This window comes from Acomys minous, assembly GCF_964271855.1.
Source record: "Acomys minous genome assembly, chromosome: 1".
NCBI classification, from domain to species: Eukaryota; Metazoa; Chordata; class Mammalia; order Rodentia; family Muridae; genus Acomys; species Acomys minous.
Genome location: NC_140483.1, coordinates 147,243,675 through 147,387,853, shown reverse-complemented (window position 1 = coordinate 147,387,853; position 144,179 = coordinate 147,243,675). Strand labels below are relative to the sequence as shown.

The 144,179-nt window shown below is 38.6% G+C and overlaps 1 protein-coding gene and 1 pseudogene across 5 annotated transcripts; one reads left to right on the top strand and one right to left on the bottom strand.

Annotated features, from left to right (window-relative positions):
* The first annotated feature begins 26,627 nt into the window (after positions 1-26,627).
* On the top strand, positions 26,628-27,911 carry LOC311596719 (large ribosomal subunit protein uL10-like; annotated as a pseudogene). Its single transcript has 2 exons — positions 26,628-27,133; positions 27,404-27,911. The product of its transcript is annotated as a large ribosomal subunit protein uL10-like (transcript).
* A 62,295-nt stretch (positions 27,912-90,206) lies between these two features.
* On the bottom strand, positions 90,207-138,719 carry SMC2 (structural maintenance of chromosomes 2). Of its 4 annotated transcripts, none has more exons than XM_084793258.1 (26): positions 138,596-138,692; positions 137,851-137,919; positions 137,520-137,742; positions 136,085-136,234; positions 133,322-133,444; positions 132,070-132,108; positions 130,502-130,612; positions 130,292-130,336; positions 128,958-129,191; positions 128,616-128,765; positions 121,481-121,714; positions 120,341-120,500; positions 119,799-119,916; positions 118,835-118,973; positions 117,951-118,070; positions 115,735-115,939; positions 113,389-113,524; positions 110,852-110,976; positions 109,007-109,200; positions 108,063-108,206; positions 104,289-104,483; positions 102,519-102,719; positions 100,970-101,086; positions 96,380-96,540; positions 94,274-94,421; positions 90,207-92,005 (listed from the first exon to the last, which is right to left on the bottom strand). In XM_084793258.1, the coding sequence occupies exons 3-26, from the start codon at positions 137,685-137,687 to the stop codon at positions 91,847-91,849; spliced, it is 3,576 nt and encodes a 1,191-aa protein (XP_084649384.1). In that variant the 5' UTR covers positions 137,688-137,742; positions 137,851-137,919; positions 138,596-138,692; the 3' UTR covers positions 90,207-91,846. The 4 variants fall into 4 exon arrangements, with proteins under 4 accessions (XP_084649384.1, XP_084649385.1, XP_084649386.1 ...); XM_084793259.1 differs by having other exon boundaries at positions 138,643-138,664; XM_084793260.1 differs by lacking the exon at positions 137,851-137,919 and having other exon boundaries at positions 138,596-138,719.
* Positions 138,720-144,179: the final 5,460 nt, after the last annotated feature.

Sequence of the window (144,179 nt, the reverse complement as noted above, 5' to 3'; positions counted from 1 at the left end):
CAAGAATGCTATCATTTTTCATCTGTACTAATGTTTTGAAAAGTTTTCCTGGAAAAATTATAATATAGAGCAGACCATTTTTTCTTGATTTTCATTATTGAAATAAAAGTAAATCTGACAACTAGATCTGTCTAGCATGAGTTAGTGAAACCACATATAATAACTGTGATTTCAGAAAAAAAGATCAAAGAAAAATTCATTTTAGTACGTGCATTGAATTGAATTCATCTTTTGATAATATTATGAATGACTACTAAGCCTTTTCTCATCTCCTATTCTACTGCCAGCTTTAAGATCCCCAGGTGCCAGGATACATCACAGGACCAGAGCATTTCAAATCTATTAAGATTCACAGTCAACCCCAGGTGTATTTTGTATAATCCCACTTTGCAATAACTTTAAATGCCCCTCAGCATTCAATCATATCAACATTGAGGGCTTTGTGGTTTTCAAGGTTCTTGAAAAAAAAAAAGGTAAGGATATTTAGGTTTACTCTTATTGCATTGCACTGTAATTGTGTTTGCTTTCTCTCCTGACCTTTAATGCAGAGTGCCACAGAGCCAGTCAGCGTGCTTGCTTATTTTGAATGACTGTTTATAGATCCGAGCCACCAGTACTATCAGAGTTCACTGAGGAACTTAAACCTGTCATTTTAAAGTACTTTTCTGAGGGATTCAGATCCACGGCTCTATGCTACTAGGTATATGCTCTGTCACTGACAGATCCTCTAACCTCCCCCTCCCCCAACCAACTACAACTATTTATAGATATTTTAAGTGGACTTATGTCCGATGTCTCATTCTTGCCAATCAGTTTTGCGCTTGCACTAAGAAAACCACTGCATTGAAATCATGTTCTAGACTAGCATATTACAAGATGTCTGAGATGACACACTCAATATGTGGAAGAATGCTTCTGCTTTGTCTCTTGGGCTCACTTATGAAAGTGGTTTTTATGATCCATCAGTGTTGAGAGATATTATTTGATTTAACTGGAATTGTATTACAGTACATGACTTGGTTCTGTGTCCATAATTTTTCTAAATGATATTCCCGTGTAAACAGACTACCTGTAGGCTGGTCATAACAGTCCAGCAAATAACACTATCTAGGCTTAAATTATAAGATAGACATTTTTTAAAAGAAGTACCTGCCTAGAACTATATTGTTCTAAATATTTCTTTTTTTCTAAGTATGAATTTCTTCCTGTTACTTTAAGTTATACAAACTTATAAGTCAAAAAAGAAAAGATTTTAATCATATACCAGCTAGAATACAGCCTACTATTTTTTGTAAATAGAGTCTTGTTGATATGCTCAGACTAGGCTGATGAGATGGCTGTCTGGGAAACAGCTTGCCATACACTCATGAGGACTGGAGTAAGGATCCCCAGAACCCATACAGAAGCTAGGGAGGATGCTACACATCTATAATCCCTGAGGCTCAGGAGCCATCAAGTCTAGTAGAAATGATGAATTCTAGGAGAGTCTCTATTTGAAAATATATGGTAGAGAGCAATAGAGGAAGATCGCCAAAGCCCACCTCTGCCTTCCACATGGGCAAGCATAGGCAGTGCACCCCACCACATGCACATTGACACACCAAGTGTGTGTGTGTGTGTGTGTGTGTGTGTGTGTGTGTGTGTGTCCTTCTTTTTACTTTGCTGGTGTGAATATTTTTCTATGTTTTCATGCATGTAGTTATCTTTCTTATGTTGGAGTTTTCCTTCTAGCACTTTCTATAGGGCTGGATTTGTAGACAGATATTGTTTAAATTTGCCTTTACTATGGAATGTCTTATTTTCTCCATCTGTGGTGATTGAAAGTTTAGTTGGGTATAGTAATCTGGGCTGGCATTTGTGATATCTTAGAGTCTGAAGCACATCTGCCCAGGCCCTTCTGGCTTTTAGAGTCTCCACTGAGAAATCAGGTTTAATTCTAACAGGTCTGCCCCTATATGTTACTTGTTTATTTTTTTCTTGCATCTTCTAATATTCTTTTTTTGTTCTGTATGTTTAGTGTTTTGACTATCATGTGGTGAGGGGACTTTTCTCCGGACTTATTTATTCCATGTTCTGTAAGCCTCTTATACCTTCATAAGGATTTCCTCCTTTAGGTTAGGAAATTTTTTCTTTAGCTCTTCACACTATGTTTGTGTTTTCCTGGATTTCTGTATAGGATTTATCCTCTATCCTATTCATAATGGCTGTTGTAATGTCTTTTCTTGTGCTTCAGCTGTGTTGGAATACTCAGGGCCTGCTGTGGTCAGCTAGCTGGGCTTTAGGGGAGACGTACTGCCCTGGCTGTTACTGAATGACTTTTTGTTAAAATGCTGGCTTTTCTGCACCTGGGGTTGGGATAACTAACAGTCAGGTGCCTCTTGTCCTCTCTGACCAGTCAGTGGCTGTTCAGCATTTTCTAATCAGAGATAATTGGGGAGCAATTCTTACACAGCACTGAGACAGGTGATTCTTCGTAGGAATGACAATGCCTATATCCAAACTGCAACCAGATCTCAAGGCACAGAAATCAGCACCTGAATGCACAATGCACAAGACCATCTCCCAAAATGATCCATGCTACCTGTGCATAATCCTGCCACTATGCCTTTTGAGATAAGATAGACTCTGGAGAGCTGCGAAGTGCCACACTTTAACATGGCGCATGCTTCCGCCTTCCGCCATCCCGACTGCGAGCGCTCTCTAAGATAAACAAGTCCTTATATGGCAAAAGGCTGTGCAAGGGTAACAGGTGATCTGATGACGAGCAGTCCTGCTCTGAAGCGGACCTATGAGGAGGTGCCACCTGGCATGAACTGATTGGCTCTTGAGTTGTACTTAAGCTTGGCCCTTCCCTTCTTCGGGGCCATTCCCACTGAGCTTAATCCAGAGTAAAGATCTCGAGAAGAAGTCTGGTTGTTGGTGTCTTATTTCCGCTGGATGGTGCGGCGCCGACAATAGACTACATTCCCTTAAAGCTGTAAGACAAAATAAATTCACCTTATTATAATACTTTCTAACTAAGGATTCTATATCAATAATAAGTAAAGTAAATTACATAGAAAACTGGTAGTGAGACATGGGACACTCTATGGCCAAGCTGGCCAAACAGTTTACAAGACTTTATAATTACTTTTTAGGAGGATAGTGGAAATGTCTGTTGTGGGTTAGAGAAGTGCTGAAATACTGAAAAGTCAGAACCTAATGAACCATTTTTGATGACACCTCACAAGGTCAAAATGCCTAGAAAAATGTAGACAATGGCAGCCAAGCCCATAAAATTTCACAGGGAAACAGATTCTATCTGAAACTTGGCTAGAGTTCTTCAGTTGGAGTCTGCCAAAAAAAAATCTGGCTGCGTTCACCCTGTGTCCTGAAACTTGAGTGAGGATAAGCTTAGAATTGGCTAAATTGTTCAGCAGAGGAAAGTTGGAGGAGGCATAGCCTTCAGGCTGTGGCAGAGTTACTGCTTACCACTTTTAGACATTTTATGGTGTGGGAGAGCATACATCTGTGGAAGGAAAGGAAAGGAATGAGGGCACAGTTAAGTTGGGGTCTAGAATATAAAGCAGGTCTTGACAAAACACTTGCAATTGCTAATAGTATTGCTGAAATTAAAAATAAATATACAGTTTTCATTAGGACAACAGGAAGGGTGCCTTGATGGTAAGAGCCTATTCAAGGAGTTTAGCTATGCACACACACTTGAAAAGGAGAACTTGATCTTTAAGATCAACTGCCTCAAAGGCTATTGGTCCAAGGATGTCAAGCTGAAAGGAAAAAAAAAAAAAAGGAACTTTACATATCAACCTTTTAGTGCTTCGTCAGGATTGCTTCAAGGTTCTATAAAGCCCCTGAGGCCTGCCAGCATGTAGCAAGTTCAATTCCCTATTAAGCTCCTGAGCACATCCCACATGAAGTTGTGAAACTGAAGCTTAAGTTGCAATGAAGATTCTAGGATGTTGGAGACTCCGAAAACGTTGGATGTCTGCCAAGGAAAGCTGCAAGTACCATTTGGAAGTTGCCTGACTGAGGCCACATATGTTATAGGCAGTAAAATTAGATAGATGGTATAGACCATTACCAACCCTAGGTACTAGACAGAGTGGTGCAGAATATGCTGTTTGCCCTGCTGGGTGTTTAGCTTGCTTTTATCTCATCTTTTTGGAATAGGCAAATTTTGACTGCAACATACTATATCAGCCTTAGAAATGTTCACTTGTTGGATGAAATTGGCACTCATTTGGCTTCATATTTGGGGATGTATGGAATTTTAAATTTTGATAAGGGATGTTCAAGCCCTAAGACTGTATTGACCCAAAGATTAATATAAATGCACCAACACAAGCTCCTGTGTGTGAAATAAAAATTACCAACACATTTGCTGTGTCTGTATAACAAAACTGGGTTTTCACTCTTTTTCATTGAATTTAATATACCATATGAAGAACCAGAATCACGTCTACATTATTTCGAAGCCTATAAAATGAGTTTGTAGTCCTTTCCCATATGGTTTGTGTTTTTATTGTTTTTTTTAGTCGTTGATTTTGAGAGATATTTGTGCTGTGTAAGAGCCAGCACCAGTTTTCAGAACCTCTGCTCTTCTTTGAAATAGGTTCCACTTTTCATTTTATACCCACAATGGAAAGCTTTAAACAGGTTGTGTAGGAAAACTCACTTTCCTCTTGGCAGGCTATCATCTGTGCTTGTTAGTTTTATGTCAACTTGACATAGGCCAGAGTCATCATGGGGAAGGGAGCCTCAACTGAGAAAATGCCTTCATAAGATTAAGCAAGCCTATTGGACATTTTCTTAATTGATGATTAATGTGGGAGGGCTCAGCCCATTGTGAATGGAGTCACCCTTGGGCTGGTAGTAAGGCGTTCTATAAGAAGTCAGGCTGAGCAAACCATAGTAAGCAGGCCAGTGGAAGTATGCCTCTGCATCAGCTCCTGCCTCCAGGTACCTGCCTCACAGCTTTTAGTGATGAACAGTCATATGGAAGTGTGAGCAAAATAAACTCCTTCTCAATTTGCATTTGGTCTTGGTGTTTCATCATAGCAATAATAACAACTAATACACCATCTCTCAACCTAAAGGATGTCTGAGTACTATGTAGCTCAACTAAGTCTTGCTCCTGTTCTAACCACAGAGCAATAGTTTAGAAGTTCATAGGCAAATGTATCCCCATGCTCAATTCTATCCAAACCGTGCAGAGCAGGTAACCAGTCTATGATGTCCACTGACTTAGTCTCCAATATTGTACTGCCTCACATGGCTTCAGACTTTCTTTTAGCCACCATCACCATTACATAAACAAGATAATTACTTATTCTGTGCACATTGCAAAGGCATTAATTTTTTGATTATATATAGCACTTTAAGCTTAATTATCCTAAGATTTCATTCCCTTAGGATTTAGTGTCCAGTTTTTATCCTAAACAATATTGAATTTTCACAAGTAACGCTACAACCTATTATGTAAAACATACACATTTCCAGTGTTTTAATATAATACCTACAGATTCCTAATTAAAAAAATATATAAATCTTGCCTTAAAGAAATTCTATGGCTTTTTGTTAATACACTTGGGATCGCTCCAGCATTACAGGCTAGTGTTGAGCATAGAATACCCTCAATCATTGAATAATTCACATCTTTGAAAATTTCTCATCAGAAGCTGGGCAGTTACCTTTAATGTCAGCACCCAGGAGTTAGAGGCAGATGGATCTGTGAGTTTGAAGCCATCTTGATCCTCAGGGTTAGTTTCAGGACAGCCAAGGCTATACAAAGAAAGCATGTCCTGGAAAACAAAAAGAAAATTCTAGGCAGACACTTGCTCATCTAAGAGTATTCTAAGAACCAAGAAACCTTGCTCTATTTCTCTTAAAGTGTTGCAAAAGGCAGAAAATGTTTAATTCCACTTTCTCATAGCAAGAAAAAGAAATGTGTGTTGGAGGAAAAAAAAACTGCAACAGTAGAGCAGAAAAAAAGAATATGGAAAGAGGAAAGAATGAATCTTATGAAGAAACAGGAAAAAAAGGAAATTTTATGTGAATAAGAGTGTAAGGAAGATTATCAATTTGATATGAACAGTAAAAATGGGATACCAGTGAGAAAGAAGCGTGCTGTGTGTAGAATACGGTGAACGTGTGTGTAAGCACAAACACATAAAGCTCCGCGACAGAAATTCTGCCCCTGAGTAAGCATCTAACATAATTTTGTTCATAATAACTCCAAATTGGAATCCACCTAAGTAGGCATCAAGTACAGATGAGCATGAATAAACATATTCAGGTACACTGGCAGTGGGCTGCAGTACAGCAATCCAGCACGGTCAAATACTAATAACTACTACTAATACTCCTAATAACTGCAACTGATAATAAGAGTAATAACCATTCCTTTTATACCACATTTGCTTATTTAATGTGTGTGTGTGTGTGTGTGTGTGTGTGTGTGTGTGTGTGAGAGAGAGAGAGAGAGAGAGAGAGAGAGAGAGAGAGAGAGAGAGAGAGAGAGCGCATGTGTGTTATGGCATGCATGTGGGGGTCAGAGAACAACTTTTAGGAGTTTGTTGTCCTTTTCCATCATGCGAGTCTCTGAGATCAAATCTAGTCCTTAGGCTTGGTGAGGGAACAAAAGAAAACCTACAGAGCCAACTAACCTGGGCCCATCAGGGCTCACAGAGACTAAACTACCAACCAAAGAACATACATGCGCTGGACCTAGACCCCCTACACATATGTAGAAAACATGCAGCCTGGTCTACATAGGGTCCTCTCACAATCGGAGCAGGAGCTGCCTTTCACTATGTTGCCTGTTACTGAATCCCTCCCTGCTAGCTGGGCCGCCTTGTCTGGCCCCAGTGGGAGAGAAGGCACTTAGTATTGCAGTAACTTGAGGTGCCTGGGAGAGTTGATACCCTTTGGGTATCTCAGAGAAAAAGGAGAGAAGGAACTGGGGAGAGGAGGCATGGGGGTGAGACCAGGAGGAGAGGAGGGAGGGGGCTAGAATCAGGCTGTAAAGAGATTAAATTAATAAATAAGTGGGAAAAAAGTCAAAGGACCTGAAACCATTGTTTCTTCCTTAGTTCTATCCTCAAGCCTGAGCTGCAACGTTCTTTTCTTCTCCTCCTTCTCCTTCTCCTTCTTCTTCTCCTTCTTCTTTTTCCCCTTTTTTCTTTCTTTCTTTCAACTCTATTTGGGGTGTTTAGGTCTCAACTTCCCTTCCAATCTCCCAACCCTATGTAGGAAAGAGAAGGTCAGTGGGGAGACGCAACCCTTTTACTTCTCCTGGCTGTTTAGGGTCAAAGGGTCTTTAGGGCTGTACCAATCTTTGTGAACAGCAGACGCAGACAGCAGTCTCCTCCAAGCTGCCGCACCCCAAGTGTTTTCTCTCCATCTGTCTGCTCCAAGCTGCCATACCATCCGTGCCTGCTACGTGCCACACGCCAACACTGCACACCACACCGTGCTCTTTCTGAGCTCTCTCATTGATATCCACAGAGCCCTAGACACACAAGTGTCTGTGTACACAAAGCAGGACATTACCAGCTGGCAAAAGCCACGCCCCCCGCACGTGACAAATAACAGCTTCAGACAAACTAAAGCTCAAAGTGAAATCCCATACTTGGGATTAAAAGAAGAACATATTTACATAACACAACGGAGTTTACAAAGAAACAAAAACTTCTGTTACACTGAGTTTTTTCAAAATCCACTTAAAAAAAAAAAAAAAAGCAAATCCCAGGGGAGGGTCACCTCAGCTGAACTGAGGCTGAGGCGTTCAGGAGAATCAGCTGTGCTCCACTTCTTCATTTCTTCCATTCTTCTCTTTATTTATTTTTAATTTTTTCTTGGCTTCTTCTGATGAAAAAGTCACACCAGGCAGCAAATCTCATGGAAAAGATTTGGGTCCAGGGTGTGGAGGGACAAATCCAGGCTTGGCTGCCCCAGGTCAGAACAGCACAGAACTGAGCAGACACGGCCTTATATAGGATTTATTATGGGTTAGAGCGTTCTAGGGCAGAGATTTCCAGGGCAAGTAATGGTGGGATTTTAAATCCTGAGCTTGAGGGAAGTCAGGAATTGGTGGATTTTCTTGTTCAGGAATTGGTTGGCTTTCCTGTTCAGGGATTGGTGTCTTTTTGTTCAGATTTCTCACCTAAAATTAGCATAATCTGGGAAAGGTCCTATTGAGGGGCTGGAGATGACCTTTGTGACAGCTACAGAGGCTAGAAATACTGTTTTGAATGTTTGAGGTCTGGAGGAGGGGCCTGGCTGATGGAGCTCCTCAGGCACTCAGGCCTGTCCACTTTCCTGCCCTGAGGGTTTACCTATTTTTCAAAGTACACAAAGTTTACAACGGGAGTCTGTGCAGAGAAGCCTTTCCCTGCTGCTTGAGTTGGCATGAATAGGCAACATTATCTTTGTTCCATTACCCAGAATGCAAGCACCTTATATTATTTCTGATTTTTCTTTTGCCTGGTGTTTATCTTAAAGCTGTAGAGGGCATGCTTATAACCTATTTTCAGATTTATCAGTGGTAAATAACAATATATTTTTATTCAGCTTTTTTCTTGTGTACTCTTCCTTTGCCTGATGAATGCTTAGATTTATAAATCTTTTCTGGAAAACTACAGGCAGGTCTGGGCCCTGGGATCCTCCGCAAACTATGGCAACAGCCAAGAAAAATATAGGCAGTAAACTTCAAACCCCTACCCAGACTAGCCGATGGACAGGACATTCTCCACCGTTAAGTGGAGAAGGAGATCTGACTTTCACACAAACTCTGATGCCTCATATTTGACCATGTCCCTTGGATGGAGATGCCTGGTGGCACTCAGAGGAAGAATAATAGGTCACCAAGGAGAGACTTGATACCCTATGAACATATACAGGGGGAGGAGGTCCCCCTCAGTCACAGACATAGGGGAGGGGAGTAGGGGGGGAAGCAGGAAGAAGGGAGGAATGGGAGGATACAAGGGATGGGCTAACAACTGAGATGTAATATGAATAAATTAATAAAAAATAAAATTAAATTTAAAAAATGAGAAAAAGAACTCTCGGGTTCCTTTTCAGGCAGAGGAAGTGTTAGTGGACAGATTGGAGCCTCCATCCCATCCAATGATAATCAACAGTATGAGGGTTTGCTTTGAAAGTGAACTGAGGAAATAGGCTTTGGTTAGTTTTCTGTAAAAGAGATTAGGTGGCTCTGTGTAAATGAATTTTAATCCAGCATTATGGCTATGTTGGCAAGGAATCACATCCAAAGACCTAGGTCTGTGTGATCTGGCTGGAATATAGATAAGCCCTTAGTACATTTTAATCCAAAGCAATGAATTTAAGGTTAATTTACAGAAGAAAGCAGCCACATTTGAAAGTGACATCTAGTTGAGTGGCAGACAAAGTGATGAATCAGAGAAAGATTTGGCAGAATGAGTCAGAATGAGTCACAAGAACAGATAAGACAAAGAGGCTACTTACGAGCCGTTCAGGGAGAGAGCTGAGTTTAGTTCAGGGCAGTACAGTTGAATACAATTGAGTTTGTGCAATTCCATTCAGTTCATGCAGTCAGAGGAGTTAAGTTCCTGGAGATCAGAGGCAGTTTTTACAAGGTGAGCAATTCATTCAGAAGCCAAGAGAAGCCAGTTTGAATCAGTTATCTTGGAGAGGAGTTTGAGCCAGAACAGCTGAGTTTAGGAAGAACTAGAAAGGGTGAGCTTATTCAGCAGTAATTCCTGGAGTCTGAAACATTCTAGACCTAGGATAAAGGCTGGAAGCTGAAGCCTTCATGATCCAGATGTGTAGAAGATAAGATTGTATGGAAGATAGAAGCTTCCAGGCCTAGGCCTAGGGATAGTTAGAACAGAGATAGAAATACTCTGGGATCAGACCCAGCTATGTATTTGTAAAGCTTGGGTATGGTTCTCACCTCATTTCCCACTTCTGAGGAAATTAAAAAACAACATTTATAGCTGTGGATGGAGTGCAGAGCTTCAAGACCATCACTGAAATATTTGATGTGGCAGACACTATATACAAACTTCCATACTATATTAGTCTTACTTTGTGGTCTTGGTCATTGTTCATGGAAGATTACTCCTCAACCTGATTATTTCATCTTTAAAATTACATGGTTTGCCAATGATCTTTTTATAACTGTTTTTATAGTAGCTAGCTACAATTGACCCTATTGGTTTTTATTGGTATAAACAAGTTGAAGATCTCTTCAGTAGAAATGGTAAGATTTTACATTATACAATTATCTTATATACTTTCCCCAGCTTCCATCTTTCTGTTACATAGTAATAATGATATGTTAATTATTTTATCTATGTACATTTTCCATCAGTTTTCATCAGTACTCTTTTTCTCACTTTCTAGTTGGAAAATATTAACACTTTAATCTGCCCCACACTTGTGTCTACTCCCTTCTCACTTGACATCACCTCCCCTCTTACATTGTTATTACTGTCACATCATATCCTGCAGCCAGGTCCTGTGATTTGTCTATAGTAGGATGATTCCAAAAACTCAAAGCCATGGCCTTTAGTTTTATGAACTAATGGATTTGCAAGCATTGCTTTTCCTCTCTTTCAAGCAAGTATTGGAACTTCTGTAGTAAGAGAGACTGAATAGCATCAAACCAAAATGACTTGCTACTGCTTAAGCCCTTACGACTGCTTACAACCTATCACATTTCAATTTTCTTTTCTATTCTTATATTGTCTGACTTATACTATTCTTAGTTACTTTTATTTTTTGTCATAGTTTCAATTACAGTGGGCTCTTCCTTCCCCCCCTCCCTCTTTCTTTTCTTCCTGTCATCCTATGCCAGCTACTTTTCTATTGCTGTGAAAAGACAGTATGACAAAGGCAACTTATACAAGAAGAAGTATGTGAGAACTTGTTTACAGTTTCAGAGGGTAATTCCATGATCACTGTGTCAAGGAGCATGAGAGGAGGCAGGCATGACATCGGAGCAGTAACAGTGTGCTTATATTTTATTTTAAAGTTGGAGGCAGAGAGCAGAGAGGAATTGGAATGGCATGAGCTTTTGAAACCTCAAACCCCACACTTAGTGACACACCCCTCAGCAAGGCCACAGCATCTTCAATAAGGTCAGACCTAATCCTTCCCAGTAGTTCTACCAACTGGACACTAAGCTTATTTTAATTTCTTCTTCCCCCCTTCCTTTCTTTTATTATTTTCCTAGTACCATAATGTTCATCATATTCTAAATTGGCTGAAAGGTTGCCAATAGGGGACTTTGTTCTCACTCTTTCCTAAAGTGAAGTTAAAGATCTCCGGATTATTTTGTCTCACAATATATTAATTTATCCCTTTGTTTGGCTGCGGTATCTCATTAAATGACTTTGTACAAAATATTAATTAGATAAAGCAGGTAATCTTTGATTATTTTTGAGTTCTTGGCTGAGCATAGACTTCTCTATGGAAAACAACTTCAGTGATCCATGATAGCAGCACCAATTGCTCATGGTATCTGAACAGAAGAGCAGCAGTAATTGCAAAGCATCCATTAGGCCATATTGTGGACCCCGAAGTGCCAGATTCTGTGTTTCCCAGGTGAGAGAAAAGTTCACGGTGAGGGTCCAACTTCAGGTCACCTGACTAATCCCTGACAAAGTCCCCAGGTTCCTGCTGGAGTCCAATCTCAGCCTCTGGCCACACACCTACCCTCACCATTCCATGGAGACCTTCTGAGTATGAGGGGTGGTCAGCTCCAAATTTGGGCCTATTAATGCCCAGGGTACATAAAGACAGCCCCATCCACCACTCTAAAGCTCAACTGGTCTCCCTAAGAAGACTGGCTAGACTTCTGAGCTCACAGATTCTCCAAAATGGCTGCTCCCAGTGAGCATGGTGTCTGAGCATAGTATCTGGGCAGCTAGAGCTCATTAACCTTGGAGAAAGAAAGTCAATGGTGGGACAGCTGCCTCCGGGACTTCCCCTGGCTAGAGGAGGGCCCACAGGCTCCTGAGGAATCCAGTTGGTCCTCAGGATCATACATCTAGGAGAGCGTTAGACAGTTCCCTGAGAGCCACCCACCAGTTGAGACCACACCCATAAAATGAGTAGGACTCCTACAGGAACATGCAAGTTTTTGCACAGGACTCTTCCTGCATGCCTGAGAACTCCAGCAAGCACCAGCAACTACCAGCCACTTCTAGAGACAACCAGATGGCTAAAAGCCAGTGTAAAAGCATAATTAACAAAAGCCAGAGCAATATGGCATCTACACAACCTGGTTATCCCATGTCAGTCAGTCCTGGATACCCTAATACAACTGAGACACCCAAAAAATGACCTTAAAGCTATGCTTATCAAGATGATAACTGATTTTAAAGCAGAAAAAAAAACTAAAAGAAATACAGGAGGATACAATCAAACAGATTGAGGCCTTTAGAGAGAAAATGAATAAATCACTCAAAGAAATGCAGGAAAATTCAAATAAACTGATGAAAGAATTGAACAAATCATTTAAAGAAATGCAGGAAAATAAAAACAAAGAGGTGAAGAAAATCAATACAAATAGTTCAAGAACCGAAGATGGAAATAGAAACAATAAAGAATGCACAAACTGAGGGACTCCTGGAGATGGAGAATTTAGAGAAGATAAGAGTAGTTACAGAGGTGAGCATTGAAAACAGAATACAAAAGATGGAGAAAAGAATCTCATGTTTAGAAGATACTATTGAAGAAATAGATGTATCTGTCAAAAAAAAATGCTAAATCTAAAAAATTCCTGACACAAAACATCCAAGAAATAAAGGACACCATGAAAAGATGAAACCTAAGATATTTGAATAGAAGATTTTTTTCTTTTTTTATTAATTTATTCATATTGTTAGCTCATCCCTTGTATCCTCCCATTCCTCCCTTCCTCCCACTACTCCCCTCCCCTATGTCTGTGTCTGAGGGGGACCTCCTCCCCCTGTATATGTTCATAGGGTATCAAGTCTCTCCTTGGTGACCTATTATCCTTCCTCTGAGTGCCACCAGGCGTCTCCATCCAAGGGACATGGTCAAATATGGGGCACCAGAGTTTGTGTGAAAGTCAGATCTCCTTCTCCACTCAACAGTGGAGAATGTCCTGTCCATCGGCTAGTCTTGGTAGGGGTTCGAGGTTTACTGCCTATATTTTTCTTGGCTGTTGCCATAGTTTGGTGGAGGACCCCAGGGCCCAGACTCGCCTGTAGTTTTCCAGGACCCTCTGGATCCTTCTATTTCCTCATTCTCCCAGGCTTCTCACACCTAAAATCTCAATAGGATGTCCTCCTCTCTTACCCACTTTCCTGGTAGGTACAGTTTTTCATGGGGATGTACACCTTGGACTAGTGTCTCGATATAAGTGAGTATATACCATTTAGCTCTTTTTGCTTCTGTGTGAACTCACTCATTATGACAATTTCTAGTTCAATCCATTTGTCCGCAAATTTTGGAAATTCCTTGTTTTTAATAGCTGAATAGTATTCCATAGTGTATATGTACCACAGTTTCTTTATCCATTCTTCTACTGAGGGACACGTAGAAGATTCCCTGCTCCATGGCCCAGAAAGAATTTTCAACAAAATTATAGAAGAACAATTTCTAAATCTAAAGAAAGAGATGTCCATGAGCATACAAGAGGCCACAAAACACTAAATATATTAGACCAGAAAAAAAATCCTCCCTTCACATAATAATCAAGAACAATAAATGTCCAGAACAAAGAAAAAATGTTAAAAGCTGCAATGGAAAAGGCCAATTTCCCTTATGAAATTGATGCAAAATTATGATCTTGATGCAAAAATAGTCAATAAGATACTGACAAACTGAATCCAAGAATACATCAAATGTATCATCCACCATGTCCAAGTAGGCTTCATCCCAGGCATACAAGGATAGTTCAATATGTGGAAATTCATCTATGTAATCCATCATATAAACAAACTGAAAGAAAAAGCCACATGATTATCTCATTAGATGCCAAAAAAGCATTTGACAAAATCCAACACCCATTCATGTTAAAAGTCTTAGAAAGATCAGACATACAAGGCGCATATCCAAGCAAAGTAAAGGTAATATACACCATGCCTATAGCCAACATCAAACTAAATGGAGAGAAACTTAAAGCAATTCCATTGAAATCAGGGACAAGACCAGGCTTCCCGCTCTCTCTGTATCTCTTCAATACAGTGCTTGAAGTCCTAGCTAGAGCAATAAGACAACTAAAGGAGATCCAGCATACAAATTGGAAAGGAAGAAGTCAAAGTATCAATAGTGGATAGTATGACCCCAAAAATTCTACCAGGGAACTCTTACAGTTGATTAACACCTTCATTAAAGTGGCTGGATACAAAATTAACTCAAAACAAAACAAAACAAAACAAAACAAAACAAAACAAAACCCTGTAACCCTCCTTTATACAAAAGACAAATGGGCTGAAAAAAATTAGGGAAACAATACCCCTCACAACACACACACACACACACACACACACATACACACACATACACACACACCTCATAATGTATCTTGGTGTAACTCTAACAAAGCAAATCAAAGACTTGTATGAAATAGCTTAAAGTCTCTGAAGAAAGAAATTGAAGAAGATATCAGAAGATGGAAAAATCTCCTATGCTCATGGATCCATAACAATCAATTGTAAAAATGGTCATTTTACCAAAAGCAATCTACAGATTCAAAGCAATCCCTATCAAAATACCAAAACAATTATTTATAGACATCAAAATAACAGTTCTAAACTTCATATAGAAAAAGGAAAAAACCTTGAATAGCTAAGACAATCCTGTACAATTTAGGATCTTCTTGAGGTATACCTATCAATGAGCTCAAGCTATACTGTATAACAACAGCAATAAAACCTGCATGGTACTGGCATGGAAACAGACTGGTGGATCAATGGAATTGAATCAAAGACCCAGAAATAAACCCACACACCTATATTCACCTGATTTTTGTCAAGGAAGCGGAAACTATACAATGGAAAAAAGAGCATCTTCAGCAAAGATGCTGGTTACTTGGATGCCTACAAGTAGAAAAATGCAAATAGATGCATATTTATCACACTGCACAAAACTGAGGTCCAAGTGGATCAAGGACCTTAACATAAAACCAAGACAGTAAATCTATTAGAAGAGAAAGTGGGGGAAGAGCCCTGAACTCATTGGCATCAGAGACAACTTCCTGAACAGAACACCAACAGCTCAGGCTCTAAGGTCAACAACTAATAAATGAGACCCCATGAAACTTAAAGGCTCCTCCTGTAAGCCAAAGGACACGATCAACAGAATAAAAATGGTTGAAAAGTGGCAACAGGATGGGAGCTTAACCTGGAGGTTCTCTGAAAGACTCCACTCAGCAGAGGAATAGAAGCAGAAGCTGAGTCTCATAGCCAACCTTTGGGCAGAGCACAGGGAATCTTACAGAAGACTGGAGAGATGGAAGGGCCTGGAGGGGACAGGAATTCCACAAGAAGACCAAAAGAGCCAACAAATCTGGGCCCGGGGAGGGAAGGGTGCTGCAGAGACTGATGCACCAACCAAGGACCACGTATAGAGAGGACCTAGGCCCACTGCTCACATGTAACTCATAAGCAACTCAGTCTCCATGTGGGTCCCTTAGTAAGAGGAGCAGGAGCTGTCTCTGCCAAGTCTGTTGCCTGCTCTTTAATCACTTGCCCCTTGGTGGAGTGCCTTACCAGGCCACAGAGGAAGAGGATGCAGGCAAGCCTGATGATACTTGATAGGTGGGGGTCAATTGGTAGGAGAGGAGGGATCCCCCTTTCTGAGGAATATGGGATGGAGATGGGGGGATAGGCAGAGGCAGGATGGGACTAGGAGAAGATGAGGGAGGGGCTATACTCAGGATATAAAGTGAATAAACGTTGAAAAGAAGAAGAAAATAACTTCAGTCTAGAACTGTGAGGCCTTACTACATTTTCTCTACTGCAATCCAGTTTTTGCTGATGCTAAAGTTACTGTTTTTGCCCTAAAAATAAATCATATAATTTTTCATTGAGTCCCTTTTGCCTATTATTGATATTCTGGGGTTTAAAAGCTCTAGATTTTGAGCAGCTCTTTCTTTTGTTGTACTGAAGTCCCTGGTGGACTTATTCAGCCTAGACTCATGTCTTCATCTTCTGGAAAATTTTCTTCTATAATTTCTTTGACATTTTCTTTGTCTCAATTGTTTATGTTCTCTCCTTGTTGGTCTCTTGTTAGTGGGACTTTATAGCTCTTTATATTTTAAAATTAATCTTCTCAAAGTTGGTTTGATTGTGGCATTTTAAAAAATAATTCGTTCTTGCTAGTCCTCCATATTCCCTTCCTCAGTGTTCCTGCTGCCATATTCCTATTTCCTCCCTCCCAACAGCCTTGCTTTCACAGCAGAAGTATTTCATAGCTCTCATTTTTCTTTTCTCCTCCCTTATTGACTCTTCTTCATCTTCATGGTCCCCTTTTCTAGTTGCAGAACCTACACTACTTGAGTGTGTGTGTCTGTGGGTTGTGTAAAATTAAAATCTTGGTTCCACATTTGGGAAAAAACACGAATATTTCTCTTTCTGAACCTGGCTTATTTTGCTTAGCATTGACATCCAGTTCCATCCATTTTCCTGAAAATGTCATGATTTCACTGTTTCTGTAGAACTAAAAGATTCTGTTGTGCATATGTAGTCCACTTGTTTATTCATTCACTTGTTGATGAACATTGAGGTTGTTCCATTTCTTAGGAATTATGACCACTATAAAAAAAAATAATGTGCAAGTATCTCTGTAGTAGGGCTTAGAGTCTTTGGGTATTTACCCAGGAGCAGCATAGATGGATCATAAAGCAGTTCTTTTTTTAATTAACTGAGAAATTCACATCCTTTTTATCCTACTGCTGTACCCGTTTATAGTTCAACCAGTGATGAATAAGGTTTCCTCTTTTCTTACACCATTCAGGATGACAGCAAATACATGCAGTTTCATGATAACTGGCATTTTTATTAAGGGGGTATAAAATTTCAAGGCAGTTCTATTTGTTTTTAACCTGATGCCTAAGAATGTTAAGTACTTTTCCAAATATTTATTGGTCATATATGTCTCACCTACTCTTTCTCATCCTTTTCTCTTTCTTTCTTTCTTTTTTTGAAACAAAAATCTCACGTAGATGAGGCTAATCTCAAACTCACATTATAGTTGAGGCTGCCCTTGAACTCCTGTTTCTTCTGCTTTTACCTCCCCAAAGCTGGGATAGAATCCATATACTATTATACTCAGCTTTTTTTTTTTATAACTGTTTCCTCAATACATTAGTCCATTAATTGATGAGGAGATATGGAGAAGTTTTTAGTATTTAATTTTTGCAGTTCTTTAAATAACCTAGATGTCAAACAGTTATTTGATGAATAGTTGAATTTTTTTCCCCATTTTGCAAGCTCTTCATCACTGTGCATACTTCTTTTTTCTGAAAAATATTTTTTATTTTCATATAATTCCATTTGGCAATTCTTGAGAAAATGTCTTCAGATACTAGAGAATTTTTGTTTGGTTTTTTTTTTTCACCCAAATCTTGGAGTTTTTTACTGAGGGTTTCCTTGAGCAGTGTCAGTGTTTCAGATCCTTGATTCATTTAAGATTAATTTTGTGGAAGACCAGAAATATAGAGTTTCATTCTTCTGCATGTACATATCCAGTTTCCATAGAACCACATCTTGAAGACGGCATCCTTTAACCAATGTATATTTTTTGCCTATTTGTCAAAACCATGTAACTGTAGTTGCATGAGTTTTCTGCTATGTTCTCTGTTCTATTCCTCTGGTCTGCATGTCTGTGTCTGTGACTGCACCATGCTGGTTTTCCCACATACTAGGCATTTTCGTATTAGGTATTCCAATGCTTACATTATTGCTTCTTTTGCTTAAGATTGCTTCGACAATTTCAGGTATTTTGTGCTAATTTTTTTTAAAGGATTCTCTGTCCCAGATCTTTGTAGACTATAATCAAAATAATTATGAGGACTTCATTGTATCTGTTCAGCATTTTCATGATATTAATTCAATGAATATAGAAATTCTTTCATCTTCTAGTATCTTCCTCAATTTCCTTTTCATTGTTATATAATTTTCATTGTAGAGGTCTTTTACTTCTTTTGTTGGGCTTATTTTCTCTCTCACTCTCTTGCTCTCTCACTTACAATTGTGAATGGAACATTTTTTTCTAATTTGTTTCTCAGTGAGTTTGTTATTGTATATAAAAAAAAGCTGCTGATTTTTGTATGGTGACTTTGTAGCCTGATACTTAGTAGAAGTATTTATCAGATCTAATAGTTTTTCTGGCAGACTTACTAGGGATTTTAATATATAAGATTATGATATTTAAGGTGTGGATAATATATCTCTTCCTTTTCTGTTTGCCTGTTCTTTCTTTCCCTGTCTTATCACTCTAGCTGAGTGAGGCCTCAAGCAATATTTTGAATAAGACTGTAGCAAATGAACCCCGTCTTCTTACTCCAATTGTAGAGGAAATGCTTTAAGTTTTCCCAATTAAAATAATAATGGCTATAAATTTATATCATATATAACATTTACTACATTGTGATATACTCTTTTCTCTCATATATCCTTCAGAAATTTATCATTAAGGGAATGCTGACATTTTCATTGTCTGTTGATATGGCTGTGTGGCTTCTGTACTTAAAATCTATGTATAGGTTGTAGGTATTAAAATTTTTACATGCATATGTTGACCCTGCCTTGGAGCCCTGAAATAGAAGCAGCTTGGTCATGATATATGATCTTCTTACTGTGCTCTTGAGTTCAGTCTCTAATTTCATTTATTATTATCAGAGAAATTTTTATATAGTTTTTTGTTGTTGTTACTTTAACTGCTTTTGTTTATTAGGATAATAATTCACATTATAGAGTAAGTTTGGTATTGTTCCTTTTTTTTCTAATTTGTAGAAAAATCTAAAAGGTATTGTTATAACTCATCCTTAAAAGTGTGATAGAATTTAGTAGTTAATTTTGCTAATCTTGAATTTTTCTCTGTGGGGAAATGTAGTGGATATAAACATGTTTTTGTTTTGATCATAAGTTTGGGATATGAAGCAGACTTGTGTGAGGGTGTGTGGTGTTTTTCTATTGAAAATAGACTTGGGAGAGGACACATAATATCTGTCCATTAGTAGAGGAACTGCCTCTTGCAGGGGCATTATTTCTGCCAGCTGATAAACATCCTAGTGTGGACTCTGAAAGAATATGTATATCAGAGGCTGGGCTTTTTTTGTCTGTTTGTTTTGTTTTGTTTTGACATTGTTTCCCATCATATGACTGTCTATTGCTCCTATTTTAGATGCTCTTAGAGAGAAACATTCCAGAGAAGGCTTCAGAGTTCCGGGTTCCAGCTGCTGCAGTTACAGTCACTTTTGCTGAATTGCTGGTTTGCTTTTTAACAGGTCTGCTGGAATCCTGGTAATGAAGAGTGGACCTGAGTCTAAAAAGATCTACTTCTCCTGTTCCCGTCAACCTTTTTTCTCTCGTACTTAGGGTAGGTGAGTTGGAAGGGAGGTATAAGCATTAAAGAACCCCAAAATAAAGTAAGTTGGAAAAAGTTCAAAGCCTACAAGGAAACTGTAAGTTAAAAAAAAAAGATTTACGTGTTTTTATTTTAAATTTATGGGTATTTTGCCTGAATGTACATCTGTACACTTTGTGGGGGTAGTGCTTACAAGGGCCAGAAGAAAGTGTTAAGTCGGCTAGAATTAAAGTTTCAGACAGTTGTTAGTATCGTGTGGGTGCTGGGATTGGAACTGTTGTCCTCTAGAAGAGTAGCTGTGCTCTTAATATCTTAGCCTTCTCTTCATCCCAATGAGGAGACTTTTAATTACAACTTCAAAGTCATGGCTGGCTATGATTCTGCTTATATTGTTTTCTTTTTCTTTATTTTGGTAGTTCATGTATGTTTAAGAATTTATCCATTTATTCTCATTTTTTCCCTAGATTTTATAAAAGCTTTCAAAGTATCCCCTTTTGTGTTTTATTGGAATCTGTTGTAAACTTCCCTTTTCAACTCTAATTTTATTATCTTGGGTCTTCTGTCTCTTTTCATTAGCTTGTCTTGGACTTTGTAAATATTTTCTTCCCACAGAGAAATCCAATCTTTTTGTATTGATTCAATATGCTGGTATTTTAGTCTTTATTCCTGGTTTTCTGTCATAAAATTTGTTATTCTTGCCATTTACTGCTTTTTAGTTGACACTTAAAACTATGAGCAATATCGTTAGATGTTTATTTGAGATACTTCTGATCTGCTAATTGTAAACACCCATATATGTAAACTTTCTTAGAACTGGTAATTTGTGCTACTATTTTAATTTGATTCTAGAACTTTTTTGATGCTTCCAAAATTTCTTCAATATCCTACTAATCAGTCAAAAATGTATTGTTCACTCTTCACAGAGTTGTGTGGTTTCTGTGTCTTCTCATTGTGTTGGCTTCCAGTTGGCTTATTTCACTGTTGTCTGGTAAGATACAAGGGATTACTTTCACATTTCTGCATTTGTTAAGGCTTGCTTTGGAGCTTATAATGTGATCAGTTTTTGAGGACATTTGGTGGGACACTTGAGAGGAATGTCTATTCTGTATCTGTTTAACGAAATAGTCTACATATATCCATTAAGTCTTAACTTTCTACGGTACAGTATAGCTTTAGATTCATTTGAAGACTTTTAGTTTCTAAAACCTATCTAAAGATGAGAGTAAGTGTTGATGTTATCTTCCGCTGCTATTGTATCAGGACCTGACATTTTATGCTTTTAGTGTTTATTTATGCAATTGGCAGCCTAATATTTGGTTGATAAATATTTACAATACTTACATCTTCTTGATGAATTGTTCACTTTGTTAGTGTGTAGTGACTCTCATTATCTCTTCTGACTAGTTTTGGTTTGAAGTCTACTTTATCAGATATAAGAATAGTTCTCACAGATTGCTTTTGGCTTTCATTTACTCTAGAGGTTGATGTTCATCCTTAGACTCTCCGCTTACAGGGTCTTTGCCATTGAGAAATATTTCTTGGAGACAACAGATAATTGAGATTTGTTTGATAGCAGCCCATTCAATTACTCTGCATCTTTTAAATGGTGAGTTGAGGCCATTTCTATTGAAGGTTTTTATTGATAGGGGTTTATTTATGGATTTGTTTGTGGTTGTTGTTTAAATTATTTCTAGGTTTTCTTTCTACTCTGTAAATGTTAGGGCTTTGCAGGTTCACAGTGTTAGATGTGACAGATTCCTTCACAACTCTTATCTTTTCATCTGTTCCTCTTATGAATTCTTTCTTGTGACTTCATAGTATGGTTTTTCTTTAGTGTTCTCTGCAGGGTTAACTTGCTTTTTACCAATCATCTGCATTATCATTTGTCTTGAAATACTATTATTTCTCCAGCAATTTTAAGTGATGACTTTTTCAAGATCAATATTACTTTTAGGGTTTGCAATATATTATTATGTTTTTTTCTTGGCTTTAAGGAGTTCTGATAAGAGACCTTCTGGACATAATATGAAGTCTAATATTTGGAAGACATTTTCTCCTTAAAACTTTTAATATTTGCCATGTGTTTTTATCATTTTGACTGTGCTTTGCATTAGTGACTTTCCTCTCTTGTCATATCTATATTCATGAGTTGACAGTAAGTAGCCTTAGTTACCTGCACAAGACCAAGCAGGTCAATGTTATAGGACAGAAAGTGGCAGACCCCATGGTATCTCACCTCTAAAAGAGGAGCTACAATTAATGTATGGTTCTTGGAGAGAAGGAGTCACTTTTCTTCATGAAGACGTTCCTTGGTAGGTCAACTTCCCTCTGGTGACTTGCCCCACTCAGGGATACATGGACAACATAATTTTGACTTTGTGAGTTATTAAAAATAAAAGAAAACACAAAATTGGTGGGTAAGGGGTATGGGGGATCTGAGAAGGACTTAGATGAGGAGTTGGGGTAAATATAATCAAAATACAACACATGAAGTTCCGAAGGAATAACAGCATTGTATTTAAAAGAGGTCTAGTCTGTTTCTGGTGTGTTGCCTTTTCAGAGTATCTGGCATTTTCTCCTTACAGCCTGTAATATTTACTGTGTGCTTTTTTCACTTTTGACTTTATTCTCTGGTCATATCTATTTAGAGTTCTAAATTTCTCTTGTGTTTGGTTGTACTTTTTCCCTGAAGGTTTGAGGTGTTTTTGGTTATAGTATTGCTTTGTAAATGTGCTATTCCTTTAAACTGTATCTGAACAGCTATGTCTAGCCTTTGACTCTTAGGTTTTTCCTCTAATAAGCACCTTAAATTTTTAGAAATTTTGATCATGCTCATTAAACTTTTTAGAACTGTCTAAATGTATTATTGTCTCAACCTTGTCCTTTATCCTGGGTATTCATTCTTCTGTTGGGTTTTTATGTTGACCGTACTTCTCGTTGTGTTTTATTTTTCAATTGATTGACTGTCATTCATAGAATTTCTGCTTAGTTCCTTTTTAAAGTTTCAAATTAATTGCTATATTTCCCCCCCTCGTTTTAAATTTCTATTCCCCTTTACTAATTCTTTAATATTCTTTAATTTTCTTGCATAGATTTTCTTCTATTCTATTCTAAGATGTCTTAATTCCTCACCTCACCCATCTGTTTATTTCAGTTCTGTATGCAAACACTGATTTTTTTAAAATTAAGACTTTGACTTTTTTCTGGCATTTATTTACGTTATCTTATTAACTTTGGTTTCCAAGATTCAGGAGTTGTGAGTTTATGAACATGTTACAGTAAAATCAATCTCTCTGTGTCTGTATTTGTGTTTGTATCTCTCTTTCTGTTGCTGTCTCTATGTCTCTGTCTCTGTATGTGTGTCTCTCTCTGTCTCTCTGTCTCTCTGTCTCTGTCACTCTGTATCTGTCTCTCTCTCTGTCTCTCTCTCTGTGTCTCTGTCTCTGTCTCTGTCTCTGTCTCTGTCTCTGTCTCTCTGTCTCTCTCTCTTTCTCTCTCTCTCTCTCTCTCTCTCTCTCTCTCTCTCTCTCTCTCTCTCTCCCCATCACTCTCTCTTATTTCTCTGAGCATCTGTTGGGATGTGTGTGCTGTCCAGTTTTAACTTTTCCTCCTTTCCTAGTGAGTTGTGTTTTTGTTTTGTTTTGTTTTGGCTTTGGCTTTTTTGCTTGTGGCTTTGTTTGTTTTTTTTTTCCTGGTGAGTAATCTTCATTTAGGTTTATGTTCTCCAATACTACTTAGGGCAAAGCTGACTACAATAACTCATACAATGCTTTGATAGAAGTCCAAGTGTCAACTTGCAGTAGAAGACACTCATGTCCTAGATAAGGTTTGGGCACAGTGACAGTAATGCATTTGCTTTTTTGGAAGTTTTTTATTGGTTCAATTCATGAGGAGACTGCACTAAGCAGTACACTTCTCTGTCCCATGCAACTCACTTGGTGCTGCTGGGAGTGGTGCCTTTTCACACTTGGAGTCCATAGTACCCACTGAGAACCTCATCTCCAGTCTCCCACTCCATACCCCTGACTCCACAGCCTGCTCTACCCCAGCGTTCTTTCTGTACAGAGACCATGTAGCCCTTGGATGAGTTTGCACAACCTGGACAGCCTGTATCTCCATCTGCAGCCCACTGTGTTGAAGCTGTTTTTCCACATAAGATGTGTCTAGCCCCAAAGTTCAGTCTCTCTCCAGTTGACTGTTGCTGTTATGCCCATATCCAGGAGAGAAAGACAGTGACTACTAACCTTGGCCAGGTACCATGATGTATCTGGGCACAGTTGGCATTTGCTCTTGGCTGTCTTAAGCCCACCTAGCTATCCTGAGTTTATTTTAGCTCTTTCTCTTGTAGAAATTGTATCTATTCTTTTACTATCAACTTCACATAAAGTGGTTTCTAATCTACCGTCTTACCCAGTACTGTATCTTTTATCATTTTCTAAATTCATTTATTTTTTTTACTTATTTATGGAATTTATGTGTCATTTCTCTCCTGTACTCTGTCATAGATTGGTAGTTCTTGATATACCCCTTCTATTTAAAAATAGAGAGAATAAAGTTATTTTCCAAGAGCAAGAACACTATCAACAAAATGGAGTCTATGTTACAATGTACTTCATTGATACAGAGTTTAAGGAAGGGGAAAGCAATCTCTGATGCTAGAATTCTACAGTAGATTTGGATACTGTAGGTGCTGACAGGAGCATCATAGAAATTCTAAGAAACCATTTTCCTGATAGAGATACTAATTATGGGGTCATATTCTCTTTGTGAAATGTGTCAGCTGTATTATTATGATTCACTTTTATGTACATGTTTGTTATTAGGTGGGAAAGTATAAAATTTTCAGGTAAATGGGTGGGTCTGGAAATAATCATTGAGCATGGAAACAATACCCAGAAAGTCAAAATACCCCACATTCTGTCTTAAATGGGGGTCCTAGCTTTAAATTTTTAGATATTTGTGTTTAAATTGGAGTACCTACAGAAGTAAGATATTCAGCAGTAGATATGGTAGAATTTTAATTGAAGGGCTGCTGATGCATACCATTGTCATGAAAGGGAAAATGAGAATAACGGAGCAAGATGGGTTGAGGGGATTGGGGAGTATGGGGTCATCTTTTGAGATTTGGTGAAACAGAAATTAAAGCTTCAGTGAGGGATAGATGGGGCACAATACACCCTAACAGTTTTCTATGAAATGAGACTTACTCTATGTGTATATCTCCCCCTTCCCCTCTGTTTGTTAACCTCTCCTAAGAGTATCCTAAGTAAATTCATAAACAACCAGCACCATTCATGAGGAGCTGTTGGCAAGTGGTTGCTTCTAGGTGAGAGTCACTTTTCTGTAAGAGTGTGTCCACTGGTAGGTTCCAGAGCCCCAGAGGATGACCCCACACCCATGTGCATAGGAAAGAAGATGGAGGAGGACCAAGTGAAAGAATCACAGAGGGTTTTCTACCCCTACATTGTAAGAAATGAAGAACAAGAACAATGGGAAATTGATAAGGAAGAATAATACAACTGAATTTTAATGCAGCTATCAGGCGAAGAACCTATTATTACAATCAGTGGATCTTATGAAAAGAGAAGTAACCCTATGAGCATATACAGGGGGAGGAGGTCCCCTCAGTCACAGTCATAGGGGAGGGGAGTAGGGGGAAAGTGGGAGAGAGAGAGGAATGGGAGGATACAAGGGATGGGATAACAATTGAGATGTAATATGAATAAATTAATAAATATATATATAAAAAAGAAAAAAGAAGAGAAGTACACAAATACTGCAGAATTGTCTCAGGAGCTTTGTGGAGTAAGGTGTATGGCTTATTGCATAGTGTTTCCTGAACAACAAAAAAATGACCACAAAACCCAGCAGCAGGATTTTCTTGTGAAATTATCAGATTCTTACTATACATAAGGGTAAGATTTTTTCCTTAAAAAAAGAAACTCTTTAACCAAAAGATGTCAAACAGTCTTTCCTATGTCTGCATAAGGCTGAGCCCACCGTAAACATTTACTTTGTCAGAATGCCTAAAACTAGCTCTGTTGGAGAAAGGAAAGATATTCAAAACTTGGTAACTTTTATATGATTCATGTATTGGCCATCAGAGGTAAGATTTTTATACCTTATCACTCTTGTCCAAAAATAGGACTGCGAGTATTAACTTCACAGTTCTGAAAGTATCAGTTATTATTCCTATCAGGAAGAAATGTCATCAGTGACATAGGGAAATATCTGGACCCAGAGTTAGAGAAAATAGCATGGTGTATGCAAGCTTTTAGTTATAATAGATTGACCGCTTATGGGGAGAGAGCTTCATTTTAGTGAACAGTTGACTATACCCATGAATATGTCATTATGAGAGTTGAATACAGAGGTCTTGAACATGCCAAATGAGATACTCTTTAATATTTTTGTGTGAGTCTGCATACCTGGAACCTGCCAATAATTGCCTACTCATGAGGCAATTCTGCAGTGTTTACGTACTTCTTTTCATAAGACTTACTGATTGTAATAACAGATTCTTCTCCTGACAGCTGCATTAAAATTTGCTTGGATTATTGACTGATGCTCTTCCTTCCCCCATAGAACTAGAGTGGAGTTGGAGCAGCAACTGGGATATTCTAAATAGATGCTTAGCTTTGTATAAGGTCAAACGACTCATTGGAGCTTTGTTTTAGCTGCAAGAGAAAAAAAGTTTTGGAGTTAGTAAGACATGAATCATATGTTCAATTAGACACCAACAAGGAATGCTTGTTCCTAAAGCTGCAGAATCTACCTGGCACCACTTGAGAGCTCTCTGATAATGACAACAAACTCCTTCTGGTGGCGCTTACACCGGAACAGGATGACAACATGCCGTCTCACAGGACTTGCACAAGGATTAAGTGGTGTAATGCCTTCAACATCTCACATAGTACACATAAATGAAATGAATCTGGGGGTATAAGAACAATTCCTGTCCCAAGCAGCAGCATTCTATTCATTTGAAATAATAAAGAAAGCGTCTCACCAGGTGTCCTCATTAGAGTGACATCATCTTTTAAACCCTGCATGGCAATCCCTGATGCACTGCCACTGTGATGTCCAGGGAAGACATGGCGACCTGGAAGTCCAGCTACTTCCTTAACATCATCCAACTTTTGGATGATTACCTAAAACGTTTCATTGTGGGAGCAGATAACGTGGGCTCCAGGCAGGTGCAGCAGATCTGCACATCCCTGAGAGAGAGGGCCACGGTGCTGATGGGCAGGAACACCATGATGCTCAAGGCCATCAGGGGCCACCTGGAAAACAACCTCGCTCTGGAGCAGCTGCTGCCTCACATACGGGGTAATGTGGGCTTTGTGTTCACCAAGGAGGAACTCACCGAGATTAGGGACATGCTGCTGGCCAATAAGGTGCCCGCTGCTGCCTGTGCTGGCGCCATCGCCCTATATGAGGTCACTGTGCCAACCCTGAAGAGTCTGCTCTCTGAGAAGACCTCATTGTTCTAGGCTTTGGGCTTCACCACTAAAATCTCCAGAGGTACCATTGAAATTCTGAGTCATGTGCAGCTGATAAAAATTGGAGACAAGAGCTGAGCTTCGTGGCGCACGCCTTTAATCCCAGCACTTGGGAGGCAGAGGCAGGCAGACCGCTGTGAGTTCGAGACCAGCCTGGTCTACAAAGTGAGTCCAGGACAGCCAAGGCTACACAGAGAAACCTTGTCTAGAGAAATAAAAAACCAAAACCAAACCCAAAAACAACAACAACTAAACAAACAAACAAACAAAAAAACCCACCAAAAGAAAACAAATGAACAAAAACAAAAACAAAAAAAAAAACAACAAAAAACTGGAGACAAAGTAAGAGCCAGCAAGGCCACACTGCTGAACATGCTCAACATCTCGCCCTTCTCCTTTGGCCTGGTCATCCAGCAGGTGTTTGACAACGGCAGTATTTATAAACCTGAAGTGCTTGACATCACCCAGCAGACTGCACTCTCGTTGTTTCCTAGAGAGTGTATGAAATGTTGCCAGTGTCTGTCTGCACATTGGTTACCCACTGGTTACCCAACTGTGCCTCAGTGCCACACTCTATCATCAGTGGGTACAAGAGGGTCCTGGCTTTGTCTGTGGAGACTGACTGCACCTTCCCTCTTGCTGAGAAGGTCAAGGCCTTTTTGGCTGATGCATCTGCATCTGTGGCTGCTGCCGCTGTGGCTGTAGCCCCCACTGTTGCTCCTGCGGCTCTAAGCGCAGCCAAGGCTAAAGCCAAAGAAGAATCTGAGAAATGAGACGGGGATCTGGGATTTGGTCTCTTTAACTAATCACCTCTCAAAGCAGCCAATTCAGCCAGCTTAATTTGAGAAACATGGAAATAAAGGCATACTTCTCTTTAAAAAAAAAAAAAAAGAAAAGAAATAGTAAAGAAAGCTTGCAAAAGATGGTGGTGTGACAACAAAAACAAACAAACAAAAAAACAAAAAGCAAAACCAACCAACCAACCAAAAAACCAAGGAAAAGCATCATAGGGCTTCCTTCTCGTATATGGTCAGAAACCTATGATGTCTGCACACAATTATAGTGACCCAGAATGTTAGGACCACTTGCACCTTACAGTCTTTTGTCATTTAAAGTTCTCTTTGGGAAATGTATTGATGCCTCTCTTTAATGGGTCAAAGTTTTCTCACCAGGAAATGTCCTCTTTTCCATTATTTTTTATAAGCAGCTGTTGAAGCATATCAAGGCCTAAATTTACACCAACTCCTCTCTGAAGTCTCCTTTTCACACAAAATCCACACAGCATGCATAGTAGCCATCAGAATCGAACCATGATGAAAATCTCATATCCCTTACTTATCAATCCTGTGAGATCTCAGCTTCTTGCGTAGAAATACTTAAAGCCCCTCTGTTCTCATGGAAGCATTAATAATCACGTCCCCACTGATGCAGGATCCACTACTTTAACCAGAGTACTCACTGTCTGTGAGTACACTACTGAAGGTGACCTGAAGGTCACTTCAATTCCTCTCCTTCTGTTTGTGGCCTGTATGTTTGTGTATGCATGTGTGCATGCTCAGCTGAGCATATGTGTGACTGTACAGGGGCATGTGTGTGCTTGTGGCTTTGAACATCAGAGATCAATCCCAGGTGTAAGTCTTTAGGTAGTACCCACCTTGGTGTCTGAAACAGGGTCACTCAGTGGCTTAGAGCTCACCAAGTAGGTAGGCTGGCTGGCAAGTAAGTACCAGGAACCCATCTGTCTCTGCCTTTTTTAGCACTGACCTTATACATTCAGGGCTTTGTATGGCTTGGTTAGGGTTGGGTTTTTGCTTGTTTGTTCATTTTTTAATGTGGAATTTGAAGGTCAAACTCAGGTCCCAGTGCTTACAAATCAAATCAAATGCTACAATTTATGTTTTTAATTGTATATGAGTGTTTTCCTGAATGTATGCTTGCTTGTCACATGCGCATCTGGTGCAGCTGGAGTCACAGATACTCATGAGCAGCCACTAGTCCTCTGCCAGAGAAGCATGAACTCTTACCCACGAAGCTCTGTCTCCAGCCTCCGGAGCTAGTTTCCTCCCACAACATCAAACACTCATTTCTCAAAGGCAGAATTTTAGTTTGGCTTAAAGAACCAGGCTCCACAATAATAGTCAGTCCGCATCCTGTGCATGTATTTGATCAAAGCTGCCTTATATGGGTTAAATCTATAAGCTAGCCTTTCAGATGTACCAATTCCAGTATCTCTTGACATCAGCTCACTTTGTGCCTCAACTCAGGGATGGCCTTGTGCCTCTCCCAAGATAATGTGGGCAATCTGGAAATATCCCTCAGGGCGACAGACCTGGAGAGCTCTGCCTACTTAGTAATGGCAAAGCTCTCGTTGGAGCTGTATTACTGTTTCTTGATCTTGAGTCATATGAGGAGATTCCTTGCTGATTGGTATCGAGAAGGTACAGCCTTCCTCATTTGGCAGAGCAGGTTTACTAGAAGTGATTAATAATGGATAAAAGATAGCAATTAAATGCAATGAAATGAATTACAACGTTGTGGCGAAATGAGTTTCGCCTTAATTTGGTGATCAATAATGGCCATTGGAATTCTCTTTAGCTTTATAATTTAACATTGCAACAAGCCTTTGTAACTAAACTAATTTATAAGAGACAATTGTTAGCACATGAAATATGTAGCTGTTCTAGATATTATGAGCATATGGTTTGTCTTCTCAGCTTCAGCCAGCTCTTGATTATGTTCCATAAATAGCCACGTTCAATTTTTTTGTCTTTTATTCTTAGATTTATTCCGAATGTCTCACACAGATGTAGCTTAATAAAAATCATAATATGGCCAACAGGGAGAAATTAACACAGACTGTTTGGAAGACTACCTGCAAAAATCCACCCATGCGAAATCTTAGGGTAGAGTAACAGCAAATGTCCTCATGCAGTAACAGTGAAAACAAATCTGCTTGCTCTGCTCCTTAAGCTTTGCTCCTTGATTTGTTTCTTTGCTGTGTCCATTTTATAAGTATATGTTAGACATAGTATTTTCTATGCCATATATACTTAAAATATTATTTATCCCATTGCCCAGCCAACAACTCTACCTGAATTCTCAGAGGCCTGAAGCCATCTGGGACTACCAAAGGCCATAAGGAACAACCAGAGCACTCCCAAAAGTGGTAAATTGCACCTGCTTCTCTGTGCTCCACTTTCAGAAGCCTGCCAACTCTAGGGACAACCAGAGGGCTAAAGCCAGGGAAATTTCACATGACAGCAAGCCCTGGACATCCTATGCAGCTGAAGCACAAGGAGATGGCCTTAAATTCAACCTTGTGACGGTGATAGAGGCCTTTAAAGAGGAAATGAATACATCCTTTCAATAAATACAGGAAAATAAAATCAAACAGGTGAAGGAAATGAGTGAAACTGTTCAAGACCTGAAAATGGAAATAGGAGTAGTAAAGAAATCACAAACTGAGAAAATCCTGGAGAAGGAAAAACCTAAGGAAGAGAACAGGAACTACAGACATGAGCATTGCCAGCAAAATACAAGAGACAGAAGAGAAAATCTCAAGTGTAGAAGCTATAATTGAAGAAATAATTACACCAAATAAATAAGAAATAAACAAAATGATAAATCTAAAAAGTTCTTGACACAACACATACAAACAATAAGCAGGATGAGAAAGTAACTAGGCAAGCAACATCCTTCACAATAGCCACAAATAATATAAAATATCTTGGTATAACCCTAACCAAGCAAGTTAAAGACCTGTATGACAAGAACTTCAAGTCTCTGAGAAAGCAATGGAAGAAGATATCAGAAGATGGGAAGATCTCCCATGCTCATGGATCAGTAGGCCATCTTACCAAAAGCAATCTACAGATCCTATGTAATCCCTATCAAAATACCTACACAATTCCTTAAAGACCTAGAAGGAACAGTGTATGGTATTGGCATAAAAACAGAGAGGTATATCAATGTAACTGAACCAAAGACCCAGAAATAAACCAATATACCTATGGACACTTGACAAAGAAGCCAAAATCATACAAGAGAAGAAGAAAGCATCTTTAACAAATGGTGCTGATCTAACTAGATATCTACATGTAGAAGAATGCAATAGATCCATATTTATCACCATGCACAAAACTCAAGTCCAAGTGGATCAAAGACCTCAATGTAAATCTAGATATACTAAATCTAATAGAGGAGAAAGTGGAGATTAACTTTGAACGCACAGATACAAAAGACAATTTCCTGAACAGAACACCAACAGCTCAGGTACTAAGATCAACAATTAATAAATGGGACCTCATGAAACTGAAAAAACTTCTGTAAGAGAAAGGACACCATCAATAGGACAAAACAGCAGCTTACATAATGGAAAAGGATCTTCCCTAAGCCTACATCCGACAGAGCTAACATACAAAATATGCAAAGAACTCCTGAGCATATACCCAAAAGATAGCAGCTTTATTTGTAATAGCCAGAATCTGGAAACAGTATAGATGTCCCTCAACTTATACGACATTTACATGATGGAATATTAATCAGCTATTAAAATCAAAGACATCATACAATTTTCAGGCAAATGAATGGAACTAGAAAAAAATCATCCTGAATGAAGTAACCCAGACCTAGAAAGACACACATGGTATGTGCTCACTTATAAATGGAAAATAGCCATAAAGTATAGGATAGCCATGTTATAATTCACAGACCAAAAGAAGATAAGTAACAAGGATGGCCCATGGGAGAATGCTTGAATTTTTCTCAGAAGGGGAAATAGAATAGACATCTGAAGAAGGTGTAGGGAGGGAACTGGGTGAGAGAGGGTGTGGGGAAGGACGCAAGGGTGAGGATTGGGTATGGGGAAGGGGAAGGTCTGGGGAAGAGAACAGCAATGAGTGTAGGTGCATCTCTGGAATGGACGTGACTCATGGTAGTTTATGGGAGGTGACCCTAGCTAAGCCTCCAAGCCGAAGGGAGTTCACTTCCTGTAAGACTTCCAGGGGTGGTGGTAGGGAACACCAGCCCATCCAAAAAACCTTCAGTCCAAAATTTGTCCTCCCAACAAACAATGCAGTGGTAATGATGGAGCAGAGATTGCAGAAATGGCAAACCAGTGGTTGGTTGAACTTGAGGCCCACACCATTGGGAGAGCTAATCCTTGTCACTATTAATGATATTCCACTATACTTACAGACAGCAGCCTAGCGTAACTATCTTCTGAGTTGCTTCATCCAGCAGCTGATGGAAGCCAATGCAGAAACCCACAGCCAACCAATAGGTAGAATTTGGGGACTCTTGCTGAAGGCTGTGGGGAAGGATAAAGTGAGTTGGAGGGGTTAAGGAACCCACAAGAAGACCTACAGAGCAAACTAACCTGGGCTGATGGGGGCTCACAGAGACTGAACTACCAAGCAAAAAGCATGCATGGGCTGGACCTAGGTCCTCTACACCTAGGTAGCAGATGTGCAAGTTGTTCTTCGTGTGGGTCCCCTAACAATGGGAATACAGGTTCTCAGATTCTATTGCCTGTCTTTGGATCTCTTCCCCGAGTTGGGTTATGTTGTCTGACCTCAGTGGGAGAGGATGTGCCTAGTCCTTCTGTGACTTGATGTCCCTGGGTGTGTTGGTGCCCATGCAGAGTGTCCCCTGAGGAGAATGCAGGAATGATGGTCTGAGGGTGGAACTGAGAGGAGAGGAGGGAGTAGGGATAGGAGCCAGCTGTAAAGTGAATAAAAGAATAAATAAAATATAAGTTATCTGAAATAGTTTATTTTAAGCCGTTTATATGGAAAAATCTAATATAGATTCAAGGAATAAAGTATGTAACTTATAAGTGGAAAATATAAAAATTCTTGCAAGTAAAATCTATAGTAGCTACACTGATGTGATAGAGCATTTTAAACCTTGCATTTTATGTAAAAGGATGTGAGGAAAATATTCAGTTATTCATTCTCTCACTACTCAAGGCTTTTCTGGGGAGTGATGGGTTGTAGAGTTGTTAGGGACAATTGTGGACCCCTCAGGGGCAAAACCTAGAGAGCAGAGTGCCTGTTTCTTGCAAAATATTGCATTTTGTATACCAATTCATCCAGTGTAGATAGGGTATAGTGACAGCAAGCAAAAAGGGAGATGTCTAAAGTGGTGGTAAAGTAGCCCTTTCAGCCATTCATGGACTCTGGGTGGCATGCAGAACATCCAAGTAGGAATCCGAGAGAGATCAGGGAAGTGAAGAAATTCTTGAGAAGCTGAGGGACCTAAATAGTCCTTGATTAGAATGACCAGGAGCAGCAACTCTGACTGTGTAAGTGAAGGCAAAGGCAAGTGCACCTCCTGGCAATGGTCCCCATGCAGGGAATCACCAGTTTTCATTATAGCCAAATAGCAAATGAGACCAATGCCAGAGATGCAAAGGGAGAGCCAAATCAACTAGAAGCCCATAGAGCACACAGCGGCATCTCTGAGACCAGATGCTCAGTTAGTCTACCCCTGGTCAGACATGGTGAGAAGGAGAAGGGGTATCCTGTCAGAGACTCGTCACTTTGAACTGAACTAAGTAGTGACTCTACAACTGGCTGAGTCCTGACTCAACAGTGAATTAAACGCCATTTAGACATGATAGGCAGGAAGTGCTGGTGGCACTGATGTATTTCAACTGTGGGATTCTTGCCTCCCATTCAGTTGGTCCTTCCACAACACTCAGATCTCATAATAGCTCTAACTAGACACTAGCTAAGTGATAATAAGCAGATACAAATACATCCCTTGGGGCATCTGTGTAAAGCAAGTAAATATTTGTCCTTGGTAGATACATTTCTGCATCTTTCTTCATTTTAGTAAGAATTTCATTCAGAGCACAGGTGGACATTGATTGCAAAGCATGTCACTCATCAGTTGATTTGGCCATCCTTGTCTGTGTAGGCAGGTACATATTTAGCACTGCTATGTGGATTTCAGGAGAAAGTCTTGACTGTGGTGGTCAAAGAGGTCAGACACATAGCAGTCATTTTAGCAGAGATTCTAGGAGGAAAAATGGTGCCTGGTGTGTCCAAGGTTTTCTATAGGCACACGGCTTCCTCTTGACTAGTTACTATCTGTTAAGACATACCGGCATAATCTTATAATCCATTTTATAAACTATAACTAACATGGTGTTTTGCAAGAGAGGTCATCTGTTTTTCTGCAAGTAATTCAGCTCCACCAAACATTAAACAAATTAAATTTTAGATCCTCAAACTTATTTGCAGTTTGCAAACACTTGCAAATCAAAGATGAGCTACAATAATAACATGTAGTAATAATTCAGTAGTATTATATTACTGGGTTTCATAAATATTTACAAAGTTATAACTTCATGGCAGTCACTTCTTCTAATAAACCTTACTTTTGAAAATAACTCACTACATGGAATGTTTTGATATTGGGTTTCAGTATACACACACATTTTGTGTGCTCAAGTAGACCTAATATTTGTTTTGGCTTTTCACAGTAAGTTGTCTACATATTTTTATTCAAATAATTTGATAATCACAACTTGATACTTTTGAGAATAGGGTCAACAAGAACACAGGAATTCAAATCAGAGGTATGGGCTGTCAGAAAAATATAAGTTTATGTTGAATTTGGGTCCAAGTAAGATTTTAAACTGGGCATGTCAATGTTTAGATTCATAACTTTCTTTCCATGTCTAGAACTCTAAGTCATGGCTCCAGTATGGCAGTAAAAATGTTAATCCTACAATTTCCAGTAGTAAAATCTGAACTTGGTGCTGTAACCAAAGTCTGTCATAGTTTTTCTTTTTTTCCTCTTCTCTTCTCTTCTCTTCTCTTCTCTTCTCTTCTCTTCTCTTCTCTTCTCTTCCCTTCCCTTCCCTTCCCTTCCCTTCCCTTCCCTTCTCTTCTCTTCTCTTCTCTTCTCTTCTCTTCTCTTCTCTTCTCCTCTGCTTTCACCACCTCCTCCTCCTCTTCCTTCTCCTTCTTCTTCTTCTTCTTCTTCTTCTTCTTCTTCTTCTTCTTCTTCTTCTTCTTCTTCTTCTTCTTCTTTCTCTCTCTCTCTCTCTCTCTCTCTCTCTCTCTCTCTCTCTCTCTCTCTCTCTGGTTTTTGACATAGGGTTTCTCTGAGTAGCCCATGCTGTCCTGGAATTCACTCTGTAGAACAAGTTGGCTCTGTCTCCCAAGTTCTGGGATTAAATGTGTGTGCCACCACCACCCAAAATAAATTCTTAATGAAAGTCACTCTTATAAAGCTGAAGTTTCAGATTTTATAGATCACTAAATGATGAGTTACTTACTCCATTATATATCTCCGCACTGCCCACAATCCATATCTTGTACTTGTATTTTATCTTATTTATCATTTTAACATGAACATATTAGAAAGGTTTCTTTTTTAATATAGCCACTCCCTTTATCAGTGTCCATTAATTATATAAAATAATGGACTGCATTGTGACATTTCATACATGTCAATTATATACTTTGATCACACTCACCCCTCTCATTATCCTTTCTTGTCCTCTGTCTAGTCTTTTACTGTATGGTCAATTCATTGTGACCTAAGGTCAGGAACCAAGACATTAATTCATTACATTTTTACATGTATAATAAAAAAGCAATTCTGGAAGGCATTTTGGAATTGAAATATTGCTAATTGTGATAAGTAGCACATGAATTAGAAACCCTTAAGCTGAAAGTACAATATGAAGGACGCAAAATAGACAGTGTCATATGTTCGACATAGTTAATACTCAGCATGGAGCTATCAAATGGATGTTTCAGGAAGTTTCATATGTCTGTTTCCATAGTAACAGAAAAGTGTCCTTTCCAAAGGCAGATATGCCTCCAACAAAAGTGAGCTGATACACAATATTCTAAATATAGAGGGGGCCAAACAGAATTTGGATGCCGTGACCTGGAGTAACCCTTCTGTGACTTCTGACAGGTCACATACTCCTCCTGGGTCTCAGTTGTAAGATATGTAAATGACATATAGAGTATTAGAATGTGTGATCTATTCCTTCATATGTGTTTGTTGTATATCATAAAGTAAATGCTTTCCTAACCACAGGAAGCTGTTGCCTCACTTTAAATGACCCTGAATGTTCCGTATGTCTGAGTCAGCATAGAAATGAGGATTATAAGCAGACGTGACATGAACATAATACCAGCCTTTACAATAATAATTATGTCCATACTTGCATAAGACTCTGGCCCTAGTTTATAAATGCCATGGTGCTGAGAGAGCAGGGGCTTTGTCTGCTTACTCATTACCGTACCTGTCACTGCTGTATCCCCTGTGAATATCCCAGTCCCAACACATTATACACATATAGGAAAATATGTATAAGCTAATGAATGCCTGTATTTGTGATCTACATAACTTCCAGGAACACATACTGGATTCCCAACACCTTTTATTGTAGTTGGCACATGGAAATAATGAATAAGCATTTGTTATATGAATGGTAAATGTCTTCTCCATGAATAAGGATACCTAGTTATAAAGAAGCTTCCACTGCAGCTTAATAAAGTGGAACTCAATACAACAACAACAACAACAACTACCACCACCACCACCAACAACAACAACAACCACCACCACCAATAATAATAATTCTGCTGGCCCTATCAGAAATCATTATTTTACCCCAGAAAATACAAAATAATAGCCTTAGAAAACTAGATGTAATGACTTTGTGATATTTTATTGCTTTGTGGTGAGAGGGGATAAAGTTGAATAACAAACCTGTAGGCCAATTGGAAGGAGGCTCTGGGCAGGGAGCCTTGGAGGACATGCAAACACAGACAGGTGAAGAAAAGAAGAAAGGCATTCAAGGTGGAAGAAACGCTTCCTGGCCTAGGAAATGAGATTATAAGTCGCTTCAGGTCTCCTCGGATTTCTAATTACAGTAGATCATTTAGCAACTGGTAACAGCTTGGAAAATCTAATATATGGGTTCTAAGCTAGATGATGTTAAGTCTCTCAGTAATTAACTAGGCTGTGGTGGTTAATTCCAGAGGGAAGCCTAATTGAGAATCCATTTAGCTGACTTGACTTGCACTTAAGTTTGAAAATAGCACAGCAATGACAGAATCAGAGCAGTGTTCTGAAAAGAAAAAGCAACTATTAATTGAATATATTTCTTTAAATTTTAAGACAAATGTACTGTTAAGGAAAGCTGACCATAACAAACAGAAGGTGATATATTTTGCTGTTGTAGGCATCTATCTGCCACCAGCATAGATGCATACCCATGTCCCTGTAGATACATGCAGTGTACATTCTGAATGTCTGAGTTTGCAGGTTCAGTGGTGGAATGGAGATGTAGGAAAAAATGTTCTGAGAGCATTTTTCTCTCTCCAACCTTAACTTCAACTCTCTGGTTTTTACTGTGCTGTTGTGTGACCCATGACGGCTTATGAAGGTTTTTAAGCTGCTCACTCTGGCACAGCCAAACAAGGCAGGCACCAAGTTTAAACACCTCTGGCCTGAGCAGACACGGGGCATTAGTTCATTCACTATGATCATCATAATCTTTGTTTTGCTTTTATTTCGTGTTCTGCACTGAAGTACACCGCACTGCCCTCCCCCTCCCCCAGATAAAGAGTGACTACATTTGCACCTCTCTGTCCACTATCTTCTGAGCCTACCAAATCCTGGCCCATCACACATTCTGGGGGACGTTTGTATAAATTATGAACACGATTGCAAGGAAACACATGTCAGCATATACGGGGAAGTTCTCAGAGTTAGGTACAGACACGCCACACCACAACTTGCTTTGCTTCTCACAAGGCGGCTTTCTAAAACTACCTTCCACTTTTCTTTTTCCCTTGCAGCTTTTCCTTTTTCTGCTTCCTGGTTGTCACTTTCAAGGATCATTTCTTCCAGGAGAATTATTGCTCCCTTTGCCAGCCCTTCTCTCCGGTTAGGCATCATTTAGGCCACCCACATTTCCACGTGTCCTCATGGTCTTCTTTTTTCTCTGTAGATAATTCCTTCATAAGACATGCCAGGCCAAAAGCTTTTTAATTCTTTGATAATTCCATAAATGCACGTATGGAGCTTTGAGTATTTTCACCCCTCCCCATCATGAATACTTCTCATTCTCCCTTTTTCCTGATAAAAATCAATCACTCTTCCTAGCAGGCCTCCTTCAACTTTGATAGCTTTATTCTGTAGGGTTTTATTTTGACCCACTGTGTTTGATTACAATTACTTTATAGTAGAAAGGTCTATGGAAAATTTTGTGAGAGAAAAATCACAAATGATCCTACATAGCTGTGGACTCTACCAGCTATACTAAATGACATGCCTAGCCTGGAGTGACCATGGGTACAACAGTGACATGGCTGTAATGAAAGTTTTGGTTTCTTTAAAAAATAAAAAACCAGTTAAATGATGTGAATCTGTTTTTGTTTTAATCCCACGTGCAGGACAAGAGGCTGCTTCTCAGCAAGTGATTATGATTTGCCTCATGGATTACCAGGGGTGTGATCTTTGCCAGCTACAGATAAATGTGACTCTGGGGACTCTGGAGAGGATATAAACGGGACAGTGCCAAGAGACCCTGAGGAGGCTGCTGCTACCCCTCTGCTGCTGTGGTTGCTGTTGCGTTGGCTGCTGCTGGATTGCTAGTTTGGTGGATATTCTGACAGTGAAGATTGGACTTGTCCCAAGGAACCCATTGTCCGTAATCAGTGGGAGGTGGCCTATAGAGGTCTACGCCCCCTTTGCCCTCTAACCTTCTTTCTCTCCTACCCAGTGTTAGGGGGTCAGAAGGGATAAGAGTGGAATAGGGGTTGGAAGGGATGGAGAGGTATAAGAACCCAACTACGTAGCTATTAAAAAACAAAGCCAGCACCAACTACTGCCAATCGCATCCGAGAGCTGTTCTGTAGGAAGGAACTGGTGTCTGGTTACATCTTATTCTGTACAACTGCAAGGGAACACATGTCAGCGTACAGCGTACAGGAGAAGGTTCTAAGGAAGATACTGTTTTTCAGCACATATATAAATATAATGTACTGCAACTGCTTTGCACTAGTATATGGTTGAAAAGTTCATAGGCCCCATGAAGGAACCTACTATTGTTGTTTTACTAAATTGATATTGCACCAAAAGATTTTTTTTCCCCCGCAGAGTTTCTTTAGATTTTCCTCCAAAACTCAGGCTTCTCTGTATGATGTTTATCTCTATTTTCACTAGGAACTATTATGAAACATTGTCTTTTGTTCTACCATATGCCTCTTTCCCAGTCACCTTCAGAATATAGCTTTATAATTATAATAAAATAAATTTAATTAAAGCTAAATAAAAAACACAGTCCTTATCTGTAACCCCTTCTACAATTACAAACTAACAAATTGCACTTTTTTTCTTTTTCTTTCTTTCTTTCTTTCTTTCTTTCTCTCTTTTTTACATATTCATTTATTTTATTATACATATATACAATAAACTACCTACAGCAAGGAGAACCATGAAACAATCAAGAATTATATAAATGTTACACTCATAGTGTTTTGGCTTTTTGTATTTGACTGTCTTGAAAAAAAAAAACATCTTTCCTATCTTGGTGCATCTAAAATTCTGAATGTAAATCAATATCTATCATATCTTGTCATTTTCAACTTAAAACATCTATCTAGACCTAAAAACATCTTAATCCCTAAATAACTAAGTTTATTTATAAAACTAAACTATCTAGTCTTCAACGCCATCAGAGACTTGAGAAGGAATAAAGTTAATTACCTGAGTATACAGGAAGTACAGGTTAGCAGCTTCCAAAACCAGAACATGACAGAGACAGCTTACTGCCTGAACAGTCACCCAAAATTCTCAATAATGCTGGAGCATCATCTTCACCCTTCAGGCCCGGTATATCTGACAGACATATTTGTGAGGCAGGAACTATTAAGGACTTGCTTGCCCTGTCTTGGCAGAGTTTGGCTTTCAACTCTGCCTGCATCCAAGCTTGCCCATTTTAAAGCAGAATTCTGTCTGTGGTAGAAATGGGAATATTTTGCCCAGGGGCTTGTTTGCCACATTTGAAGCTATCTCCATAAGGAGGTTCTTTGATGTTCTTTATCTTCTTTGAGGTAGGCTTGGTGTTGCCAAGAGTTAACCTGTCTCATTATCAGTAAATCTTTAAAATAATAAAAACATCTTTAAATGCCAATTCTGCATGTCTTTGAGATTTTTTAAACCTTATCCAACTAATTTTACCTTATCTATCTATAGAACCATATCTATATGTTATACCTAGGATGTACATTCTTATGATAAAAATACACTAGTAACTGACATGACCATGATTTGATCAACTAACATTTAACTTGTATAATTTACTTATCCTAAACAGCCTGCAATAGAACTTTCAAAGTATTGGAAGTAAACCTTGTATTACAGTTGAGTTGTATGGGTATAATATCACATATTAGAGTAGAAATAAATATACCAATTTATCTAAAATTTAACTTATTTTGTATCTATATACAAAATTCTATACTAGTGAATTTAAAATAACCTTGTGCGTAACAATTAAGGCATTAAGTTGAGGAGTAGATTCACTAATCGACTTTTTGCTCTATCGTCAACCTAAGAATGAAAGATAAAGGAAAAGAGAGACATCCCTGAGTCCAAGCTTGTTTTCTCTCTAAATAAGAACAACAATAACTGATAACCAATTCCCATTGAAAATAACCCTCTATAGCACAAGAAAGCAACCAAAAACCCACTCAAACCCCCTAAAGGGAAATGAGGTGCCATTCTCGTAAGGTTTCTTCTGGTGAATAAAACATTTGTAGGGGCCCAAATAAAATTGGAAAAATAATATTAAACAAGCTAGAAATGGAATGGAAAGGAAACTCCCAAGAACTGGACAGGCGGTAGCTACAGCCCAAGCCAAAACAAGGCAAACAGAATGTCAGCAAGAAGTGCCCATGTGCCTGGTGTTCACAGATATTCTCTGCAGAATTTATATATTCATACAAGTACTGTATCCCATTCTTTCCAAATTTCCCATGAAGTGCTTCACCCTGCCAATCTGAAACTGTGAAGGAGGGAGAGCCTGAGACGTATGCTTCCCGCTTAGCTGTGTTGCCACAACACAAACCCATCACTCGATCCACTTAGCTAGCAAATTCTGTTCTGTTATCTGCTTCATTTCTGGAGTACTCCATTGGTGTGGCTATTTTTATATCAACTTGACACACACTATAGTCATTTCCAAAAAGGGAATCTCATTAAGAAAATGTCTCCATAAAATCCAACTGTAGGAAAGAAACCCTGTAAGGGTTTTGTTTGTTTGTTTGTTTGTTCGTTTGTTTGTGATTGATATAAGAAGGGCCAGCTCATCAAGACTGGTGTCACCTTATGCTAGAAGTCATGCGTTCTATAACAAAGCATGCTGAGACATTCAGGAGGAGCAAGCCAGTAAGCAGCAGCTCTCCATGGCCTCTGCTTGAGTTTCTGCTGTCAGTCTCCTCCTTGCTTGAGTTCCTATCTTGGCTTCCCTCACTGGACTGAGATTCAGCATATGTAACCCTTACCTCACTAAGCTGCTTTTGGTCATAGAGTCTCATTAACCACAAGAGTTGCCTCAACTAATAACACCCAAGTCAATGTTAAACTCCCCCTTTCATGAACGATAATCTTTTCCCTTGTTTAATTTTTATTTATTCTATCTTACATCTATGAATATGTCTATCATGTCACATCACTTTTACAGCCAAAATGAAGTCCAAAAGTGTTACAAATTCATATACTGGTTCCATATCACCCACAAAATTAGATCTAATTTCTTTTTCTTTTTCTTTTTTTTAAAGACGTATTTATTTATTACGTATACAGTGCTCTGTCTGCATGTACACCCACTGGACAGAAGAGGGCACCAGATCTCATTACAGATGGCTGTGAGCCACCATGTGGTTGCTGGGAATTGAACTCAGGACCATCAGAAGAGCAGCCAATACTCTTAACCTCTGAGCCAGCTCTCCAGCCCCTAGATCTAATTTCTTAAGCCAGATGGAAAGGCCTTTTTAGACCTGTTGTCTACCTGCCTCTCAGGTCTCAGGTGCATCATTGTTCTTGGCTTGAACTTCAACTTAGTGAGGGCCTGTCCCCAAAACAAACTCACTGAAAATAAGTGAATCCAAAGGCATACACAATGGAATGACATTTAAATTCAATAAGAAAGAGCCTTTAGGAAAGTCCCTAATATTTGATAATCAATGCACTTTAAAATAATTCTCCAGCAGCTGCAGTATCAAACTGAATTAACATTACGTAAATCTCCCAGCAAACATAGTCTAGGATAACTAGGAGGAAGAAAAGAGGAAAACACATGACATCCTACTTTGTGTCAGTCAAGGAGATCTGTCAGGAAGATGTTGCCTCCTTTCAGTATGTTTTTTTCTAAATCTTCTCTTTTGAAAGCTTTCAAAAAGATAAGAAAATTAGAACTCTGACAAAATTATAAAGGTTGTTCTTTCTATGAAGATATAATAGCATTACATAAAATTTACATTTTCTGAAATTCTTGCATTAAAATAAATTTGCTCACCCAAGAATAGTAGCTGAAAAGTATGACTTATAACAATTGAATAACTTTGTCAGAATTATAATAAATAAAAGAAAATATATTTCATTTAAGCTAGCCATGAATGGTTAGAAAATATATTGAAACAAAAAAACTAATTTTCAATCTTTATAGCAAATACCTAAAAATAAACTTAACAAGAACTATAAGTTTTATGAAGAAAACAATGAAGCTCCCTTGAGTTTCATACAGGGAAATTTGAATAAGTGACTCTATGACATTCCTGCAAATGACAGTAGCTCTTGAAACACTGTCAGTTCTTTTCATTGTGATTAATAAGTTCAATGTAATTTTGCTGAAAATCTGAAGGAAACAGTTAAAGACCTTCACAAATCCATTTAAGTACTTATTTGGAAACCTAAGTGGAAAATAATGAATATGTAAATTTTGAAAAGGAAGAATTATTACAGGGACTAAAACTTTTCAAATAGTTTTAAATGTCTCATAGAGATAAAAATATAATTAAAACACCATAGAAATTGAGTGAAATACTAATGTAATAAAACCACTCCAAAAGAATAAACTAAGTAGAAAAAACAAAAGCTAAAGACAGCGTTCTAAGTTATGAGAGGAAGACTTTAAACCTTGAAGAAGCCTCTCTATGGAGAAAGAAAATAAAGTAAGATTCGCTTTCATTCTCCCCAGAATTTATCCCAAGTAAGTGAAAGGACTATATGTTTTGAAGACTGTAATTTAGGGTTTCCAACCAGAGAAGATATTGAAAGTGCTAAAAATGCTGATGCCCAGGATAGCCCTTCCCAGGAAAGACTGACCCAGTTCAACTTTGTGACGTGTCAGTGAGAAGTAGTGAAATAAGTGAAAAGGCCAGGTGTTAACAATGGCTAACTATGTAACATATTAGTGTATTTCATTCTATAGTAATTCAGATGATGAAGTAATTTTACCAAGTGACTGATTTTTTAAAAGAAATTGTTATTTTTAAGATTTATTTATTTATTATGTATATAGCATGCTGCCTGCATTTGAGCTAGAAAAGGGCACCAGATCACACTACAGATGGTTGTGAGCCACCATGTGGCTGCTGGGAATTGAACTCATGACCTTTGGAAGAGCTTACAGCGCTCTTAACCTCTGAGCCAGCTCTCCAGCCCAGTAACTGATTTTTTTAAGTGTAAGAAATATGACTTTAGGTATATTCCAAGGAGTGGAATAGCTGGGTCTTGAGGAAGCCCTATTCCCAGTTTTCTGAGACAGCACCAGATGGATTTCCAAAGTGGCTGTACTAGTTTGCATTCCCACCAGCAATGAAGGAGTGTTCCTCTCTCTCCACATCCTTGCCAGCATGTAGTATCACTTGAATTTTTTATCTTAGTCATTCTGATGGGTATAAGATGGAATCTCAGAGTTGTTTTGATTGCATTTCCCTGATGACTAAGGAGGTTGAGCATTTCTTTAAGTGTTTCTCAGCCATTTGATATTCCTCTGTTGAGAATTTGCTCAACCATGTTCATAGCAGCCTTATTCATAATAGCCAGAACATGGAAACAGCCTAAGTGTCCCTCAGTAGAAGAATGGATAAAGAAACTGTGGTACATATACACTCTGGAATACTACTCAGCTATTAAAAAGAAGGAATTCCCGAAATTTGTGGACAAATGGATTGAGCTAGGAATGATCTGAGTTAACCCAGCAGCAGAAAGACTCAAATGGTATATACTCACTTATATCTGCATACTAGCCCAAGGGGCATGTCCCATGAAAGCCTTCACTTACCAGGAAACTGGGACAGAGGGGAGGACATCCTATTGGGACTCTAGATGAGAGAAGCATGGGAGAATAGCAAAGTTGAAGGATCCAGAGGGTCCTAGAAACCTACAAGGAGAAAATTATGATAGGCAGATTTGGGCCCAGGGGTCCCGCTCAAACTAAGGTACCAGCTGAGGACAACACAGGCGGTAAACTTTAAACCCCTACCCATATCTAGCCAATGGACAGAACATTCTCCACAATTGAGTGGGGTATGACTTTCACACGAACTCTGGTGCCTCATATTTGACCATGTCCTCTGGAGGGGGAGACCTGGTGGCACTCAGAGGAAGGATAGCAGGCTACAAGAAGAGACTTGATACCCTATGAGCATATACAGGGGGAGGAAATCCCCCTCAGGAACAGTCATAGGGGAGGGGAATAAGGAGAAAATGGGAGGGAGGGAAGAATGGGAGGATACAAGGGATGGGATAACCATTGAGATATAACAAGAATAAATTAATAAAAAATTAAAAAAAAAGAAATATGACTTTAGTTAGAACTGGAAATGGGTTATATCATTCAGGGCCCAGTAGGCTAGAGATCTTTAATATGAAGCATGATTAAGTATAATTGGGTTCAGATGTTAGTCTGGAATCAGTTAAAACAACACTAGATGCTAAACTGACTGAGGAACAGTCTCTCTTCCTAGATCTAAAACAGGGGATTGGGATTCGGGGAAGGAGTCTATTGTATTGCTGATGCAAGCTTGCTGGGAAGGGGAGGGTGGGGAGAAGCATCTGTGAGTAAGCTACATTCATGGAACTTTGTATATATCTATCCTCTGAATTAAAAAAAAAAATAGACATAAACATCTGCTGATCCTAAATGACAGTTTTCTCACCAAACAAAGACTAGAAAGAAGCTACGATCTGCTGCATCTTTGTTAAATGTCCCATTGTTTTTCTGTTTAGCTTTAAGACCCCTGTGATGATCAGGTACATTTGAGGCTGATGGCTCCAAATGCATGTTCTTCAGGCCTCTCCCTTCTGTTTAAGAAGAGATGAAAAGGACATCAAGAGTAAGAATTAGTGGACAGTGAGGATGAAATAAAGATCACCTTGCACAGTTGCCATCCAGTAGTAAAGATACTGTACATAAAAATTAAAGAAGCTCAATTGGATAATAAAGTTTTAAAAATATCAGTTGTCTAAGTTTCTAGTTCTGGGCAGTTTGTTCCTCTGTCTTTTGTTTGTGGGAAGGAAGGAGTTAAGATGGGGTCTCTTATGGACTAGGATGGCCTTGAACTCATGCTCTGTAGAAAGGATATCCAGGAACACCAATATTCCTACCTGAGCCTATTAAGGACTTGGGTTATAAGTGTGCTCCAACATCTCAATTTTCCATTTCCGATTCTTAGCAGTGTAATATTTCTAAGTATTAGACAGAATTTCAGAAGTCATGCAGAGTTTGTTTAGATGAAGTTTGCACTGTTTGCAGGGCCTCCCATTTTTCATCTAGTGATCAAGACTTTAATGATATCCTGGAGTTGGAAAAATATTCTCATAGATGTAATTTTAGAATTACCCCTTCCCTTAGTCATCTAAATGAGCTAACATCTGAGGAGCGTTTAGCACTGGGAGATCACCAGGGAGCATAAAACTAAAAAATGCAAAATAAGTATCTTCTCTGCCTGAATTGATTGATCTAATCAGAAGCATGTTGTGGCTGAAGCCATGATTACTGTGATGCACCCATGGGGAAACGGAAGCCTTTGTTTGCCTTGTAATAAACATTATCACAGGATTTATTGTCAGACGACTAGCATTTCCAAAACGCTGCATTAAAATTAACAAAAAGCCATAACCAGGGAGTTGGAAAATGAAGATCAAATACTAAGCAAACAAAATAGTGTTATGATATAACCCTTAGGAGACCACAATGACCAATGTGGGCTTAGAACTTATGAAATGACAGGCATGGTGACTAATGTGTCATCTCCTCTTGGAAAGCTAGGGAGCCAGTTCTGTTATTATCCTCATTTTATGGGTGACAAGAACAAGGGTGGAGCCAGGAAAGAAACAGCAGGTCTTGAATTCAAACTCTGATTTCCCCCACCATCAGAGCAATGGTTAGCCCCTGGCATGTGACTATTCTGATATGTGTTCGATCATTCTAATTTAAAATGAAAAATTGTCCCTTTTATGAAAAAACATATAAACAGAAGACATGAAGATAATCAATATGGTGTCATTTTCTTCTAGCATTTTATATACGTAAATACATACTTTCTATATAGTTGAGGTGACACTTCATAGAATCTGTTTGAACTCCTTAACTTAATACCTCAAGTATTTCTCATCGGCAAATGACAACCCAAGCCCTATAGAAGAAGCTAAGTTACTGAATGTCTAGTGTTTTAGATGCTGTTGTTCTTGGTCAGCTCTGTGGTTTACAGCTTATTTATAATTTTTGAATTTCATACATGCTTATGTATATTTTTATCTTTATATTCATCTATAAATGTCATTATAGCAATGGACAGTAAAATTATGGCACAGGAAAAACTTATGAAAAATTAGCACCCAGAAAAACTGCACTAATTTCCAGAATTTGTGAGAGGGCACATGGTGAGAAGGTCTTTGTGCTTTTTTGATAGGTATGCCAAGAAGGCCTTGTAGCCACCACATTCCACGCATGCATGCTTCGTGTGTGCCAGACAGGCACTCTACCAAGTGAGCTACATCGCTAGCCAGACAGGATACATAATAGCTCTGGATGTGGCCTACTTTAACATACATAAGAGAAATGTATTATAGTCTTCTTGCCTTACTTTTAACTTTTTCTTCTTTTCCTGTTAAGTATATTTCACTTTGAGAATCTAAACAGATCCTAGTTAACTCAAACACAAAAGAACTTAAAAACAAACCCAAAAAAACTAGGTAGTTTATAACTTCAAAAACACAGTCTCCACTGAATGGTGGTTCTAGAAATGCAGGGAGCAAGACCTACCGGAGAATTTCTCCTGGGGCTTCTGTTTGACCAGCTTGGTCTGGACTCTTCCTTGCAGAACTTTACTGTCCTACTTCCAGGACAGTTATAGTTCCAGCCAGACCCATGGCGTAGGAGTTGCCCCTCTCCAAAATGAAATACAAGCCCAAAATAGCAGATGTCTATTGAAGACCTTCTAATGAAGAAAAATTTCCCCGAGTGTAGCTGTTGGCTGCTAATGTGTCTCCTCTCAATTACTGTGACTTTCCTGCCCTTCCCTCCACTACCAACCATCTTCTTATCTCACGTCTCTCTCTTTGTGCATCAGACAGGACCTATGCACCAGGATTTGCTTCATATTTGTTGTAAATCTCCAGTTTGACATTGCTGTAAATGTTTATATATGATGTGGGAGCTCATTTAAATCTTTTGTTGTCCAGTTAAGTAAGCAAGCTGCCTTGGTGATTGTTTCTGCTCTGCTCTTGTCTTAAGAGCTCTCCTAATGATCCACCCACAGGTACTACCACAGCCTCTACCTTTGTGGCTTATTGTTTGTATGTTCCTGTGCTTTACCTTGCTTTGCCCTTTACCTGAGTCTCACTGGTCAGCGCTAGTCCTTCAGCTGCCTTGTACTCTAATTCTGTCAACAAGCTCCTTGATAGTTCCTCTTGTAGGATGGTACACTCTCATTCTCAAATATTCACAGTCATTCTTTGGGCATTTTATTGCTTAATACTTAGACAAGCCTCTCAGGATCCTGGTAGTGTCTCATGTTGTATGAGGCCATGTGGTAGCCCGGGAACACAACCCTTTGTGTTAACATCTATGCTATTGTCCCATCCACTCACCTGATCTTCGTTGCTTTCTTCCTGTGAAGACTTAGCCCTACCTCTGCTCTCCTCGGCAGAAGTTTCGAGGCAACAGACTGGTCACTGCTTGAATCACGGGTAGAATTTAAGTACTTAACACATTGAGGAGATCCAAATAGCAAATCCTTAAAAATCTCAGGGTTTGTTTCTGTATTTTTTTTTCACTTTTATAACTTATTTACATTACATACAGATTGCTATGTTTTTAACCTCTTACTAAGCAAATATTCAAATATATACAAAAGCAGAGAACAAATCTGTTTAACATACTTCCTATTTTCCAGTTTCAATAATTAACAGGATTTTAAAAGTACTTAAAGATCAACATATCCAAACAGAGTATTTGACAATCAGCATTTCCCTGAGAAGTATTTCCAACAATATGTTTTGGAAAGTCCTGCCTCGCTGCTACAGATCTCATGCTGCTAAGAACAGCAGTTTAATTCCCCCTGTCATCCATCAATATCTATTCAACACTGAGGGGGATATAAAGATAAATGAGATATTCGTACATCTAGAATAGAGAGTGATGGTTGAACAATGTAAAAAGAGTGAGTTAAAGTTCAGACATTTTTCTGGTAATATGTCCTTGGGTATGTTAAAGTTGTGACATTAAGATTTCTTCTCAAAGACTGGGAGAAAGAATAATACCCTAGAAAGAGCACACCAAAAGAGATATATAATATCAATTTTCAGCCCTGAAAACATGCACACAATCAACATTATACTGACATTACACTGAGCAGATTGTACTTATAATACTTAAGAACACACAAATATACACAGCACCAACGATTAGTGAAAAGAAAGGTCACAAATTTGAATGAGAGCAAGGAGGAATTTAAGACTATAAGACAGGCTTTGGAGGGAGAAAAGAGAATGGAGAAATGATGTAATTATTTTATAATCTCAAAATTGAAATATTACTGAGAAGATTTCTTCTCAAAATTAAAAGAAAAGGAATAAAGCTTTGTAGGGATCAAATGATGCCCTACGTTCTTATTTTTCTCAGTGTTATATCTTTCTCAGTTATATTTAACACATGTAACTCTCTTACCCAAAACATTAATTACATTTAAATGGCATTATGATTTAACAGAACTAACAGCTGGGGTCATGGCTCAGTTGGTAATTACCTACATTGCAAACATGGTCTTCAGGGCCCATGTAAAAATCTGGGTGGTGTGATGGTGTGTCTTTAATTCCATGGCAGAAGGTCAGAAGAGGAGATAGGCAGAACCCAGGAGTCTGATGGACCAACTAGCTGGTCCCACAAGGTCAGTGTGAGACCCTGTCTCGGTCAAAAAGTGGAAAGTGTGTGAGGAACAACACTAGAGCTTGTCCTCTGGCCTTCATACTATGCAGGCCATGTGTCTATATACACAGATGTGCATACATTTTAAAAATATTTATAGAATTTACCTGGTATCAACTGCAAGCTAACCATGTCAAGTTTTTAATGCTAATTCTTAATCCCAACTTCTAAAACAATCTTACTTTTATCAGTGTGTGTGTGTGTGTGTGTGTGTGTGTGTGTGTGTGTGTGTGTGTATGCAGGCTTATGCTAAGTTCAGAATATGAGTTCTCAAATCAAACCTGAAAGAATCTTCCAGGTGATGGTAAATGTAAGAATCCAGAGATGCAGAGCCAAGAATCACTTTCCATAAGAAGATCACAACCAGATAAGAATCAGGTTCCAAAGTCAGCAGAGGAGGGCAGCCAAAGAATATCTTTTCATCCAGAAAAACTAGGGAGAACTTTCCAATCCCAAAGCTAAGGAGAGGAATCTGTTGTACTACAAGAAAAACAAACAAATGAAAAATTATATAAGGTTTCTATAAATCAGTTAATTTATCTGCATCATTAATAAAAGACTTCACAGCAACATGTACATAAAATATCTGTATCATCCACACTGGGCTCCTAAAAGCACAATGTAAAATTACATAGGTAGCATAACCAGCTATATGAAATGTTGGATTTTATTTTATTTTTGAGGGTACAAAGCAACGTGGCGGGAACAAAGGGAGCAGCTAGGATGGTAAGATGATGAGACTATCCTGCTTTCTTTTTTCAACTTTCTCTATATTATAAAGCTGTACGATAAAGGAAAATTAAGACATAAGAGTCTATGGGGATACAGCAAAGCTGAGTCCCATTACATTTCTATTATATAGGCCTAACTCTCACTACGAGCATTGAAAGAGTGTAGAGTATCTAGGACAAATTCCACATATTTCTTGATCTGACCTTTATTCTTTACAATATTGTTCAGAGGGCAGGGCCAGAGTTTAACTATGAAAAAAAATGTACAGCTGGTATGGAGGAATGAGAGATTAGTTTTGGAGACAGACTGATAGAAGTGTCTGTTAGTAAGTTTTTTAAATACATGACTAGAAGGACTACCATTCTTTTTAAAAGAGGACTATTATTAAGCAAGATTTTGATCATTGAACCTACTTAGTTGTTGCCTCAGATCCCTTACTCTTTAGCCTTCCATTCTTTTGAAGTCCATTTTTCCATTGAAGGAAAAGAAGTTGATGACATACATATATATTTCTAAAGTCTATGGATATTTCTTGATTAACGATTCATGTGGGAGGATTAGATCACTATAAGCAATGCCACCCTTAGACTGGGGTCCTGGGTTCTATAAGAAAAACCGAACAAGCCATAGAGCGCAAGCCAGTAAGCAGCACTCCTCCCTGACCTCTGCTTCCGTTCCTGGCTCCAAGTTCCTGCCCTGCTTGAGTTCCTGCCCTGGGCTCCCTCAATGGTGAACTGTGAGCAGGAAGTATAAGCCAAATAAACCCTTTCCTCCCTGGATTTCTTTTGGTCTTGATATTTATCACATTAGTAGAAAACAAACAAGAGAAGACCCTACAATGTTCATTCATTCAATGAATCAAGGTCCCCACAGTTTTTATAAGCCAGTCGTTTAGGAAGGCATTTCAGGGTTGAAAAATGTTACCCCCACCTTGTTGGAATCAGGTATTCTTTACTTGTGAGTATAACCAATTCATAGGAAATGTTTATTTTATCACCTTGATTAATATTAAAGACAGGAAAATTTAATCAGAAGACATTTAATAGATGTCAAATTATCATTTCAGTTTTAGTTTAGAAATAAAAATGGGAATGTACCATAAAATGAAAGAATGTGATGGTTTGATATTTTTTAAAAATTCCTGTAATATTTCCATATTCATGTGCTTCATCTAGAAATATGGTATCATATTCAGAATGAAAAGTGGCATTAATCAAGAAAGGTGACTCAGTAAATGAAAGAAAAATGTTAAGCAGAGAAAACTGGCACTTGTACCTTTCTAATGAATTTGGGCATTATACAAATAAAATATTCATAGGTCTGGCATAAAACTCCTAACAAATGAATTCTTTACTGTAGTGGAGTAGTTTTTGGTTTAGAGTATGCTGGAATTCATTTTTCATTCCCCAAAATTATGCAGCCTAAAATAAGAATGGAAGTACATCTTTCCCCAACGGGGATTATGACAATATCTTAATTATAATTGAGGGGCTTTCTAAAGATGAGTGAGTAGGTTACAAATGATATCTCTATACTCACCTTCTGTGTAAGAGGAAGCTTTGCTGCGTATAGTTTTGTGGGAGGGGGAAGGGAATTGAAGGTAGTGCTTTACCCAGTAAGTGGTCTAGTGCAGAACATCACATGAGTGTTAAGGAGCAGGCTGCCTACTATAAAAAAAAATAGCCTCAAACTTTCAGAAACTTTGTTTTTCTCACAAACCATGGCAGTGTAATTCTGGCTAGAGGAATGTCATCTCTCTGGGAATATTTTGGGACCCAGGCTAAGAACTTTAAGATGTCTCTCTCCCAGGCCTTTGACACCCTTTACAGGCCCCTTGCATTGGCCAAAGAACAAGACAAATGAAGGAAACAGAATGGAGCATGCACATACAAACGTTATGTGAGGCTTGAAGCCCACCCTGCAAGTGGATTTATTATTTGCTCATTTGTGTTTCCTTGGTCAGGAGAAATAGGAAAGAGTCCCAAGGCCAGGTATTTATACAATGCTGCTCATTTCCTGTATCTTTAGGTCACTGGTTTAGTATAAATTATTATGTTAAAATGCATTGCCTCAAAGTTCTTGCTTCAATGTTTCTCAGGCTATTGAACATCAGTAAAGTAACAGGAAAAAAAACACAAAAGAGATTCTTGCCACTCATTGGCTTTAGATATCAGAAGTATTAAACCCTGGTGTTGAGATTCAAACACTACTTAGTGGTACAGGTGGAATTGCTATCCATTCACATGATGTGTCTTTCACATCCTTCAGTGTTCTCTCCATACACTGAGTGCTTTCATAAAGGGCTTGACTTGCAGAAACAAATGTTTGAAGTGAAACAAAAGTGATTTATTTTTATACAATATAAAATGTGCTCAAAAGGAAAAGGGCTACCAGTAAAGAATTCACCATTAATGAAGTATATGATGAGACTTCATGGCCATTTTTTTAAGAATGTTACTGAAATGAAGTTTTTGTCATAAGGTAAGCTCTGGAGCTTGACTAGTAAAAACTATTATAAAAAACACTGTTCCCATGTTCCTTCTGTGGCCAGAAACTTAGGCATCAGATATACAATATGTATGTGTACATATACAGTGTGTGTGTGTAGTCAGCATTTGCTACTTTGTGGGTTCCATTTTCTTCCATCTTTCTCCACTCTTTTAACCCCCTAACACTAGATAGGAGAGAAAAAAAGGATAGAGAGCAAAGGGGGCATCGTTATCATTAGACTACTTCCTGCTGATTAGGGGCAGTGAGTTCCTTGGGACAAGTTTGATCTTTTCCATTAGGATAGCTACTATTTTCTTCTTGCTTGATTCTTCTTTGTACATGACTACTTAACAAACCACAACCAATAACAACCAACAGCATCAGACCACTAACCAGCAACAACCCACCTGTAGGGGCTCTAGCATGTATATATCCTCTGAAAAGTTCCCAGAATTCCAAACATCAAACACTTGCAGAATCTATCCATAGCTAGCAAAATCACGCCCCTAGTAGAGCAGAAGGCAAACCATAGTCACCTGCTGTGAAGCATCCCAGATGCCCAAACCTGGGATTCAAATAAAAACATATTCCCATAATATTTCAGTATTTTTGTAAAGAAACCAAATTTTAACGTCTCACTGCATGTATGTGTGTATGTATATGTATACCTAATGTTTGCATATATACTGTTCATAACTAATTGAAAGCTAATTCTTCCATGAAAATTTTTTGTTTGTTTAAACAAGTTCTTAGAGCTACTAAGAGTTCATGAGTCCAGTCCACAGAATAAATATCAGGCAAAAAAGATGGGAGAAAGAGAGGGAGGGAGAGGCAGGTACCCTTACACACCCACATACACAGAGAGAGAGAGAGAGAGAGAGAGAGAGAGAGAGAGAGAGAGAGAGAGAGAGAGAAAGAGAGAGAGTTATTGAGCCATTCAACTCTTCTCTCAAAACTTGAAGCTCGAGGTAATCAAAATCAAAGTCGAACATGGTCGTAGATATCAAGATTCATAAAAGAGAAAAGAAAACTCAAGTTCAACCTTCCCCGACCTCAAAGCCAAATAGTATAGTAGATATTTGGTGTTATTGGCTTCACCAACAATGAACCTCTGAAAGAAAGGAATCAGTGGAAGTTCTGGTCCCCATGTCTCACTCGGGATGCCCAAACATCCCTGGTCTTCTGAATAATTTTCTTCCCTTTTGATCTGAGTTGATGCTCTTAATGCAACAAAAGAACAAACAAAAGTTGGTTCATAAAACTGAATCTAGGTAAAACATGTTGATGCCTGAAGTATCCTAAAGGATAAATCATGATTTCCTCTATGCCTCCCAACATCTCATTACCTGTGTGCTTGTGGGGAAAAAGCTCTGATTCAATAATATATTTCATGTTAGACTTTCTGAACAGGAAAACTACTACATTTGATCAACAATAAATGTCAAAAATAATTTCAAAATCATTCTCCGTGGCAAGGTCTTGTTTCCTCATAATATTCTAATCTGCCATCTTGGCTGTTCCTTTGGTCACAAATAAAGAAATATTTCATCTACTGAGAAACCATACATAACTTCAATAGGATGCCCTTTGTTGCAAATGTAGCTATGATGACAGGGCCTTCCTCATGAATAAGAGAAGTGTGTAGGAACACATAATGAATTGCATAAGCATTTTTGAATCATTTTCTCTGTCCCCAGTAGCTTTCCTTTTGTTAGCCTAGCATACGTTTTATGACTAGGTGTCTGCTATCTAAATAAGAGAGGAAATAATATATACTTGCATGCAGTGTGTAAATGTACACTTATTATCATTTAATTTTAGTATTATTTTTTGATAATTAGTTTTTTGTAAAAACATGAAGGTGAGGCTTTCATAGTAAGAAATAAAACTGAGATACTAATTTAGATATAGCTGATTCCAAAGACCCATTTTTAAATTAATGTTCAACATGCAAAAGTGGCTTCTCAAACTGAATCATCATATCCTCCGATTTGCACTTCATTCTCAAGTCAAGACTGCTTTAGACCTTTTAGGTTCAGGTAACTTCTGGACAGCCATCTTGAATCCATTCTCCCCATGAGGACATACAGCTCAACAAGGACAAATAAAACTACCCCAACCTATGGGTGCAGCTTCACTGAAAGACAGAGAACAGTGAAGACAACTTATATGTATACAGACGTTTTGAAGATGGCGTACATAGAAAGGTCCTTCCCTTGAGGAGATGCTATTCTACCTAAGACGCAATGGAAACTCAGTGAAGAAAGATAAAATTTGTAAAGCTAGTTAACATAAAAAGAATGCCCACAATAATTTGCAGCGAGAAGCTGCGGTGGGATGTGGGCACACTCTTGTTGTTGTGGCTGGCTAGTGGCATCTCTGAAGAATCCTGGCTCTATATCAGATCTGTTCAAAGTAGCTCACTTCACTTAAGGATAATGATACATAAAGCATCCTTACATGCTTTATAATTTTACAAAGGACTCTAAGAAGAATAGCGAAGGTGCCACTTTTTTTTTTTTAGCATATTCTATTCAGACAAAGGAGCTCTGGTTCTAAGGAAATTGAAGAGCCAGCCATTCCTTAATTATACAGTACTTAAGCCTGCCTTTCTTACAGGGCTAGAGATCCTTCCTCCCTCACCCCCAAAACACAGGCAGTTTTGGATGCATTTGTCTATGCACATTGGTGGGCTATTTCATCTTCACAGAATACTATGAAGGCCCTGGGATCTTCTTGAAATTTGAATAATATGCTATTAAATAAGATTTACATATTTTCTGAGAATCACTAGCATTCAGCTTTTATATTGCATGCTATATTAGGAAGCTGCAAGTTACAACTCTGAAAAGCATTGATAGTTGTCAATTACAGCATTTACAAATCAGAATTTTTACAAGTGGAGAATTTTTCAACGCTTATTATAATGGCGTGTTTCCATACATTTTCTGTACATATCATAATATAATTATATAATTCCCTTAGTCATTCAGGCTTATATATTGTGGCTTTGTACAGTGACAGACAAGGAAGCCACTCCTAAATATTTGCTGTTTGTGAAATAAGGCAACATTATTCTCAGGACTTTGATGTAAAATTACCCTCTATGTGAGGGTAATTAACCAAGACCCAAGTCCAAATCTGATAAGAGAGGCTAGAAAGAGAGATGAACAAGGCCAAAAGTGAATTTATAGATGTCCTGCTAAGGGGAGCTTAGAATGCAGTAAATTTGCATGGGCTTGAAATGTAATCAAAGATAGCATCCCTAAAAGTCTGTCTTCACGCCTCTGCATGGAACCCAAGGAATTTAGGTCTTCTAGAGAAATTCTTCCATACAAGGGTCCTGAAAGTTGTGCTGTCCTTTGGCTTAATCTCAACTCACTATCGCAAGCCAAGGCTGAACCTTTCAGAATGATTACCTATGGAAACAGAGTCAACGGAGCCGAGAGAGCACAGATTATCAAATTTGAGGACAGAAGCAAAGTCACAGAGTATCTCAGCTATTAGTTGTGATATTGACTGCGGAGCTGAACACACAAGGGTAAGTGGGCAGCCTTGAGGCATAAATGCTTAGAGCAGGAAGTGAAATTGAAGTATTAAAGGGGAGATTGAAGAAGACACTTGAGAGATTCACAAGTTTGCCCAGGATAAGGGTCTTTCTCAAAGTATTCCCCACAAGTATTGAGTCTTTTGTGATCAAAGTGGTTATTCTGAGTGAGATAAATGTATAAGGCAGACATTAAGCAAGATACTACCCAAACCATCATACATAAGCTCTGACTTGTGTTAGATAGGAACTTTGTGGTTTTTATATGGGAAATCTAAAAGAGTAGAACTTGTGGGGGGAAAATCGAAGGGTTCTGAAGGGTGGAGAAATGATGAAATGTTGTCAAAGGAGTACAGATTTTCAATTTTAAGATAGTAAATTGTAGAGATCTATAACAGAGTGTCATGACCAAAGTCAAGGTATTGTATATTTGAAATTTGCCAGCACAGTAACTCTCATGTGCACATAACCACACGTAGAGAGAAATAGGGGCATGCTGGGTATGTTAACTAGCTTGACTTTAGTGGCCATTTTATAATGTATGCAAATGCCAAATATAAATTATACATCATTTTCATTAGGCAATCACATCTCAGTAAAGCTGCAATGAAAGGGTTAAAATAGGAGTGTTTTTCCTCCTTTTTGTTTCTTTGTGAAGATTCGAAATTTGGAACTCTATTATTTTCCTTATATCTAAAGAACTTGTTTAAACATTTCTTCTAAGGCATGTCTCCATCCCTTGACAACAAATTACTCCAATTGGTCTGAAAAAGTATTTTTGCCTTCATTTTTGGAGGTTAATTCCACAGGGTACAGAATTCTAGGTTGATGGTTTTATTCTCTCAGCACAGTAAATATTTCATTCTACTCTCTTCTTGCTTACACAGCATCTGAGAAGAACCATGTGTAATTCTTCCATGTGCTCTTCTGGAAACAACGCGATTTTTCCTATGATTCCTTTCAGAAAATGCCTTTCTTTATTTCTGATTTTCTGTGATTTTGAGATAATATGCCTGTGTATAGCTTCCTGATATATATATCTCACTGTTCTACTTTCTTGGATCTGTGTTTTCTTTCTTTCTTTTTTTTTTTCTTTCTTCTTCTTTTTTTTAATCTGTGGTTTCATGTGTGGCATTTAATTGGAGATAACCTAGCCTTTGCTCATTCAATGACTTCTTATTCCTTTTCTCTATTGCTATCTCCAGTATATGTGTGAGCATTACACCATTTTTGTACCTGACTTACACTATTTGGATTTGTTTTGTTACATGGTATTTACTGTCTTCTTCCTTTGCTTTTCAGTTGTGAGGTTTTCTTCAAGCTCAGGAATACTTCCTTCAGTTGTGTCCACTCTCAGATAAGTCCATCAGAGTACAATTCAGTTCTGTTGTGGTGTTTTTATCTTGAACTAAGAAAAGTCAATAATTAGTAGCATGTGAGTAGTTCCAGCAGATAAAGGAGAGAGCATGTGAAGGTTGTATGCTTATTTTGCCCATCTATCTTCAGGTGATTTCTCATTTATCCACTGAAACCCTTCACATGCTACTCCTTATTGCCTTAAATCATTAATCTAGCCCTGTTATATCTGGCTATGGAGCTTTGTATTGCATGTATATATATATATATATATATATATATATATATATATATCCTTATTTGTTTCCATATATTAGTATATGATACAGTAGTGATACTGGTTGTACTAGATAAATAGAATTATTTAGATAGGCCTTGGATATGTGGTGTTAAGATATGGGGAGAAGATTCTTATTTAAATTTTCAACTCTAGACTTTCAAGATACCTTTATTATATTTACTTTGCATTTATCTCAAGTGGCAAGTTCATTATTACACACAGACATAAAAATGCCTGAAAGATGCAGGCAGGACAGAGAAACACACCTGCAGACAAGTGGAAATTTGATCACTAACCCTGTTTGTTCAACACACAGCAAGAGTCTTATCTCATGGCCTCTCCCAACTGTCAGAACCTCTCCCAGCACATGTCACACACTCATGGCTCCCCGGGAGGTCATGTAACCATCTCCTGTAGAACTTCTAGAAACATCTCTTATGTTGATAACCAAATATGTCTCAGCCATTCAGCACTGGAGACACAAAGAACATTCCCTTCATTCCATATACATCATTCTCTCTTAAGCTCTTTTCTTCCCTGAATGGTACTAACATGCTAGGTACTTTCAGGCTCATACTTAGAAGTATGTTGAATTCTGACTATCTAGCTTTTACCGTGCTGGAAGATGCTATACAGGTAGCTGTATCTAACGCTGAGCTTTTCAAGATACGACACTGGCCTGCCAGATAAGATGTACTATAGGGGCAAGAACGTTATGGGGTTAACCAACTTCTTTCTTGATTGCCTTTGAGCCTTGCTTCCTGGGAGAGAACTTTATCTGCATTGTGGTATAAACATGATTAAAACCATTGCAAGAGAAGGTGTAAGCACAAGAGATGCATATATTGATGTTGCTCTGCGGAGTGGCCTTGTTTTCAAAGTGCCTTCTAAGTATTTTTGTTTATGTCTGCAGACTTCTGCTGTTCTCACTTTGTTCAGTGAAGCTGTTTATTGCAGTAGGTAGGAGGTGAGTACTCAGCGATAATCGGTAAGGGCTGGAGGATGGAGAAGAATGCTATGAAACTCCGTCCTCGGGACAGCATGGCTGCTGCTCACATGAACTCACAGCAGCTGTGGTTGCCTGTACAAGATCACGTCAGTTAAAAATTCCAGCATGGAGAGAATAGGAGCTGCTAAGGCCTGACCCCTAGATAAGCAGCTATTAGTTGATGGCTGCTGGGGTAGGGTGAGTCTCTTTTCTTTAGGGAGTGGTCTACGCAGTTTTTGATTAAATAACTTTGGAGTCTCTAGCTGTACTTTTTGAATACTTTATCTGCCATCCTACACCACCCCTATCCCTTCCAACCACTCTTAGGAGAGAAAGAAGGGTGGAGAGGAAAGGGTCAGTATCTTAGACTACTTCTTGCTGGTTAAGGGTGTTGAGTTCCTTGGGTGAGTTTGATCTTCATTATCAGGATATCTCCAACCAGCAATCTGCAATCCAGAAAACAGCAACAAACAGAGACCAACAAACAAAAGCAAACAACAGCCAACCACAGGAGGAGGTTTAGCAGCAGGGGTAGCAGCAGTCACCTCTTCGGAGCACCTCTCAGGGATCTAGCATTTATCGTACACCTGCAGAAAGTATCTACAACTGCCAGGATCATGCCCCTGCTACAGCATGAGTCAAATCATAGTTAGATGCTGTGGTCAATCTAATGCAGCCCCATCCACTCCCGGGATGAAACAAAAACATATTCATATACCATTTCTATGCTTTTAAAGAGACCAAAAATTCTCACTGTAGCCTACAGCCTAGAAAATATGACATAAAAATTAACATAAAATTAATTGTGCTATTTCTAAATAACAGATGTCAAATATTTAGAAATAAGCAAAACATGTAATTGGTAATGACCCAATGGACCAGCCATCAGCCAACTCCTAGTATTAATGTAGTCATGGATAGACCCCATGCATGGGAGGACATCCAAACACTGGTTTTATGGAAAGAAATCTAGCCTCTAAGGAGAACTAGGGAGCACAGAGGAAAAACACCGAGTGATGGAGGACCCAGGGAATGGGAGATAGCACAAGACACGTGCTATGAAGAGAATGCATGTGAAATGATGAGTTTTAGAGTCAGAGGTGTCAACATAATAACACATTCCTGTAACTCTGGCACCTGGATCAGAAAAACTGAAAGTTCGAGGTCATACTTGACTACACAGAAGTTTGAAGAATACTATAAAATATGTGTTTAAGGTAGTTCTCATAACAAATCTTCAACTTTTTTAAAAAAAACCTTTCTTTCCTCCTGATCTTTAAGGGAGCAAAATGTCTGTCACAGACCTAGGCAAGGGGAATAGGGTGAGCGAGGGAAGGAGGGAGGAATGGGAGGAGACAAGCAAGGGCATAACAGTTGAGATGTAATCTGAATAAATTAATAAAAAAATAATAAAGGGAGCAAAATGAGACTGTAGCAACTGAGGTCACAGGTAAGAGCAGAGCCAACAACCAGCAGGCTCAACTCTAAGCTGTAGCGTCAGACAGTCCTCTCCCCATTTCCATTTCTCAAAGCCTACAGGTGTTTTTCAGCCAAGGCAAGGTGTGATGCTGACTCTGTGATAATTCTGGAAGTTGAAAATTTCTTATAGGTAAAAAAATTCTTGGTATCAAATTTAAGTTGTAATCTTTAAACTACATATGTCTCCCAGTCAGAAGCTTCCAGATCATTATTCAGTACTTAACTAAGCAGGGTAGGTAAGCTCTGTAATGTCATCATCATATGGCTTAGTGCTTACTGATCAGGTAAATAATTCCTGTAACATCATCATCATATGGTCCCAGATGGTGATCCAGGAGCTAGCATTGTAACTCTAAGACTCATTTCAAGGATGAACACACTGGGGTCACGTAAGGGTTATCTGGGAGAACTAATTCCTTCAACTTGTCCTCAGGCTTGCCATATGGTCCAGACTCTCTGAGATAATTCTCCCAGGGCAAATGCTACAGGGTCATTTCACACCAATAGTGAGAATCACCTGCAGGTCCAAAATATAACTGACACATCACAGTATTAAAGTCAGGTACAAAAAGAAAACTGGTAAATCAGAAAAGATAAAGTGGCTTTGATGTTTGGACACAGACATTTTACTGATTGCTAGGACATGTATTTAAAAAAACCAAAGAGAAAATGAAGGTATCCCAAGCACTCCACCCTGTACATCTTAAACAACTCCCCAAAAGAATATGCAACATTTCTCACAAAACAAGCCAAAAGCCAACCAGAAAGTCATGAGCACAAGTAAACTGCTATTCTACTGCTAATGGCTAGAGATCTTCTGAGTTTTCTAAACATATAAACACAGGGAAATGCAGAACTCTTGGAACAGCACAGCAAGAGACACTTTGACTCAGTTCAGTAGGTGAGGAGCACACTGGCTTTATGTGAAAGACATGTAGGGACATCTTCCTATTTGGACGTTAGAAAACATTATGGACACTTAGATGTAAAGGACTATAATCACCTTTTATAAAACATGCACCTGTCACTGGTTCCATCTATTGTTTTGCCTCCTACTCCATATTTTAGAGTTGTAATCAGCAGTTGACATTTCATAGTCTGATAATTCAAAAACTGTGTCAACACAGTGATTTTTTTCACTACAACAAGCTTAAAATTGTTATATTTCTGGTTATTAATATCTTTTGTTGCTGTTATTATAGCTCTCTCCAGATTACAGGAGATAAATCTTGCAGCAATTCAATGCCTTGGTACATATGGAAATCTATTAGGGATCTGGAATTATTGCTATGGAGCCTCCAAAGCTCTTTGGGTAATGAGTGCAGTGTATTTTATGCCTCGGGGTAACAAATAGTTACAAACACAGTAAATGTAAAACAAAAATCTTTGAGTGGGGCCATCTCTGAAACAGGATTGGATTCTAGATTCCAGAAGACATTATGAGAGTGATAAAGCCTAGAGGATTATACATCACCGAAAGTGTCTAACATAGGAAAAGATTCTGTGTAGAGTTTATGGTAAGTTCCAGCCAGAGACCTGAAATGAAATCACATTGGAAGCAAGGCCAAGTACAAAGTTAAGAAAGTTGTTGTACAAACTACACTTAAGGGCAGACTCCATGCCCATCAATAGATGGCTGACACAAAACAAACTCAGTGGTGTTTTGAGAGGGATTTTGTCTCATAATGTTTTGTCTGAGCATTTTTTTTAACCTTTTGCTTATAACTTCTGGTTTCTGGTTTTGTTCTATGGGGATTTCTATGTATGCAAGAGTGTGTATCTCTGCCTCAGTGTGCATTTCTTGTCCTTTTTCTTTGGATTTTCCCACTCCCCATTTGCTTTGTCCTATTCTGTTCTGTGTTGTTGTTCTGGCTGGTGGTGTTGGGGGATTGTGTTTGTTTGGTTTTTGTTTGTTAATTTCTAGTTGCCTGTTCATTTTTTAATGAAAGAGAGAAAGGGAGGGTATGGATTTGGGTGACTGGGGAGGTGAGGAGGATCTGAAACAATCTGTAGAAGAGGAAACTGTGATCAGAGTATACTGTATGAAAAAACCCATTATAAATAAAAACTATATAGAAAAAGAAGTTAACAAAGCTGATGATTTTTTCATCACTTCTAATTTATATGGCTTATGAGTACCTTTTAATGTGAATTATTGTCATAAGATTTAAGTTAAAAAATACTTTGTTAGAATTATCTGACTCTTCTTTTTTAGATTATTGTAGACTTTCCTAACCTTTCAATTAACATACCTGCAGTTAATTTGTTGTTTTCCATATAGTACCTGGTAATAAGATGTATGGAATGAATAGATATTATTTTCTACTATCCTTTATATACCTTATTGTGAATAAATGTGATAAAAATCCATCAGTAATGAAAGTAGAAGATAATCTTGTTAGACATCTATATTGTAGAAAGAAGCACCTATAAAACCAGAAAACAAATAAATAAATCAGATGATTTTCAGTAATAACTATGAATATAAGACAAAGTTTATGTGGTTATAAACCAGAACTATATTTTGTTATGAAGAATAACTATAAAGAGATGAGAGGGCCTTTTATTTGATAATTTGGAAAAGCTTTGTTGGGAATTTGATATCTAATGTGTACCTGAAATAGAAGCCTGCCCTGAATAGTGAGGCTGGAACAAGAAGCATTCAGTGTGGAGATAATAGTGAACACTGCAATCAATCTTGAAAAGTATGACAAAGGGGAAGGTATCCAGTGAGTCTACAGCTGACAGTAATGGAGATAATTCTACAAAATGAAGCCAGGAAGGTGGACAGAGGCAAAATTACTTATTGAAAAATGGAAAGTCATAAGTGTAAAGCAGAACAAGAGTACTTTATTTCATCTTGAAACTGTCATTCTTTCTTTAAAGAAAATAGATTGGAATAAGGTGGGTAGAAAGTTTGGGAATAAGGCACCAATTAGAAAAATGTTTGTCTCCATGTAAGAAAAATATAGTGATTCAAGTAAAACAGGAATCATTTGCAAGCCTAGGCAAAATAGACCACCTGGTGCATATGTTCACTAATGGAATTGAATATGTGGGTTATGATGCAATGAAGGAAAGAAACACAAGATGACTCAATGTTTTGACTCAAGAAAGTAAATGGGCTTGATAGTCATTGGTTGAGAGCAGGGAAATGTTTGATTATTGGCCAAATCAGAATTCATAGCTTCTGTTGGTCCACATTAAGTTTAAGATGACAGTTGGGTCACCTAAACTTAGAGACAGGAAAGAGCTACTATGTATGTTAGGACGCTATCAGTGTGGAGTTGAGAACAGTGAAATGTGAGAGTTAAAAACAAACAAACAAACAAACAACAACAACAACAACAACAAAAGAATAAAACAGAACTTCAGAGGAGAAAAAGACAATAACAAACTGAGCCTGATACCTGTAGCCCATCAACGTTTACAGATTTACATGAAGAGGAGCCAATGACAAAACTGTGAAAAGACAGAGATGAAAGTGGAGAGAAAGCTCCATCAAAGATGCAAAGGAAGAAGTTCTAAGAAGAGTAGTAATCATTTAAAACTTACTAAATTGGACGGTGAACTAGGGACCGTCCAATTGAGCAAACCGAAGCCCACAGGTGATGGTAGCAGGGTGGCTTCTGGGAGCTGGAAAGCCTAGGACAGCACCGTTACTCTCCACAGCAGATGATGCCCTTCGTCAATAATTCCACAATGCAGCCAGCCACTTGACATTTGCTGTATGAGTAAAATGTGAAATTATAAGCTAAATAAGAGATGGTTCCTGTTACTGAAAATACTCTATTATAACCAACTCAGAATATCTAGGAATGTATCATTTATATATGCAGTTTCTTTTTTATAATGCCACTGTTCAGTTTTGTTTCTACCAAAAAAAAAAAGGGGGGGAGGGTCTTAAAATGTAACATCTCCCCCATACTTGACTCAGTGAAGACTGGGGATATGCTTGGTTTATCCACTCACCTTTTCAATTCTTTGCCTTGGAGTGTTTTTATTCATTCATCTTTCCACGGCAAATATACATTTTAAAAAATCCTTTTGTGCATTGAAGTTAACCGGAGAAGGCTGCTCACACAAAGACTTTCTCTAACAAGTTATCTTCATTTACTCTGGAGCTTGTCCTAAATGACTTGGCAGTTTGGGGTCAATAACTGACTATGAATAGATATTGTGATGAAACGCCTCCTCCCCCTCACCCCCAGTTGTTCAATAACACCAGAGAGTTCATTACAATAAATGGGAGTTTTTTAGTGCAGTAATTGGAGCATTTGACAATGATTTCCTATGCTTTGACAATTGGTGGCATTTCTGTGACAAAAATAACTAGCATATTTTGAGAACATTTTAATAATAGAGAGAAATACAAGATTGAAGCATAGACGTACCAATTATTTTACCAGAGGTAGTTAACTATTTTATCATTTAAAGCTATAGTGGTGTTCTTTTTTTTCCTCCATACCTCAGTGCAGGTAGGACACTTTTTCACAGCTGTTTGCTTTCAAATTGGAAGGTGTTTTGCTAATTGTTTTCACTGATACTGGGTAATAATAAAAACTTTTGACCAGATGGAAACTGAACGGTAAAAGCAGGGGTTGGAGCTGAATATCAGTTTGTATAGTGTTCTAGCCATGCAGAGACCCTGTGGTCCATTGCCCAACACCAGAAAAACTAGTAGTGGTGCGCATCTTTAATAGGAGAAACTAGGAAGTAAAACCAGAAGTTGAAGCTCATTTTTAGATTCACAGCAAGTTCTAGACTACTCTGGAATGCATGAGACCCTTGTCTCAAAAACAATATTTTAAAGCAGCCTGTTTTTATATATTACTCCTTATAAAAAATGACATGTATATACCTTTAAATTTCTTAGCTAAAGACAAGTAAACTTGGCTTCATAAAGCAGCCCTTATTGCTTTTGTTTGGTTGCATTGATTTTTGTTTTTAAAGAAAATACTAGGGATTTTTTTTTTTTAGGAAATCCAAGTTCTCAAGAGAAGCCTCTCAACATCTGTCTTGTCACTATTAACTTTTAGGAGCGTATCCTTCTAGGATTTTGCATCTTTAGTTATGACATTTTCTAATGGCAGTGAAGATGTAGTATGGTCTGTCCATGGCTAACATTTGTCATTTAGTCAATTGCTTTTGAGCACTTAAACACGGTTGGTGTTTAAGTTGCAGAGAACATCTTTATAGTCTCATCTCATCCATGTATCGTATTTTCTGCCCTTTATATCAAAGTAGCTCTCCCTTAAATTGTGGTTCAGCTGTTCTTGAAATTCAGAGGATGGTAGTAATAAATATTTATGATATTAATGTTCTCCCATTGGGTATCTTGGTCCTTATTCTCCTTGGGTTTCTTTTCTAAGGGAGCCAGTATGGTCAGATGAGATCATGAAACATCAGAATGAGTAAGAAGGGACCTCATGCTCTTAGACAAATGAGGAAGAACTGCAGAATTTCATGTGCATAAATTTCCACAACATGCAAATAAATCTATGGAGACAGAGCCTTGTTTTTGTGGAAGCTGAGGAGTGGTAGAGGGGTGATTATGGAGATGAGAGATTTTTGGAGGTGATGAATACAATGACAGGTGCCACAGGTTAATTATCTGTGCACTGTACATCATCTGTCAATCATATCTTGATAAATCTGTTAAAACAAGCTCAGAAGAAACGTTAGTAATTTCACTGGCTTCTCAAATAGTTGGTGAATTATTATCTATAACATTTTGATTCTCGGTGTATAAAGTATTTCCATCATAATTTCCCATTACTTGTCTTTATGACAGCTTGGTGATGTGTTGAGCAGGCATCTTATTCACATATACAGACGAGAGAACTGGAACTCAGGAAAGTGAACTTTGCTGACACAAACTCAGTCAGTGTTACGCTTAAAGCCAACCAAGCAAGATGGCTCCATGGGAAACAGCTTGCTACCAAGCCTGACAATTTGAGTCCCCAAAACCCACATGAGGAAAGAGATAACAGACTTCCAAAGAGTTGTATCCTGAGCTCCGTTCCTCCAACATGGTACATACTCACCTTTCTCTAAATACATACTAAGTAAATGCAAAAGGGGGGGGGGGCTTTTTAAAGCATTGGGTTTAATTTTTACACTGTAATGACCTTACTTTCTGGGTAGTTGTCTACAGTACTTCTTCACCAAATGAATACATCTTTGGTCTCCTCTTCTCATGATCCCTAATTTAATTCCAGGTATTCAGCAGAATATAAGTTTGGAGTTATCAGCGTGTATGGTGACACATATTTGATCATTCCGGGATTGGAGCAGGAGAATTGGGAGTTCAAGACCAGCCCCAGAGATTTTGAGCTCCAGAGAAAAATAAAAGAAAGAAGCGAGGAGTATTACAGCTATCCTTGCAATACACACACACACACACACACACACACACACACACACACACACATATATCATAGCATACAAGGTTTTTATCTAGCAGAACTAAAACATGGACTTTACAAAATATGTGCCTTTCACTTACATTCACAGCATCTATATTTGCAAAAATACCAAAAGACGGTAGCAACCCAATGGCTGAGTGTAACAACCATGGACAAACAGCTGAAACGTGATCATTGCACAGATAAAATCCAGCCTTGAAGAAGATAACTTTGTCAAGAGCTAGCACACCAAGGAACATAAATGACATTATACTAAATAAGCTAAGCCAGTCATAAAAGGACAAATAAGTTATTGAGAATATCAAGGGCAGAAAGTAGAACTTTAGTTGCTGGGTGTTAAGGGAGCGGGGAATGGCTCCTGAGTTTCATGCTGGTAAAGTAAACAAGAGTTTTGGAGATAGATAGTGATGATGGCTGCATAACAATGAAACGTCACTGCACTGTACACTTAGAATAGTTTAGACGGCAAAGTTTGTGTGTATTTTACCACAATTAGTTTTTCAGAATGAGTTACTTTAAGAACTTGTATTTACATGTACACTGGGATATTTACTGAGTATGTTGGCCTTATTACAAAATAGATACAAAGCTTCAATTATTTATTTATTTTTCTCTCCAAATGTACTTGTGAGCCACAATGGAACCCTCTAGAAAACTGAAGCTGTGTGAACCTCGCTGCTGTCAGGTGGAGTGGGCAGCATGCGCACACCCGCCATGTGATGTGAAGAACACATCACTCGGAGCCTTGTCACCCGCAAAAGTCAAAGTCAACTGCTTCACCGACCCCACCACAGGCTTCCACTGACAACTAGACAGCGTATCTGCCCATTTCTCTGTGTTGATTTCTATCACTCCCATCCACTTCACCATCATCGTGTCTCCCTTAGACACGGCATAGTTCTGGCTTTACGCTCTGAACCTCCTTTCAGCTAGTTCTTCCCACGGCTGGAGGTTGTGTTGAGTATTTCTCTGCTTCCGGGCTTTCGGTTTCTCGTAGGTAAGGTCAGAGTTCCTCGCAGCTGTTCATCGCTCTCGCTACCACTCTTGGCTCCTCATCCCACTGATCTTGTTTCATCTTCCTGAGCTCCACTGGACCTTGCCTCGGGATACCTGTAGATGCTAGTCCTGTCAGAGCAGCTCCCCTCCATGTTTCAGACAGGCATCTTGTGTCTGGATCTCAAATATTACTCTTACTAGGGCTTTATTTACTATATGCAACTTGGGATCTTGCATTGTTCTCTGTCTCTTTCCTCTTTTGTACTTCATCACACTCAACCGAAGTAGATTAACTTTGTTTTCTGTTCTTCCCCTTGGAGGTCTGGAGATATATTTGTTTTATGCTCAGCCTGTGTACCAGACAGAGAATAGGTACATTATAGGCAATCAGTGAATTCATTAAATAAACGAATTATTTAAAATGATGAGAAAGATTTCTGTGCACTACTGTCAGAAGAGGAAGTTTGCACCACAATATATTACAGTAATATTTGTACAAAATTTGAACAAGCATCATTTTATTTCTATCATACATTGAGTGTTTACTCCAATAATAGTTTGTGTGTATGCTTCAGAATTGCACTAACATTTTGTTTGTTGTGACTTAATTAGCTGTTTTGTAAAAAAAAAAAAAAAAGTAATGAATAAATTAAGTAATCAAGTAGGAGTAAAACATTACCAGAATCAATGTATAGTGTTAAATGGGGATGTTATACTTAGTGAGTAGGGCTTCAGCCTGAAATGGTTAGATAAAATACATTTTTAATAATTTTCACAATTTTGTTGCTTCAAGAAAAGAAGCTGTTTGTCACTGTCATGAGTTTAAAGGCCTAAAATACTTTTTTTTAATTCCAAGAGAGAAAAAATACATATATAAATTTTACATTTTATTTAGAAACACTACAATTGATGACCAGCATAGAGATGGGAGAAGATTCTGCAGTCAGGCAGATATGCTCTGTTCTGTTACATCTTCTCAAATTCTAAAGCAGCTATCACATGAAAGTGTTACCTATGTGCATAGGATGTTGACTCAGCTTTGTAACGACACATACAATCTTTACATAAATGTCAATTCAAATAATGTGATGGTTAGGACCTATTGCTTGTTTATGTCATTTAACATGGAGACATTTGCTGGTGCCTAATTACAAGTTCCACCCCTCCTGATTAACATTGACACTGAAAAGTACTGCATGCTACTGGAGGAGAAAAGTAAGCATCAGTATCACCCAGCTACAAATCCCACAACCTACAAAGTGACCAGCCTGCAAAATAAACTGGAGCCATAATGGCACTGATGTAATGGGAGTAAGTAACCACTTTTAAAAATTGGATTAAAGGCCCACTTTATCAGGAGAAAACAGTACTTGATAACTGCTAAGTGGCCAGAAACTTCAGACAAGATAGGCCATGGGCTTAGAGGAAAAAAACCCAATACTGTTATTCTGCTAAAGAGACATAGCAATAAAACGGCTCCTAATGACATGTTGCTATATTCATAGATCGGTGCCTTGCTCAAACCACTTAGAGGTTCTTCCTCCCAACTGGACAGTGTGAAGAAAGTGAGAGACTTTGGAGTACTCAGTCCTAAATGTGATGTCTCCATTAAGGCCCTCCTCTCAAGGCTCAGAAGTTTATACAAGAGGCAAGCAAAAAGATTGTAAGAGTAGCAGTGACGGATACCTCCAAGGAAACAGTGTCTTTCAGATACAATAGGACTGACACACATATGAACTCACTGAGACTGTGGCAACACTTACAAGACCTTGCTTCTTATTTTGTGCTTTGTTTTGTGTTTTGTTTTGGAGAGACAGACAGACAAAGAAGACATCAATTGGGCAGGGAGGGAGGTGGGAAGGATCTGGAAGGAGTTGAGGCAAGGGGAAAACATGTTCAAATCACAGCATATGAAAAAAAGTCAATTGAAAATATTTTAAAAGAAAATTAGACAGTTGACCCTTATCAATTTAAGCCCTTCAATGTAATACACTATTTTTTTAAGTTATGTTTTTAAAAAGAAGTCCACTTTATTGATGGGATTTGAAATGTACGCTTTCTCACATGGGACAGCTACGCAAGAAGAGCCTCAGCACATGAGGAGTAGGAGAGCACCAGGTTGCCTCGGGGCTTCTGCAGTGCTGAGCTGCAGGCTGCTTCTTTTGCCTTTTCTTCTTCTTCCCCCCCTCCCCGCAGTAACAGAGTCCTTCTCTGAACCCTTTCATTTTCAGTTGTTCCACCCCCACTTGTGCTCACTTGTGAGTTTGACTAGAGTAGAACAGTCTCCCTATTATGTCCTTAATATTATGGAGAGGATCACCCCTATGCCTAGTGGCACAAGAGTTCATGAACAGCACTCTGGGGTCGAAGGTTAAGTGGGCGTGGTAGGAAAGGACATTTTAACAGTGAACTAGAAGGATGTATGAAACCATGTTATGCAATTTTAAGTCTCCTTCAGGGTTGAAGGGACAATTTCAAGCACAATGTGGCTGGCCAGCAGCGCACTGTTATACTCATGAATTTGGATTTCTAGAGTACATCCTTACTGAGAGTTTTAGCAAATGAGACCTGTACCCTCTGACTGCTGACAGTGGGAAGAACAGACCTCCCGTCATCTCAGAAGCCTCCAGCTGACTCTTAGCCAGTAGAGACTACTTGCTTAAACATAGTAGAAGAAAGTCCTCTGCCCTCTTTCCCCCTTGCTCATGCCATTTAGAGAAAGAAGGTCTTAACAATGCAAGAATGTCACAAAAAGGAAGGTCACCGCCTTTCTCCAAGGGCCTGCTGCTCCCAAGGTTATACATACTCATTTTCTTCTTTCTGGAAGACACAGATTGTTCTAGTTGTTCTCTGCCTGGACAGATAGCTAAACCCAATTTGAAGGGGGTAAAAAAAAAACACATGAGTTTATTCAGACCTTGAATCTAAGCAACAGACATTTCCCCATCCAAAGCACCATTGATGAACGTGGTCAGTGCATCTTCTCTTTCATTTCTTTTCCTATCAGTATAACCCCTGTGTGTTGTGTATAAAATAAACATTAGACTGAAAAGTAAAGAGAAAAATGCTGACCTCATACAGACCACGAGACTCTAGCATGATGAATTTGGGGATCTGATAACACTAATGAAAGTAAATAATAAAGACTACATGTTAAGACACACAAACCCTGAATGATCACAACACACACACACACACACACACACACACACACACACGGCAAATGTAAAAGACAGGAAATTTAGATTGTACAATCTTATACCTGACAAAGAAGAATTAGAGGCATCCCCTTCCCATTCAGAGGCTATTTGAAAGTGTAAGCCATACCTTCACAAGGTTGCCATGAAGCTTTGCAGCCCTCCAGTGTAGTTAAAGTAGCATCAAAGAAGAGTAAACAGAGATCTGGGATTTTATCCCCATACAGTAGCCATGAGCTGTCTCCCTCATTATGTCACTGAAGGCTATGTGGGGATCCTGCTCTCCCACTCCCTGTCCGGTGGCCACAGAGCAGCTCTTTCCTTCAATGCTGATATCAGACAAGGGAGTCCTCCACCACCCAGGGTGGCCAAAGCCATCTGGCCCTTCCTTGCTGTCAGCGGAGACCACAGGAGGAGCACAAACACTGTGTATATTTTTCTCCCAGCCATGGCAGGATCAGTAGCGGTCTAACAGAGAGAGCCTCAAATGCCTCCATCACTCTCCAGCAGTAAGACTGGCCTGAACTTTTGCCATAGGGTGTCTCATAGCATCATGTACAAAATGTTTAGGCTTCGATTTAAAAAAAAAAATCACCCATTACACCAATGACCAGAATAATCTCAAAAACAAAAAGGAATCAATACCCAGTAACAGATAGGACACAAATACTGCAGTTGTCTTGTAGAATTCTAAATTCCAAGCTTCACCTCTTGACTTCTGATAAAACCTAAACTGCACTACAGAGCTCAAAAGACAGACCCAGAAGTCACTGGACTCTGTTTTTATCTTTTCCCAATGTGGCCACACAGCATAAATCTCTTTCCACTTTTCACTACTAATTGTTTCTTTAATTGTCCTATGGAGGGAAGGTGGCTGAGTCTAGGGCATTAGGCTGCCAAAACCATAGAAATCAAACTGCTAATGGAGTCTTGGCAATGTTGTGGTTAAAAGTGTCCTTTGGGGTACAGAGAAATAAAAAGGCAACCAACAGACATGCTAAGAAGTATTTAAATTTTCAACACTTCCTTGTGAGATAGAAACAGCTATTCTCATCTTAAAAGTGGGAATTTTAAAATATTTAAAGATGGCAAAACAAGTCATTCAACCCTTAGCACTGTGATTTGATGACTACATGTCCTAGATATACTGTGTATCTCCCCAAATATTTGCTTCAATAGTTAGTTAATTGAATGTGGTCTATATTTGGTGCAATTAAGTATGCATTGTCTTTCCATATGTAAGTTAATTGACTACAGAAATTGTTTGCTGGTGCAAAGGAAATGACTTTCCTCCCCTGAGATCCCAAAGGCTAATTAGGATTAGGAAGTAAGTAAAGGATTCTTTAGTGCTGAAGCTCAAGAGCAGAGGAAAAGGGCAAACTCCTTTTTCTCAGGAAGCTGACAGCATGCTTCCTAACCGAGGACCCACAGGGTTCCTCTGTCTTGATGCCCTGGTTCAGGCAGACTGTCACCCTGGGGGTCTGAAGATGCAACTCCTGTCCCTAAATTCCTCCTGTTGCACATGCTGCCCTGGAACCTAGACTGTCTCTCCTCCCTCTTCATCTGATGTAATTATCTCCTGCTTTACTCTTCAAAAATGAGTTCAAAGCCAGTTCTGTGTGACACACTCCTGAATACGAGGATAATGTCTTGTTTCCATGTGCTCTCTATGCCTCACCAACATCAGTTGGCAAGTGTATCAAGCTAACTAACCAGGGGGAATGAGAAACGGGCTGTGAAGGGTGCACTCTTTGAGGGAAGCAGCAGGTAGAGCCTTGACATTGGACTAGGATAAGTATTAGAGGCAGACCAAAAGGAGATTTAGAATAAAGACAGCTGAATAAAGCGTGTGGACTGAGCAGGGGGCAGTGGCGCACTCCTGTAATGCCAGCACTCAGGGAAGCAGAGGCAGGTGGGTCTCTGTGAGTTTGAGGCCAGCCTGGTCTACAAAGCGAGTCATAGAATGCACTATGAGTTGCTTTTAACACCCCACTTTCTGGACCACACACCATATTTATATGGCACTCCCTGACTAAGGCACTATAACAGACCTGGTAGAATCTTAAAGAGGACTGAATCTGTTCCCAGCCTGAGGAAGTTTAGAAAAGAGCAGAAAGATAACAAAAAGAATTACATATTTTTTTTTTCTGTTGCTGGGATAAGACACCGGGACAAAGGAAACTTGTAGAACAAAGAGTTTCTTTGGGGCTCAGGTCTTCAGAGAAAGCCTGTTAGGATCCCTGACAGCAGAGAGGAAGCAGAAGCTGAGAGCTCACCTCCTGAACCACAAGCTCAGGTTGCACACAAGATGGCAGGAGGCTTTCGAAGAAGTCATAAACCCTACACCTGGGTGCCACACCTCCTCCAGCAAGGCCACACACACCTCCCAGTTCTTCCCAGACAGTTTCATCAACTGGGGACCGATATGCAGACATGAGTCTATAAGGGACATTCTCATTTAAAACCACCACTCACTTTAATATAACAGAAATTTCTACATCCAAATCTAACTGCTTGCTGGTAAAGAGATGAGAGAACTAGCTTCTGGTTCAAAAACCAGTAAAGAACCCTTTCTGGAATTTCCTCTTATTGTTGTTCCGTGAAATTTGTTAATAGTAAATGTCCACTGCATATCAGTTTAGGTATTGCATATTTGTGATCTGTAAATTAAAGAAAAGGTGAGGAGGGTTTTGTTGTTGTTGTTGTTGTTGTTGTTGTTGTTGTTGTTGTTGTTGTTGTTTCCATACACAAGTTTCCATCTTCTTCTGGGCAATATGGTTGTGTGGGGAGTCCCTAGTGTAGAGGAAGCAAGCAGGAGCTGGGGCTATAGCTCAGTCACTAGAGTGCTTGCCTAAGATGCAAAGAGGCTTAGCACCAATCCTCACTACCGTGTAAACTGGAGACAGAAAGACCATAAGTTCAAGGTCATCCTTAACCACCAAGTGAGTTCAAAGACAGCCAGGGCCACAAGAGACCCCGGCTCAGGCTCAAAGTAAACAAACAAGTAAATAAGCAAATGAAAATGAAGCACTCATCTGTGTTACAACGGACCCTTTGGCCCCTACATAAAAGTATAAATAAAGCAAGTGTTCATCTATGTTACAATGGACTCTTTGGCCCCTTCAGCAGAGAGGACAATGTATTCTTTTGGTGCAAAGAAACCCAATGCCCACATGCTACTTAGAATCTGAAAAGAGACTGGGATATGATTTGTCGATTCTTCCACATTAGTTTACTTTTGAAAACCTTTCCTTTTAGCTTCCTTTTGAGGTACTTAGTGACCCCATAAACTGCATCATGACCATAGGCTTTATAATTACCCAACACTGAGAGAAGTTTTCACATTTTTACAAGTACATAAAACTTGCTTGTGGAGCTCTAAGCCTGTCCTTACACAAGGCATTTACGTTGAGACTGAAGTCAAATCAGGATTGTGTCATCTTCTGTAGTTTCACTACATAGAATCTCCTCCCTGGACCCCAATTCATTGTGTACAGCAGTGGACCCTGGTTCAGGATCTCAACCTGTGCTACTGCTACAGCTGAGACTGGAGAACTGGCAAAGAAAAACACCACTGTGTCATTCTCTGCTACTACAGCCCTCCGTCGAAGAGGTCAGCGGGGAGATTTCATTTCATACTTTGTGAACTATCTACTGAGTGCACCAAGGAATTGGAAAATTGAAGTAGTTGTAGTAATTATCACTCAAATCAATCCCACTGTGCTCTTTACAGACATTTTAGCTTAACACTAAAACCCAACCCCAAACTAAAACAACAACAACAACAACAACCCACTATTTGCAGTGATTTACCAGTCTTTTCTTCCTTTACCATCATCTCCTATCATTTTTTTTCAAGTTTTTGTCTTGGTAGTGACAATTATTCAAACAGAAGCAAAATACTTTACCTGTCAATACCAGTGACGGGTAAACAGAAGGATCCTGACCAAGTATACAGAAGGATTGCTATTGGAAAAATTAAGGCATGCTATATAAGAGAAACCTAATTTCAACATTCTTCAGGAATCTCTTATGAGGCATTTCTGTTTACCATGAACCTCCCTTAGTCATCCAGAAGTCAATCAACAATCCCAGGCATGGCCAATCACTCTGTCAACTACTCCAGGCAAGGGATCCAGTTCCTGATTTATGTCAACAGCCTGTACCAGCTCAGAGACCCCATCCCCACCATCATAGAAAATCCACTTGCTTTTTTGCCATTTTTCTGTCCCCCAAGTGATAGCCTGAGCAGTTTGATTCCCAATAGACCTTTCTTTCTATTCATGGAGAGGTCTACCTTGGTGGTTTCATTGGACCCTCATTTACAAAGACCACTTTTGAGTTTATTAAATGGTAAGAAAATTCTGTAAAACTCTACCCAGGGTTTAAAAGTCTAGACCCCCAGAACCTTCACAATCCCATTTCACTATTATTATTTCAAAATAATATTTCATTTTGCATAAGGCCAGCACCTTAAAAGCTGTCATGGTATAAGGTTCAAGGGGGCATATCAGAACTGTGCTAAATATTTCATACTATAGCCATTTACCTTAGCCCTAACTAGAGAGCTGCCCTCTCTACACTCACAGCTCTTCTGTGAGTAGGTTTTTATACTAGTTGGTTACTCCAAGCATATAAAATTTTACTATACAATGTGTAAAGAAACTTGCCACACTGCAAAAGGAATTCCCTACTTTCAAATACCAAGTATTTCCTGCAGGTTAATTTCCACTTTCCCCCAGCACAGAGCAGGTCCCATCACACCAGGCCTTCCCTGGCTTAGCTTTAAGTTGTCTTCTGCCGAAAGGTAAAGGAGACTCAGAGTTGCCTCTAGGTCCATGCTTTCTTGGTTCTATAGTCTGGGTTGACTATATTTCAACCCAGTCTTTCTTTGAGGCCTCCTACCCTCCTGACTTATCTAAGCATGATTGTAGCTATTCTCTCTGCCTCTGTGTTGTTTACTTTCTCTTCATGATGATAAACAGCAATAAACAACTGATTCATTCTATCTTTCATAGTTTCTTTCCTACTGCATCTATTATGGTTTGGCCATAAAGGCGTTCTCCAGAAGGCTGCTGTGTTGAAAGCTTTGTTCCTGCTGATTGATCAATTATTGAGAGAAGAATTGTCAGCTCTGACCTAATAACCTATGGGTTAATCTGCTGATGGATTCATACTTTGATGGTAATATTGGGAGATTGAAACCTTTAAAGGTGGGGCCAAGTCAGAGGAAGTCACTGGAGATGTGTCCTGGCGTTTGCAAACCTGTCCCAGACCTCTTTGATCTTTTTCTATTTCCTGGATGTCACGGTGTGATGTACTTCCCACCACCATGCCTCACATCAGACGCAGAAACGTGAGCCCAAGCAAACATGAGTGGAAGCGTCTGGAATACAAGCCAAAACACACCTTCCTCTTTTAAATTAACCTCATGTCGTGTACTTGCCGCAGAATGACAGTATGATTTATATCACACCAGAGCATATCCATATCTCAGCTAACTGCTCCATCAAATTGCCATTGTTGGTACAGATTTGCCCCTTCTCATGTGTGGTCTTTGCTTTCCCTGGAGCAGTGTTAAAATGGCAAAGCTATTGTAACATTATGCATCTAGGTGTTAAGCTGAGCTCTATGAGACTGCTTGAAATTGTGCCATTTTCGGCCTGTAGATATGGCCACTCTTGTTTATGTTTTATCTCACTCAAAAACACCTCTCAAATTTCTGTCAAAAATGCACCAAGGGAGGATAAAAGTGCTTGCTTTGAAAGCACAGGTACCTCAGTTCAGGTCTCCTGGCATCCCTGCAAAAAGCCAGGTGTCGTGATGCAGTCTGTATCTCCAGAACTGTGTGAATGTGGAGACAGGTGGATCCTGGATGATTCTTGGCCAATCTTGCTAAAAGAGTGGGCTCGCAGTTCAGTGAAAGACCCTGTCTCAAATAATACGGTGGAGAGCAATACACCAGCTGTCATATACTGACAAGTGCACATGCACGCACGCGTGCGCGCGCGCGCACACACACACACACACACACACACACACACACACTTAAGGAAGACAAAGTGTTGCAGGATAGTTGGTCACACTGTGAACCAACAGATTGAATTGTTTAGTGAAAAAAACCGTTTATGATTGTGGTATGGCTCAGCCTTAGAACACATCTTCAATGTAAGAGCTTCCGCTTGAGTATTGTAAACAGGATTAAATAAAGTTAACCCTAGGTCATGAGGTAGAGCAAGCAACCAATTGACATGGAGTGAATATAGGAAAAAAAATAGAGAATGTTAAGAGAAAGTCAGGAGGACAGATGGAAAAACACAAAAAGCAGAAGGGAAGGTCATTCAGTTTGAGGGTTTTTTGAGACATGGGAAGGAGGCTTGCTTCCTCTTGGGAGATCTACTGAGGAGGAAGGTCGATTGGGTGCTTTCTCTGTCTCTCTGAGCTGGCAGGCTTTCACCCCAGCACCCAAGTCTTCATTGGTAAAAATCAAACAATTGCGATTTTGTTTAAAACCAAAAAAAAAAAAAAAAAAAAAAAAAAACCAAACCAAAACAAAAAACAAACCCGGTATGCTCCCCAAATACCTTTTTTTTTTTTCTGAATCTTTTTATTTCCTGAGGCCATTGCCTCTGGATGGAGACTTGTTTGCAGTTTGGTCAGTAAAATAACAAAAAAGGTCATTAGGAACCTGCTATTTTCTGAAGTAAACACTGATAATAACATGTGCATCTTTCCAAGTTCCCAATGTGCCACAGTCGTGAGAGGAAGACGGCTCTTGATAGTAAAGTCACAGCTGGTAGAACTTCAGTCTGGTCTTCTGAGTGACACAGGGAACAGTGTCTACAGTGGTTCCTTTAACATCGTTGCTGGAAGATAAATGGTAAAAGCCAGGATGGTAACAGTACAGAGGGTCCTTGGAAACTAAAAACTGCATTGACATACAAACCCAGCAGTCCCACTTTGGGGAACATATTCAAAAGAGGTAAGATTAGTATCTCAAAGAAGTAACTGTGTTTTGCTATATGATTGCAGAATGATCCCCAATAGGTAAGAGGTTTGAATGAGTGTTCAATGCCAGATGGATAAAGATCATGGGGGGGAGGGCTAGGGAGAGGAAGAGAGATGATAAATAGTACCCAGCCATAAAAACCATAAATCTGTTGTCATTTGTGAGACCATGAGTGAACCTTAGGGATGTTATGTTAAGTAACTAAGTGAACAAAGAATATTCTATGTGATTCATTGGTATGGATTCTAAAATCAAAGAGAGAACTGCAGCTGACAAAAGTGAGGAAGTACATAAAATGGGGAGATAATGATCGAAGGGTACACATTTTCAGTTCTATAGTGAGTTGTGACAGGACGATGCCCATGACGTCATATTTAATATCTATATCTAATTGTTTACCGGAAGTTTAATAAGAGACCAATTTTGTGTATCTTCAAATCACAAACAGAGTAACCATGGGAACTAAGTTATATCATTAAATCAAGCTGATAGTTAGTATTTTTATTTATCAGCTAATATCTTATAAACAGCATGGTTCAGATAGTAAAGTGGAATAATGTCACTTTTTACATAAAATGTCTTCCTCCAGAGTGAAAAGAAGACTAATTATCAAAGTCAACATTCATTTTGAGAAGTGTGCCTCTGGGGTACTAGTTTAGAAGACCTGAGTTCAGTTCCCAGGATCTATGAGTGGCTCACAAGTGTCTCTAACTCCAGCTTCAACTCCACAGAATCTGATGCCTCCAGAAGCAACTGCACTCCCCCACCCTCCCCATACACATGAGAGGCATGCACACAATTTCAAAAAAATTGAAAATATTTTTAAGTGTGCACCTTAAGTAAAAGGAGAGCTATTCATGATCAGAGAAGCTTCTACATTCGGCGTGTGATGGTTAAATGTACTCGTAGCTGGTCAGCGTGCCAAGAGTGATCATTTGACCCCAAACTAGATGACTTTATTGCACCCTCTAAGAATCAAGGAACACTAAAGAAGAGGGGTAGAAAGGTTCTAAGGGGCAGAGAATGGGAAACACTCTTCTAGACAGGTCGCGCATGTCCATGGCACTCATGAGCTCACAAAAGTATGGTAATCAGTATAAAAGCCTATCACTAACTATTACCTGATGAATGAGGTTTCTCTCTTTCAGAAGGAATTATTGGAAGTCAATGGTTGCTGGGAAAGGGGGAGGGGGGATTTTCTTCAGTAGTGTAGCATGAAGAAGCTGTCTGTGTTCCCGGAAAGAAGACCCATCCACACACGCAAGCAATTCTAATTGTTTTGTTTGTTTTGTTTCAAGACAAGGTCTCACTATGTAGCCCTGTCTGTCCTGACACTCAGTATATAGACTCACAGGGATCCTCCTGCTGCTGGTTCCTGGGGACTGGGATTAAAAATGTATGCTACCACAGGTAGGCAACCCTAATTAATTCCAATGGATAATATTAAAAATCAGGCAAATTACTAAAAGGGTTAGATAACAGGAGGAGGACTGGCTGGGAAGAAGGGGTTCAGTGTGAGTTGAGGGGGGATAAGAAGAGACCACAACAGCAACAACAAAAACAACCCCCAAATCCATCAGTGTTAAATAATTATTTTTAAAAGGGAAAATTGGGACATTAAACATTTAGACTTCCAGGTAGCCATTTGAAGGCGTAGCAAGAAGTCAGCCATCTGCAACCCAGCGGGGCCTCAGAAGCTGCCAATCTCTAAAACTAAGAAAATAAGTGTTAGTTAAACAAACAAACAAACAACAAACAAACAAAATCTGTTGCCCTCTGAGCAATCAAGCTCTCCTGGAGTCTGCTTTAGCTACTCAGTTTAGTGATCTATACTTGCTCCTTTGCACATGCATAAATCACCAGCCTCCTGGTTTGGCTTAATTACTGAAAACTGCCTCAGTAGAAGTACAAATATAGAATCATTGTTCTGTGGATTAATGTTCTTGGGAATACCTACCAGCCAAAGGTGCTGGTAGCTGACACTCAGTGAAAAGACCGGCCCCTGCCAAGATATAAATGCCTTAAAACCATTTCCTCAATCAATATATATCACTGAAGTCATTTTTCAACTTCCAGAGTTCTCCAGGGAACTGACTAGTGGAGCAGTAGGCCGAAGGCCTGGCCATGCCTACTTGCAAAACTCATATGTAAATACCCAGGGAAAATAATCATGGACTTTGTAAAATCAAAAGTCATGAGGTTTGGAATCTGGTTTGGCAATTTCCTTAGTCTTTTGGACAAAATTATATAACCTCATAAAGCCCCAGCCTCATCATTTTTAAGTGGCATAATTACTACCTCCCAAAGATATTGTGAGGTTTAAAGAAGAATATTCTGGAATATAATAGCTATCTGATAAAACAAAAAACTACACTATCAAAACCAGTAACCAACCTTGGAAAAATCTGCCAGCATGTCAGGTGAGCCCTTAAAGGTGTTCTTTTATAATATGCTTTTCCCTGTTTCTTATGACATTCTTTTATTGGGAGGGGCAAGTACTGGATAATAATATGTAGTGGGAATGAAAAGACGCAGGCTTCCAGCCCAGCTGCGATGTGGAATAACCCTGTCTGGTTTATAATGACTTTAACTGAAGAGCAGGACAGTTATGACCTTATATTTCCCAGTTTTTACACGCAAACTTCACGATGAATCCAGCATGAACCAAGAACAGCATCTCTCCCCAAGATTGCCTTTGCAGTCTTTAAATATCGCAGCCACAGGTCAGCAGCAAGGGTGTAATGAAGGCTCCAAGATAGAACTCAGGATGCTGTAATACAAACTGCAGTATAAACTGCTGCCTATGTGGCCACTGGAAAACAGATCTGTCTCATCTTCGATTTCCATATCACGCACTGGGTGCTGAACTAATTGTGTCTGATTTACGAGATGTCTCCACTGACATCCAGGTCATTGGCTAAGCTTTTACATTATCCTTGAGATCAGTAAACCTTGGGTCCCTCTGGTCCTCAATATGGGCCTTGGGCATCATACAAGCATCATTCACCTTGATTGTCTCAGTTGGTGACCTTTCTTTTGAACTCACTAGAGCTTCTGGGATGTTTTCTTTTCATGTTCCCAAATGAAATATGTTTCACAATTGAGACCTCAATGCCTCAGATAAGAAACCATCTAAGGTGCTTTAGGCTTTTTTTTCCAAGAAGATATTATTCCCATAATATATTATTTTATTGCAACAGAATTTTCCCCATGAGACCTCTGTGTATCTCTTGGTGCCTTAGAATAGAAGCATTTTAAATTTAATACAAAGGATCCAAGCTAACAGTCCATGCCAGAAGTCCACGTTGCTTTGTAGCTTATGTTTATAAATTTACCGGGAACCTCTAAAATTGATTAAATGTTTCTTCTTGGCTATGAGGCCACTACTTTAACTTTTGTATTTCCTAACCAAAATTCCATTATTTATGAGGCAACACAATAAGAAGGAAATAGCCTATTATTTTGAATTATGAGTTGAACATTACAGTCTGTGGGTTCTAGAAGGCTTCCTCAGAGAAAACCCAAGTGAACTCTAGCAGCCAAAGGCCCTGCTGCCAGCAAGGTCTGCATCGTGTGTGTATTAATAGGATGAAGTCCAAGGTACAGGATCACTGTGAAAGAACCGGCACCTGCTCACATCCCACGTCAAGGTTTATGATAGATGGGTTGCTCTCTCCAGCTGCTCTGTGGAAACACAACTCTCCCCCTGGAAGACAGCCCAAGCAAATGGTTCCCTCCTTGAAGAAGCTGAGCGTTTCCTACCAATCAGACAAATGTGGGACCTCTAAATGGGAGTAGGAGTGCATTATTTCATGACAGTATCTGTGTGTTGGTGAGTGATACCTAGAGGGCAAAACAAAGGGGGGATCTGTGAAATCATGGACACAGCTACCAGCGCACACTACCCCTCACTGTGACCTTTGCAATGCTTCCCTTAGATCACAGTTTTTTCAGCTCTATCCGACCAAACCGTAAACAAAGCAACCTGGACCAGAATACTTTTCCGTCCTGTGGGTCTTGGCTGAACAGAGGTGAATTTCAGGTCTAGTGTGAATGTTCACCAGCACAGTGGTCTGACACAAATTCCTTCAATATTCTATCTCCTGATTTAGAGTAGGCAAAATAGACCAGGCCAAATAACAACAGATAAGACAAAATAACAATGAAGTCAATGTAAGGATTAGACTGCATAACATATGTAGTGTATATACAGAAAACAAGTGTATTTTTAACATGATTGCTCAATTGTAATAAGGAAAAAGGCAGGGTGGGGGATGATACTGAATTCTGAGAAATACTTAGCTCAATATTCATTTTGTCCCTGTGACAATTACCTCATGTTGCTTACAGACTTCCTCTCTAAAGCCCAAAAGGAAAATACATTGTATATTTCACTTACAGTTGTCAAAATTTTCTCTTCAAAATCTTCTCTTCACAAGACACTATTGTATTTTGAGGTAAGTTATAAGAAGACATGAAATTGAAATTTAGAATAGATGGATTATTCATTTGGCATTATTCTCTGGGAATTCATGTTAGAGTTACTTCTCTCTGATATTCAAAAAACACTGCACCATTTCTTAATCTTGACTCCACTGAAATTATAATGAGTAGCTACCACATGAGAACACTTACCATGAGTGAGGGGGACTATCTCATTTAATCCTCGCAAGCTCATTAAGTGATTACTGTTACCATTCACCATTTACAGATAAGTGTAATTTGGCTAATAATAAGAATAATAAGATAAATCTAGATATGTAGGTAACAGGCTAGCATTAGGATTTAGATTTCTGAGTCTCACATCTTTGCTTACACCCATTATGCCATTAAATATCAGGCAAGATGGAAACTCTACAAAAGTTTGTTCTCTTAGTGAGCTATAAAATAATAAAAATTGAGTGCATCAAATGTCAACTTGTTCGTTAAGACACAAAGTACAAACAATATAAAAATGATAAATCACAGTTGACTTCTTTTTACAACCTTGGTGTTCCCTGAGAAAACTAAACTCATCAATCTTTCTCCCAACTAATCTTTTCAATGTTAATGATTTCCTAAAGTAAATTAGAAACTGGGAATTAATGAGTTTTCTTCTTAATGACATAAGCCTCATATCATTCCACTTTCCAAACCAAATTACTGGTTAAGTTATCAAAGAATGTGTGGATCACAGTCCTCTATGGGCCTTAGTTAAATACAGACTTTAATAATTAAAATTTCCCACTAAAGTAGACACTTTTCATTCTCAAGAAAAATTATGTGCTTTATTGTAGAGGCCTCATTTCCTGGGCAGTGTCAGGATGTTTGTTTCTTGTCATATGTTACTTGATCCACAAAACACATGCTTTCAGTATAAAATATAGCTTGTATACATTTTTAAATATACAATTATAATTTTCAATGAGCCACGTACAAGAGATGCATTGATTCATGTCATTTGCCTGAAATGCCAGTTAAACTGGCAGCTTGTTCACCCTTTTGCTGTCCTTGAAGAATGACAAACCCACACTGTCATTAGTAATGCCAATCTGAATAGGAACCACTTACTTTAAACTAGAGGAGTGAAAAGTGAAACTGCCCTGAATTTGTCAAATCATTTCACAAAGTAACGATACCATTAATAAATAACACAAGTCCTACAGAGAGCATTCCTAACATCACAAGTCATTATATTGGAGAAAGATGACTAAATCAAAAGACTTAGAAATGTTAAATAGTTAGTTCTTGAAAGCACTGATAATTTGAAGTATTATCTTCCTAGTTGCTTTATGTATTTTTTTTTTTTTTTTAGTTTTTGTTTTAAAATAATGCTCTTTCAGGAAAGTGAATACTAGAACGGCTAAACAATTAAAAGGTGTCCCTGTGCTAAAGCATTCTAGAAAGTTTATAGGGAAGGTAGAATAAGATGCTAAAAATTGTTGAAGCATGAGAGGAATGGAGTGAAACTGGATTTACTTATGTCATGAAGATTCGGCAGAGGATATGCTGTATGCTTTTATTTTTCTGAAACTGGTATATGGAAATGAGTTAATAAACAAAGGTAAATGTGTAGGAGACACAAGAGGCAGGTTTCAGACCAGCACCAGAAAAGGCAGGAAGCATGAGGGTTATGCTTCCCTGACTAACCTGGAAACCTTTGAAAACGTCAAACACAGGTTAAGGTGGAGAATTCCACAGGGGAAAACAATATAGTGCATTAGGGGAGAATCAGGCAGATGACCAGTATTTCTTTCAATCCTAAGTGTTTGACTACTCTGGAGATCGAGACGACTACAATTTAACTATAGCTCAAGGGCAATTTCAAGTGCAGTCAACAGATTAACATACATGAAACACAAAGAATCAAACGGAGTGAAAACTACTGTCTTGGGTCCAGGAGCCAACTCAAGCAATGAGTCTGGATTGCTGGCTGTCTATTGACGAGCTCCCTTAGGAATGATCTCTGTAAGAGAGCTGAAAGGAGAGAGGACTGAACAGAGAGGAGAGGTAGGGCTCCACTAAGGTTTGAAGAGAGCCCCAGCCTACACTGCAAGCTCAATAAACTCCATTTCTTCATGAAGTTAGGCTGCTTTGTGTAGTTAGCTATTGTAATGGAATGCTAAGATATCAAGGCATAAAATACTTTTCAATCATGTCCATAATGGGCCCTGAGATAGAATGAGGTAAGCCTGGGTGTTTTTGAATAATCCCAAGATTTAATTAATAGAATGGAAAAAAAACCCTCTATTATCACTTATAATTCATATAATTTCTGGGTAAGACTTGTCATATAAATGTGTCTGAACAAACTAAAATTATTTGTGACTTAAAATTTAAAAAGAGTTGCTTCTGAGTTAGAAAATTGCAATACTGGAGAGTTGTGTTAAGAAGACCATACTTACCCAATTTGTGTGTGGCCTATTACTTTGTCTGATTGACTGTATCATTTGCCATACAGACACTTCTCAGTTTCATGAGGTCCCACTTATTGTTTTTCCTAGTCTCAGTGCTAACAGTGTAAAAAGTCCTTTCTGCTGCCAATGAGTTTTGTGCTAGTCCCCACTTTCCCTTCTATGAGATGCAATATAGCTGCCCTTACGTTAAGGGCTCTGATTAATTTGGACTTAAGTGTTGTGTAGGGTGAGAGGATGGATTTAATTTGGACCAAATTCATAAATTTGAATTCTATAGTCAGCCATCCAATTTGGCCAGCAACGTTTGTTGAAGATGCTTTATTTCCAGTGTGGATCTCTGACTTCTTTGTAGAAAAGGAAGTGTCCACAGGTGTATGGATTTATGCCTGGATCTTCGATTTGATTCCATTGATCAACATGTCTGTTTTTGTGCCAATATCATGCTGTTTTGATTACTACAGCTCTATTGTACAACTTGAAATCGGGGACTGTGCCACCTCTAGCAGTTCTTTAATTGTTCAGTATTGTTAAATCTATCCTGTTTTTGTTTATTTTGTTTTTATGTTTCCATATGAAATTGAGAATTGTCCTTTCATTATTTGTGAAAATCTGTGCTAGAAGTTTGGTGGGAATTTGCACCAAATCTGTAGATTGTTTTTGGTACGGTAGCCACTTTTACTATATCAACCCTCCCAATCCATGAGCAAGGAAAATGTTTCCATCTTCGGATATCTTCTTCAATTTTTTTTCTTCAACATCTGAAAGTTTTTTAGTATACGATAGTCTTTCATTTGCTTAATTTCATTGGTTAGTTACCCCAAGATATTTAATGATTTTTAGAGCTATTGTCAAAGATTTTGTTTCACTTATTTCTTTCCCAGTCTGTTTGTTCTTTGTATATAAGAAGGCTACTGGTTTTTGTGTATTTTGTATCCTGGTACATTGCTGCAAGTGTCTACCAGCTGTAGGACAGTCATGGTGGAGTTTTAGGGTCATTTTATTCAGTTATTGCTCTAGCTAAGACTTCAAGTACTCTATTGAATAGACAGGATAAAATGGACAACCTGTCTTCTTCCTGGTTTTAGTAGAATGGCTTTGAGTTTCTATTTAAGTTGATGTTGGCTGTGGGCTTGCTATAAATTGCCTTTTTGATGTTGAGGTATTTCTCTTGTATCCCTAATCTCTCCAGGACTCTTATTATGAAAGAGGGTTGGTTGAATATTGTCAAAGGCTTTCTCTGCATCTAACGAGGTGACAGTTTTCTTTCAAGTTCTTTATATGGAGCATTATGTTAATCAATTTACATATGTTAAACCATCCCTGTATCTTTGCGATAAAATCTACTTGATAATGGTGCATGGTCATTCTGCTGTGTTCTTTGGTTTAGTTGTAGGTATTTTATTGAGGTTTTTTTGCATCTGTTCATAAGGGCAGTCCATCTGTAATTTTTTCTTTATTGGGACTTTGGTTTTGCTGTCAGGTAACTGGTTTTATAAAAATAATTAGGCAATTTCCTTCTTTTTTCTATTTTGTGGAATAAGTTGAGGCATATTGGCATTTGCTCTTCTTTGAAAGTCTGGTAGAATTCTGTGGTAAAACCCTCTGACCCTGGGCTTTTTGAGGGGAGGAGGATTTTTAATTACAGCTTCTATTTTACTGTTTAAATTGCTTATCTGATCTTAATTTAACTTTGGTAAGGGGTATGCATTGAAAACATTATCCATTTCTTTTAGATTTTCCAATTTGGGGGTACAGGTTTTTATAGCTTGTCCTTTGATTCTCTGGATTTTCTTGATATCTGTTGGCATGTCTTTTTTTTAATCTCTAATTTTCTAATTTTGTTTGTTTTTGTTTTTGTTTTTTCAAGACAGGGTTTGTTTGTGTAGCTTTGGCTGTCCTGGACTAACTTTGTAGACCAGGCTGGCCTGGCCTCAAACTCACAGCGACCCGCCTGCCTCTGCCTCTCGAGTGCTGGGACTAAAGGCGTGTGCTACCACAGCCTGGCTAATCTCTAATTTTGTTAATCTGGATATTTTTCCTCTGCTTTTTAATGAATATGTCTAAAGGTTTGTAAATCCTATTGATTTTCTCAAAGAACTACCTCATCGTTACATTGATTCTTTGAATTGTTTTGTTTCTGTTTTACTGGTTTCAGCCTTGAGTTTAATTATTTCTTGGCATTTACTCATTTTTTGTTGTTAATAGTCCTTTTTGTTCTGGACCTTTCAGGTATGTTGGGGTTGTTTGTTTGTTTTTGGTTTGGTTTATTTATTTACTTATTTATTTATTTATTTTTGGTTGAATTTTCAATACAGGGTTTCTCTGTGTAGCCTTGGATAACCTGAACCTTCTTTGTAAACCAGGCTGGCCTCAAATTCACAGAGATCTGCCTCCTTGAATGTTAGGATTACAGGCATGTGACACCATGTGCATTTTTAAGTTACTAGCATTAGAACTCTAATTTTTAAAAAATGTGGACAGTTAATATTATGATTTTTCCTCTTAGGGCTACCTTGTGTCCCATATTTAGTTTTTGTTTTTTTGTTTTTGTTTTTTCTTTCAATTCTAAGAGGTTTTAAAATTTTTCTTGAACCATTTTGCATTCACTAGAGTTGTTCAGTTTCCATGAATTTGTAAGCTGTTGTTGATACCCAGCTTTAATCTGTGGTGGTCTTGTCAAGGGTTGTTTTGTGTCTGAATATGTGGTCAATTTTGGAGAAAGTTCTGAGATACTGAAGTGTATTCTTTTCTGTTTGGGTGAAATGTTCTGTAATGTTAGGTATATTTGGTTTGTGATATGATGTAGCTCCATTGTGTCTGTGTTTTGTCTTGGTGACCTCTCTATTAGTTAAAGTGGACTACAGAAGTCTCCCACTATCACTTTGTGAGGGTCTCTGTGTGATTTAGGCTGTAGTAGTGTTTCTTTTATGAACTTGTATCTGGTACATAGATGTTAAGAATTGCAGTTTCTTCTTGGTGGATAATGCAATTTTTTCCTTTGATGAGTCAGTGTTTTTCCCTATCGCTTCTGATTAATTTTGGTTGGAAGTGTATTTCGTTAGGCATTAAAATGGTTACACTGGCTTGTTTTTTGGGTCCATTCTTATTTATGGCATTAGATATGGGCACACTCCCCCTTCTGCCTGTGCTGAGATGCAAAGTGATTCTTAGGAATTAAACCAAAACCTGGAACAGATGACAGCTGAAGACTCCCAACAATCGTGGCAAGTAGTCCCCCTTTAACCCAATCGACCCTATCCCAATAAAATTCATGTAAAAATTGGTAACCATTTCCAAAAGGTCAGAGCAAACCTTATTGAATACTCTGTAGAACAGTGACAAACAGCCACAGTAGCTGGTTTCCAAACCAAAGGCTCCTCCCACAAGCTGAACTATGTCCACTCTGGACAGCCCTCAGCAGCAGTGTGTTGAGACAACATGAACTCTGCACCTCCTTCCCCAGGCTAGGAAGGCTGGAAGTACAGTCTTGCTGACAGTTGCCCAACTCACTAACCACTTAGTAATTTGGTGCCTCTTCCCAGGTGAAGATTCTCTGGCGGTAGCACTCAAGTATCTGTCACCGTTTCTGTATCTCCCACACACTTCTATCTGCATACCTTTGTCTGAAGATTGTGCTTATTTGACCAGTATTTCTTTTTATAGTTTCTTATGTAGACAGATGAGCCATTCAGGTTTGAGACAGGGTTTCTCAGTGTAGCCTTGGCTGTCGTGGACTCACTTTGTAGACTAGGATGGCTTTGAACTCACAGCAATCCTCCTGCCTCTGCCTCCCTGAGTGCTAGGATTACAGGCGTGCACCACCACAACTGACTCTTAACTTCAGGTTGTATCCGCACAAAGTACAAGTCCAGGTGCAGCATTTGAACCTACCTATTGGATCTTCCTTTGCCACTATCTTTCAAAGTGTTCACATCACAGGGTACTTTTACTTTGAACATCGTCCACAAGCAGTCTGTTCATTTGTGACCTGAGCTCATGCTTTCTCCTCTTGTCAACTGGCTGTATGGGACTCCCGTCAAATCATGGGCATGCTAGGCAATGGTGGATTATCTGAGAATCTTAGGCTCATAGAGGGTATTTATTTTGTTTTTTGTTTTGTTCTTTTTCAAGACAGGGTTTCTCTGTGTAGCACTGCCTGTCCTGGACGCACTTTGTAGACCAGGCTGCCCTCAAACTAACAGTGATCTGCCTGCCTCTGCCTCCTGAGTGCTGGGATTAAAGGTGTGTGCCACAACTGGCAGATTTATTCTTAATGAACTAAGGAGGGATTAAAGGCGTGTGCCACAACTGGCAGGGGATTTATTCTTAATGCACTAACTTCATCTTATAATGTATTGTTGCGGGCAATTCTAAGTTGACAAATCTGGCAAAACAGAGCTAAAGATGGGCTTTGGGGCTATATGACCATTTTCTACTTCATGGCTCCTCCTCTACAAGGGTCTGTTAACCCACCAGTGCTCTTCAGAAGATAGTGAAGTTGCTATTGTAGGACTTGCCATAGGGATCTGTGGTGTAAATACTGCCTTGTCATATGTTTAAGCTGCCTCACTTTTTACTGAGCCTTTTCTTGTGCCCTGGAAACTACCAAGTCACATGGTCAAACAGCATTCTCACTTATCCAATCTACTGCCTTTTGAAATCAGAACAGGCCCAGGAGGCACTGTTTCCTACTTGGTGATAGAAAGTATAAGATATTGAAACCTTATGATACCCATAATATAAAGTTTTCAGTATAGCCTTTTGAAAAACTGGCAGTTACTCTGGATGAAAATGTGAACTCATAGATTCTACTCCAATGTCATGTCTGTCCACTTGCAGCCATGCACCTTGCAATGACAGTCATAGGCTAACTCTCTGGAACCTGTGCCTCAAATTAAATACTTCTTTGTTTAAGTTGCCTTGGTCACGCAATTTATCACAGAATTAGAAAAATAAATAAGGCATCTCCCAAATCTGCTCCTCTTCTGGTCCCAAGTATTTTGGGATTATGTACAGTCACCCTGTGTGTCCAGTGCTCCTAGAGTCAGCCACCCACTAAGCACTGTTACTATGTACAAGTTACTTAACTTCTCTGTTCAGTTTCCTCAACGATAGAATGCTGATAAAAATTACCTTATTGAGCTACGTGAGGACTAAATAAGAAAAAGCATAAAAATGAGACGTGTGTGTGGTTTAAGTTATCAATGTTAGTTAACCAACCTTCTTATGGGTATCATTATTTAATAACTTCATTATATTAAAAACATTATTCCAAACATTTAATATGCCTCACAGAAATTTAATATATGCACAAAAATTTTCAAAGAGCAAAACTATATATAATACAAAAGAGAAAAAAAAAACAGGAAGGCACACAAGGAAAAAGAAAAAGGACAAAGAAAATCACATATAATTGTCAACCTTATTAAGTAATTTTAAAAATGCTAGTTAAAATAGCAATTCAATGCTATTTTATAACTGTCTAATCCAAGATATTAACAGCTGGAATTGATTACATTGTGATCAAATTAGAATACTGAGACAGTGGCAGTGAGAACAAACACAACTGTTCTGACCACCAGTTTATAACACCCTGGGAAACAAAACACTATGTAGGTCCACTATCTGTGAACTATACTGTTTGTAGGTCAGGACTTACACCTTAGTATCTCTTCCCTCCAGATGAAATAATTTCCAAAATGTCCATGGACACAAATACTTAATGACTATATAACATCACAAATATGCATGGCAAACGAAGTTTGAGAAATGTCCAGCCCAGGGCCTGTATGATCCATCAAAGAAAGTAGAAAAATCAAGGAAATAAGGTATAAGAATCAGGGAGAAACATGGGACCAAAGTATGTAAAACAGCTGAAATCACATCAGAGCTCTGAGCATTCCAAGTGTTGAAGTGCTGAAGTGAAAATGTACGTAGAGACAGTAAGAGCTGCAGGCGAGGATCTCAGGGTATGTATTAGCTCCGCCTTCTGCTTTCTAAAGTATTGCACCAAGGATTAAGAATCAATTGAGCTTCTGAAATATTGTGGTTAAAAAAAAAAAAGAAAGAAAGAAAAAGAGGCAGATTTATTTAGGTTTACCAGACTCTTGCAAAATATACTCCTCATTTAATCTGCTAGGTCCCACATTTACCAACAGGTTATTGATTGGATTAGGAGAAATTCTGACATAATCTTGAAAAGTATTTGTGGCCTTTAGATAGAATGATCCAAGTGTAATACTGTGCAATACATTTCTTCCCAAGCTTGTACTAAAATGTTCAAAGCTAAAGAAAAAAACAAAAAATAAAAACCCCAAATTCAAGCTTGTGGAGACCAATTATTAAACATGCACAAACATGATAGCCCAATACCATTACAGTGAAATTTGTTTAAAAAAAATCCACTTCCTATCTGAGGATCTGGCATGGTATCCTTACAGGACTGGCCGTAAAAGCTCAGTACATGCATAATTGCTACATGTTCTCTTTTTTGGTCCAGCAACTTGCTTCATAGGTATTCTGTACTTAATGATTTTATAAGCAAGAGAAAATTTATTGATACTGCCCTTAGAAATGAAACTAGTTAAAAGCTGACTGTCAGCTATATTTAACCTAGAACTTCATCTGTTTCTTTGTAATTTTGGCTTATGCATACAGAATTTACCAACTAGAAGTATCTCAGGTTCCTTAATATGTAAAAAGATCTTTGTAAGAAAAAAACTGATGATATACATGCAATCACAAGTACAATAATTGGACCATACATAAGAAAAATCTGCTTTTTTACAAGTGATAAAAAAAGAATTAAGAAAATAATGTTAATATTATTATACAAACAATATGGATCCCAAATTCTTGAAAGTTCATATGTAAAAAGGTAAAGGTGAGAAGTCTGCACTCTGAACTTCTAGTACACGCTCAATTGGGTCCTTTTCCCTTGGATTTTGCTTCCTTCGGAATACTCCCATTTTGACTCCGTGTAAATCTGGCTACTGTAGAAACACCATCCACGAACTTGGTTTTGAAGAGAACGTTTGCATTGTTGAACATACCTTCTTTGAGGGACACCACAATAAACTTAATGGAAGAGGAAAAAAAGAAAGCAAAAATCATTATATCTTAACAATGTTCCCCCCTCTCCTAATAGCTAAAGACTAAGACACTAATACGAGGCAAATGAACATGAGGAATTTCATTTTGAGTTGTTGTTTAGGAGTGTACAAGAAACTCCTAAAACACATAGGCTATTACTGTTGCCCTGGTTACCTCCCAGGAGTGAAAAGCACCTTACTGCTGAGGATGCCACGAACTTTGGACACAGGAGGGGTGGGGGTGGGGGTGGGGGGAAGAATACTCGCTGATTCTGACCAAAAAGCCTCTACCCCGAGGCTTAGCTTTCAGGGTAATAGAAAGTTCCACACAAGTTCCCCAAAAAAAGAGCATAGCATGACAATAACCCTAAGGGTACAATAGTGGCATACATATCTTGGCAGTTGTCAACAGGTCTCTAATTACAGAAATCAGGCCTCGTAGTGGAAACTTGGCCAACTACACAGGGCTATCGAGGTCATGGATCTTGAAGGAGAACCTACAATTGTCACTTTACTAAACTAGCACAATTACCTGGCTCTAACTACTTATCCTTCTCTCCACAGATCAGCTTACCTCTCACTCCTTATCAAAGGAACTTCTTCTTTTTTTAAAACTACAACTAGGGGCTGGAGAGATGGCTCAGAGGTTAAGAGTACTGTCTGCTCTTCCAAAGTTCCTGAGTTCAATTCCCAGCAACTACATGGTAGCTCATGACCATCTATAATGAGATCGGGTGCCCTATTCTGATGTGCAGGCACACATGCTGACAGAACATTGTATACATGATAAATTTTAAGGAAAAAAAAAAAAAACCCCCAAAACCAAAAACCAAACAAGTGATCAAAATGCAGAGAACAAGCAATTTCATGGTGCATCTGTAACACAACTCCTGCATCTAAATGTCAGGCAATATTGGGGAAGGGGCAGAAAGATTCTAAGAGTTAGAGAAACAGAAAGTCTGCTATGAGATTGTATCTCCTAGAAATGTCCAACAAGCTATACCCATGAAGTCTCAATGACATGGCTGATACAATGAAGGGCAACACCAATAGATATGCTTTTATAGAAGAGGGAAATGATGTGGGACCACACTGCAGACAAAGAACTACAGGTGACTCAATACCAAGTGGTCAGCCCTCATATACAAGTAACATTACATGGACTGAGCAGGTTTTATTTATTTAGGAATATGTGTTTGTGATGCATTTGTAACAATTAAAAAGGAGGCCATAAATTTGAGAGAGCAAGGTGTGTGTGTTGGGGGGGGTGGAGTTAAGGGAAGGGAGAAAGTGATGTAAATATATTTTAATTTAATAAGAGAGAGAGAATTATCTGGAGATAATTTGTTCTGTCTTTAAACATATGACACCGAAAAAATGCACTTTGTCAAATAACAACTGAAAACAGTTGATGTAATATGTACCCAAATGAATAGTAATGTTCTTTTATCTTAGAAGTTTCTTAATTTTATTTTCAGTGTTTCATTATTTAAGGTTCTTGTTTCCCAGTAGCTGACTTCTGTGGTTGTCAGTACCTATTTTATAGATAGGTCTAATCATTTAGTCAAATAATTTTCTATGTGCTAAATTGAATAATACCAAAGAAGACTGCAAGTTTCTACAATTCTACCTCCGTCCAAACAGTACCTTCATAGAAGTAAGACACTATTTTATTGTAGTTACCTAAAAATCTGCCATAACAACCATATATTCCAGAGTGATGAGAATGAGGAGACCCCAGAACTGTATAACATTTAGTTTTATTCAATAATATTTGACAGCTACAGATCCTATAGCAACCACACAAATTATAAAACAACAACAACAACAACAACAACAACAACAACAACAACAACTCTTTACAGCTTCAAGGGACTTCCCTCTATGTTTTAGCTAGGAGAAACCAAAGTTCCCCTAGTATAGGCCACATTTTTCTAATGTCTTAAGTACATTCTTTAAGCACTATATTTGATTGGCACCCTGGTGGCAAATAACTACAGAAAGCAGTTATAATCATTAAATAAGTTCTAAGTTATGTTCTTTATCATGATAAAACCAAGAGTGTTAATCTCTGGTTCTCTCCTTCAAGGGACACTGACCCCTTTTTTGATAATTTAAATAGCTGGCAAGAACTCCAGCACTGAACTACAGCTCCAACCCCAAATATCTAACTTAATGATTACTAATAAAGCCTTGGTTTCACAAAGCAAAACTATTTACCTTCTCCTGAGACAGTTTATAGAGTGGTCCTTACCTGAGAATGTGTGAAGTGAGTACGCAGCATCTGTCCAATATTCTGGGTATGAGAAAGATCCAAGGCCGCATCCACCTCATCCAAGATATAAATTGGAGCAGGTTTGAAGAGGAGCATGGACAATATTAGTGAGAGAGCCACTAGAGACCTGAGAAAAGGTTGATAGAAATAAAGCCACGACATTTAGACATTCTACCAAAACACTAAAACAAATCTGCAATCTCTTTAATATGATAGTGTAGACTCATCTTAAAGTCATAAGGATCCTAGGTTCTAAGCTCTCTTCACAAGCAAACTATTTTCATGAGACAATTTTAATATTCTCATTACATTTCAGATTTATACTGAAAATCTAGTTACTTTTTAAAAATAATTTTTTAAAAAATTCATTAATTTTTATGTACATTGCTGTTTTGCCTGCATGTATGTCTGTGCGAGGGTGTCAGATCTTGGAGTTATAGACAGTTATAAGCTGCCATGTGGTGCTGGGAACTGAACCCGGGGCTTTCAGAAGAGCCATCTCTCCTGTATGGCAAAATAATTTTTAAAAATTCTTTATTTTATTTTATGCTTTGGTGTGGGGATGTCAGATGTCAGATCCCTTGGTACTGCAATTACAGACAGTTGTGAGCTGCCATGTGGGTGCTGGGAACTGAACCAGGGTCCGTTGAAAGAGCAGACGGTGCTCTTAACTACTGAGTCATCTCTCTAGCCCTTAAAAACATTATATATATATAATGGTTGTTTTGCCTGTATGTTTGTGCACTGCATACATGCCTACTGCCCTCACAGGCCAGAAGAGAGCGTTGTAATCACTACAACAGGAGTTACAGATGGTTGGGAGTCTCCGTGTGGGTGCTGGCAACTAAACCCAGGTCTTCTTTAAGTACAGCCAGAGCTCTTACCTATATCTTTCTAGCCCTAGAGCATGTTACTTTCTAAAAATTAAAAATTATCCCTTCGTCAATTGCTTATTTAGAGCCTAGGCATCAGGTAAGAGACTTGCTATATATATATGTTTACTAAGGAAACAACTTAATTACCCTCTTTAAAATTTATATTATGCATATGTTCACACAAATTCATATATACTATATATGCACACATATATACATATACTATATGTAGTATATGTATGTGTATATATACACATACACATGTATATATAGTATAGATTATAAGTCTATTCATCTATACCTATCTATACCTATAGATATATAGATATTCTACTAAAAATAATACATTATATTTCTACTAAAAATGACAGGGGTTTCATGAAAAAAAAAAAAAAGACCCAAATCTCAATATTTCTCTAATAATTTTCTGAATTATCAATGTCTTTTGGCTTTTTTCTGAAAGTTTGTTGGCTTCAGTGTTTCTCTTAGAGAATTCCTTCCGGCACTTTCTAACGCCCCGGAATTCCCAGCTGGTGTTTGGGATAAGAAGTTGAAAGTCTCAAATCTTTCTTCCCTCCATGCTGTGTGTTTTCCATTGGCTGCCTTTGAAGAACATGTATACGGGTTTCCAGTAATTCTGTAAATGTCTTGCTGTGTCAGTATGTCTCTGTCCTTATTCTGCCACCAGCTCAAATTGCTCTCTTTACAGAACTCATCATACCTGGGAGATCTGGTGTCACTATTTCTTAAAGTACTTCTGCTCCCATTTTCCTCTCATTTTGGAACACTGATTTCATGTGTGTCAGGAAGCTTCAACAGGACTCCAAACTGATTTTGAGTTTTTCCTCCTCGCTCCTCAGTTTGCTTGAGTAGATTTGACTGCTATGTTTAATAAGTTGTTGCTCCTAGATTCTGTTTATTTTTTCTTTCCAGTGCTAGGGCTCAAATCCAGAACCTTGTATATGCTAGCCAGACACTCCAAGCATGAGCTACAGCCATGCAACACTAAGTGATATCCTTACGTATAGTTGTTACCATCTACTAATTTAAGCAAATTTTAATCAAATCTGTAAATCACGTATTAGGCATTTCAAATTCTACAAAGGAAGCCAACCAAATCAAAACTGAAAGAGAATTACACAGTAAATGAAACGATGAAATATATTAAAAATAATCATGAGAAATTATAAATTGTAAAGGGACTACTTACCTCTGACCACCACTTAGCTCAGTTAGGTTCTCTTTCCATGTATTTCCTAAGGCAACCTTGAACTCCAGACCATCTAAAACCGTCTGCCCTTCTGGTGGTGCAAGCATAGCATTGGCACCAGGCAAAAGGGTAGAAAAAATAGAGCCAAAGTCTTTGTTCACCTAGATTAAAAAGATCACATTACAGCATCAGAGTGTTTTCCAATTGTTAGTATGTATGCATGCAACTCAACAGGCCCACTGCACTGTTGGGAAGAAAAGGACTAGGAAGCCGTTTGGCCTGTCTGAATTGCCACAACAGGTGACTACACAGAGATTTAGGCCCAAATTCATGGCATATGGGCTGACTCAGTGCACATACAAATACACCTGGTCAGCATCCAGCCATCTGTCTTATGAATATGACCAATAACTTCTGAGTTCAGAAGACGAATATGAGTATATCACAGAGAAAGAAGCATTGTCTCTCGCCAAATGCCATGTCCTCTAGTAACAGTAGTGTTCTCTAGGGAAATCTTCAGATTTGGGGCAGGTACACAAAACGCACAATAAATATACCGAGAAAATCCCTCAGAGGCAAGCAGCATTCCTATGAATATGGACCTAACTAAGGAACACATGTTACCTCAGCCCAAAGAAGTATATATGCCAATATCAACCGCTTCTACCACATTGGCTTATTGTTGAAAACTGAGAAAATGAGGAATGATGACTGGCATACTAAATATTCAATAAACATCAGTTGAACTGCAAGAACCTTGGGAATTAGGAAAGAGTACAATTTACTTACAAAATAAATTCTCATTTGTACTAAAGCTGAGAACCATTTGGGGGCATCTTCTAGGACCCAGTATTAACTTCATACACATTACAAGTTTCTGCAGGCAAATAGATTGACCTATAATTTTTCTTCTGTTCTCGTGTTTGTGTGTGTGTGTGTGTGTGTTTCACAGAACTTGATGTAACCAATACAGACTGGAAAAGATTGTATGGCAGCATCCCATCACTTTTGATTTTATAAAATTTGAGCAGCACTGCTATTAGTTCTTTTAAAGGTCTGGTGGGATTCAGCAGTGATTCTCTGTGGGCACGGAATTGCTCTAGACATAAGTAATTGTTTAGATATTCTATAATTAACTTAAAGATGCAGCATAAGACCAGCTTATGGACCTAACCAAAGAACTTTTATTACTTAAGTCAAAAAAATACATATGCTAGGATCACAGCTTCTACCACAGTAAGTTACTGTTGAACACCAAGAACGGGGAATGATGACTGCATGCTAAATATTCAACAAACATTAGCTGCACTGGTGATCTTAGGAATTAGGAAAGGACAAAATGCAGCCAACATTTGTTGAACAATATTTTATTACCTCATCTTGGTTTAATTGTGGTAGGTGTGTGGTTTGAAGAGAACAGCCCCCATAGACTCATACATTTGGTCCTTAGTTGGAACTGTTGGGGGGGGGGGCTGGGAGGGATTAGGAGCAGTGGCTTGTTGGAGGAGAGGTAAATAACTGGTGTGGGCTTTGAGGTTTCAAAAGCCCAGGCCGCACTAAGTCTCTGCTTCCTACCTGCAGATCAGGAAATAAGCTTTCAGCCACTTTCAGCTATGCCTTCTTGCATGCCACTATGCTTCCTATTCTGATGACCATGAACTCTCCAAAATGTAAGCCCCCAATAGAATACTTCCTTTTATAAACTGCCTTGGTCATGGTGTTTCCTTACAAGAGAACGGTAACTAAGACAGTAGGTATTAGTCTTTTGATTTTCTAATTTAGTATATTTTATTAAATTAGGCCCCGATGATTTTCTGAATAACACTGGTATCTGCTGTAATGACTCTCTTTTCCTCTCTGATTGTTATTATTTTTCATTTCTTATTAATTCATTAACTTGTGCCTTAACATTGATATTCCATCCATTGATTTGGTTGCTCTTATTCTTCTACGGCCCAAAGCTGCATCAGTAAGTTACACATGTAATATCTCTGTGACTTTTTAAATGTAGAGTTCTGATAGGTCAGTTTCCATTGCAGCACTTTTCATTCTATCTCTTACATTTTGGTATGCTGTATCTCATTTAATTCTAGGTTTAAAAAGTTCCTTTAGGTTTCACAATGACCAGTTCATGATTAAGTAGCTGTATATTTAGTCTCTACAAATTTGTGTATATTCTGTAGTTTCTCTAGCTACTTTAAGCCTTTCATTTTATCGTGTATTCAGATAAAATAAAAAAAAATCATTTCTATATTGCTAACATGAAGTGATATTTGAGTTCATGAAGACAAATAAAAAGTGTCAATTATAACAAAGCTAGCCAGCAAAGCTTCCATTTGTAAAAAGAAACTTTCTGAGGTAAAACAAACTATGAAAATTTGTCAGCACCCAAACTGTCCTGCTTTCGCTTCTACAGTATAGGTCAAGAGACACTGCATACAATCATACAAAAGAAACACAAAGTTTACAACATACACAGTAGAACAGATACAAATAATATACAAATAAGAGGATAAACTTCTACCAACACAGAAAGTCACAAACCACAAAGATGAGGAAGGGGAAGGAAAAAAATGAAGAAACTATGAAGCAGGAAATACTTAGCAGAATGAGGTAGTACATCTTTATCATTAACACCTTTGAAGGTAAAAGGGTTAAATTCCTTTAAGATACAGACTGGGTGACGGATAAAGACAAAGCTAGATATAATGATACAATGCCGAGAGGAGATTTGGTTTACCAGTAAAATATATACAAAGACTAGAAATGGGAAGATAGAGCACGCAAGCAGGAACTAAAAGTGAGCAGCAGCAGGCCTGTTAAAATCAGCTGTAATAAGACTTAAAACAAAAACTGCGAGGAGACAAAGACATTTAGAATATGACATTAAACTAAAACTAAGAACAAAAGTTAAGAAAAAAACCCTGAAGAGTGGGAGGAAAAATCTGTACTCTTACAAAGCATATATTGATGAGACACATAACTTAAATTTAAGAACAAAACCTGATATAGAAATGAGTAAATAACCTGAATAGAATTTCCTCAGAATAGTCACACAAAAGGCCAACAAGGAAAAGGAAACATTTTCAACATCACTAATGCAAACTAAAACCACAATGACCTACCATTTCACTCAAATTAAAATGGTCCACCCGAAAAAGACAAAGTATAATGCATCAAAGATACAGAAAGAGTCAAAATTTGAAATCAATATAGGGCCTCTATTGATACATAAGTACACAATGAAAATGTGATACATCTGATACATCTAAAGAACAGAATACTGTCCAGCCACAAAAGAAGTAAAACTCTATTCTCTTTCACAACATGAATAGGAAAGATTATGCTAAGTAAATGCTAGGCACAGAAATACAGATGTCATATATCCTTTTATGATAGCTGGTCTTGACTGACAACCGACAGGATCTGCCATTCTCAGAGACAACCATGGTCACATCTGCATTTACAAGAGGCCTATCATACTAAATGAGGGTGCTACCACTTTATGGGGTAGGGCCCCAGACTGAATTAAAGAGTGAGCAAACCACTACACACACATCTCTCTCTCTGCTTCCTGACTGTGGGGACAACATGATCAGTGGCCTGCTACTCCCACCTCAGGACTTCCCCGCTGTGATGGAGTATATCCCAAAAATGTGAGCCAAAATAACCCTTCCTTTAGTTAACTAATACCTGTATGAAAGGTGAAGTACTATAATAGTCTGTGGGGCCTGGGAAGGGTCTCCAGATAAGGGGAGTGGAGAGAAGATAGATACCAGGTGCAGGTGTGCTTCTAAGATTACTACATTGTCCTGCTTTAGATCACAGGATGAAATAGTGTTGACTGCAATTAGTGCAAAGTTCAAAATAGCTAAAAAAGAAAAGGATTTTGATGTTCCTAGTATAAGGAAGTATTAGATAATTGAAGTGAGTATGTTGAGTGCCTGTGTCTCACTATTAAACATTGCACATACTGAAATGTCACAACATACCCTTTAAATACATACAGGTATTATATGGCAATTAAAAAGATATTTTTTAAAAAGTCTTACTATTTCATTTTTAACTTCAATTCATAGAACTTGCAAATTATCATCATCATTGCTACAACAACACCAACTATACCCCAAACTTGTATTTTAACATAGCAGTTCATTGAGAGGTATAGATTTGGGGTACGTGAATGTTTTGAAAATGGCAAGAAAAATAAAAGATGGTGAAATGGTCTTATTTCTAACCCCACTGTCAAAGTAAGATGTGCTGCTTTTAGTGTTAAGCAGTTGTGTAGGGTATATGTAGCAGATACTGGAGATATTGAAGTTTCCTTCCACATGTAAGACGTTGTAGAGAAAAGAGAATAAATGGTGTTTTTCCCTTTGAATGGAGAAGTCACGATGATGTGACATGAACTTGCCTCTCTATGCCTTGTAATAAAGTCTAAAAATATAAAACCACATTTTAAAAACTCTAGGGGGCTTTAACTTTGGTGTGAACATGTGCCTCCCTTAGCCGCACTGAGCTGCTTACAGTGTAAACCCCCTGATGGCATCCTTCATCCTTGCCTTGGGATTACATTTGGGGTTCAAGTACCTTTTGCCAAGCAATATTTAAGGCCTGTTTTTTCTTCTGGTCAAGATCTTCTATAGTTGCAAGGATTTTGGATTTGTCATTTTCTACAATTCTTTTCTTCTTCATCAAATCATTATACTGTAAGAAAAATGCGGTAATTTGTTTGTAAAATTAAAAACTCCTTCCACATTCTGGAATTTAGTCAGTCATAAAGAAGTTTTGATGTTTTTAAACCTGACACAATCCTATTATCTAGAAAGATACAAAGCACTAACAATATAATATAAACCAAAGCATAAGGAAAGTGAACATAGGCCGGGAGAGATGGCTCAGAGGTTAAGAGCACTGCCTACTCTTCCAAAGGTCCTGAGTTCCATTCCCAGCAACCACATGGTGGCTCACAACCATCTATAATGAAATTTGGTGCCCTCTTCTGGCCTGCAGATGTACATGGCAGGCAAAACATTGTATACATAATAAATAAATAAATCTTCAAAAAAAGAAAAAAGTAAACATATTACCAATATACAGGAAAATTTAACTTCCAGAATCAAGAATTAAGTCCTAAAAATATTTAGACTACGCTAATAGTCTCTTTACTTCCTAGCATTTGAGTCAAACTAAAAAATATCACATGAAAACTTAAGCACAACTGGGCCAGTTTTAGCAGTGCCACAAATACACTAATTCTTTGTAGTGATGTGTATGTCCCATGTAATACAGTAATTGGCCTTTATCTTTCTGACTACAGAATGAGGGTCTTCCTTGGGCTCTGCCCATTTGGCCTTTTTCAGTCCCGCGAGCATAATTAACTCTTTTTGGTGTTCTATGCCCTGCTCTGTCCTGTTGGAGTGGGCTCTGCAGCTGGTATCTGGTACTGTTTCACACCACCCTCCCACTGAGAGGCAGCCACGGGAAAGCCCCACAACGGACAGGACAGTCCCAATCCATTTTTCCTTATAGCTTCACAGTTCAGGCAGGCTTCACATCTCCTGTCTTAACTGGAGCCGGCCCTGCCACCTCCTCTCTATATTTTCCCATCTTACTTGTTCCGTAAGTTAAGTTCTTATACAAACACAAAACATCAGGGGGAGAGGTTAACTATTCATCAATAGAGAACCTTGCTGTTTCTTAGACACTGTCTGTCTCTCAACTGAGAAAATGTCTCTATGAGACTGGCCTGTAAGGCAAGTCTGTGGAACACTTTCCTGATTAATATTATAAAAGAGAGTCCAGCAAATTGTGGGCAGTGCCACTTTTGGGCACAGTGTCCTGGGTTAAATAAGAAAGCAGGCTGAGCAAGCCAATAAGCGGCACTCCTCTGTGGTCTGTTTTCAGCTACTGCATTGTGGGGCTTGTTTATTTTTATTAGATCATGATAACTGGGCTCTAATACCATTCTAAAAAGGAATGCTAAAAGAAAAATGCTTAAAGAATTAGAAAAAGGTTGTCCTAGTTAAGGTTATGCTTGCTGTGATAAACTGTGTGACCAAAAGCCACTTGGGGAGGACAGGGTTTGTCTGGCTTACAGGTCTTGAGTCCAGCTGGGCGCTGAGAGAAGCCGACTTACCCGCTCTTCTGCTTCAGTCAGTACGTTCATAGCCCTCATGTTGACATTCCTCCCCAGTTTCTCTTTCACTTCTTGCAGCTTCTGAAGCCTCTGGCCAGCCTCTTTGACGTTGTTTGTTTGGAAATCATAGGCACTATTGGGTTGGCCAAAGAGATGTTTCTCAGCACTAATCCAGTCATAATCATTCAACATTTTGGATACCTGGCCATAGATGCAAAAGGAAAGAAAATAAAATTGTATTCAAACCAAACTTTTTCAAAGCAGTTTCCTAAATGCTTACTACTCTTAAGTCAAATTATTTGGGAAGGGAAAATAAATCACAATGACACAGACAAAGAAAGGGTATAGAGGCTTATCTGCAGGAATAAGGACAAGTGAGCACTTTTCTGGGGGGACGGTAGACTTACAACAGCCTTCACAGAGAAGGATCTTCCCACCAAGCATGAGCAGGGATGAATCAAAGTGTTAGAAACTCAAGTTGAGTGCTCTGGGTTTTGTTTTGTTATTCCAATTTTGGAATATTTACATATATACAGTGAGTTATCTTGGAAATAGGATTTAAGTCAAAACTGAAAATTCATACAAAATCTGAACATAACTTTACATGACATTTTTACTGTGTCTTTACTTTCTGACCTGGTATTTGAGACCAGGTGTTGAATTTCCTCCATATGGAATGTTAGCACACAAAATGTTTTAAATCTTGAAGCACTTAAGATTTACAGAGTGAAGATATTCAAAATATCTCTATTAAAATTAAGTTAGATGAGGCTCATTTAGATTTTACTAAATTATTTCAAAACATAATTTGTGTGCAGCTAAAATTCCTTAGAAATAATCATATATTTGATGAAATCATAGAAGCCTAATTGTCACTATATAATAATTTTCTTAAAATTATAATCTAAGAAAGACAGAAAAAAGAAGCCCTGAATGTTGACTACCCCTGTCCACCTCTTCTGACAAGGTAAAAATGTAACTTTTTCCTTTAATACAACTACTTCAAATTTGAAATTATAACCCTTAATGGTTTTCCTCTACAGGTGAGATTCATTCTTATGAGTAGAGTGTCATCCTGTCTAATCTATTTACTCTCACTACTTCCACTGCACAGTACCTCTAAAACACAAGTAAGCTCCCAACTGCAGTCTAGCTCCTAAGAGGACTAGCAAGGTCTTTGAAGGTACCGTAAGCATGTTATTTATCCCTCTATCTTCAGCATAGTGTCTGATATAATAATTTTTTACAAAAGCAACCATATCCTCTTTAAAATTCTTAAAGTACTGTGAAATAAAATAACTGCATTGTACAATATTATATTTTCAGTAAGATGATATAAATAGCATTGATACCTGAATGAGAACACCCAAAAACCAATGTCTTTTAAAATGAGACCTATATACATATTTTTATGAATTTTTCAAATTCAACTTGTAATAAGATAATGAATGTGTTATTATTAATAATAAGTTGTGTTAATAAATATGGATACAAATACCAAATCCATTGGATAACACTAAATATTATAGAAATACCTCTTAAAGAGAGAAATAAATGTCCACAATTAAATTTAAACTAAATCATTTGGGCCATTTATTGAAAGTGATTGTTAGTGATAAGCAGTTAATGCAGCTGTAAACTCAAATGTAGTTTAGGCTGTGGTTCGGTCATTTGTAGCAAGTATCCTATTGAGCAGTTACTAGATTTTTCAAGAGCTCAGAAATAAAAACTTTATTATTATCCAGGTGGTAAAACTAAACATAAGCATACCTTCGCAGCAGCAGCATCAGCTTCCCGCTTATGTTTGCTTATACTGTGGTCTAACTCCTTAATTCTAAGCTGAGAATCATTGTTTTGTAAGTTGTGTTTTGCCACTTCTGCACACTTTTCTTTAATTATATTGTCCTGGGCCGTTAGTATTTCTTTTTGCTTCATCAGCTCATTTTGAGCTTTATTTACTGCTTCCTAAAACAACAAAGAGAAGTTAAAGAAAACAAAGTAAGGCAATAAGTATGTATTTCAATTCTGCCCCAAGTTTGTCTGACAGGCTCTGCGAAGCATGTTAAAGTGACTCAGGTAAGCGCTGTCTAACCTTCCACACGTTAGAGCCACACTAACCTCGTATTACCACTGGTATACAAGTCATGCTGGAAATGAGAGCTTTTACCGTCTGCAGTGCAGACCGAATGAAGGGCTGGGAGGAGGGAGTGCTAAAGCTGACCTGCTAGGTCTCTCAGTTTAAAACGTGCAGTCTGGGGCAGTTAAGATAAATGGAAAGATCCCCAAAGAGCATACCTACAGGAAGGACAAAGACAAGGGCTCAAGGCTGGGGAGGTGGCTTTGTGTCTTTTCCCTTCTGCAGACCTAAGGTGACTATAGAGTATGACCACTAGCAAAACAATGTGGCAGCATTTGATTTTAGCACACAGGTTAAAATAAAAGAAACAGAACCCTTTTGTTGAAAGCAAAAAAATTTGTTGCAAAGACAAATAAATTTCCTCCCCTGGCTTTCAGAGCCACCTGCTCCAGCTAGTGGAGACCACCCAACTTCCAAGGACAGATTACAGCCATGTGCAGTCTGCTACTAACTCCCTCAGCCCCTTTGCGCCACCCTAGATTTTGAATGTCCTTGTGGTAAAGAGAAGATGACAAACTCACAGAAATGCTCACATGAAGGAAAACAATGACCCCTAGCTCAACTCAGGAGGAAAAAAAACTCAAGACAAAACCAAGCTCAGCACAATAATCTGCCAAAGGCCTCCATGATTTCCTTAAGTAATCACAAGCACTAATGATAATTTACATTAGTGCATGGGGGAATTAGGGAAACAGCATAACGCCGAGCAACAGTGCTATACACCTCAGCCTACTGGATGTGCGCAGCAGCCTAAGTCCCTTCTCATGCCTAGCTGTGTTCATTCATGGTCTTCTGCAAGAACAAGAAAATTAAAGACATTTTAGCTCCTAAAACTCTTTGAAGGAAAAAAAAAAAGAGTAAAATTCTGATACATTAAAAGGAAATAATACATAGAGCCTTATCAACTGTAAGGATGTGTTGACTACAGCATGCTTATGAAGACTCTCATACCAAGGTTTAAAAGTGCAGTATATATGTGACTGTCAGTCTTTTTTGCATTAAGAAAAAAGTACATGAGACCTATCACTTCAGACTGAGCAGAAATGGAGTTTTAATATTCTTTGTCTCAAGCCACTTAGTCAGTAGGAAGTTAACTTCTTTCCTTAGCTCCCAGGGATTGTGTTTATCTGCTCTACTGGCAAAAGGAAATAATTTTTAAGGTAAAGTCTTACTGAACAACCTTTAAAAACGTTTCCTACTAAAAGAAAACCAACATGACACTGACAGAGCATAGAAGACAAAGGAAAAAATTAAGATTAAAAAATACAAAACAAAACAAAACAAAATAAAGGAAACCAGAAAAACAAAAATTAAAATTTATCTTGGAGACAAGAAAGGAAAATTGAACAGAAACTGTTAAACATCCAAACAACATTAACTGTAAAGTTGAGTCAAACTGTAAATTCTTAGTCAGGAAAGTAGTATTTAAAAATTGTTACTCTGCTGCTAATGTAGTATTAATGTGCTAACAAAACGGACTGTAATTAGGAGTAATGTCAGGAGTGAAGCAAGCACTTCCTAAAACACCGCAGGCTACGGTTGGAAGCATAAGTGCATGGCAAAGGTAAAATGCTCTTTATGTGGATGGGAGACCCCTGGAACATTATGTGTTAATTGAATACAAATAATATTTAATTAACATAAAATATATGCTACTTAAGAAAATAGCTAAAGCCCCAAATACTTGAAAAATGAAGGTTATATTACAGAAGTACGAGTAGAAATAATACAAAGGAGAATTTAAAATGATTAAAGCAAGTATGAGTATAAAATATCCCCAAGGTCTCTGAATCCTTGTCTTCACAGGGCTGCTTCTGAGAACTGGGCATTTCTTCTGGACCAGCTGCAACACTTGCTGCATTACAAGGTTACCCCCCTGTAGAGGCACTGTAAGAAGCGGCTGTACTTGCTGGTTTCAGTGTGCTTGTCTCACAGGTAGACTTACCAAGTACAGGGGACAATGCCATGCATGTCTTAGCATGGGGCTTTACTTAGTTCCAGGCTGGATACCACCCAAAGGCTACTACTGTTCATAGAAATTTATCTCAGTAGTCACTATGTGTGTGCGTGCGTGCGCGCGCGCGCGCGCTCGCGCACGCACGCACACACACACACACACACACACACACACACACACACACACACATACACACACACACACACACACACACACACACACACACACACACACACACACACACACACACCCTTTCTGTGGACAGTCTTTTCTGGCAAACCTAAATCTTTACCAAGACAGCCACAGTTCTGGTCCTCAGCCTTGTGGGTAAAGCGGGGCTCCAAGGCTGTTCTGTGGATCAATTGCCTCAGTCCTGGGAGTACCACCTATTTCTTTCTATAATTCTTATATGACTTAGGATTTTCTTTACTTCTAGTGATCAATCCTTTCTCCCAGTTAATTTTTTTTTTCTTTAAACTCAGTATGGATTTATTTGTGTAGACTCAGGCTGAAACTTTGATGTAATTTCTTGTTCTTGCTGTTTCCCTAGACTTGGTTTCTCTGTGTAGCCTTGGCTGGCTGGCCCTGAACTCAGAGATTCACCTGCCTCTGCCTCCTGAGTTCTGGGATTACAAGCATGTGCCACCACGCCTTGGCTTGATGTGATTTTATAACTTTCTAAATCCCCATTTCACCTCATGCTGTGATCATAAATGAAGACTTAAGGCACTAAATCAACCATTTTAATTCAACATTTTGTAAGTAGATGAGCATTAACTTTCAGGCTAATTTTAAATAGGCCATGCCCACCCACAAGAGCCTCTTCCTCAAAACGGCTGTGTAGAAGAAAATGGCAACCCCCTACCAAGAACCTCAGAATCTGAAACTGTAACAGACTCCCCAGGTGACCAATTCTAGGAAAACAGCCCAGAAATAATCATTACTTAAGAAACTTACAGGCTCACGTTATGAGATTCTAAGAGACACAGGGCAAGCCTGACACATTCCTCACTCTGATAAAGGGTACCCCTTAACTATGTTCCTTCTCTCTATTTCCCCACATCCTGTAAGTCCATGTTAACAAGATGCCTGACTTTCTTCCTCACACTACAAGAGCCCCCTACCTCCCACGCCCCAATTCTGGTCATCCTAGCTCACCTGACTGAAAGACAATGCTATGAATTCACTTGACAAGAGACCTCCTCCTCTTCTCTGAAATCAAAGAAGGGTCATGAGCTCTGCAGGGAGCCCTCTACCATATCCCATGCGCCTCCTCACACTTGGGGCCTAGACTCTCGGATTCCCCAGCATGATGTCTTCTGTGGAGTTAGCAACGTCTCCTAATAAATCTCTAGTCCCAAAGGATAATCTGCTTCAGTGCTCTTTGAACCCAAACCCAAAACCTTTCTACAACTTTTTAAATTTCTCCAACTTGATGGGTAAATCATACCTTATTTTTAGCTACCTCAGCCGCCATTACTTCAATCTGACCTTCATAGGCTTTGATGGCTTCATTCACAGCATCGAGCTGCTGCTTATTAGACGCACTCTCTCTTTTCAGCTCTTCCAGCTCTAGAGTGATAGCATCAACTTCCTATAGAAACACAGCATTAAGGTTAACTGCTGGCAAGTAATTTAGCCTCATACAGAGATAAAAATTAACATTATTCTCACTTCAGTAAGACTAATCATTTAGTATTAAACTACCTACAAACCAAGCTGTTATCTCAGAAGAAAAAGAAAACAGAAGCTTATTCCCTTTTAAATAGGTGTAAAATTAGAGTTTAGAAAATTGCACAGTTGTTTTCTTTATCTTTAATCATACCATAGAAAAGTAATAAAATTCTACATAACATATGCAGTAGTGAGTTTTAGTGACAAATTTTTTCAGTGCATAAAAGCCTGTGTACCTTGATTTTGTTTTCCATGATACACTTAGTACACTGGAAAATTTTTGTGAAGCTATTTAATGAAAGAATTTTAAGTTGGGTAAAGAAGTAAACCTTAAGAGTGTAATTAGTCTTTAAAGACATAAACACATTGAAATACAGTCTCCGGCACTATGCAAAATATATTAATGATCAGTCTCCAATTCTTTGACACCTTATAAATATAGCATGCTTTTTCATCAGCTTCTAACAGTGCATATCCACATAGGTGGTAATAAACAGGAATATCAATCTTCTAATTCTCTGGTAAGACATACATGACATCACATGATTTGTTTGACTCAACTGCGGGGTTTACAGAGAACAGCATCTGGCTTGTAAGACACATAATTTGCAATTTACACAACTGGCTTATTTTGGAATCAACACTGATGAGTATAGCCAGCCATTGACATTTCACACCTTCTGCTCTATGCCAATTTTAAGATTCTAAGGAAGGTCTTACCTGTTGTTTTTCTTTCATTTTCTTGCTAGATGCATCTGCCTTTGTTTTGGCACAATCCAGCTTTTTCTGAGCATCCTTCAGTTCTTTCTCTCTTTCAGATTCCGCATTTTTCATTTTATTCTCCAATGCTTCATACTTTTCTTCGGCTTTCTTTTGGATTTCTTTGGTGTTTTTTAATGTCTCTTCACTTTCCTCTGAATGACAAGGTAGTTAAACATGGCTAATTTAATAACAGATAAACACTTATAAATCAAAATAATTTAAGGTATGTTTTGAAAAATTAGAAGCTAGAGTTTGAATTTTTTAAGGCATTATAGCTATGTTTTATAAATGGCATAATGAACTATAAATCCCATGTTTGAATTATCTAAAGATTTGTAAAGTTATTTCTTCTCAAAGATCAGTCTGTATTTGTTTGCGGGGGCGAGGTAGGGAGTGTCTTTTTGTTCTTAAAATGCCGAGGATAAAACTCAACCTTGCATTTACAAAGCACATGCTGCACTACTGATTTACACTTCCTACCTTACAATTCAAATTAACACTGGGGTCACACTATTTTCCATGATTTTGGTTAGCCCGAGCTTACAGTGACTCTGCCTACTTATGCCACCAAAGCAGCCTTCTATAATAATAGAAGTACCATAAGAAGATGTTTAGATTGAAGTTGGGGTTTTAAACATATGCAAAGAAGGAAGAATGGACATATTCCTGTCATGTGTGACATCTATCAGAGCTAAGACCCATGATGCAAAAGTAATTCCAGAAGCTGAAACTAGACAGTTTTCTATTACTTTTCAGTACAGAAGTATTCGTAGAAAAATGCACATGTAGATTTTCATCATAATGAATGATAAAAACAAAAATAACTGCTATATGACAGTAGAGGAAAAAGCTTCCATTAAAAAAATATGGAACACTTCAGAAATCTGCATAGGAAAATGACTGAATAGGTCTATGAATGGAGCTGGATGAGATTTGTGAGACCCTGAGAGAAAATTCCAAAGAAACAAGATAAGATTCTTGCAATCCTTGTTCCTCCATGACATGGTTATTCTTGGAGATTGCTTTCCGGTCCCTCCCAGGTCTAGTAACAGGTCTGCGGTTTACTTTAGACTACCCATCATCTTACCCATTATTATTCAGAAGGACCTCTCCTAGAATGAGTTGTCCTCCTGACAGTGTCCAGCTTAAACTAAGGTGACCTTGCTCTCCTGACTGTATACAGCCCAAATTCAAGTGATTTGTGCTCATATGATCTTGCTTAACCTTCAAGAATACCCTCAGAGTATTAACTATCTTTGCTCTAAATCGAGTTGGTTACAGCATGAAATTTTAGTTCACCTCAGTTTTAGGATCTACTCTCCCAGGTTCATGCTGCCAAATAGAGTAACAACATGAAAGTAGCTATAAATTGCATTACATTTAACTTTCTGTATGTAAAAAAAATGGAGAAAACAAGTTACCTACAGAAAAAATGGGCAAATAGAAATAGAATCCCAAAGATCCAATAAATAAAAAGTGTATCCCAAACTTTTAATGATGAGCAACACGCAAATTAAATACAAGTTTAAATATACAAGTCAGCTGCTCACAACTTAAGAGAACGGATGTAAAGAAATGAGTACTTTCCCACACTGATGGAAGTGAATATTGTTAAAAAAAAAAAAAGACAATGCTGGTGATGCATAATAAAAATGAGAATGATTACCACCTAAGACCCAAAAGCCCCACACTTGAATCTGTCCTACAGAATAACTCCCACATGTGCTCTGAACATAAAATCTTCTGAGTGTAAAAGAAAGGAGAGCAGCATTAAGCAATGAGCCACACTGGTTTTCATCTTACCAATGGTTTTTTTAAGGGCATCTAATTCTTCTTGTTGTTTATGATAAGAGCTTTGCTGAAGTTTAGTTTGCAACAAATCTCCTTCCTCTGCCTTCATCTCCCACTGCTGTTTCAGTTGGCGATACCTTAAAAAGACAAGTTTATAAATATCTTTGAACATGCATTCAAATGTGAGGTTCAAATGCAATACAAATAAAATAAACTCATGTAATATAAATAGAACGAGATGCCAATGGTTATCATGGAAAGCTATCACTGAAGGTAAACTGTAAATGATCAAGACTCCACACAACTATTTTCCAGAAAGCCTTAATTTTAGAAAACACCAAAAGTGACTGATCTAAGCATAAGTTAGGTTTATTAAATGTAAAAATACACCTACAAATACACAGCCAGTAGTTACTACAAAAATACAATTAATGACAATTCATAATATATTAATACATAATAATACATAAATAATACATACTAATTTCCTAAATATGGCTAGTAAACTTTTCTAATTCCCATTTATAAATGTCTGTAATAAGTTATCCATTTTTTATATTGAAAATGACAGTTTATGAAGTCATGGAATTCACCTTAAGCATGTGTAATATGCTTCTTTTTTTAGCAATGCTATACTAGCTACACATCTCTTTGTATTTATCTAACTCAATTGCAGTGAAATTTCAGTTCATATAAATTCACAACATACCATAGTCACTAGAAATTCATGAGCTTTGAGGATAAAAGAATTAACCCAAATATAAACACTACCTTGAGTATTCTTACATGAAACTGCATGACAATAAATAAAACAGTCCATTCCAAGTCATTAAAAATATGTAGAATACAGAAATTTGGAAGAAAACTATACCAGTGTCCTGATAAAATATTCAAGAATGGCTTTTGCTGGTCCTTACATTTTTTAATTCTCAAAATGAGTTTCTTTTTCTTCAGTGCTACAACTAGGCAATAACAAGTCTGAAGAATAATAATCTCCTCACCTAAAAAGAAATGAACACTGCAAAGCAATGTTTGTATGTTTGCAATGCTCAGTGTTGAAACAGCAAGCACAGACTATATTCTGGGTGACATGGGTGCTTGCTCAGTAGTCGTGTTTGGCAAGGCTTTTCCTGGTCATCCTACCAAAATTTCAGTACCTTTTTCTTAGTTCATACTTCCTTCCCATATACATCTTTTGCTTTGCAGAACTACTTAACATATTTTACCAATTTATGGTTTTTTTGTTTTGTTTTATGTTTTTAGCTATAAAAAATAGAAGTCAGAAATATTTTAGTCACTTCAATATCAAGGGTATTTGGCACACACAAAACACTCAAAAAATATGTATTTGAGTATATAATGTCAAGAGAGACAAATAGATAAATTTTCAGGGAGAAAAAGCATCTACTCAAGTTATGTTCAAAAGCAGACATGTATGCCAGGCATAGTGGCACACCTTTGATTCCAGCACTTGATAAGCAGAGCCAAATGGATCACTGAGTTTAAGTCAACTAGGGTTACAGGTTTTTGAGATCCAGGCTCCAAAAACAAACAAATCCAAATTAACCTACTCCTACAGAAAAGAAACACTGTAAAAGAACATTCCTGGGCACATACTCAAATTCTAGCATAAATATTTGCTGCTTTAATCACAAGGAAATAGAAATTACCTAGATGTTCACCCATGTGAACATGCAGTAGTATTTTATTCAGCCATAAAAAAATGAAATTCTAAAATTTACAATCAAATTGACAGAACTGAAAAATATTAAGTGAGATGACCCAGGCTCATAAAGGGAAATATTCCAGAACTTGTATATAGATTCTAGTTCTAATTTTATGTTATGTATATTTGTGGAAGAAGTGAATGTGAGTGTGTGTGTGTGTGTGTGTGTGTGTGTATGTGTATGTGTGCATTGGGGGGTGGTGGTGTAATATAACTGTTAACCATTAAAAAAATTGTATGGAGGAGTAACAGAACCCATGTGACATGAATATGGAATGTGGAATACTGAGGACAAAAGGATACATGTGAAGAGTGGATTAGGGAGATGGGTCAAAACTTTGTGGTTGGGGACAGAGGGGGGAACCAAAACAAAAGTGTCATAAGAAAACCTGTTACGTGGTATGCTGATTAAAAAATAAAATAAAATAAAATAATTACTGCTTACTTTTGGACATCAACTTGTCTACCTCTTCCTCAGGCAACACACTGATGTCCGTATCTGAGGTACAGCCACAGCACTGTTCATTTAGTGCTGACAACTAAAGGCCATGCTGCACTGAGCAAATTCAAACCAAGATCTCAGGTGTCCTCTGGAGTCATTCCAGACTATCAAAGCATCCCCACCAAGGCCAGATGGACACCAACACTACATATTTTTATACTGTGATAACTTCCTTAACAAAGATATTCTTTGAAATCAGAAAAAAGTAGGTAAAAATTAGACTCAAAATCTATTCTAAAATTATAGAATCAAAGATAGTCAAATTTCCAATAATTTTCTATCATGCAGAATGTGTGCAGCTTTATCTAACAGAAGACTTACTTTTCAGCAACATTTTTAAGACCTGCTAATTCCTCTTCTAGAGCGTGTAGTTCATTCTCCTTCTTCCCCAGCTCATTCTGAACATCTTTGAGCTCTTGAAACTTGGTTAGGATAGAAGCTGCCTGGGACCTGGCACCTGGATTGAAGCAAAGTCAGAGGCTCTGGATATTAAGTCACCACTTGCTCATTAACATTGTTTTCTAAAGGAATTATACTAGAAATGATGAAATAGCAAACCCTCCAGTGAACTTAAGACAATAAGAGATCTATTCCACTAGCCAAGCCTTAACAAAAAAGTTAACTGATTTAAAAAAATAAACAATTCTTGGTAGAGGTGGTCATTTATTGACTCAAAATAATGACTGCTGAATTGGACCTACCTTGCTAAGGGAAATTTTCCACTCTGGACACTAAACCTTTGGCCTTGTGATTTGTCCTGACCAATGAAAGAAAACCTATCTCCCCTGAACACCAGTATATAATTCACCATTTGCACTAAGGAAAGTTTCTTCAGAGTGAGTTACAGTATGAGAACAGGGAGCTGTAGTCAATGTAATATAGCTGAAATAAACTAGTTCAAGCCAGTAGAACTATTATATTGTCACCTCGTCACCTGGCCTAGGCTCTGAAGATGCAGCAAAACCATGAGAATAAACTGCCTTCAGGTACTGTACAAGCGACTGCTCTCATCCAGTAGTGACAGCTTGAGACACTACACTAGGCTTGATGGAAGGGTGCTAAGGTTAACTAACAATGCCATTGGAGCTAATAAAATATTGTGTGGTACATATGTCCCCTCTTACACACAAATTCCAAGCACATCTGAATCAATCAAAGAATTCCTTCTGCTTTACATTATCTTCCATGCAGACAGTACTTGTTTGATACTTTTCTTTGGAGTGTGACACTTGGTCACTTAATTAATTCCACTGGCCTACAAACAGGCTGGAGGAATGGCTCAGAGGCTAAGAGTGTTTCCTGCTGTTCCAGAGGACCAGTTTGGTTCTAGCACCCACGTCAGGGAACTCACAACTAACTACATGCTCCAGGGGATCTGCTGCCTGATTCTGGGCTGGGGGCAACTGCATGCACAGACACACTGCTTTCATACACACAAATAACAGTAAGTCTTACAAAAGATATTAAATTGGGTTCAGAGCCCAAGTTGCAACCAGACTGCAAGGATTCCAACTCCAAACTTTGCAAATTCTGAAACTGTACATCAGAGATGATAGTATATTCCTATAAGGATTAATTATGTATTTAAGACTCATAGAATAGAGCATTATAAAATGCACTATAAATGTACTATCCAATTACCAACTAATTTGCTATTGTTGAGTGCCGGAAAGACAGCTAGTGCCAGTAAGGAAATTACTTTCATTTTGTCAGTTGTGAGGAGTCACACATGGCCAGTGGCTACTGTAATAGACAACAGTCTTTGATATTTCCTGCTACAGAATAAATATTATCCATTGTTATTACATTACTAGGACAAAGCATTAGTGTATAATCATTGTTTTAAAATGTTTTCCCTACGGCATTAATGTACCATTTCAAGATTTGACATGGGTAACAGCACACTGCAATGTGAAGTATTAAATTTCCTAAGAAAATGGATAGTTAGGCTGAGAACTTAACAAAAAACAACAAACAAACAAACAAACAACTCCCTTTCTTTGTGACTACAACAGAGCAAAAAGTTTGTACACATAAGACTGTATCCGCACACACACCTCAGTGACTGAAATAGTCTAAGTACAAACAGGGAAAAGCTTTAGAAGAATGAGCGGCTGAGTGAATCCATGATAGTGTATCATCAGCCACTTGAGGGCTTTGGCACCATTCTGTACTTTTAAAAAGAAACTGGGAGGTGATAACGATGAGATGTGACAGATATTAATTTACATTCAGAATTTTAGACCCACCAAGATAGAAAAGATGTATTCTTCAAGGCTGCCAAATACAAATAGCCAAAACACTTTGAATGTAACATTTATATAATTCCCGATTGTGTCATGTTTCTTCTGAATGCGGGTAGTTTATTGTATGTATGTGTAATAATATAAATGTATACACAAAAGAAGAAGAAGAAGAAAGCCCACACCAGTTCCAGTCCCCCTCTTTGCCTACTGTAGATGAGCTCCTTCCCCAGCACTGTGGCCGTCTGCCTACACCATGCTCCCTTCCATGGCGATAATGAACTAACCCTCTGAAACTGTCATCAAGCCTTCAATTAAATGCTTTATTTTATACAAGAAAAAAACCTGGGAGGTAGAGATAGAAGCTGCTAGAGGCACAAACTGTTTACCACAAAATTGTTGGTACAGCAGATACACAACATACCTCCACTCAACGTTCCATGAGGATCAAATACATCGCCCCCAAGAGTTACAGTTCTGGTCATTATCCTTTTATCGAAGGCCACTTTTTTGGCATTATCCATATTGTTACAAACAAACGTTGTTCCAAAGACAAATTCCATTGCTTTCTGAAGTTCTGGTTTGTAGTCAACCAAGGAAAGAGCTACATGAACATTGTTAGCACCAACCTGCAGCAAAACAAAAGATGTACCACAGGACACACTACTTTCTTTGACGTATTGTTATATACTAGTAAGAACTATTGCAATATATCTTTAAATTTCATATACCTAGTATTAGATATTTTACTTAAAATATAATTTTAAATATTGAAAGCTCTATTACCAACTAAAATAGTTTAAGTACTAAGCACTAGGGTGGCATTGGCTCACACTTTTAATTCCAGCTCTCAGGAAGCTGAGGCAGGGGGATCTCTGAGTTTGGCCAGCCTGGTCTATAGAGTGAGATCCAGGACAGCCAGGGCTACACAGAGAAACCCTGTATTGAAAAACCAAAAGTAGGGTCGGCGAGATGGCTCAACGGTTTAGAGCACCATCTGTTCTTCTGAAGGTCCTGAGTTCAATTCCCTTAACCACATGGTGGCTCACAACCACCCATAACGGGATCTGATGCGTTCTTCTGGCATGCTGATGTACATGCAGATAGAACATTCATATACATAAAAATATTAAAAAAAAGAAAAACCAAAAATTACTAAGCACTATAAGTTTCTATCAAGAAGGCAATACCAAGTTTGTACATCTAAATAAATGAGCTCTATAAATACAACTATTAACTAAAGTACAATAATCTTGGTATCAGCATAGTTACAGAAAAGGCTTGGTTTCAATTATTAGTAATCCACTTCAGTGAAGGCTTTTTTAAATTCAAATTGGACAACAGCAGGCACTTTAAAAAAACAGAAATAAACACAAGGAAAAAAACCAAACGAAACAATAACAACAACAACAACAAAAAACAGGGTAGGCCCCCAGTCTTCCACAGCCTGTTTGTGAACTTTGCTTACAATGGTCAACTTTCCCATCTTTTTAGAAAAACTACATATCGGTATGGCAACAGCATAACAAGGTAGCACCATGCTCAGACCATCTTCTGAGGCAGCAGACACCATTCACAGATCTGGCTAAGTCTAAACAGGGGTAGGAGGAAGTGCTGTTGCTGGTGTTTGAGATTCCAACTCACTAAACTAGGCCTTAAATATAGGTAAATTCAGTTTGTGACATTCTTGATACAAACTGAAACAAACAAACAAAACCCACTTTCAACTAGAAGGGCATTTTGAAATTATTTTGACTGAAATTTTCTCAATAATACTAAAGACTCTTGCTATCTGCTTAGTATCGTAACTACAAATGCTATTTCTGTGTTTCACATAATTTTTTCAACTCAAAACACTTTAAAAACTGTTCAATAAGAAGCTAATTTTGCTGGTAAACATCAATGGCTTCATTTTAAAAAAAGATTTAGGTTAATTGATTGATTGTATATGAGTACATCATCTGCAGAAGAGGACATCAGATCTCATTATAGATGGCTGTGAGCCACCACGTGGCTGCTGGGAATTGAACTCAGGACCTCTGGAAGAGCAGGCGACATTCGTCACCACTGAGCCACCTTTCTAGCCCTGGCTTCATTTTGTGTGTGTGATTTTTTTAATGTGAATTGGTAGGTCTGAGTGAGGGCGTTAAATCCCCTGAAACTAGAGTTACAGAGGGTTCAGAGTTGCCGTGTGGGTGCTGGGTCCTCTAGGTCAGCCAGTTCTCTAAACCCCTGAGCTTCATGTTTGCAGTCACCATTCACTAGCCATGCAGGGGCTGTTAAGAACACTGACTGTTCCTCCAAGCATAAATCAGTACCCAGCTCTCAAATCAGGCAGCTTACACCCTAAGCTCCAGTAATCAAACATCATCTTCTGGCATTCAAGGGCACAAACATATGGCACATATTTGGACACATACTTAAATAAAACAAATAATAAAAAAATCTTTTAAAAAACAAAAAAATGCATAGTAAGTTAAAAATAAAAATTATTTCCTTGTAAATATCTATTTTCTTACTAGCAGATACACCACAATAGGGGCTACCTAGGCAGTTGATCAGAATTCTACATGAATATATCCCTTAAAATTAATGTTTCCTAAAACTTTAGAGGTTTAATTAAGACAAAATAAGACTTACAAGATTCTGAGCGACCTTCAGAGTTTCAGGAGCAATAGATCTGGCTGAAATTTTATTGAGAGGAATTATTGTGTATCGACGCTTCAATTCCCCCTTTTCTAGTAGCTTCTTACCAGTAACCTAAAACATGCATTTAAAATTTTAAGAAAAAATACTAATGATGACTAAACACACTAAAATAGAACATATACAAATTTAAGAACCCACCATCAAATACATGTGTGGTGTGTTTATCCAAAAGTAGGTTTTAAAAGTATACAAATAGATTATAATTTAGCCTTACTAAAGGAGATGTTGACTTTTGTGGCCATAATAACGAACGTTTTGCTAAGTGATATAAGTCAGAAAAAATAGTGCACAATGTCATCTATATATAGACCCCTAAAAGGAACACTTGATGAAGGGTGAGGACAGAAGGTGAGAAGTGGCAAGGAGAGGGAGCAATGCACAGAAGCAGGTAGGGGGCACATGTCTGTCCTTAGAAAAGTTAGGTGTGTCTAAATATAATATATATCATATGTGTGTGTGTGTGTGTGTGTGTGTGTGTGTGTGTGTATGTATATATATATAAATATATGATGCCTTTTTCTGGCACTTTATGTACACACATGTGCATGCAAGTAACACATACAGAGTAAAACTAAAAGATAAATCATAAAATGTGTATGATTAGGTTAATTTACAGAAACAACAGTAGGAATCGAAGAAATACAGATGAATCCAATGTCTATAACAAAAAAATGAACATTCAGAATATTTTACAAATTAAAGTGGCTTGAGAGCGTAAAAAAAAAAAGAAAAACAAAAACAAAAGAAAAACAAAATAAAGCATACTTTTCTAACAATATATAATTTAAAATTGTCTTTAATTTAAATTAGTTTACCTCTGTGTCTACTACAACATTGTAGAGTCGTTCCCCAGCCACCAGTTCCAAAGCCGTGGCTGCAGAATTATCTTTCACACCTATCAGAGAAGCTACAAGTCCTTTCACACAATTTCTATTCCAGTTCTTTTCTGGATCCCTAAAAATAGAGAAGTTACCAAAATTTAATGTTAGATAAATATTGTAATATCTTAGTTAAGAGCTATAAATAAATTAGTATAGTTTTATAAAAAACAAAAATTTAAAAAGTCAGCTATTTTTTGAATATCAATTAAAATATTTCAGTAAATTAAAATAGCTTTATTATTTAATTTGTAAGTATGAGCACGCAGGTGTGTGTATGGGTAAATGCATGAGTGCAGCTTCCTATGGAGGCCAGAGGAGGGGGCTGGGTCCCGAGAACTGGAGTTGTAGGTAAGCCACCTGATGTGGGTCCTGAGAACTGAAAGAGGCGCGTGTGCTCTTAACCACTGAGCCGCTCAGGTCCCTCAGCAAATGTTCAATGAAATGGAAGAAATAACTTTGGTGTTCCAATCTAATAAATGACTATGGTTAAGAACGGCCTAACAAAGGCTGTAGCTGTAGCTCAGTAGTTGGCTAGTTCCCCCACAAGCCTGACACCCAGGAGTCAACGTTCAATACTGCCATTGAAAAAGATGAAAAATGAATGTCATAAAATCTCACACTGTAAGACAAATCAGAAGATGCAAGAGTAATGACAGAATAACTCTGAAGGCAGTTTGAACTGAGACTAAATCAATCACTGCATTTTGGCTTAAAATTAGCGATACCAGTGGCTGTTACTGTCTTAGGAATCCTCCACCCAACATTTGATAGACTTCAAATAATATTTAAGAAAAAATACAAAAAAAGGAAGTACAACTTAAATACCTTATGAAAAGTTTCCAGACTGCCTTTCAGCTTACATAAAAATGTACACTGGATATTAAGGTTTAAATCTTACTTGTATGCAAACCGAAGATTGGGAAATCTGGCCAGGAGAGCATCATGTGTTCCTTTCAGATGATTGACATCACGAGACAGCTGCCTGTGCTTCTCCAGGAGCTTTTCCTCTCTGTTTCCTAAGGAAGAAATCAGGAAGCTGGAGGCCAGGTCTGCAGAACACTCCCACTCAGGAAAAGGGGAGCCTCGGCCTCTATGAAACACTCCAAGAAGCAACTATGACCTTGCAGCTGGTAGTAAGTCAGGTTTCTATCAAGCAGCCAATGGACATGGTTCTGATGTCAAAATCATATAATGTTCAATCCAAAAACAACCTATGAATTTAATGCCTACTAAAGTGAAATATAGACAAATGCCTGTTTTAAACTTTTAAGTGATCAAGCAAGAAACTATCAAAACTTTACAGGATTATTTTAGATAATTTTATGGCTGTATTTATGGACACTTTTCTAATGCGTAGGTAAAATGATGCTTATTTATGTCCTTTGTTGGTTTCCACGCACACAAGCCTAATGATTTGACTTATAGACATTTAAGACAAACCTTCGTAATTTAGCTTCTTCATTTCAGTTTCAAGTTTTTCTTTAGCTGCTTTTACAGCTTCAAAAGCTTCTTGATCCTTCTTATAGCCACTATCCATCTTCCTGACTTCGGCTTGCTTACTCTTTAGCTCTTGTTGGGCATGTTTGAGCTTCATCTGAGCCTACAGGAGGAAACAACAGACCAGGAGGCAGACAGTGGGAGCAATTAAACAGATATTCAGTTGACTTAATTAAGAGACATCAGAACTAAAAATGTCACTGTGTAGTTTCCTAGATTAAATTTCAAAGAAATATCAGTCATTTCTCTGTATGTCTTAAAAATATTAATATAAATGAATTAATAATTTAGCAGGTGTGTTTTTAATATAAAGTATGACATATGAACCCAAATAAGAAATGTCATGAAAGAATAGCTCTTAGTAGCTTCTAAAGATCACCAGACAGCTGCACATCATTTTTCCTCTTCCTTCTCAACTCACATGCTTCTAACTTCATTTGTCTATCTTTGTAAACCCTGTCTCTCAGCAGCAAAGAAGCTGCACTGAATGATGGGAACCAAGGCAATACAGACAGGGGAAGCTAAACGGACAGAAATGTGATGCCATACTCTGATTTCCAAAGCGGACAACGTTTGACTCTTCACAAGTGAACACTTTCAAAGCTATACTTTTGTTTTCAGGTGATCCTTGCTCTATAACTGAATGGTGGCATTTCAGTTTTTCCTAATTCCTTCAAAGTAATTTAAAACTTTTACAGTACTGACAGCTTGTAAACTTTATGATTGTCACTTCTGAATTGAAAAGCTACAAGCAAAATTTTAAGTGATGAGAATTAATTAACATATAAATATTTCCAAGTAAATATTTTAAGGTGGCTCCTTAATAAAAAAGCATACATGAATAATCACAAGCAATGCTACAAACCAAGCAAAGCATTTATTGCATCTTGACAATCAATACCACTAATACTTCATAATGAATTTGAGATTTACCATACTGTATATTAGATATTTACATTAAAAAAAAACCCTTGAGATCCAATTAATTTTTTTCAAGATTTTGTAACAACCCAAAGCTACTGTGAAAAGTAGCTTCTTACAACGAGCAGCAGTTAGCACACCAGGCTCAGTGTCTGTGCTTACCTGCTTGGCCTCGGTCTGAGCTTTACTTATGTCATTTTTACAGGCTATCATCTGACCAGCCAGAGTTGCTTCTGCCCCATCTTCATTACTGGACAAGCCAGCAGAAACAGCATTGAAGTGCTGCTGTGCAGCAGCCAAAGCTTCAGCATCTTTATTACATGTTTCTTGAAGGCTGTAAAGCCCATTTGTTATATTTTTAACTTCTTTTTCCTTTGTTGCTACTGCTTTAGCGTCCTTTAGGAAGAATGTCAAAGTGAAAAGATATTTAGAAAACAATTTTAAACTTACTTTGTTATTAGAGTTTGTAATTTTGAGGGGGAAATAATTAAAAGTAGTTTAACTGTTGTTATAATTTTAAATACTGAAGGCGCCCTTTGAAACTTGCTGTTTGGGGGATGTGATACCTGTATACTAAAGTATTTTCATTCCAAATGGGACAGTAAAAATCACAGAAAAAAAAATGGGATAAAGCTAATAAGTAGTTAAAGAAATCACTTAAGAAAACTAAATGTCAGTTCTAAAATCTATAAAAGTAAAATGATAGTCACTCTACACCAAGTTTAAAAGGAAATTTTAGGATTAAGAACACATATAAAGAAATATTTTGTAAAGCAGCCTAAGAGTCAAGCATTACAGAAAAGTACTGCTAAAACTTAGCACCTTTTACATAATATTAATCAGGTATCGGATATGAAACAAGATACCAACTACAGGTTGGGGAGCTCTTATTTACATGAACGTAGCCAAGTATTTTGGGCCACTTGATTAATTCTAATTCATCTAATATTTACTAGGTGCTTACAATATACTAGATACTATTCCAAGACATTACAGACACAGATCAAAACCTTATGTGTAGGGAGTCTTCATTCTATGGCAGAAAACATGATACAATAAAGCAAGGTCAGGAAAAACCAAGTAGTGGAAGGAATTATTTTAGGAATAAAGGAAAACCTGGATGACAAGACATTTGAACAGAGGACGCATGAATGAACAGTGAACATACAAACAGTCAGCACTGGACTTGGTGACAGGGCCTTGAGCAACAGGGGTTGGAGCAGAGAGAGAGAATATAAAGGAGTCAGAAGTCATCTTATGAAGCACACAGGAGGCTATGGTAAACACCACTGACTTTGAAATAGAATTTGCTGTGAGACAACTTACATTTTAGCTTCTGTAGAGAACAAACTAGAGTGACTAGAGTAAATGCGAGCAACTAATCAGCCAGTACTGCAATGGCACTAATGCGATAATAGCTCACATGAGCTTGCAGTGAAGGATATGAGAACACGAACAACTCTGGGCTTTCTGGCCTAGATAACAAGGAGAAGGGTGGTGCCATTAACTAATGTGGAACATTCATCATCGGAGGGAAAAATGTGTGACTTCCATTGTGGACGTGGTGAGTTTTCTTGCTTTTTTAGTCCCTTGGGTAGAAATATTAAGTAGCTGGAAAAACAAAAGTATAACTAACAGACAATTCTCCAGATGGCTTTGACTGACCCAGTTCATCCCCTTGTATAGATGCAGTTGTTAAAAATACTGCAGAATGTGCTGGTAATGCAACTTCCTGAGGTGGTGTTCTAATCCCCTCCCCCCTTAGAAATGATATTCTGTAATGCTTTAAGTAAATCCCATTTCACTCCAGTGTATAAATCTCTAATTAGAATGCTTCCTGAAGTTCCTCAGTTGCAGGTTAACTGGACATACAGAAATGGGACTCCGTCCTCCCATGACATCTTACCGAGGTCATGTGGAAAGACCCAATGTAACCCAGGCTTTTACATAATTACTACATATATGTAAGAAATAGATCTGATCCCCATAACTTGCCGAATGACTTTGATACAGCAGTACATGAATATGCTTCACAGAAGAACTAGGGACCCTGCTTGGTTTACTGAAAAAGTACAAGTAGCTTTAGCCGCTGATAAACAGCAGCACAGAACAGACATGTCTCACAGTTTGTGGATACAGACACATGGCTTGACATTTTAGGGAGAAAGACATAGTAAATTAGACCTAAGCTACTCTCTCTAGATGCTAATAAACTAGCTACATACATCTGATGCAGAGATGGAGGCAAAGTATACAATATGGGAGTTCAGCATAAGATCAAGTTTTGGGGGAAATATGTAACTTCATATCCCAAGTATTTAGAATTCTCAAGAATTAAGTTGTCAGGCTCTGAGCCATCTGCAAGAGAAGTAAGGCACAGTACAGGACTTACAGAATCAGACTACCTAGAAGACATAGGGAAAGGCTAGGAAAGATTTATGCAACCTGGCCAAGGTATTTTTGTCTGATAAAGGGAGACTGTTCTGACTGCTCATCTCAATCATCAGCCCAGGAGATGGAGCTCTAGAAATGCCTGTGGATTATCTTGACTAGGTTAACTGAGGTGGGAATGTCTGCCCACTGAGGGTGGCTGGCTTCATTCCCTGAGCTGGTGTTCTGAACTGTACAAGGAGGAAAAAGTGAGATGAGCACAAGCATTCATCACTATTTGCTTCAAGGCTGAGTGCAAAGTGAGCAGCCAATTCAACCTCTTGCTGCTGTAGTTTCCCTTCAGCTTTGAGCAAGAATAATAAAACCTTTCTCCTTTAGGTTGCTTTCTCAGAGAGATTATCCTATAAAGAGCAATAGAGAAAAAGCCTAAGACAGTAAACACTGACATTGTTACTCCTGTCAAGATGAGACACAAAGAAACAAATTCACTCTTCAGGGCTTTTGTAGAGAACACTACCATGATTACATTAGGATAACTATAGTGAGGGCACAGTTTTAGTACCAGTGACCTTGGTTCCCCACAGCAGAATACATTATTTGCACTGTCAATTTGGCTGCTTATGAATGGAACACCATTACTGTCTGAGAGAGAAGAACAGACTCACTTCATGCTACAAATTTCCCAAGGCCCAATAGGTTATTCAACAACAACAACAACAACTAAAAACAAAACAAAACAAAAAACAAACAAACAAAAAACATGATCGCACAGGCATAACTGGTTGATAATTGAAAACCTGATATACTGATCCCAGGAGCACATAAACCAGGAGTGGTAAAACACATCTATAATCTCATCAAGTCCACCGTCATACTTAGCTACATGGGTGCAAACCACCCTATTATAATACATGAGGACAGTCTCTCTGATTACAAAGACATTTAGGGCATGGGTACTACACTATCACACCAGGCTGACTGCTAACATCATTTGAACAAAACATCCAAGTATCCTAGATCCAGTCTAAATAAGAGTTTGCATTGGTGGAACCTATCTATAAAAATCATGTCCAATAAATACCTTTTGTTCCTTACTCAAGCTGCCAATTTTAAACGGGGCTGTTTGAAGCATTCAACAAGGTAACAGTATAGGCACTGATTTTAAAACCTTATGAATATGATGTGCCTAATGGAGTAAGATGTGTCTTCCACCTCCAGGAATGCTGACTGGAACCTGGCCAATGTCACGCCTGGAGCCCCGGCAGATGATGGAATCCTGTACACTAGGGATGCCAGTGTATCTCAAGCCCTAAGAATGTGATGTACCACTAGGCCAGGAGCTCTGTGCTAGGTATACCAGGGACCTACCCAGAGGTGAAATCACTGTTTATGTCTATTATCATACAAAGGAGTCAGTATTCTTAAAGGTGATAAGTAAATACTGTGGCAGATATGGCAACTGATTTTTCATCACTCACAGTTCTGGCAGCCCATTAAAATCATTCAATTTTCTCAAAAACTACGTTTAAGACAACAGAGCTGCTGTAAACTTCAAAAGGAGCTATATGTATGATTGTATGAATGAAAGTTCCTGAAAAGAAGCTGTGCCTGGTTGTGATTAAAAACTTCAGGAAGGAGCTGGTGTCTGCAGAGAATGACAGATTGACTGGAATTTCAGTACTAGGGAGAGACTGGAGTTTTGTAGGTTCAGAAACTAAATGCTTTATCTTGGGCTACTTTTAGCCTTCTGGAACAGCCATGCCTTGTCCCTCTCTGTATCTGAACTAACACCTTATGACAATAATTAAAAACCTCTTAGAAGCTATTAACTTAGCAGAACACTAGTTTCTACCAACCCAGGAATGAAGAATGTCTTCAAATAGCTTCCTGGGTTTACAGATCAGTTTCCTCCCACCTCACTGTACCTGTCGCTACGGTCCTCATCAATGTATTTTAAACTTGCTTTGATTTATGACTTTCCTTGCTCTGTAAAACTATAAAAACACTGTAAAACGGCTTCCACGTTGGAACATGGAATTTGGGGGAGCTTAAATCTGTGTTCCTAGGCCATGGTCACTCAAAATACTTCCAGAATGAATTCTCTCTTGTTTCTTCTAAGATGAGAGCTGTGGCTGGGTGGAGTAGCAGACACCTTTATAATCCCAGCACTTGGGAGGTATAGACAGCTAAGACTGGCGGGTTTGAGGCCAGTTTGGTACACAGAACCAGTTCAAGGAGAGCCAGGGCTGTACACCACCCCAAACACAACACTCACAAACATAAGAGTTATGGTTTTACATGACAACTGCCACAGCCTCTTGTTGAAAAACAAGCAGAGCAAGCGCTGAAGCTAGTCCTCCACTTGCTTTTTGTATCTTTTGTAACAGAACTTGGACCACCTCGATCTGAGCCAAGTGAGTACTCTAGGCAAACAGGATCATTCCTATCATCCTGCACATGGCGTAGTTACATGTGTTCTTTCTGGGGCTCAACAATGCTGCACTGTATTCTAGCAAGGTGTTGTGACCTAATTGGAGACAAATTTCCTCTAGACTTGGGGCTGGCTTTAGGCAACGGACATGCATTTGCCTTGCTAAGGGGACTTCTCTGGGCCACAGTAGAGAAGGCAGGACAATTTTGTAGCTGCCCTGGACTAGCTGAAATCTCCTTTCTGGATTATGGTCCCAGTAAATGGCCGAGGAATTTGCTGGGAGTGCAACATGCTGAGTTATGAAGGGCTTGGTCCTCCAGTCGTCCTCCTCCAGCAACTGGACATCATTTAGAGTAGCACCTCAAATAACCCTGGGGTATAAAAGCCAGGCAAGAAGCTTCGTAACAACCTGTGACTAAGAGTCCTAACTCCCCTGGTGAACTTTTTCTAAGCCTGAGAAAAATCACCTCACAAATCCTAGACTATTGCTGACCTAGTAGTAAACTTGAGCCCACTTCACAAGATATCTCATGTATGTGCACTTTCTGTCTTACATGACGTCTTTTCAAACGAGCTGATAGCCAGTATGCAGTCAAATGTCTCACAGAGTTAATGGATTTGAAAGCATGAAACTGAATGTATTTAGAGCTACAAGAGTAAGGGAGCTCTCCTCAGAAGCAAGGACAGAAAGGACAAAGGGGGGTGGGGAGGGAGAACAATCTAGTAACTCCATGTTGAAGCTAAATGACCATGCAATAAGGAGGGAATGAGCCAAAAAATAAATAAATAAAATAAAATAAAATAAAAACCAGATTTGTGCAGTTGAGTATGACAAACAGAACTGTCATAACATTTACTCTGCTTTGACATTTTACTTAAACCTTTCTTATTGCTTATATTTATAATTATTTTATATATAACAGTATCTGATAGGACAGCATTAAGAAACATTTTGTTTTCATGACTTTAAAACAATGATGTCTACTTTCAGTCATCCAATGAACTCATCCTTGAAACATTTGTGTGCTCTGTCGCACACATCACCTATTGAGACTAGACTTAACTTGTCATATGAAAGACCTATTTACAACCCTTGCAAAGGCTGCCTCCTCTAATTTTACACTCCTTACTCATTTTTATCCTATTCTCACTTTCTCCCATCAGTTTCTGAATCATAAATGTTCCTCATATTGAAGCCAAAGCTGATCTCCAACTGACGTCTCAGCCTCCTGAAGTGCTCGGATTAGAAGTCTAAGCTACTCTATCTATTGAGTATATTTTATTAATTATTCCAAGTAAAACCAAACCCCTCCTCCAACTTCTCCTATATGACTGATCAGTTACTATCTCTATCCTTTGTTTTTCAAGGAAATATATCTTAAGAATTATTTTCTTTACTGGGCATGATGGGTCACACCTATAATCCTAGGATCATGAGGCTATTACAGGAGAATCACATCAGTCTTCAGCACACAGGAATTGCAGAACGGCCTGGAGTACAGAGTGGGAGCCTTTAAAAAATATGAATAAAATGAAGAGGGGAGGTGCGGGTTACCAGGCAGAGCTCAATTGTAGAGCTCTGCCTAGCATGAATGGAACTCACATCAACTGGGCATGACAGTGTACCCCGGTAATCCTAGCGCTTGGGAGGTATAGTCAGGAGACCGGAAGTTCAAGACCATTCTTAGCTATAAGGGTGTTTGAGTAGTCTGTTGGCTCTGTTTTTTAACAATTAAACTTTATTATATAACCCAACTAGCTTACGCAAGAAGGAAAAGAGGTTAAAGGGGCAAAAGAGTGAACCTTTTGGTATCTGTTGTTCCAAATGCACTCAAGCCCAGTCTGAACCTGTTGTTTTCTTTTCCCCACCTGTCGGAGTCACGTGGGAAGGGCGGCCTCCTTTTCCCATTAAGGGTCAATCAGAAAAACAATAGTCTAGGTGGGGTTTTCAGGTCTGTTTTTTGAATTCTAGGCCTAGGACGGTTCCACTCAGTCTGTCACAAGGTATTCATGGGGTGCCCCAAGGGTTAAAGCCCACCAAGACTGCTTCCACCTGTGACAAAGCGTAATCTTTCCCACAGTAGTCTGTGGTAGGAGGTTAGGACTCAACCTCAAAGAAATGGAAAGGAAATCATTTAGACTCACTCATATATTTCTCTGTAGTCAATCTGTAAGTATCACGTGATCAAATTGTAATCGGGCTCTCACTTGGCCTTGAGAACACTTAGGGGCACAACCTCCCTTCTATCTGTTCTCTTCTCCCACTTTATTTCATCACATCAGTTATCACTGTACAACAACTATATATTTTACTTATTTTAGCATTTCTCCAACTGTACCCAAAAGCAGAGATTTAATAAATTTTTTCTTCCCACTCTTGTATTCCTGACCTAAGCAACTACACTTAACTCTATGTAGACTCTATGAACAGGATAGACAAATAAACATTACTGGAAATAACTCTTATTTGCTTACCTCAACCATGGTTTTTTCTAGCTCTTTGCGTTTGGTTTCTTCACCAGCCAGGTTTTTCTTCTTGAGATCAAATGCACTTTGAGATTTAGTATTAACTCTCTGAGCCTCGGCAAAAGCCTCCTCTAAAGATCGCAGTATGCCTCCAGTCTCCTACAACCAACATACACAGCTGCCATCACTTAACCTGTTCAGTTACAGTTCTCTTCTGTGCTCTCTATGATGGACTTACCTGTCACAAGCCACACTACTGACTTAGATTAATAAAACAGTGTGGAAAACACTGCCAATGAATCCTAAACTCATGGGATAGTCTGTCCAGGGTATTTATCTAATTGTTCTGACCTTATCTTTTCTTTTCTCCAGTTCTTCTATTTCACAATTGAGAGCCTTTATTTTTTTTTCATTCTCTGACAATACTTCTTGAAGCTTTAGTATTTTATCCTGCATCTCCTTTAGCTCCCCAGCTGAGCGCTCCTTGGTATCTTCGGCCAGCAAAAACTGATAAGCAATATATAAACGACTCAAATGCTCTATTTCTCGCATTACTTTTTGGTACTCCAAGTAAGAAGATCTTTCCTGAAAGAAAAGTCACAATAAAGAATAATTCAAAATTCATACTTTTAAAACAGATTTGGGGAGAACCTCACTATAGCAAACTTGAATCAAATTTCTCTTTACATGGTTTGATAGTTTAAATTGTTAGAAACTGGCTTTTAAAACAATATCCCATCTCTAAGGAATCCTATACGGCCATTTCTATTTTTTGTAAAATAATCAAGCAGTTGCAATGAACAAGGAAGTGTGTCCCCAAGGCTCATAACCTGGTGGTAGCAGAAGTGTGTATGGTGCATGTGCCCACCGGGCCATACTGTTCCACGTATTTGGCAATAGTATTCCTATGATTCCCACAAAACTCCCAAGTACTACAACTCCTTGGTCCCACATTACTGAAGCTGACTGGCATATGGAACCACAGCTAAACTGTGTAAGCTGCAGATAAAGAAAAATTCATAGTAGCTTTACTGCCTCTCCCTGCTACAGATTTAGCAAGGGTGGGGAAAAGGGATCTGAAGGCTAGGTTTAAACTTCTAATCTAATTTGCCACAGTTTTTCCAAATTATCTACACTATAAAGAGTTAAACACTACCAAACTATAACGAGCACTTAGTAAGTCTTAAGTGGGTAAAACCAATGTGCTTTACACTCTTCCACTTAAGTAAGCACTGCCAGTTTTATGATGCCTGGGACTGCACATGTTATACAGAGAAGCCGATCTTACTGCAAACATTCTACATAAACTGTGATAATTACTGTGATAGCTATCAGTATACTAAAAGGAATTCACTGACAATGATCAATATTAAGAGTTCTATCTTTTAAAATGCTATAGTAAATTCTAACTAAAGCTGGATTTGCTGTTCTTCAATAAAGTACGAAAATCTGCCTAAACATACCTAAGATTTTGAAGATTATTCTCTAATGTCATTATGATTTAACAGAGGACATTTATGCCCACCGCGGCAGAAGGCTGCATTATAGAGTACTAATTTGAATGCATTTCATCCCAGAGAGAAATTTCAAAGAAATGGTAGACACTTCCTCGGTACTTATATAACCTAGGACCTGTAAGCAATTCTGAGACCCATCCCACCTACATAACAAAAATATAGCATTACCTCTTTTAACTTTTGGATAGTCGGAGTAATCTCTTCTTCCAATATCTGGAAAACAAAAGAAGTCAATATTCTCTGTACGTCACATACAGTGGTCAGTGTGTTTTTTAAGACACAGCAAACAGAACTGAGAAGAGGAACGTTTCTTGCTTTACAACATAAACCTCCAAATGTGAGACTCTTCTCCGTAACTGCTGCAGGTTACTTAGTTACCGTTTTTATTTCTTTCAGCTTGGCCTCCTTTTTTTCTATAGTTTTCTGGGCAGCAATTTTTTTGTACTCATACATCCTGGTCCCAGCAGCCTCTTCGATCATGGATAATATCTGGAATAACAATTGTATTAAGAACTCAAAGCAATGTGTCTCACTGGAATTTAACATTAATTATACCGATACACTGATCTCAACAAAACTTTACTACACCACATATACCATACTGTAAGTCGTCAACCAGGTTAAAACATGCATGTGACCATGACATTTAATTTTAAAAATATTTATGATTTCACTCATTCCTGAATCAAGCCTTCCGCTACACTAATTTCCCAATGTTTATCTCTTCTGAATTTGAAGCTATTGATTCTTAATTTCCTTCAAATATAAATCTTAAAAAGGCAACTAAAAAGAAAGTAGCCCTACTCAGCTTCTATTTTTTAGGTTTGTTCTTAAATCTGTTTTACAGTGGACTTTAATTTTTTATTCCAAGGCATAACATCTGCTTACTGACTAAGGCACATGCGTTAAGAGTAGTGACAGGTAATTCTCCCTGTGCTTCCATACTGTTATTCAGAGTGTCCTACCCCATCTCTAACAACTGAACAGGCCATGCAAATGCATGCCAGCAACTTTCAACTGTCTCTACTCTTCTCCAATCGCCATCTCCAGAGCACGGCTCCCAGGGCTTCCTAGTACAGTGACCGCCTCATGAAGTTCACGTGTGCCGACACACAGCCATACAACTATTTTCACTGCTACTTCAATTTTGCTATTGTTAGGAATCATAATGTAAATACTGATATGCAGGATATCTGATATGTGACCCCCACAAAAGGGTCATTCAACTACCAAAAGGGTGTGACCCACAGGAGGAGAACCACCGCCCTAGAGGAGTCCTTCTCTTCTGATCCATTATAAAACGTATGTTAGTCAGGTTTTAAATTAGCAATTTCTCACTAAGGTATTACCTGAGTGAAAGTAAACTTGACTTTATTTACATACAGTAATAACATCAATTATAATCTTTGTCTCTTAGCCAGGCATGGTGGCACACAACTTTAATCCCAGCACTCGGGAGGCAGAGGCAGGTGGATCGCTGTGAGTTCGAGGCCAGCCTGGTCTACAAAGTGAGTCTAGGACAGCCACAGCTACACAGAGAAACCCTGTCTCGGAAAAAATAAACAAACAAAAAACCAATCTTTGTCTTGTTTCAACAGCCAGAGTAAAAATTTCAGTTCATCATATCAACTTCTTTCAAGGTAGTTGCAAGTTCTTTGCTTTACATAAAGTACTCTAGTAAAGAAACTAATTTCATACACATTTTTTTCTATCAAGTTTTTCCTTCGTAATTCTTCCCAACATAGAACACTAGGTAGCTAGGCTGCATTATACGGTCAAGATCTGTTAACTATGGACATAGTGCTAAATGTGATGCTATTTTACTAATTTTCAGACAAGGTTTCCAAACATTTTAATTCTAGAAACTACTTTTAAAAACTGATTGCTTAGTAAATTAAAAAAAAAAGTATAGTTATCATTTTTGCTGTTCACAGCAGTACTCTTACCTCCGGTGGTTTCATATTTAATACTTTTGTAATTCTGCCCTGAAAAGAAAACAGCAGATTTAGAATAACTACAATGAGCTATAGAAAAATGTTACCTAAGTAGGTCATTCAATGTTTAAGTGGAAGCTGACATAACTCACTCATCAGTGTGACACAAATTAAATTATTAAATGATACAAAGTACACAGGTTAACTCTGGACATTTCTGAGAGGGTCACTAATAAAAACGTAGACTATGAGATTTTAAAATTGGCTTATTAAGTATTTCTTGATTATTTTTTAAACCTTGCAATATATCATCAAAAAGCAGACCACCTGATTCCAGGTCTGCAGTGAAACTGCTTTCCCAGTGGCAGGAAATTGTCACTGCATTCATTTCTAAAACCAATCTACCCAGGCCTCAGATTACAGTCACCACTTAGAGTCACTTGAAAGTAAACTGTCAGCTTTGAAGCCAGACTGCAGTGAATATAGTTTTATTTTAGTTAGTTGGGTATGGCCCTCACAGTTCCAATGCAACACTGTCGAGAGCTTAGTGACGAGAGCAGCAATATGCAGAGTGCGCTTTTATAAAGTGCAGAACGAAAAGCAAACCAGCCACACTGCTTCCCTCATTCTCTTCCCCATGATCCCCCAGTGCCATGGTCGTTGTCCAGCAATGACAGCCTTGAAGACTGATTTTTCATTGTGGTTCACAAGGTTTCTTGCCCATTGCTGATCAGCTTCATTGCTGTGTGCCTGAGGCGAGGCTGAAACACCACAGGGGAACAGCATGGCAGAAAGGTGCTTCTCTCGTGGGGTCCAGGGAAGAAAGAGAAATGTGCCTTACAACTCCAGTTTCTCCCGTGAGACCGCCACCTTCCACAGTTAATAGCCTTCTAACAGCCCAATGGTAAGTGCATCAGTGATTAGGAAATTGGCTAGGTCTCTGTTGTCCAGATCCAATCATGACCCTCTAGCCCCACCTCTGAAGGTTTCACTGAGGATGATGCCTTCAACTCATGAACCCTGCTGGGGAATATTTCACATCAAAACTGTAAAATTATTATCTTACTTTAATAAGATTAGTTTTAAAGAATTTTAAAAGTTCAAGAATAAAGCGCAAACAAAACAAAAACCTTAATAGCTAAAATTCAGAAAATACAAATAAAAATGGAAATAGAAAACAGATATAAAGTAAAATTCCACAATTCTTTTATGTAATAAGCTAAAAATAAAAGGTAGTAAAACTATTATGAAAGATACAAGATACCTGCATGATGAGAAAGTGAGGGTTGTTAACGTTCAGGCCAACAGAACAAAAGAGATCCTGGACTCTGGTGTTATTGGCATTCACTCCATTGATTAAATATTTATTTCTGCCACCAATAACCACCTAAAAAGGAAGTATTTAACAACTTTTAAACACACAGGAACACTTTGTACCAAAATAATAAAGCAGAGTCTATTACCTTGCACTATTCTGTATAATGGCACATCCAATCCTAGGTAAAAAGTAAATGCGTATCATGGTCAAAAGGAATACTGATTTGGGTTAGGACAGCTCAGGTACTTTCACTAACTAGTTAATGTAATTATGCATAAGCCTCTTAACCTGCACTGGACTCTATATATTAGGTCAATTCTAACTTTATTTTCCCAGTTATACATATATTTTTCTTTCCTGATCACTTCTAAAATTGATAATACTTGGAGGGTAATATCTGTCTTACATTTTCCAATGGGACCAGAAGACAGTAAAAGCTAAAGACATATGGATTTTTGGTATGAATTCTTTTCCTTTTTGGTTTCTCTGTGTAGTCTTGGCTGTCCTGGATTTCACCTTGCAGACCAAGCTGGCCTCAAACTCATATCGATCCTCCTACCTCTGCCTTTGCCTCCCTGAGGGCCGGGATTAAAGGCGTAGACTACCAACAGCAGCTTTGGAATGAATGCTTGGCAAAACTATAAAAAGAGTTCATTATTAAAATGAAGTTTGACAACTTCAATGGAAGAGAATAACGGTTCTTCAGCTTGGCGCATCATAACATTCTAGACTCTCTCAGATTTTACAATAATTCCCAATTGTCATTTAGAGTATGACTGACGCCATCTTGAAGATCTTAAGAGACTTGCTCCTCATTATATACCCCTCCCTGTACTCAACAACCTCCACTATGTATCAGTAATTAATAATGCTGAATAAAGTTCATTTACTTTCTTTACAGGATTATTAGGTTGGGAGGCCTAATAATGAAAGAAAGGTCCATAAATGAAACAAAGAATGTATTAAAAAAACTTTGGTAAGAATATAGTCTCATAACCCAAACAAAAGAAAAAATATGTAGCTTAAATATGAATGTAGAGAAAGCTCCTAAAAAGTAGCTGTTTATGCCTACCTAAAAACCTGACAAAGAACTGAATTCTGTCAAGTCTAGCCAAATAAAATCAGAAGCTTGATAAAATAAAGGAGAAAATCTATGTTAGCAAAATGCTAAGATGGAAAGTGAGGTTTAATAGAATTTATAAAATTAGAATTAGTTTTACATTTATAGTTAATTAAATTAATTACATAATTAATTTATAATTATATGAATTATTTTTATAAAAATAGAATAAAAACAAAGCTGAAAGCACTTACTATAGAAAAAAATTATGAACTAATGAAAGGCCTTTCATAATTTTAAAAGAATAGCAGTAATGGAATTAGTAATGACACACAAGAGCAAAATGCAGAGCGGTTTCAAGTCATGGTATACACATTGAAATGCAGGCTGGGGAAATCACTGGAGTATCGAAAATGAAGAAATACCTCTTTTGTTCATACCTGTTTTTATTAGCTCTTTCGGTCACACTCGTTCTGAGGTCACATAGTTAAAATTACGTGTGTGCATGTGTGTGTGTGTGTGTGTGTGTGTGTGTGTGTGTGTGTGTGTGTGCAAGAGGAGCGCATACTTGGTGTGGTTAGAAGTAAGTTCAGTGAAAGCCCTGGTCAAGCTCCACTTAGAAACTATTTAGACCCGCAGACAACTTAAATATTGAAATATATGAAAAAAACAGATCTCATCTTGCAAGTCTCAAGAGAACCAACTTGTTAACAGACTTCTGCTGAATTTAAGATCAGTTTTTAATAAACTTCCCTGCAAAACTAGAATAGAAAGCGAGATCTGAGGTAACAGGAGGAGTTCGCAGGGAAAAAAGATGCAAATACGGCATGGCTTAAGTCCTAATCATAGCTGAAGGCTTACATGAGCTGGAAGACTCCCAAGATCTCTTTCCGTTCTCTTAAAGATGAGACACCTACCGGAGGCACTAGCAAACACACGGTGCATTACTGACTAGAGCAACAGTGTGCAGATATTCTAAAGGATTCCAGCTAGTATTCAGAAGCTTTGCTCATCAACATGGCCACAGGTGGCTTTCACTGAGCCATACTGCCAAACACCACATTAAACTTGAAAAGTGTACAAGGTGGTTACACAGCAATTTCCTCCATAGACAACATTCTATTTTGGAGAGCTCCTTCTGACCCCCCCCCTACACACACCCCCCTGAGCTGCTTCTGACCCCAACACACACACACACACACACACACACACACACACACACACACACACACACACACACACACACACACCCCTGAGCTGCAAAGATTCTTGAGAGGAGAAAAGCTGTGAAGAACTGAGAGCAGACCAGCTGTCTGGAAGAGTTTTCGAGCAACTTGGGCACCTGGAAACCTGGGCACTCTCCAAGCTGCTGAGCTGCCTGCAGGCTGTGCAGTGCACTCCAGGTTCCATGCTTTATGAGCTGTCACCCACACTGGATGACACAACTGTCTCTGAGTCATTTCTACTCCTGTAAATAACTCCTTATCGCAAATCCTGTACGTAGCTGTAGGACAATTCATCGACTCACTAAGTTGAACTTCAGTTGCATTCATTCTCTGTTGTCGGCGCCCTATCTGGGGTGAGCAGGTCCCCCGAGAAAGAGTGCCTGTCATACAATATAAGGTATCCAGATACTTCGCACTACTCACCTGTCTTGTTACTGTGATTTCATCATGAGCTTCAAATCCTAATGGACTTTGTTTTTTGTCAGAATTATCAAAAGTGATTGAAACAGAGGCTTTGGTAATTCCAGCCTGCCCATTTTTATAAACTAGATCTTGTAAATTAGAAGCTCGCACCTATAATTAAAGAAGGAAAGATCACGGACGAAACTTCATACCAGACAAGAGCAGCATTAAAAACACATGTCCTGCTTAGGAACCCCCTCCCGTTTGTGGTATTAAGTGAGAACAGGCAGTCACATCCATCAGACAATAACCTATAATACATACCTTTTTCAATAAAGCTTTCTATTCTGAATTGATTTTTACTTACTTAACAAAGGTGTATTTGCAAAACTCAAGGAAGTGTCTATGAACTTTACTAGCCATCCCACCCATTAGTATGCCCTAAAAAGGGCACTGAAAGGCTGAAGTGAAGAGACTGGTATTGGCTCAAAGACACCCCAAGACCAAGTTCTTAGCACAAATGAGATTTATTTGCCCAAGAGGAACAAAGGGCAAAGAAGGGAATAAGAAAAATAAAGACAGCCGGGCGGTAGTGGCACACGCCTTTAATCCCAGCACTTGGGAGGCAGAGGCAGGCGGATCACTGTGAGTTCGAGGCCAGCCTGGTCTACAAAGTGAGTCCAGGACAGCCAAGGCTACACAGAGAAACTCTGTCTCAAAAAACCAAAAAAAAAAAAAAAGAAAGAAAAATAAAGACAAAGACAGGAGAGAAACAATGAAGAGAAAGAAAAATGAAACAAGGAAGGGGAACGTGTATTTGTCCTGAAAGGGGGCTCCCCTCTGCCCGCCACAACAAAGGACAGTCCCTGATAGAAAGGAGACAGATGTGGCCCATAGGCAAATGACAGTATATAAACATAAAAGGAGGAAAACACCATGTTAGGGTGAGTTGGTTAATTTTGAATGAGCATTTTAATTAGGTGAATCAAAGGAGGCTTTTGATAGCTGGACCTTAGATAGCCTCAGGAGGAGGAAGTGGCCAAATAAGGAAAGGAACCTCGGGAGCTAGCTTTAGCAATGTCATCGAATGGTTTTTAGCAAGACAGAGGGAATGCGGGAGAAGCACCAGGCCCGCCAGAGCCCTGTTTCCATCATCAGGCCAGCTAGCGTTCCTTCCGGAAAAGCAGGTATACATCTGGACTGAGAACAGTTGAAGTAGCAGCACTGGTGTGAGTACTGCTCCCAACAGCCTAAGAGGACACAGTGAGGCAGGCATGTAAGTTCCTATCATGCACCTAAGGGACGGAAGGACAACAACAGCATTTTCTTAAATGGCTGCACTGCAACGTAAGTCTGATGACATACAAAAGTGCAAATGAAGAAAATCCAAAGTCTTCAAAGATTAGCAAAGATTCCTTGGCCAAACCTTACATAAAGCAGGAAGGTTACACTTTACCTGAGACAGGTTGGAAATGCCTAGGAGAAAGCAGATGGAGTCCAATATATTGGATTTTCCACTACCATTTAGACCAGTGATAGCATTAAAGAGGGGGTCAAAACCATTGACTTCAGTCCTTTGTGCATAGGACTTGAATCCTTCGAGAATGATTGATTTAACATACATTTTCTATACTGTCTTGGGCTGGCAAGCCTGTTGGGGAACAAGCTCCAAGCCAGGCCTGCAGAAAAACACAAATAACGTCCTGTAAGTACAATGTAATCTGCCTCCCCAAATCACAGTAAATATGATAGAATACAAAAGAATACTGAGCAACGTTAAAACACACCTGCAAAACTACTTTATCTCCTAAAAACAGCTTCTTCGGATTTAAAAATATCCACCTGACAGCCACTGCCTGAAAGTTAAAAAAAAAAAACCACTGAACCCGGAAGTCATCATTACTACTGTCCACTTTCCTAGGCTTGCACTGCACTGTTATAATACTTAGTTAATAGACTATTGATTACTTCACATTCCATTCTCCTTGCCACAAATGCCCTTTTCTGGCACTGGCATGGTTACCCCCTTTACTGCGCACGTCTTGACATAAATGTCACCTCAGATGAGGCTTTCTGGATCTCCCTACGTAATGCACACACATGTACACCCATCCTCTCCTTCCCTTCCTCCACAGCAGTAAAAGATGACACTTAACAGCATTTATCTCTGTCCAATTCACCCTAAGTTCCGCTATGCTTTGCTTATATACACCCCTGAACACTCAACTCTGAGAACCCTGGTGGGTAGCAGGCATTAAGGACCAGGTGAATTCCTTCTACGGCCTGTTTTTAAATTCAGTGTCTTCTCGCTTGCCCAAGCCTTTCTTGATTCGGCTTACGGATGAAAAGCAGTCAACACCTCTAATAATCGCTTGAGGTCCCTCTTTGAATCTCGCCCACCTCACCCCGACCCCCGCGCCCCATCCACCGCCAGTACACCCGGCGGGGCTACTGCATCCGCCACAAGCGGCCGGCCTGGGGAACCAGCAAAGTTCAGAGCCGACGCGAAGGTGGAGACTGAGGCCACCCGACCTGTATTCCAGCGCTACCAGGCCAACGCCAACATCCCGGGCACAGACCCGCCGCCGCAGCCCAACAACCGTGCCGGAACTGTTCCTTTGAATTTAGGCGCGAGCAAAGGACCCCACCTCCGAGGCAGCTGCCCTCTGGTGATGCCTAGGATCTGCCTGACTGAAGCGCTTCACCTTTTTCCCCACTTAAAAAACACAGAAACAAACTAGAGGCAGTAAATAAACAGTAGCGTGTAGCGGGATCATAACGCTGAGAGTATGAAAAGTTCAAATAAAGATCGGTCGTGCTGACATAGCGTCAGGCATGCTCTAGGCAGCACCTTTGCCTAGGTCTGGGCCTCGCGCGTCGCTGGCTCCACCCACTTTCTGGTCCTTTCCGGCCAAGGGCTACAGTTCTCAGGCTCCGCCTCCTCAGAGTTCTCCCTTCCCCGAGGCTACTGTGGCGAGACCGGAACCGGACAGAAACTTCTTCTGAGGTTTCTTTTTCTTCAGACAATTGAGATTACTTTAAAAATGGAGGGTGTTATTAATTGAATGAAAAAGGCACTGGGTTTGAAAAACAAAAAACGGTTCAAGTTTCCAGAGGGGACCCAAGGCCTGCATGCAATACGTGGTTAGGTTGCTGGTGCTATGCACATAGCTGGAGGGTTCCTTTGGCCGAAAAGCTGTTTAGTGATAAGCAATGACTGACCCAACAGCTCAAGAAATTTTGCTGAAGCTCCTTATGACACTTTGTGTTTTCAGAGTTCTTTGGATTTGGTAGCTGTGCTTCAAAGGCTGTCAAAAAAAAAAAAAAAATCCTCAACAAACCTGGAATGCTAGCTAAGTACAGAGGAGTACATAGTCACCAGGGTAAACGACTTGTAAGTGAAGAGACAAGATTTTGTTCCCAGGCAGCCTAACTACAGAGCAAGTGCTCCGAAAGTGTCACCAGCGACTGCTAATTTCACAATGCTAGTAATAGCTGATCCTGTCACTGATGTTAATGATTTCTATTAAAAACAACAACAGGTGTTAGGGTTATTTATATTTGAGCATCAATACCAAGTTGGGGAGGGCTTCGCTTTTTTTTTTTTAATTGAAAGTATGATTTTCAATATTCAATTTAAAACACCGTATATTTTGACAAGTTTTCTCCTTCCCCAACTCCTCAGAATCTCTCCCACTTCCCCACCCACCCAAATCCACACACGTTCTTTTCTCTTTCTTATTAGAATGTAAACAGGCATCTAAAAAGATGATGATGATGACAGAATAGGATGAAAACAAACCAGAATAGGACAAATAAACAGGAAAAAAAAACCCAAAGACCTAAACACACACACACACACACTCACTCACACCATAAAAACAAAAACGGAAACCATAACTTACAGCAAAAGATCTGTTAGGTTAAAAGAAAATGTCCAGATAAAGCACTGTAAGACAAAAACCCTTTAAAAATGCCATTGAGTTCCTGCTGTGCTGGCCATCTTTTGATGGGCATGGAGGCTGCCCTCAAGGGTGGATTATATGCCCAATGCGACTTCACTGGAGAAAATGTTACCTTTGCAATCAGTTATTAATTGGATATGGCTTCTGGGTTAGGGTGGGCATTGTTTCTACATACTTCCCCTCTCAGTACTTGCTTAGAGCTGTGCAGTTCCCGCTCATGCTGCCACAGTCCCTGTGAGTGCCATATGTGCATCAGTCCTGTTTGTCTAGGACACCTTGTTTCCTTCCTTCCGTTCTCACTAGCTCTGATGATCTTTCTTCTTCCTCTTCTGCAGGGTTCCCTGAGCCCCGAGGGGAGGGATTTGATGGAGACATACCATTTAGAACCAAGTGTTCCAATTCTCCCTCTACTCGTTGTACAGTCTCTCCTTGTTCTCATCTACTCTATGAGAAAGCTTCTCTGATGAGCAATGTGAGTATTGCCGAATGCTGTTCGGAGTTTTCTTTTCTTTTCTTTTTTTCTACATTCCTTTAGCAAACAGTAGTACTTGATTTTCACCTAGATCCAGTTCCTGTCTACTCCCATGTTTTTCGTCACCCAGGCAGTGTTGGGCATGGATTCCATCTCATAGAGTGGGCTTTAGTTTGAATCAGATAGTGGTTGGTTACTCCTACAACTTTTGTGTAGCTATTGTATCAGCTTATTTTAGAGGCACGTCACTATTGTAGAGCAGAGTTTTTGTAACTGGGTTGGTTTGCCTTTCTTATACCCTTCTGGTAGTGTGCAGTCTACCTTCCCATACGATGAGTACCATTCAGTAGGGGTGAAGGTTCTAGGTAGGCAGCAACTCAACATGTCTGTGTTGCTTAAGTTATGTAGCTGTTGTCTTCGGCATTAGGGTCTTACAGTCAGTTCTGGAGAGCAACCAATGTCCCACGGTATTTGGGTGGGCAACTCCATTCAGTGTGATTCATTCTCAGCACTAGAGGTTTCATTTGGTGGTGAGAGATGTATAAGTGTTGCTTTGTCTCCCTCATTATTAGATGATTCCAATTTAAGTATCTTATTTTAAGAAGCTTCTACTGTATGAAGTTTGCAATAAGAACCCTCAAATGGCCCTTTGTTTTAAGTGGCCACACCCTGTATCCCCTCCTTTACCCTTCTTTTCCTCCTTCCTTCCTTCCTGTTTGAGCCTCCTATTGCAGCTCCTCTTCACCTCCCGTCCATCCATACAAATAGAACTACTTGTTCTATTTTTCTTTCTAAGTGAAACCCTTCTCTCCCATCTAGCTCTGTACTCTATGCTTAACCTCTATGGTCATATAGATTGGAACTTCTTTATCAAGGACTCAACAGTTAACATCCACATATAAATAAATACATACCATACTTGATACCTCACTCAGGATGGTTTTGTCTACCTGCCAAATTCATAAGTTTGTTTCTTCTTTTAGCAGCTGACTAATATACCATTTTGTAAATGTACCACATTATTCACTAATCTGTTTAGGATTCCAGTTTCTGGCTACTAACTCTAATTAGAGCAGCAATAAACATGGTTGAGCTAGATTAGTAGACAGTGCTTAATTTGGCTTTGCAGTGGAATATCTTGTTTTCTCCATCTATAGTGATTGAAATATAATATAGTAATCTGGGATGGGATTTTATTCTGGGGGTCTCTTAGGGTCTACAGGTCATCTCTCTAGGCTCTTCCAACTTTTAGTCTTCTTTGAGAGTCCGGTGTAATTCTAATAGGTCTGCCTTTATATGTTTCTTGGTCTTTTTCCTTGTAGAGTTTAATATTTTTCTTTGTTCTGTACAATTAGTGTTTTTTATTATTATGTGCTGAGGGGACTTTCTTTATTAGGCCAGTTTATTTGGTGTTTTTTATGCTTCTTGTATTTTGACAGGCATCTACTTCTATTTAGGTTAGGAAATTTTTCTTCTATGATTTTGTTGAAAATATTTTTTGTGGCTTTGACCTGTGTTTTGTTCTGTCCTGTTGCTGTCATTCTTAGATTTGTCCTTTTCGTAGTGTCCCAGATTCCCTGGGTGTTTTGTTTTGGAGGTTTTTTAGATTTAACATTTTCTTTGATTAAGGGATTTGGTTTTTCCTCTCATGTTTTCAATACTTGAGATTCTCTTTTCCATCTGTTGTATTCTGCTGGTAAGGCTTGCCTCTGAGGTTCCTGTTTGAGGTCCTAAGTTTTTCATTTCCACATTTCCCTTGGTTTGAGTTTTCTTAGTGATTCTATATCTACTTTTATGTCTTGATCTGTTTCTTCTTTTCATTTCACTATTTGCTTTTTTCTTCATTAATGGATTCATTAATTTTCTCTTTCAGATCTTTGATCATATTCATAATAGCTATAAGTCCTTGTCTTGTGCTTGGGCTATGTTGCATTTCTGCTGGGTTCTGGTGAAGACATATTGTTTCAGCTGTTGTTGACTATTTTTATGCCGGTGTCTAGACATCTAGGTTTGTGATGGTTGTAATTCTAGGTGTTGGTATCTGGTCTTGTCTTTGTCATCTGGATTTTCTGTTTCTTTGTTTCTGTTATCCTTTCTGGGATCTTAGGACAGTGTGGTAGGTGTGGGTTGCCTGGCAGGGGGTGCCTCTGAATCCCTGCCCATTGTGGCCACTGTGCGTCCTGGGTAGAAAATGTTTCTAGGCATCAGGCAGACTGGGAAGGAATGGGAAGGGGTGGGCTAGAATAGGAGGTGCAAATATGACAGAGGAAAGCTGAGTCTGTCAGGAGGATCTGTGGATTCCCCAGAGAGTGGAGTCAGAGAGAAAAGGCAGGCCCCACCAGGTGGCCAGTTACTGGGTTGGTTAGAAGACTGGGGAATTTAGAAGGGAGGAGAGTAAAGGTCACCTGACTCCCAGGCCTGCATTGGCCAGTAGGTTAGGTTCTCAGGTAGAATGTTCCTGATGTTGGAGGCTGGGGTGAGGGAACTAGACAGAGTTCTGTTAGGGCCTATGGAGTCTCACAGGCATGGAGGTAATTTGGGAATACAGGCCTCTGCTCGGGGCCTGCTGGGGTTTAGCTTTATAGCGGGGCTTCTTTTGTAGGTGACTGTCTTGTAGAGTTTCTTTTGGAGTTTTGAAACACCATGACCAAAAGCAGCTTGGGGCAGTAGAATTTATTTTATTTGTACTTCCATATAGTTTTCTAAGTTTAGCTAAGTATTATAAAGTTTTGTTTAAGAAAGAGTACATCTATCTACACCAGTATGCTTCCTGCCTTCCTGTGGTATCAGCCAATTTGTCCTGTGAAATAAGCTAATATCACTTTAATGAAGACATTTAGTCTGCTGTAATTCCTATAGCTCTTGAACTCCAATGAGTTCACTCATTTATATTGACTCTGTTGAATTATACATTTTTGCCTTCAGCTCTGCTATATTCCTTTGATGACATTTTTATGAATAAAGGTAATTAGCCGACGAACAGGATATTCTCCACCGTTGAGTGGAGAGTGAGATCTGACTCTCACACGAACTCTGGTGCCCCTTTTCTGACCACGTCCCCTGGATGAGGAGGCCTGGCGGCACTCAGAGGAAGGATAGTAAGTTACCAAGAAGAGACTCGATAATCTAAGAGCATATATAAGGGGAGGAGGTCTCCCTCAATCACAGACATAGGGGAGGGGAGAAGGGGGGAAGTGGGAGGGAGGGAGGAATGGGAGGAAACAGGGGAAGGGCTAACAATCAAGATGTAATATGAATAAATTATTTAAAAAAATTTTTAAATGAATAAAGGGATTTTAATTTTTGAGCAATTCTAATGTGATTTTTCCAAATCATATAATCTATTTGGGGGAATAAAATCTTAAGTATTAAGACAGACATTATCAGTATTTTGGCTATTTTAATAGATTAATAGCTAGATAATATCCTTAAATAGATAAAAAAAACTTACAGTTAAGTGTACTTTTTATTATGGTATATTGATCATATAAATTATGGATTTCATTATGTGTTCATACATGTATAGTATGTATATTTTGCTCATATTCTCCCCTCCCTTAATATCTATCACTCTGCCCTGGTGTTAATAATCTTCTTCTTTCTAAAAACTATATTTAAAAAAATAAATTGGTGGTGTATGGTGGTGTATGTCTTTAATACCAGCACTCAAGAGGCAGAG

What these genes read in the sequence shown, in the direction of transcription:
- SMC2 (XM_084793260.1), bottom strand. Translation starts at nt 137,687, where the DNA reads ATGTATGTTAAATCAATCATTCTCGAAGGATTCAAGTCCTATGCACAA. An exon ending in AATCTTCGGTTTGCATACAA is followed by an intron (nt 118,974 to 119,798) that starts GTAAGATTTAAA and finishes CTCTATTTTTAG; the next exon opens with GGATCCAGAAAAGAACTGGA. An exon ending in CTTAAAAATGTTGCTGAAAA is followed by an intron (nt 110,977 to 113,388) that starts GTAAGTCTTCTG and finishes TGTCTTTTTAAG; the next exon opens with GTATCGCCAACTGAAACAGC.